The sequence below is a fragment of the Chaetodon auriga genome, chromosome 15 (genome assembly GCF_051107435.1).
Source record: "Chaetodon auriga isolate fChaAug3 chromosome 15, fChaAug3.hap1, whole genome shotgun sequence".
NCBI classification, from domain to species: domain Eukaryota; kingdom Metazoa; phylum Chordata; class Actinopteri; order Chaetodontiformes; family Chaetodontidae; genus Chaetodon; species Chaetodon auriga.
Genome location: NC_135088.1, coordinates 7,862,696 through 8,006,874, shown reverse-complemented (window position 1 = coordinate 8,006,874; position 144,179 = coordinate 7,862,696). Strand labels below are relative to the sequence as shown.

The following is a 144,179-nucleotide window of genomic DNA, read 5'->3' as shown; positions in this document are numbered from 1 at the left end:
GATTCCAAGCTGAATTTGCCCAACTGATCAAATGAAGCTACAGGGTATGAGTGTTGAGCTCCAAGGGACCAAATGAAACAGTTTGATATTTTTTGTCAAGACTCTGTTTTTGCTCTTACGTTAAAATGCTCATCGAAGCTCCTCATCTGCCCATTGTGGTGCTTCCATTTCGAGAGCATGTGGAGCGCCTGAGTGTATCGAAGGAGGTCGTTTGTCACTGATTCTGTGGTTATTTTTAACCGTCCCCCATGTGCAGGTCTAATCAGAACAGGATGTTCCTCATCAAATTAACCAGGAAATATATTTTCAAGAAATGAGACTGGATCTGTACGTATAACCTACCATGATGTAGCAGACTAAGGTCAATTACACAGCAGGGTTACTGGGGCTAAATGCAGATCAGGGTTTTGCAATTTCTCTGCTAATGGCTTAGAATCAGACAAGGTTAAGCGTGTTAGTTACTTCATAATGGGGCAATAACCCGCAGACAAAGTCATATTTGAAATTTATGACAAGTCTATGCTAATTTTTTTTCCCTTGTTTTCTTCTTTTTATTGAAACCAAAGAAAAATGGTAAAACAAATGTACATTTTATGAAAGGAGGACTTTTAGCTTAAGATCTAAGCTTTATCTTCAACTGTACGTTGTGTCAGTGAAGTTTATTTTATATCATGATTGAGTTAAGACTGGAGCTAAATATTTTCTCATAGATTTCAAATCATTATTGTATAACAATCCAGTATATCAATACCCCCAAAACATATTCCAGGCAAAGAACAAATTCCTTCCATCACATAAATTTGACTTTTAAACACAGATTTGCAATGAAATGTTGTGCTGTTTAATTTTTGCTATTCAGCAAAAATCAATAATTTAGGGTGAATCACACATGAAAAACAGCTGCAAACTGAACAGTTATTTTTACCACAATCACTGCATTTTAGGTGTGTAGTATTTATGAAAGTTGCAGTAATTCTAGCAAACCACTCTCCTCTTAAAAAATAAGTGTGGCATCATTTCTGTCATGCCATTTCAGTTTTACTTCCTATATATAACAGGCACTGTAATCATATTCAGCAGGCATCCCCCCTGCTGGTGCGTAAGCACTGTTTTCTTCTTGCAGTACCCTGAGAGCAGTAAAATGATCGTCCTTGTGAAGCGAACGGGTAAAAAAGAAATGGCACATCATTTATGTTGTCATTCACCTAAAGAGCAATCGCTCCCTTTTCAAAATTATTTTGCAACAAGTGAGAGTTAGAAAGTCACTCCAGCTGTAATGAGCTCCCTCAGACCTCATTTACATATCAAGCAGTGACACATTGCATAATATCACTAAACACGGAGGATTTTCGGCCCGAGTCGATAAAAGATGGAAGAAAGACCACAAAATTCTGACTGGATCGATGCTCCTCAGGCCCATATTTTTCCAAATATTCAACAGCTGAGCTGTGATGGCGCCTGGTGATAGCTCCATTCAACAGACTCTGTGCGGAGTGAAACCTCCTAAGCATTGTTTCATGTACCTTACTGCCACTAAGCAGCAAATGGAATTGGAGATCTGTGTGCATGACATCGTATTACATCCTTCAGAGGAAAAGGAGATGGAACGAAATGAAATGAGATACAGCCTGCACCTCCACACAAAGCACCACGGCGAGTGTTTCTGCGGCTCTGTCACACAGGGGGAGGCACAAAGAGAGAGTCTGAGTATGTTTCCCATCTGCGAGACACTCAGCGTTCCGGGTTAGTGGCTGGGTTCTTCTCGAGCACCAGCTCGGCATGTCAGGCACGAGAGAGCTGCAGCTCTGCTTGTGCGCCCCTTTTATTTATTCACCTTTTATCTGAATCCCCTCTCCGACTCATCATTTCTCGCTCCCTCCGGTTCTCTCTACCACCCACTCCCCGGTTTAGTCCTGACTGTCCGCTCACCTCTCCATCTTTGTGTATTTGCTCCTTCCTTAATGTTTTCTTTCTGTTCTCTCTCTGCCCCCTCCCCATCCATCTGTCTCACTATCTTCTTCTCTCCTGGTCGGCAGTGTGGAAAGTTGATGAATCAGACTGCATGTGACAGTCTGGCATGTGAGTGAATCTGATGTGGTTAATATGGTGCCTGCTGACGGCGCTGTGGAAATCCTTCACAGTGGTGGAGCACTGAGACGCGGCTACACTTTGGCCCAGCTACCCTCAATCACCCTGCTGTGAGTGTGTCTACGTGTGTGGGGGTATGTGTGTGTGCGCATATTGGCGTGTGTATAAAGAGTTTTACTGGGGGTCAAAGGTCAGCAGAATAAGCTGTCTTTGTTTTTCTCTGCCTACACGTATAATCCCGGTGTTCCTTTGAGAGCTCACATCACCACAGCAGTGAATGAGCTTCACTGGATACTCACATCCACCTCTCATCATGGTGTCGAGCATACAGGAAACGAAATAGGTGCTCACAAAACTTGTGATACATGACGGCTAACTGAGGTTAAGATGTTTTTTAAATTTGCGTGTTTGAATGCCAGAAACACAATCGTGTGTGTGTTTGTGTGTGTGTGTGTTTTGGGGGTATTTTTATGCCTTTATCATAGAACAGAAGAGCAATTGTAGGTGAGAGTGATGGGGAAGGACATGCAACAAAAGTTCCCACCCCCCTATTCTCGTTACATTACTCAGCTGTGGAGCTTTATCTAAGCGCTGATTGCCAGTTTCAAATTAACCGTGTGTGTGATGCATTTGGTGATTATTATTGAGCTGTGAATCTTTGTCCGTCCTTGCACTGGTACGACTCCATTCGCTGTCATTCTGTATATATTTGTGCATACGTGAGCATCTGTGTGCGCGTTCTCTTTGTGCGCGTGTGGTTATTGTGTGCGCTCAAACTGTGATTTTCTCTGTGCATGTGTAAAAACATATGGTGAGTCAGTGTGTAGGAGTTGAGTGCCAGTGTGTCTGTGGGAGGAGGGAGAGAGAATAGGTGGTGAGGGAGAGGAGAGAGGATTCAGGTTGTGCACCAATAGGTGGCACTCTACCCTTTTGTGATTGGCTACGGTGACCCAGACTAAGACAGGTCTGAAAGCACATGTGTTTGCATCCGAACAGAACAGGAAGTTGGATGATGGTCCTCTGGTTATTCTTTCCTGCCGGGCTGCTCTTAATGCAGAGGAATGAAAGCAGACTGTGATCGGAGGTGGGGGGTGGAGGTTATACCACTCTGAGTGGATGAAGTGAGAGCTAACAGTGCTGGGGTTAGAGGCTCACCTTCCTTTAGGGCTAAATGCATGACTTTGTGTTCTGTTAGGTTTGTGAGGCAGCAGGTTTCTGTGCCTGAACGGCTTTTCATCTACACCAGGGCATCCACTGCATGTACATGTGTGCATGTTTACATATAGCTGTGTGAACGTGATTGTTTGTGTGTATATGTTTGCAGTACAAGGTGTCACTGAATGTCAACACTCATAAGCTGTAGTTTACCATAGCATAAGCCATTCACAGAGTCGAGCATATTGAGACTGAAATACGTAAACGTGTGAGTCACTGACCAAACCACATCCCTGTTTTCTCGAGACATCTCATATCACATCATTACAATAATCACTGGGAGTGGCAGAGGAGACACATTTAGTGTACAGCCGCATTCATGTGTGAAACGAGAATTGTGTCCTTCATGCTGTTTGTTAAAAGTAACAAATGAAACTGCTTAAATTAAAACACTGTGATTCTCTGCATGTGTAAATTTAGGCACCTGTTTGGATGAAAAAAGTTCCTTACATGTCATAAAATGAATGTCACAGAAAACAAGAAAAGGCTGTGCTGAGAGGGGGGTACAGAGATTGCACCTTACAACAGAGATTGTATTTGCAAAATCCCACAATCAGCAGCGCCCTCGAATGCTACTTTAAACAACTGCACAGTGGTAGTTATATACAAAGTGGAAGAGAGAAAAAGAAATATATATTTTTATATATATATATATACATAATCTGGCTTTATTGAACATAGTAATATACAATCCTTTGGGAAAAGTGAGTAGGGGTTCATTTATTAACAGGGGACAAAGGACCTGCTATGCAAATATTGTTTTCTGTTGCAATAAAAACAGGCCACCCTCATGACAATAAAAACTAATGGAGAGCAATGTGTACAAGGAGCCAATGTGGAAGAAGTAAACTGCTAAAATACAAAAGTTGCGGTCTGTCATTCAAACCAGTACAAATGGTTAATGCAGTGCAGCTGATCATCAAGCAGGGTCATACAGTTGGAATACAAATAGCAATCTACAGAAATACTCAATCATATTCACAAAATATACACATAAAATAACAATGTAGAGCATTCATTGTCTTCTAAATTGTTCCCACAACTCCTAGGCAAATGACAGTGCAGAAATGGAAAAAAAAAAAAAAAAAAGAAAAAAAAAAAGGATTAACACTGGCTAAATGAAACAATCAATAAAGCCCATGCCTGTGAAATGAAACAAAATGACTAAAGGGCAGTTAATGGCCGCCTTCACCATAGCAATAGAATTCTATATTCTATGGAGTTCACAACCTTCTACATTCAACAACCCTAACAAGCACATAAAGGGTCGGAGGTCATGCAAGTGCAGTTCTCATGGTGGCGTGATGGAGCTGAGCAGCTAGGCTGGGGTCAGAGGGCAGATCAATTGGGTCGCTGATAAACGCAAACGAGCTCAGTCATATAAAAAAATCACACACACATTCACGCGCGCACACACACCCTCTCACTACAGCTTATTCCTGTCTGACTGTTTTTTAGCGGATGTTTGATTCTGCAGAAATGCACTCGGTCGCCGCTGGAGGTGCGAGGTTGTTGGTGTTCTGAGGCTCCACTGGGGTCCAGCCAGCAGTTCTGTAGCAGTCTGAGTTCACTGGCAGTCGGGTTTTCCCACAATAGAGCCTGACACACAGGGCAATAAGGGCTGAAATGCCCCATCTCATCAGCCTCTGCCTCAAAGACAGAGGGGAGGGCGGTGAATGAAGTAGAGAAACAGAGAGGGTACAAAGACAGTTCATACAGTCTGACACCACTGTTCTTTTAGTCCTCTGGTGTACAAGTGAGAGAAACATGCAACAACAGGCCTTAAAATCAACAAACGGTTTGCTCTCCATAATTGAAGACAGTGGCCTCGGTTGCACATCATTTGAATGTCAACTGACCAATTTAAAGTACACTCTTGAGTCCAAACCTTGCTCATCAGATATTTTTTTTTTTTTACACCAGACTGGAGTTAAGCCTAACCCTCACCATCACACCATAGTTGCCATGTGCAGATATTGTAGAAAGCATCAATTTAAAATCCTTGGCACTGGATGTAATCCGAGGTTTTGCAGAGCTGTCCGATATCGATGTTCTTGTCTGGCGGTAGGGTTTGCAAGTTCATGAAAGCTTTGCAACTTCAGAATCTGGTTTTAAGCAGTGGATCCCGGCTGTGGGGGTCCGACCATAGTCTATATTGCATGTTTTATTGCATTGCATATTTTAATTCTTGAAAAACTATGTTCATGATGCAAAGTTTTAATCATGCATTGTTTATTTATTTATTATGTCAGTGTCATTGAACTGAGCTCTACCATGCTGGTCTGTTCACACGTTTAAGTGCTCATAAGAAATACACATAATTACAACAAATGAGGAGCTTCCTTAACAAACGCAATAAAAAAAAAAAAAAAAAGAAGTCATAACATAATATTAAAGAACCAAGAAATCATGTTGCTTCTTCAATAACCTCTATAGATAGGGCCCTCAGTATGTGCAAGCCTGAATCAGAATACGGGGCAATTTACACCACTTGTAGTTCTTTTAACAGAATGTTTGTGTGAGGAAAAAATGAAGCCACAGCCAGAGGAAGTGTACAGTTTTCAAGACTGCTATAATCTTTTCGCAGAGTGTGCAGGTTTTCTCATTTCAAAAGGTGCCTGTGTTAATAAGAGACACCTTAAATGAGAGCGTCCTCATGGATACTAACTGTAATCTTTTGGCGCAGTGTGCAGGTTTTCTCATTTCAGAAGGCGCCTTTGTTAATAAGAGACACCTTTAATGAGAACATCCTCATGGATGATGGATGTCATGAGGAAGCAAACACGCATCAGCTTATATATAGACACCACATGGCTTTAACGTGTTACCCTCTCTACTTAACTGGAAACAGAGTATAATCATATGCAAATCCACACAAGTGGATTATTAATGAATATGTTTTGGCATTTCATGTAATTGATGATGATAGGTTTAGGTTTCTATTTTTTGCTGCTTTCTTAATGAAAACCAGAAGCCAGAGGTGTCATCTCAAGAAATAATTGGCACCCAGTGCAGGAACGCTTCACTTAAAATGACTACAATAAATAGAAACAATAAAAAAGAAAATGATAACAATGTTAGCGTATAAAGACCTATATCTTCTCTGGGGAAATATGGATTGTTGCCAGGATACATAAAGACCGTACTGTATGAGATGCTAACGAGCATATGCGCAGTAGCGGGATGCATGTTTTCTTTCTTTTTTAAATGAATGTCTGACATGAGACTCGCACACTTTGCATTCATTCTGTTTACATTCAATGCACTGAAGTGTGTTTCATATCATGAATTCTGCAGCTCACACTTATTCCTCTGGCTTTCATTAAATATCTGGCAAACGTCAACTTTGTTTTCCCAACATTTTTGCAGTGTCCTCTGCGTGTGTGATTTTTCCTAAAAGCGGCACCAGATGGATCACAGCTTTGGGCTATAACAAGTTATTTTATGATAGTCATTAAATCATGCACTGATGTTTTAGTTTTTTCCTCTCTATAGGAAATCTAGGACGTATAATCCTGTGATAACACCGTGAACAACATGGTGTGAGCGGCATGTATGCGTGTTTACGTTTTTTTCAATATTCATGTGCATACGTTTCTCCAGCTGCATGTGCATGTTACAGAGAATATTCAACCAGGCCAATGTATCTGTGGAACACACCATAAAAACCCTTTGAAGATTTTGCTTCACATCCTCTGTACTCCATCAGCGGAGGGAAATTAAGCCAATGAACCAAAAAATGTTGTTGCAAATGAGTGTTGTGCGAGTGAAAGAGTTCCTGCGAGTCAGTCAGTCAGTCAGTCAGTCACGCCGGATCCAGTCAGGACAACGGCTACACTCATTTCCTGTGTGTTCTGACGATCAGGGTGAGGAATATCTCATTTCAAACACACATGCATGATCGCTCTCATGTGTGGAAATGCATGCATACAGAAGTAAATACAGACAACAAAGTGGTGGCTCTGCCTCTGCAGCCTAGCTAGCTTGGCTGTTGCATCTTGACCCACCCACTTGGGCAGGACAGACACCGAGAAAGTGTCCTGATGTGTACCTTTTCTTTTTTAACATCGGGGAGGAGAAATAAAGAAATGAAGTAGACAGAGAGAGATTTAATACCTGTTTGAAATGGTTCCAGAGCCCGGGGCCCACAGGCTGCGAGCTCCTGGGTCAAGTTGGCAATAGAAGCTGGTTCATCTGCTCTCAACACGCTCACTTTCTAAGGGAGTACTTAAAAAGAAATACAATGCACTGAGGCGGCATAAAAGAGTGCTTGGCAAACGTCTGTCATCTATTTATTGTGTATATATATCTGTGTGTGTGTGTGTGTGTGTGTGAGTGTATGTGTGTGTCTCTGTGCAGGTGTATGAAAGTGTGTGTGATTTCCAGGAAGACGAACTCTTGGCTTAGACAGTATCCCTGTAAGAGAGAAAGAAGAGAAACAAAGACACAATTAGTGGGAAAAAATGCCAGTTGTGTACACTGTGTGTGTGTGTGTGTGTGTGTGTGTGTGTGTGTGTGTGTTGAGGAGAGACAAGGAGGGAGAGGGGCAGCCTGGTATGCTGCCTAGAGTAAATCAAGGTTTTCTCTTCAAATTATGAATATGCTATTTTATCACATTCAAACATACATATATATGCATACAGACACCTACACGCACACCTACTCCATTTCACATCCGTCCACATCTGCCTGCACACAAGCCCAAACGCACATTTGTGTGATGTAACAGCGTGCTCCGGTTCAGTCTTGCTGTGAAGGTTGGCATCCATTCCAGGCTGAATTTAAAAATTTGAATTTATTCAGTCCCTCGCTGCCATAGTTGTTCACAAAGACCTTGTGAAACTCGTCTGGGAACCTCTGCCAGGTAGTTCACACCTCCACCTCCTCCGCCTGATGTGTTAAAGCAGGAGACACTTTTGACAGCACTGAGAGCCATTTTCAGCCAGAGAACTTACATGGCTGCTGGCAAAAAAAAAAAAAAAAAAAAAAAAAAAAATGGCAGCTTTCTGTGTGTTTTTGGTTGGCAGATAGGTGAGGAGGCGTAGAATCGGTCCATGTGCTTTAAAGGCCAAAGACGAGACCAAAATCCTGTTAAATTCAATTGATTTGGAAATTTAAACAATTTTGAAAATGCGAGCAGTATCCAGATGTACTGTATGTTTGTGTGTGCATCATTTCAGTTTAGGTAAAACTTAATGTTCCAGTCAAAAATGACTGCACGGTACTTACACTACTACTACTACTGTTAAATTCAAATGAAGCATTTAACACATGCACATCTATCTATCTATATATATGTGTGTGTGTGTGTGTGTGTGTGTGTGTGTTTTAGACTGTGTTATGGTGTCAACATCAGCTAGCCATATATTGAATACTGTATATTTATTAATGTGGTCATGTGTGCCACCATTGTAATACTGTAACACTATAAGAATTACACTGGTACAAATTAGATTGCAGGATGTATATAAACCATTTAAAATGCCTTTAATATAAAGTATGTGTCTCCGTGTCGGCTCATATGAAATCAGTGGAGCTTCGGTGTGCTGCTACACACATATTAAAGTAATACACACATTAATAGATACATACAAAAATACTTGATGCAGTAATTAGAGATAGCGAATGCCATGACACCGTGCTTATATAAGACCAGATCTCCAATCTGTATGACAGAGAAAAATTGTTGATATAATTACTTTCTTTCATCATATGTAATGATTTTAAAAACCAGCAAGTGGAACATTATGGGACATTTGCCAGCCAATTAGGAACCAGTTATCCACTGTGTAATATTTAATTTATAAATTTCCATAATGCCGTGTCCAGTATGCACCTGCCAATCGTTTCCTGTTGACACACAATATTAAAAGTTTAGTACCTTCATTAAGAAAATGCCTCACTTGCATGTGACAACTCATAATTGGATCCAGCGTGACTTAAAATGGCCTGGGTCTTGCTCTGGGGGCACAACGACAGGTCATGCAACTGCTGACAGGCTCATATTGGCGCTTACCAAGACTGAACTTGTGGCCTTTTGGTGATTGGACCATTTCTCTTTAGACGAGGCCGTGCTACATTAACTGTGTTTGCTCAAATAAACAGATGGCCAAAATGCATCTATACAGTCTGTAATGAAGACGGACAAGATGTTTGCACAGTCCTGCAGAGACAGGATTTGTCTTTGCTCTGAAATAGCGATGATTAATGCTGAGTGGAGGGGGTAGAGGGACACCACTCTGCTTAGCTTGTTGGGCTGTCCTGTCTTATCAAAGAGGAAGCAGAGAACAGGCAGTTCACCACAGGAGAGAGAGAGAGATGAGGGAGGGGGAGTATAGAGACAGAGAGAGGGAGAGAGTGTGCCTGAGAGAGTGACACTGAGATAAAGTGAGAAATAGAGAAAGCAATTGAGTGTGAGGGATAGTAGGAGAGAGAGAGAAAGAGCATGTATATGTGAGGAGAAAGTCAGGGTAAATGGCCGATACTGATAGCAATTGATCTCTCTGTGAGGATTTGTAAATGTTCACGTTTCTACGCTTCACTGTGCACACAGACGTCAATGTAAACACAGGTAGATGTGTGAGGAATGCATTCATGCAGACGAACGCAAACCCGGTGACAAAGGCAGGTGTAGCAATTCCCACGAGGCCGCGGAGAGAAATATGATAGATAGGGGATTGCTGTTCAGATCGGTCTTCTTCGCTCCCTGTCTGAGTGGCCTGTAATTGAATGATCATTACACCAAAGTTATGGCTACGGCCCGGCAGTCGAAAATAGGAATTGAGTTGGAAACAGCATTTAGCGGTTTTGATTTATGAGCAACAATAGGGAAGTTGTTTTTCAAGCTTGGCACTCTGATGGGCAATAAAGAGGAGCAGGGCTTATCACCTGCTGTACCCACTCTGACACACATACACCAGTCAGCCTGCCAGCCAGCCAGCCAGCAACCAGTCAGCCAACCAGCTGCGGCCCTTCATGGAAGGAAGTGTTTTCAGCAAATTTGTTTCCTTCATGTCTCACCCTGAATGGCGCTATTCATTAAAATAGCCTCCAGTCGGTAGGCACTGCTGCCATGGCACATTTATACACTTGTAAGCCTGTACCCTCACAGAAGTAGACACACACGCAAATCCACCTGCACACAAGCTCACACAAACAGAGTTTTCTTCAGGTCCAGCTCATCTTTGCGTGAGGACATTCTATTATAAAAGCAAAGCTACAAAGAGAGAAAGGGGTCTGTCGCATGCGCTGCTATCTGTTTTCAGTTAGGCCCACTGGAGCTGGATATTTATTTATGTGGAGTGAAAAGAGCTGCCTGCTTTCATTCAATGAATGTGTATTTGGATTAAGGTGGATCTAACTCAGAATCAAGGGGTCACTAGTGTGGGTAGTGCTCTATAAAAAATAAATAAATAAATAAAAGCAAATGTGAAGTGTTAATTGTGGAAGTGCGAAGCGTTGTGCTGTGGCTTTTGATTCAGCTGTGGTTCACATCACCGAGCGAGACTGCTTTCATTATCACCGGAGCTGGTGTCCACAATGGCTCAGTTCAGACTCATAAATCAGCTCAATCACGTATGCGTTACTGTAATCTTAACTCTTATTCACACCTAGTCATGTGCATCTCCACTGGCCAGACCTCAAATCTGACTTCAATACGTCTTGGTTTTACCAGGCTACATACAAATCAGGCCAAGCCAATAGTCAAGTCCAGAGTGCTTTGGTAATGCACCTGAAGCTGTTTTTGCTCATGCAACTCCTTCACCCGCACAGATCACCGCTGTCTTATCCACACAGATCATTCAGTGGTTGTGCTGATCAGGGACGTCCTCATCCTCATACCTAAATAACTTCATAGGTTGTTTATCAATGAGTCCCAAAACGGCACTCATCACTGTTGAAGGGTACCAGCGACAAGCCTTCATCATACCAGACCTTTTGTCCTCATATTGTTGAAGTCGTGAAACGGTCGCAGTTTAGTTTTAAATTACTTGGTTCGGTTTAGGGAAAGGTCATTACTTAAAATAAGTATATTACATTATGTAACTTAAAATAGATCAATACTGGCTGAAAGTCTCGTGTTTGTTTGACCCATCCTTCCTCTAACTCGTGACTTTCTTGCTCCTTATACTGCGTCACATGACTTCCTCCTTTGCTCCGGTCATAATTTCTACTGCCACTAGAGGTCACCGCCTATCAATACATGTAAATATGGGACCTATACGGTTGTTTTTCTTTCTGTCACTTTATATGTGACTGGAAGAGCGTTAGCTAGTTTCAGTGTAATATTGTCAGTATTACACTTAATGTTGTGATTGGCAAGAGAGTCTGAAGTCAAGTAAAATCTAGTTTTATCTGCTCTGTATTTAATATATAAATCATCATTATCCAACCAGGACATGTACTTTGCTGTTATGGACTCTTAGGTTTATTGGTACACGGCCATTTGAGCTAAAATGAAAACTGTAAATTCTTCCGCACCATCTGCAGTTTGGTGACAGTACAGTGAGAAAGCTGTGACTGCAGTCCTTCACGATGACGACCTGTGGTTGTACTGGTTGATTGCACTGGCTGGCCGGCTACAGGTTCTAACACCACTGGGATTTTCAGTTATCAGCCCTCGGGCATTGTGTGTTGTATCACCTCCTCTTTTCATCACTCAGACTACTTAATGCATTTGTTCAGTCACACACGGTTGAATGCATGTGCAGACATATACACTTATACGGTAACACACATGTAAACTATGTTGCATGTTATTTCCTTTTTTCTAATTCCCATTAAACCCCAGGCCCCGAAGGCCTACACTCTGCTGCTTTCCTACAAGAAGTTTGTCAGTCTCGGCTTCCTCAGTTACAGTCCCTATCAATTAATAGAAACAGTTAAGAGAGTGTCACTAAGAGGGTTAGTCACACAGAGCTATCCCGATGCCTGCCAACGCTGTCATGTCATTTGACTTGTCTCAGCTCAGGCTGCAGGGCTTTTCCCTTTTTAGAGGAAGAGCAAGGCAGGGAATGAAAGGAGCTGAACCCACACAGTTGAAAAGCCCTGGAGTCATGAGGCGCATCAATAGCGTGCACATAAATGCACAACCAGGCATATGCATGTGTTTAGAGCATATGGTTGGAACCTATCAAACACAGAAACTTGCATGCACACATGCATCATAAATAGAGTTTTCTCCTTCTACCATCATAACCCTCAGCATTCTGTCAAAGTGTCAAACCCCACAGGATCCGTAGAGGTGATGTACGAGAGCCACATGCGTCCCTTGATGTCATCAAAACACTGCAGCGTGATTCCATCTGCTGGCCGACATATTGTTTTGGCAATAACAATGCCAAGATTGCTGTTGTTCATATCTACTATCAATAACAGCTGTGAGTCATATATATATATGTCTCAGTTTATTGGGAAGCTATATTTGAAAGACTTGTGAAAATGACATTAATATGCCTCTGAGCCTTCACAATTCACCTTGACAACCACAATGGCTAGTTTATTTGTCTGCTGCTTCAAGAGGCACGCTTTGTATTGTGAGGTGTTTTGATTAAAAATGTGCACCAGATTGCAGATATTACATACAAAAATGTTCAGCAGCAGCACAGTTAATATGAATATGGCCAGTTGAGGTTGGGATTTGATCCCGCTTTATTAAATCCACTGTCAAAAAATCTTATAAACCCGATTCAGAAATTGTTGAGATATGTAATGTGAGCATTAATGAAATACGGCATGGGAAATCTGTTGGTGATCTTTGCGATGTCAAATGATTTGCTAGCTAAAAACTGAAATTCCTGCCACTTGGTCAACCACTTTGGTCCAGACTGAGTTATCTCAACAAATATTTGATGGATTGCCAGTAAATTGGTTTATGACAAAATAGCAGCAAAAACATAAACCTCAGCTATCCAGTGTGTTTTGTGCAGATTAGCAAATCCTATCTTGTCAACATGCTGAAGTAAGATAGTGACCACAGTCAATATTACCCGCTAACATTTTCGTTTTGCAGAGGCTGATGTTTGCATTCAGCTAGAGGTGGAAATCACAAATTTCTTTGCTGATTTGAATCACTTCGCTCAGTTCAGCTCAAGGTATCACTGCTCAGACACTTCAGTGCATACAGTACAACAGAGAGCCAACTTTCTGATTTAGTTTGGAGTGAGATTTGGTATCGGGAAAGTCAGTGGAAAATTGAAAGCATTTATAGATGAAAATCCAAGTCAGTAATATGGTCAAAGACGAATAAGTATGGTTGATGAGCATATTTGCGAACCTTTCAGACGTCATAGCTTAAATCAGAGGAGAGCAGTCCTAACCAGAGTGTCTGGGGATCTTCCCCCAGAAAACTGTTCATTTCAGAGACGGTTTTCCTGCATTTTAGTGAATTTATGCAGTAGTTCTGTTGCCAAGATTTAGAGTCTGGAGGACAGGTGGGAAACGGGTATAGAAAATGTGACTCTCAGTAGAATCTGGAGGGGTGGTAAGTAGCTAAATCTACAAACTAACACTGTGTGAAAAGTAAATGAAAGCAAAAAGCACATTGTTCAAAGACAGTGGATCCAGCGAGGTGATTTTGAAAACAAACTAGATTTTTAAGAAGTAAGACGCCAGCCTAGAAATTGAAAAGAGGCACAGAGAGTACTTTTCTTCCATTTTTATCGGCCGTCTACTGATTATAGCCTCTTTCACACAAAGTTTTCAGTAAATTGCTGGGATAACCTTCCAGGCACAGCTAGTGATTTTCACTATTTACGCACGCGACTAAGTTCAGGAAAATTTCCATCTTGCACCTTTTCATACATGCCATGGCAATGCCAGAACAGATGTGGCAAGGGACACTCCAGCAGATGGAGGTAATGCAACACTTATGGACGCCAAATGCACTAAAACTCAACAAAAGACGTAGATGGGGCGAGGCCAGACGTATTTGTATGCGGTGGTGTTTACGAACAAAAGAATTTGTATTGCTTGCTACATGAAACCATTAGCAAGGAAAACAGGTTGTGGATACAAATAGCCTCCATGCTCAATGTGAAAGCGTCTTTCATCCAACGGGTGTAACCCTCGACGTGCTTGTCCCTGCAATGTTACTGCTTTCATTCACAACACAGCTGTACCAGCATTTTCCCTGAAATGTTACAAAGTCTTGAGTTGGGACATTGGTGTTAAAGTTTCCCTGAATGTGAAACTCTGCTCCCATTCATACATGACCCAATGCAGAAAATGTTGCTGAATATTTCAAGGATAGACTGCATGTGTGAACGTGGCTTATATCAGACGTGCTTTCAATATACTGACTGATAAAACTACAAAGACAGTTCACCTTGTGACACCTTACCAGCTACATTAAGGTATTAAAAATGGAATGTCTGATAAATTTCAATGCTTGATGGTGATTTGATGATTTAATTTTCAGATTTGTAGAACCCACCTCCGGGGTTGGTGATAGAGTCACATTATTGGTGAGCCTATTCTGTCTTAATCGCATTAAAAGTTTTTGTGAACATTTCAATTTGTCAAAGATATGACATCGAAGAGCAAAGTGAGGCAAAACTCAGTGTTTTTTTCATGTTGGAGCAGTATAGGTGTGCGCCTCTGTCGACTAAAGCCAGACGAACTGTGGTGCTCAGACTTTGTCCTGGGTGTGCAGAAAGCTTATTAACATATGCAATGACATACTTTCATGAGAAAGGGGCTTTGAGGGTTCAGTTATTTCAGATGAGATTTATTCAGGCAGCATGAGAGCATGTAGGCAACCCTGTATTATGCAAATCAAAAATGCAAAATCATGGTATATTACTGGATTTAAGTGTTGAGGCACAATTACATTCATGCTTTTGCATTACAATAACTTAAAAGCCTGTTATTGGGAATCATGAGAAAGTTTCAGGCGCAGCAGAGACACAGAGCGTCTCAGTAACCATAGAAACTCAGGCTCACTCCTGCCTGGGTGAATGGTGTGAGAGGAGAGGGAGAGACACCGCTGCTGCCAGAAGAGCTGCATGTATGTGAATAAATTACTACGGGGTATAGCAGATTTGGGAATATTTCTCACTTTCTGCCTTATGGTCTGAATAACTCGCTGCTGCACGCTGCTGCTGTCGTGCTGTGCCGCTCTGTCTTGTCCGTGCTCTGTCAGTGTCCTCTTCTCAGGCCGCGACGTTGCCAGTTATGAATTTCCACCGAGTGAGAAAATGGACGTGAGAGTGTGTGAAATTTGTAGTCGCGTGAGTCCTGACAGTAAGTGAACGCATCATCTTTCAAAGGCACTTCGGTATGTACAACAGCAAGTGAACGCATCACTCTTCACGCGGCCCGACATTCAGAGCTGATTCTGACTGGTTTCCTTTCTGCCGTGTGTTCGGTCTGCTGCTAGTCCAGGCTGTCATGTTCAGTTCAGTACAAAACTAACCTATAACAGCACTGTGCAGTACATATGGTTAATAACTGAGCAGCCAATTATTTCTGACCGAGCTATCAGATTAATTCTGTGGCTTTCTAGGTCTTTTTAATAAGCTTTCAATGAGGACGTAACCTGCTGTGACAACTGTACTCTCATTCGTTTCTAGCGAGGGAAGCCCCACCACCAAAAGCTACAGATTGGGTCAGTGACAACAGTGATTCAGTCTAGCCAGTTCCCTTAAAAATTTGTTGATAAAGATTCATTCGTACATGCACTGAACACCTCTCCACTCAGCCCAAAGCACCGCTGCACCTCTGTGCAGCCTTACAGACAGCAAGCGTCATTGTCTACTTGCGTAATCTACGTCTGGTAAATGAAATGTTTTTTTTTTCCCTAACGGCACTCAGATGCACACTAGAAGTTAGTTTGCATTTTATTGCCGTCATTTAGGCTGCAGTTCACTGTGTCTGTAAAGCACAGACACCTACAGGCTATGAGCACTGCAGCCCGTTGGCACCGCGCAGTGCTAGACACATTGCAAAACATTGAATGACAAATACAGAGCCTGCCAGTGTTGCCCGGTGGTCTTGTATTGCAATTATAGCTCAACTACTGTATCAAGCCTGTGCCCACTCTGCTGACACATTGTGGAAAGGCATATGGTAAATAATTAGAGCTGAAAGTGTAGGAGCTTTGTGTGGCTGCTGAATAATATATGGGCTCTCCGGCTGGTAAACACATTTGAAAAAAAAAAACAAAGCATATACTGGAAACATATACTGGAGACAGATTCATCCACACACACACTCACATGAACACACAAACGAAGAGCTGATAAACAAAACGAAGAACAACTGAACCATACAAGCTGTGAGAGGGCAGTTCTTTGCACTGATACCTTAAGATCTACACATTCATTATAGACTCAACATGCAATCTAATCTATGCAAGGTGGCCTTTTTCACCCGAAAGTACACACTGCAATATCATATATGCATCAACTGCTGCGCGCCTCTGTGAACGTCAAATAACAAGAAACAAATAGCCAGCTCCAACAGCAGCTCAGGCAGCTCGTCAACACCCGCACCAACTCTGTGAGCTGACAAAGAAAACTATGTCAGCACATTTTGGAAACTTTCATTTATTCATTATTACTATTATTCATTCACGCAACCCATAAAAATCTCTTTCTGTAAACATTCATAGTGAAAAATAGGCCGTGCCGCGTCCCGTTTTGATGAATTTTTTACTGTTGTAACTGCAACATTTTGTTCACAAGATTTAGGAGTTTAAAGGGGGAAAAAGTCTGGCTCATAACTTATTACTTACTTACTGGCTGTCTTAAACTTATTCGCATTTCCTATCGGAATTGTGGTTTAAGGCCAACCTATTTAATATACAGACGAGTTCAGAACTTGTTGTGCAAGGTTCAACCAAACAAATTATATTCAGCAAGGAGGTGCTAGAATTATTTGCAACATCCACGCAATGTTCACCTGGACATCTCCATCGTATCCTTGGTGAGATAGACGATCCAGTAGACCAGGTTGAAGGCGCCAAACGAAAGGGGGAAGAGGATGCGGGAGTATTTGTCGATGATGCTGGTGCCAGTCAGAACGTTGTTGGCCGGTACGGCTGAACCCTGCTGCAGGAAGGCTTGGGCATTAACAGGTGGGTTGGGAAATGTTTTTGCAGGGCGGTCAAACAGCGGGGCAGAGTTCATCCTCTTCTTCAGCACACTACTGGCATCCACCTTGAGGATAAGAGGAAAGATATAGAATATGTAAGAGGAAATTCATTATAAGGAGAATATTGCATGTTGTAATATGAGGGTATCAATAATTAAGCCGACGCTTGTACTTAGAGAGTCATGAAACATGCTAACTGGTGTGCTAAGAATGTTAACAATGTTCTGCATGTAAAAAAGGACGTAAAAAATAAAGCAAAACAGTGAAAATATCAACAAAAATCCATGCTGATATGCCAAATGTGTGGCTGTGGGCTGATCAGTGCGTATGGGGAATGTGCATGTCTGCAAAAAAAAAAAAAAAAAAACGCCTAGAATACCAATGAGAGCCACAATAATTAAGCCCAACAAAGGAAATCAATGATGTTTTGTTTCTGATTTGATGTGATTTCAATCAGCCCATTCCACGAAGATTGATGCAGTTGTGGGAAGCAAACAAAACATATTAAACAAAAGAGGCTCACAGTGTATTGACACATGGTTATCGCTATGCCTCATCAACTTTCAGTAAACCAGAGTGATCTCAGCACATGCTCCCTGCTCCAATAGCTGTAAATCAGCTGCAGTATGTGTGCAGAGAGAAAGGGAGAGTGCATCTAGGAAACGGGTCAAGAAACATCTTGTTGCCTGTCAGTAGAGTCAGACTGAAAGAAAGTGACATTTCCTTTTTTTTTTAACCACAGAAAACAGTATAAATTGTCTTGTGTCAGCCAAAGACTAAGGTAATCTTGATATACATAACAGTAGCTCCAATGAATTGTTATGGAAATGAGCATTATCGTATCATATTGGGGTATACAATGTGTTCAAATGCCTGACGTTATTATGAGATTCAGCAAAGCAAGCCTGTGACTCTGACGCAAAGCAGAATAATGATAATGTTGACCACAGTGCAGAGTTTGACTAGTTGTCCTCAAGTTTTAGGAAATAATCTCCTGACAGTTCACTGACCGATGCAGCCTCCAGCTGTCCGACTCATTCAGTTCACAGTGGATGTTTTTTTCCAGACTAAAGTCTTGGAGCAAAAACTGAACTTGTGAGATTTAGGCTGGATTTGTGAGGCTACAGGATTACATGCTCCTCCACAGGTTGAGAAACTATTAAACTGTTACAATCCTCTGGCTGAGGGGAACCCTTCCAAAAAATGCATGGTGGCCAATCTCAAAATAAGACTAGATTAGTCCCCGAGTTATTAATTTCACAAATTTGACACCGTTGCAAATGCAATAATTTCACACAACAGCAAATGTACAATAAGAACTATGTTTATTTCAAGGATTAAATAACGCTATAGTAGCGTGATGCTCGTCTCTTTGAGTTGTTGTATGGCTGCTATCTGCTGTGAACAACTCGTGACCATTCAACCCTGTGGATTTGATTAAATTGAGTCATCCTGTCATTCCAGTTTTGTACGAAGGTCTTACATCAGGAGCATCACCATGGAAACTTGTACCACAGAGAAAAGATTCATATACAGTAGGGCCTATTTTGTGGAGCTTCTTGATATCTGAACTGAAGGTCTATGGATAGAGAGTGTTAATGTTTTATTGAGTAAACCTGAAAAGATTTGATGGTTTTGGCTTGGCTTGAATATACTGTATATCACTGTAACAGGCTCCTCTTTGGTCTGAAACAAACACAGAAAACCTTCCTTCCTTTTTTTGGTAAACCATAAAAGTGTAATCCATGGCATCCCCAGAGCACAAGATGATCCTTCACTGTAGTGTAGTACTGATAGTTGCCAAGTGCAAAGTGTGACAAAGAGACGGAGAGAGAGGGAAGAGAAAGAAAGATGCTGCACTACGATCAAAGAATGTAAAAATTCTTCAATTCTCTTCAGGCTTCATTAGCGCGAGACATTTCTTTAAGGGACTGCAATCGGCGTTAAAACAGGCTTATCAGCATTTCACTCCTGACAGAGACGAGAGTATAAATGTAACAGGGGGCTGTGAGAGGTGTACGAGCTAGAAGAAGGGATAAATAACAATAGATCAGGATTTGTAGAAGCCTACAGCAACATTAGAGTGAAGGGGAAGAGAGGGGGTGTGAGAGGGTTCAGGTCATCTGACAGCTGCTCATCCCGACGTTAAGCTTAGCATGGCTCAATTCCACTGGGCACCCCTTTCTGTGAGTCAGGTATGCTTCCTCCTGTTGTATCGCTGCTCATTTGAGAGGTCAGGGTTAATTTGAGATTGAGGATTGATGCTCAAACAGGAAATTGGTCTTGAAAGTCTACTTGTTAGAGCTGACTGGGGTCCAAAACCCCAACAGCAGCCAGGCTTCCCTTCAAATGTCAGCTTAATGCTTCCTTTGGAGGTAACACATCATGCAGTGTGTACACGTTGCCCGCATGGCCGGTGTGGCGTGTGTGTGTGTGTGTGTGTGTGTGTGTGTGTGTTTGTGTGTTTGTGCAGTGTACTGTACATTTGCGCAGCTGATCCGACGCACAAGCTATTTTTGATAATGACAACAGGCTTGCTTGGCTTCTTCCTGGTCAAATCCCAGAGGGATCAGCGCCTCTTCTCTTTATCCACTGCTCTAGATTTCCACAGACCCACTTTGACACGGGGAGGATGGGCCCTGACTGATGGATGTGCGGATGTTGTTTGGGTGTGGGTATTCATGTGTGGGGGTGGGTGTGGTTCATTGTGTATGTGTGTGTGAAATAAGGTTACTCTTAGTGTGCGCTATATGGCATTAAGTGCATCGTGGTTCATACATGTGGGTGTTGAGTGGGTGTGCATATGCTTGTGGATGATTATTAGGAGGTAGTGGAGATGGATTGCAAATGACCTTTTCATATTGATGCATGTGAAGCAAGGCAGTAAGCACCCTGGATATATAAACTATTATATATATTAACTTTAAACTGACACTCATTTTTCATTGTTTAGGTTTATGAACTATGAGAATAAACATGGAATTGTTGGAGTGAAAATGCAAAATACTTAAATTATATTATGAGCTTCTGTTTCTGTGTCATGGTCTAAGTGCTGCAAGAAGACAAGTTGAAGCAGTGAGAGCTGGAATAAAGCTGACAAGTGACAAGACACGACTACCTGATCATCAGCTGCAAATAAAAAGTAATTTTACGCCTTTACAGCACCCTCTCTTTTTATTACTCTGTATTCTTAACATCTACTGTGTACTGCTACTACAGGATTGTGGACTGTGCAAGAAAACAACATTTTTTCCGACTTCTGAATCTAAAAGATCGTGCTCTTCCACCGCTGATTTATACAAGTTCACACTCAAACTTGGTGTAATATGAGACTCTAGCTTCCTGTGTGACTGTGACGGAACAATAAGGAAAAGTAATAAGGCTTTAAAAAAAAACAAAAAAAAAACAATAGCAACAACACAGCCACATTTGCAACCTCAACAAGTGATAATATAGTTGCTCTGGGCAAAACTAACATTTAAGTCCAACATTTTAGAGACTAAACTACTCTTTTCTTTGCTGGACAGTCACATGCAGTGTCCCATTTGCAGGTACAACCCACTGCTGGTTATATTATGAATTATGATTATACCCCAAAGGTTTTTACAGGGAAGACATATTGTGAGACAAAATAATGTATGAGTATTGAAGTCATGAATGAGGCTACTGCACGAACGCAGTATATCAACAGTGTATTACTAATAATCCAGGCATGCACATGGGTTAAAAAATCTCTGAGACGTGTCTGAAAATGAAAGATTCCCTTTTTTGATAAGCAAGTTGTCTGCTTGCACGCAATTGAGGACACATGTATAAGTGCATCAGCAAGAGGTCGGCACTTCCCTGCTAACTGCAGAGGTCAGTAATGCAGTGCAGCGCATGCAAGCCATTAAACACGAAGAAGAACACGCCAAAGACGCCAAATGCCAAACTGGCAGTTATCTCAATGATTGCCGGTGTCTATCATAGCATAGCGGGGCTCTAAATGATGCCTCTTGGTTCCACACTATTCCGCCGGTCTGTTGTACAGCCGGTAGTGGTAGGCCTCATGGATGGATGGATGGATGGATGTGAATAAGAAAACACAACAGGGTGAGGCGCACACGGCATCTTTTGTGGTCAGCGCTCTTTCCTGAGCTTGCACTGGGACCCCAGGATAAATGCTTCAAACCCAAAACTGTCTTAATCAGGGTGTCTTTTCACCCAAACAGTGATCACAGGCACCTGTGGCCAGACCTATAAATAAAGGTCCCTTCTTTGTCTCTCTCTCTCTCCCTCTGCTCCTTTTTATTCCCTCCCACGACTATTTTATTTTCTGTTAATTTCCTGCACCACATACTGCACCACCTACTCACACACGCCACTGACAATGCATGCAGCACTCTTTACACACACTGATAAACACCCCCTTCCCCTTTGTGTTTACAGTTGTATACTTGATTCATTAAATGGGCCATTTATCTTATGTTGCTGTGAGGTTTCCATTCCTGTTATGGCTCTACCTGACAGTCATAACAGGTCATAGTGTTTTAGATCGTGACTGGTGGATGGCTATTTCTATTCCCAATGATACACCATTGTTTTTGTTCCTTTCCTCTGTGTAATGAAGAGTCTTCCCTCCTACATATTTGTTGAAAGCAGTCATTTTCCATGATGCATCCCTCCCACTCTCTCTTTCTCTCAGTGTAACTCTCTCCCATGCGCACACACACACACACACAACACAAAAACAAACCACACTGGCCCCTCACATCCATCTCTCCATCTTGCTCCACAGAAATGGACCGGGCCGGCTTTCTCGGCCCCCACTGTGCTTCATTGTGGTGGCTGCCCTCCTTCTTGTGAGCCTGCAGTGATCTGCTGGATATTCCCTTAATCTATGGCTCTTACATAATCTGCAGCAACATCGTTCACAGAGCCACCGCCTGTCTCCTCGTGTCACTCTCTGTGGTTATCACATAGTTACAGGCCAGAATAGGACTGGGCGAGAGGGATGGATGGATGATAGATATAGCGTAGATGGATATATGGATAAGACATCGTATAGTGTAGAGTGAACTGTATTGATGTGGGGGACATGATTCGCTGCAGATTACGTGTATACATCTATATGCGCCTGTGTATGCGTTTGTGCTGCAGATTATGTGTGGACGTGTGTGGGACTGTGAGGACAAGCGTGGATAAAGTGGAGATTGTGGTGTTTCGGTGTGTATATGTGGACAGCACATTCGAGCAAAATGAGAGCGAGAGAGGCAAAAGAGGGACGGTCAAGAGAGGTGTGTTTGTGCATGAGAGAGAGAGAGAGAGGGACAGAGTGTGTGGCAAGAGAGAATAGAGGGCTCACATGAAGAGCGCAGCAGGGGGCTAGAGAAGAAGCCGAAAAAGAGGGATAATGCTATGTGTTGTGTGTGTGTGTGTTGGAGGGGGAAGAAAGGAAGGAGACGGGTGAACAGAAAGTAAAGGAAATTGCGTAGAAAGAAGAGAGCAAGTCAGAAAGTAGGAAAAATGATACATGAGTGACATAAAAAGAATGTAAACCAAGCAGAACCAAACCCAATTTCATACCACACTCTCCTGAGAAGTCAGTGCTACGTATGTGGATGTAAAACCACTGACACAGCTGGCTGTGACAACTAACCAGTAGAACCAGTCGGCCTTGAAGCCACACACCAGTATCATCCATCATTACATTTGAAAAACACTTTAAAAGAAGAGTCCAGTACAGAAAGGAGAGAAGAAAACAAATCACACAGCAAATTGACCTATTATCAATCCATCAACAGAAGTATTCAACTGGCTGAATGTCGAAAAAAGAACTGAATGGAAGCTAAATCTTAACAAAACAACAGTGAACTGGGGGATTGAAAGGTCGCTATATGAAATGCTGAAAGCCATCAGAGCCTTAAACACTGAAACAGGTTTCTATTGTGGGTGTCCAAAATATAAAACCACCAGAGATAAACATTGTAAAAGCCTTGTAAAAGCTACTCCAGGCTTTGTGACTCTGCTTGATGATGAAAAACCAGCTCTGTTTATTACCTGCTGCCACAAGGCAAGGCAGACAAATAACAAACAACCTGTCAACACACGCCCGTCTTTAACAGCATGAGCAGTGTACGTAATTATAATCTATGAAATTAACACTTATGGAGCTTGTGACATGAATATATTTGTACAGTCAAACTGGATGTACACCTCTGCACAAGACATGCGATGATTTACTTTAAAGTTCACGGGTCCTATTTGCTCTTTCGTCAATAAAATCCCCATTGTTTTATCTTTCTATATCCACTATTTACTTCGTATGCTTTTGCCAAACAGATGTGTTTACTTGTTGAGCCAATAAAGCCAACTGAAATTGAAAAAGAGCAGAACGTTGACATTTAAACAGTCATATACAGGCAAAGAAATGAGAGTGGATTTAGACAGAAAGGGAGACAAACAGAACAGACAGGAGGGGGAAATAGAGACGAGCTTAGAGAGAAACTAGAACCGATCAAGTCAAAGCAGGAGGAAGAGTGTGGAGTATGACCAGATATAAAGAGGGAGGATAGTGACGGAGACATTGCATGTATGCGTCCAGAACACTGCAGGCTATTCTGACAATATTTTCTCTTATTTGGGTCAAAAAAAACGCACCCCGTCTTCTCGGATACATAACTTAGTCAAACAGAGTGAATAATAAGTCACACGCATTCTGCTGGAATCTGTGTAACCATGGTTAGAGAGAGGATGCAACATGATCTATCACGCCGCAGTTTCACAAAATTGTCAATAAATGTAGTTTAGCTTCAGCCAGATGTGACCGAGCCACATGAAGTGCTCCGTTCGTTTGCATGGAGTGACTCCTCTTCAGGTGTAAAGCTGCTGCTGATACTAAATCACCACTTTCTGTTTGTGCTTCTCTGAATTTTAATGTAAAGGCAGCAGTACGTCACAGCTGTGAAAGCTAACTAACATTACCAGAATTGAACTCGATGTGCCTTTTTCTATTTTAGACACATCATGTTAGCAGGCTGTTTGGAAACATTAAACAGACAAAACACATTCTATTCCTTATACGTGCAAAGTTCAATAACGGAGAATGGCTCCGGAAATGAGCATTGACGTTACAATGACAAACATTCAGCGAGCGGAATTAAAAGCCCTCTGAAGAGTTACGTTATTTAGCAGCTAAGTTTATATTTAGGAGGAAAAAAGGCAGGAGCACACGCTGGTGGAGCGGTTTGATGAAGAGATGTAGAGGCATGTAATGAGGCCAAGTGAAGCCTTTATCTTTTACTGTGAGTGCAGCACCGGCTCTGATCACCATTTATCACAGCAACCCGGTGCGTTCTGTAGGGTCTGTATCTGTGCACAGCCTCCTGCTGCATGCAACCTGCACGGACAGGACAAGTGGAAAGCAACTGTTTGTCTGCTGAGGTCAAAACCTGAGCCAGAACAGATCTGTCGACATATGTAAACCCAACACGTGTGAAGCAGTGGGGGCAGACTTACTGAGGAAACGTCTCCATCCGTCCCCGCGGCCGCAGCCGGAGCTGCAGCTGTAGCCGCTGCCTCCTGAGCGGCCGCCTTCATGGCCGCCGCCTTCCGCAGCTCCCGGTTGGCTTGCAGGGTGGAGAAGTAGTTGACGGCCGCAAACTCAATCAGGGCGGAGAAGACGAAGGCGAAGCAAACGGCGATGAACCAATCCATGGCTGTGGCGTAGGAAACTTTGGGGAGGGAGTGGCGGGCGCTGATACTGAGCGTTGTCATGGTCAAGACAGTGGTGATACCTGCATGCAGGGAGGAGAGAGATGTCAGGAATGTGCTGCTCTTCATCTCACATCGAATCTTAACATGGTGCTGGATTCAAGGGCTTTATTCTTGTACTTCCACTTTCAGTAAACTCTGGCAGTATGTCACCTGAAACTTTTTTGTCCTGTATAGGGAGTCAGACATTTTGTGAAATATGCTGAGTCAGATGATGAGATCGATAGCCTACTGCTGTCATGTCTGTGCATCAAATATAGACCAAGAGCCAGGAGGCACTTAGCTTAGCTTTGGATAAAAAAAATACAAGCACAGGGAAAAGCTCCAAATTTTAAACAAATGCCTTCCCTACCAACATCTGTAAAGCTGACTAACTAACACCTTATATCCTGTTGGTCTTTAATCAGACCAACAAGAGAAGACTTCGAGAGGTCACTTTCCACTGTTAGCCAAAAACAAAACATAATTCTCTGAGGTTCCCAGAGAAGTCCAATGAAGCTTTGTGGCACGTTGGTGTTTAGTTTCTTTTGTCTTTAGTCTTCTAGTCTCTTTATTTTAGTTTTTTCCTGCAGTGACCCTTCTCTGATGGGAATGGAAATATCAAAGTCCTATAATGTTTCCAGATACATATTTCAGCAAAACATGACATACTCGTGCACAGATTAAGCACGTATGCATAATGCATGGAAGGAGAGAGGGTATTTACCTCAGTGCTGTGATTGTTCCAGATACGTATGAAGTGTGTGAATGTCTGTGTTTCTGTCTGTTTCTGAGAACATGACTCCTGGAAATGTTTGTCATTGAGTAACAATGGAAAGGCTTGATTTGAGAGACCGTCGCAATCAGCTTGAATTGGACACCCAAGCACACACATAGAAATGTAATGTCTTACTATACATTAGAAAACAACTTAAGGATAAATAGCTACCATTCAGCCTGTCTTTTCTCCAAATCAATAGATCACATCTATCATATCTTCTCACCAAAGCTATTTTATCATTTAAGTCACAAACAAAACTGCAGCATCTCTTTGGAAATTACCATTTCAAGGCTCTTTGCAAAATCTACCATCTGGCAAATAACGTCTGTGATCACTTCAGCATTGCAGAGATGATAGCAGTTGAAGCACTCATGTCTTCAGCATTTATTAGACCACGATGCTGCAGAGATGATTCAAAGCTAGGTCCTGGCAAATTTTAGCATGTACTGCAGAGGATCATTGACACGCAGCTCTGACAGGTGCCAACACTAAACTGAATGTTTATTTTCCAAAATATTGGTTATTCCTATCGCCAGTTTACTAAAAAGACGCATTCTGATTCCCTGAAGACTCAATCTATTAATAAAAATGCACAACATGCAGTATGATTGATCTTACTCATCGTGTAGACGCTACTGATATTTTCTTCTTAAAGAGGCTAAATTGGAGCATTCATTTCTGCCCTTTCAGTGTAACACTGCGTACATGCAAAACTTAATTACAAACAACTGAAGCTTTGGGGTGTTCTGTGTGCAAAAAAGTATTCAAATGATGTTAGTAATGGAGAAAGTGAAGCATTGATTCTTATTCATATTTTAGACATGCCCGCTAAGGCTTGCATTAATTATTGAATAATGTCTGTTGATTTGAACTTTAAATTCAAAGCATTGTGTTCATCACTGATTAATCACTTGGATGGAAATAGTTCTGCATCTAAGAATTTATATGATGACAGATAAAGCAATACAATATATGTGTAATATAATACACGATGTTACCCTTTTTTTTTTTATCTTTGTCCGGATCGAGGGTCTAAGGACAGAAGGTGTTGTACGCTGGTCAGATTGGAAAGCCCCTTCAGGCAAACTGTGATTTGTGATTCGGTCATAAAAATATAATTTATTTGACTGAGGTTGAAAACCGTATAACATGGCACGCATTTAACATAATTTCATCTAACAAAATAATGAAAGATGGCAATTAATCATGGCGTGAAAAAAAAAATCTCAATGAATATCTTTGACACACGACGGCCGTGCTCTTTTACGGCATACAGTATAACTGGAATGTCAGGCCATGTGGCGTTTCAGCGCAGTGAGGTTTGCCAAAAAGTCACTTCAGTGGGTGCTAATCTGTCCATAAGCAGACTAACCCATGGCCCTGCACTGGCACACTGATAAAAGAGACCAAATGTCGGTAAATATTCTCGAGAAAGCCGTCTAGTAAGATGACCAGATACCAGCCACGAAGCATTTGCTAATGATTGCTTAACTGTTAAGTATCTCACAATAAAAGCTAAGGGTGAGATGATGGAAAGATGTACAGACGGGATGTGTGGAAAGACAAAGATAACAGATAAAGGGAAGAAATGTGTCAATGGAGAGGTGGGAGAGTGACAGCGATGTTGATATGTTGTTTGATATCTTTCTCAGCTGAAGTAAGACTGCACCCCGTCAAAAGTTGCTCTTAACTTGTGGCCGTGGCTCCAGATTGATGCATAGACTACAAACATCCCTTTGAGTACATCCTCAAAGAACAGAGAGCTAAGAGAAAAACATTGTATAGATCTGAGGGCATTCATAAATTCTCTTGGATACATGATAGTTTTAGAATAGTTTGGACCATACAAAAAGTCCATGGCAGGTGCATTTTACAGGCACTTTTGAAGTGCCAAACTATCAAAACATGTCAAAAAAAAAAACAAAAAAAAAAAAAAACAGATGTGAGGTGCAATTTTACCTCTAAAAAACACCTTCTTATTCTCTGGGAAAGGATTTTCCTCTGTCTCACCCAGATTCCATCCTTATTAAGTCAGAGAAAGATGCTGACAATGAACATCTCTTTTAATGGCCCATTAACAAAGTACATATCTAATTCACTTTCATCAAGCTAAAGCAAGCAGGGAAAAAGGGCCATTGAACACTGCTGCCCATGCTTTTACCAAGCGTGCGCTGTAGTTGTGCACATTTCATTAGCAGCATAGGAACTTATGGGGGATTTAATGCACCTAATAATGTCTTAAAAGCATTTTCTGCACGCTACTTCAGCAGCAAAAGCTAACAACTCTCAGCAACAGCCTCCTCCGATAGCCAACCAACGCTGACTGTCTCAAGCACAAGTTAAATGATCGCAAAGGGGAGGAGGGACATGGGAAGAAAGAAAGCCTGTCAGGGTAGGAGGGAGAGGCAAGAGAAAGAGAGAGAAAGAAAGAACGAAAGAAAGAGTGTAGGAGGGAGGGGGATGAAGTACAAAGACAGGATAGAAATGAAATGCTTGGGGCATTTATGTGCTTTTATACGGAAAAAAGCAAGGTACAAATTAGGCCACACTCAATTAAGTCTGTGAGACTTGTGCTCAAGGGACTTTCAGCTCTTAGAGAGGTTGTTGGCAATCCAGCGCACAACACACTATGACTTAATGTATCATCAGAGCCGAGAACATCCGGACAGCAATTTGTCTTCCCTTTTCCTTCCTTCTATCTCACATGCACCATCAACGGCATTAATGAAACTTACTCCGATAATGGCTTTTTTTGGACATATTGCTTGCTGCCCTTTATAACAGAAAAATATGGAACTACATACTGTAGCTCCAAGTGCTTTAACAGCTCATAAGCAGGTCACTTTAATTTAAGAAACAAACTTCATCACAGTTTGAAGATAAAGTTTGGCCTTTTGTCATAGAAAATCCAATATGTGGTATTTGATTTTTACTGAATAACTTCTTGAATACCCAGCGTGCCCTGGGCTCACCTACAGCTCCTTTTAACAACAGCCAATCCAGAGAACAAGCAGTTTTTTTTTTTATCCTTTACCCAATATTGAGTGAAATGAAAGCAGCAGGACGAGAGAGGTTAATGAGTTGCCGCAGATGTGCTTTCCGCATGGGGCCTTAACTTCCACACAAGCGCTAATGATTGGGATCTACTCTCTGAAGGAGTGCACGGGCTCGTCGTTGCATTGGCTCGCATCCAAAGACAAGACTACAGAACCATAACCTACGTGGGCCAGCAGTGCTACTCCGCTGAGCTGCAGCTCGTTGAAAATTTAAGGGGAAATTAAAGGAAAAAGGGTCTGGATTTCTGCACACTTTCCCCATTTTCTTCCTCTTTGTTTTGTCTCTGTCCTTTTGTCTCTCTCATTCCCTTCAGTCTCTCTCTGAGAGTCTCTCTGTCTTTGTTCGGTGTCTCTAACCCTCTCTGCTCCTGAGGCTAGAGCTTGATGGCAACTGTAGCGTAATGTAATGTGAGCAAGCGGAACCTGTGAGTGCACGGAAGAGGGCCAAGTAAACATCCTCCCTCTCTTGGCCCTTGCATGACCAATTTCAAAAAGGACATTTATTCCCAATAAATTCAGCTCCATCACAGTGGAGGAGGAATAGAGATAATGAAGAAAGGTTAAAACATGCTGTGACGACAGTGTCTGTCTTTGTTCCCTCGGAAGGTTGCATTTTAAGGACCGCTCTGCGTAGCTTAATCCAATCAGAGTGCAGTAAATAGAGAAAAATATGCTTGCTTAAAGTTTGCAGAGCTAGACTCTCACTGGGGTCAAGCAGTGGGCGGTGAGTCGATAAATCCAGAGAATCTCCATTCGAGTTTTGGAGACTTGAGAAAAAAATAAAGTTGAGTTTTGAGGGCTGAAAAGTTAGTGACAAAAACTTGAGCAACCTCAGCAACACACACGTAAAAGTGAAACTTGAAAGACAATATAACAGAACGCATCAGCGGCAGAGCTTTAGAAATCCTGCACTGACTTGTTCTCCTCAGTGAATTGATGTGATTTACATTTTCCCTCACATTATAGCCCTCTTTAAGTGATTGCAATCATGCAAAATGACAACAGAGAAAACGTTTTTTAAGAGAAAAAAAGCCTCCATTATCTGCGAGACCATTTTGTAGCAATTTTTGGCAGCTAAAATGAGAGCAGACCTGAATTTTGCAAAATGATTTGATTCCAACATGAAAGTAATGTGCCGCATGTGTTCCTCTCCCATTTGCTTCAGCTTGCATAAATGTCCCTTTTTCACATGAAATTTTTGAAAATGAAGCCCGAAACTCGCACTGCAATTTAGGCAGCGTGTGAGCAAAGTGAATTCAAAGCAGGCTTACCAAACACAGTCCGAGCCGGAACGGATTCCTTATTAATCCAGAAAGAGACTTGGGCCAGGATGACCGTCATGATGCAGGGGATGTAAGTCTGAATCAGGAAGAAGCCCATTTTCCTTTGCAGGTGGAAGTGGACGGTCATGATGACATATTCACCTGCCAACACCAGACATTTCCGTTTCTATTGGTGGTAAATCAGCAATTCAAAGACACATAATTAAGACTGACAACATAATAACATCTATTCGAAAAAGTAAAATACCTGTTCTGTGCTAAGATGGTGAAGATGACAATAATTACTGTTTAAAATTGCTAACACCTGCAATCATATTTAAACATTTTGCTTGCAAGCAATTCGTTTTGAAACATAATTGCATCTTTTTAAAGGTATCTTGGTTTACAATTAAAACTCTCAGACATCGCACCACAAGCTGAAACACAGATCACACTCAAATAGGCAAGTCAAAGCCGTGTAATCGTGATCTGACAGGGCCATAATCTCGGCACGCACTGCACATCGGACCGGACCCGCGCAGTTCTGAACACGGCCTCTGCTCACCTGTGTTGGACTTTAGCCTCTCGCTCGACACCGTCTGACCGATGAGGTCGTACTGCAGCAGACTGGATGACTCCTGCGGCACCTCGACAGACGACAGAGGACCTTTCTTCCAAGTGTACACGATCTCGCTGATGGGGTAAGCATCTGCACAGGACGGACGAGAGCTTTGTTAGACATCGACCATTTCATGAACGCGCTCTGTTTTTGTTATTTAATTCTAACAAAGAGCAGAGAAACTTCAGTGCTTTTTTTCAAATAACCCTGAAATACAAACAATATACTTGAATCAGGATGTTTTATGGAAAAAAAAATGGACTGAATGCAACCATCTTTCAGGGAGATTAGGAGCAGATTGTGAGTGTTCTCACTAATAACAAATAAAGGGAGTCACAGAGTTACCTTTAAAACTGATTTACATACACGTGTTTGCAGGCCTGGTCTTCTATACACTTGACACACACTGAACGAGGAACTCCTGGCAAGTCCGAAAGTGTACTGTATGTGACATTTCAAATTGAAATCTTTGAATATACGCTGTCAGATTACTCAATCAGTCAGCTGCTCGGTGACAGAGTGATCATTAGAGAGCGACACCATCTGTCAGAGCAGCGAGGCTTAACAAAAAAACAAACTCACAACTCCCAAACTTGAGCGGGCAGGCATGGCCGTCCATCGGGAAGTTCATCAGACGCATGGGGCACTCCGCATTTATAGTTAATCTGTCAGAATAGAGAAGAGTTGGAAGGAGTCTTTGATTTATATTTGATACGCTGTTACTGGCTAAGTAATGAGTGCTGTTTTGAGCTGGATCCAGTCAGTGTGGCGCCATGCTGGATAATGGCCTCCACTCACTAAAACAAAAGATTTGATGTAAGGTGGATGTTGAGATTAATAGGAACTGATTTCACATTATATTATAGCAATACATCATATCCAGTTTGAGAGAAAAATGTAGCTGTACCTCTCTTAAAAATATGGATTGAATAAAGCTCTTGAACTTAATCGTTAAATGTTTTAAAGTTGATCCACTCAATCATTTTAAAAATCATTTTTTGGGCCATCAGTAACTTGAGGGTTTTTTTTTTTTTTCTTTTCATGCTACATATCTGGTTTTGGAACGAGGCTGGAGTCATGTTTGTTTGAATGGCTTTCCAGGCCTGTTTTCAGTATCAGATGGCACACATCTTGTTTTTGGAATGGCACTCCTCATTTCTTTTCATGTCTGTGTATATTCTTGGATGCTTGTTTGTTTGATTTGCTTTCCAGGTCTGTGCTCTATTCCGGTCTTGGCTGGGTTTGGAGCTCACTGTCCAGCACTGTTTACCTCATGGTGTAGAGGATAGTTCCGTTCTGCATGATGCGGAACAGCTTGTTGGGGGTGGTCATGTTGTGAGAGATCGACCTCTTGCCATTCCGGAAAAAGGTGTCCGGCGTCCAGATCTTGCTGACCATCAGGTTGTTGAGCCGCAGGATCTCGATGGGGCCCTCGAATTTCAGCCTTTCGTCAATCCATGTCTGACGGAAGAACACATCCATGGTGTATTCCTGGATGGGAGTTAGAGTGTGGGTTTAAGGATTTATTTACTACAACAGCTACTACTACAACCACATCTACTGCTGGTGCTGCTTCTGCTCCTGCTGCTACTATCTTCACTACCCCGGAGAGAATGGCAGATGGGTTTGTGAGCCATGGTTTCGTTGGACCTGCTGGATAGAGTACTGGCAATGTGACTACTTTCTTTTTTTTTTTTCATTTCTGGACTATTCGACTATTGCTGCCAGCACTAATGAAATTAAAAGCTTAAGTTTGTGCTTATTTATAAATTCTTTGATGAGGAAATTTAACTATATTTGTTTTAAGGGAGTTAATATGGGATTTTTAGATGCTTTCAGCATACTGTGGTTCCCTAAAAATAGCCCCAAGATGATGCTTCTTTATCAAGTATATTAAAATCCTTCAAAAGAAAATGCAGCTCAAACAGATGCCAAGACGTGAAACATCTTTTTGATTGATGATGAACTCTTTAAAGTCAGCATCAAGTCTACAATACGAGCCTGTCCCGGAAGCCTTTCAATCAAATGGATGGCCTCGCTCCCTTGGAGAGCCTTTGCATTCGTCTCTGCAGAACATATCACATGACAGTATCTAAAGCCTAAAGCCTAAACAGTGTAGAGTACAACAGACATACAGCGCTCAGCCTATCCCATGTCAGGAGCGGCAAACCTATCCCATCCCAACATCAGCCACATCTCTCTCTCTCCCACTCTGGCGGGGGGATTGTCAACCAGATTAAAATCCTAAGCTGCACTAATGACATCCTGCCCAAATGCTGGAATAATGAAGGCTGGGAGAAGCATGACTTGATGCTATATGCACAGTAGTTCCCGGGAAAACTGTGCATATTCTCTGTTGTGCTCATACGTCGCCACCAAATTTGCAAACAAGTGATGAAACACATGCGTGCAGCCGGTGAATTAGCCTGTGCCTGTCTTGTGCGAGTGTTTCAGTGGTCAGTATGGTTTACATACCATCTCAACATCTGAAACAGGTCCAAAGCTGGTGACAAAGATGTCAGTTTTGACCTCTGTAACTGGACCTACAGCAGAAGGATAAGTGGTTGCTTTGATACACACAAAAACAACAACTTTGGATGAGACATTTGTATGTTATTCAAAATATACAGCAGTTAAAAATAACAATATGGTATATTTAATGTATAGCCTATACACACAGCTAAATAGCCACTGATAATCTAATCCATTTAACATAAATTAACATGAAATTGATTCTAAGTTGGTTCTCACACTCAGTCTCCAGTTCTTAGCTGGTAATTCGTTATAATTGTATAAGATAAAGGAAACTGTGATATGTAACCATTACAGCATAAAACTAAATGAAAATGTGGCACACACACAACTACTGGAGTAAAACTTTATCTTCTGAGAAAAAGAACATGGATCCGTGAATTTATGAGGCAATATCGTTTGAAATACAATATGACACGGGCATTAGCATACCTCCAAATCCAGGTCGTAGCCTGTTGTCATAGCCATCCAGTAATCTATCCAATATACGCGTGATGTTATCCAAATAGATACTGGTCTCACTGTGCTGATTTCCCCAAACACTGCTCGCACTGTAACTAAAGTACATATGCACTAGTGAAAGCTTATTTCAACGGAACAGAAAACAGCTTAAAATGCAGAGTTTCTCACACGCACATCCATCCACAGTCTCTGGTTGCCGTGCGTAAAAGTCCGAGAACATGCAGAGAAAAGAGTTGTCATACTCACCAAGACAGAAATAAGCAAGTTAAAAGGAAAGCCATGCCTCGCAAACACCCCACAACTAGAAATCCCTGGTCAACTTTTAAAATCAGCATAGTCCATCCTTTAAAAGCATGATTAAACGCGGGTCAGGTCTCCTTTTAGTTGTGAACCGTGCGAGGATATCGCGCCAGTCCAGCACGACTTGACTTCCCCTCTAGTGCGGTTGCGCCCGCCTCAGCCTGAATCGCTCAGTTGGAAAAACCTGAAGAGTTTTTAAGAGAGTGAAGAGGAGGGACGAGGGGGGCATTAACAGTAATCGAACGAGGCATTTTACAAGAAATACACCGCTCGCAAATGCAACTTGGATTTCTTTTCCTCTTTTTTTGGGGGGGAAAATGTTTGTGCTTTGTGGAAATAATGACGGCGACTGTGCTTTGATGAAGGCTGCTGAAAAGAAAAGAGCGATGGAGAGAAACAGAAATAGAGGGAAAGAGAGAGAGAGAGAGAGAGAGAGAGAGAGAGAGAGAGAGAGAGAGAGAGAAGGGAGAAGTAGAGGGAGAGAGCTTGCACGCATACAGCACTATAATATCAATGGACAGTATACCCTGTGACCTTTTGAATGCAGCATCATTTTTAAATATCATTTTGCTACCGCCTTCTCAGCTTTTGTTAGCTTTGTGTGTGTGTGTGTGTGTGTGTGTGTAGGTGTGTGTGCGCGTGCGTGTGCATGCGTGCGTGTGTGTGTGTGTGTGTGTGTGTGAAAGCACAGGGTTTGGCCATACAAAGACAAAAAATTGCTACTAGAGAGAAAGCATGATGAACTGTGATTCATATGGTGGTTGGGTGGTTGAGTGGAGTAGGTGGTAGATACATTTAGTGTAACTTCAAACTCACAGCACCCATAGACCAAGAGGAAGGGGAAAATACCGCACAGCCAAAGTCAGCTATTCCTACCTGGCAGATCGAGTTTATTTCTGTAGCCAAAAAAAAAAAAAAAAAAAAAACACAATTCAAGAAATTGCATCATTTTCACCAAAGCAAACAGTGTGTGTGTGTGTGTGTTTGTGTGTGTGTGTGGGAGGGATCTTTTGGCTGCATTACCATTTGTGGTTTAAAAGCTAATTATAACCCTTCACTGAACATAACTTACTTTAACCTAACTTGACCCTTAAACTGGAAAAAAATAATAAAAAAAACAGTTCCTGCAAGAGGGGGGAAAAGAAAATCAAAGATCCAATATTTTCTGATGTTCCAACTTCGGCGAGTGTCTTCACTACATTATGTCCCCATTGATCATCGAGCCAGAATACGTTATTTCAGCGCGCCATTACTTTTTCATTATAAGTGGTATCATAGTTATGTCCATCAATAATTCACTCGAGGGAGAAATAATATAGGATATTCTTCTGACAGCATTAAAATGTGGAGTCTGATTACGCAACATAATCCTGCCAACTCTGGTCTCTTTGTACTACAAGTTATATAATGATCTCAAAAAATATGATCTCAATATGCAAACAATAAGGGATCACTTTCAGGCCGAGTGCTCCCAGAGTCAGCCCTTACAAAGATGATCAGGCATGAATGTTTTGGATGAATGAAAAGGTTCATGTTGGGTTTCATTGAAAACCTCTGGTTAGTACTGACAGATTTATCTCTATACTCGCAGTAAAAATAGAAAGACCAAGTAGGATTTCAAGCAACTGGAACTGGCGTTTCCACACGTTCTTCACAAACAGTCCCAGTGAAGTCTACAGTGGAGCAACGATATGGAGGAGCTGGTTGGTATGGTGTGTTGTTCAGGGATATATCTAACCTCGCTGGATGTACTGGGGGCTCAGAGCAAACATCTTTGCACTATAACCCACCATACAGAGTTGTAGCGATAGAAGGCAAAGGAGTAGTAGCAGTAGTAGGAGTAGAAGTGGCAGATGTAACATTAATTTATGTAATAGCAGTATAAGGGGGATAGCAGCAGGGATGTGGTAGACATAGTAGCAAGCAAGAAGTAGAGGAAGCGGTAGTGATACTGTATATTCCAGTAGTACTGGAATAGTAGCAGTTGTGTGGCAATCTTATATCGTTTATAAGCAGTCACTGTTTCTCTGTCAACTTGCTGGTAGACAAGCTAATCTGACCCTAATGCTGTGATCAACTTGATCTCATCAGCCGTGAGGTCAACTCATCATGCTCATTTGACCAACCACAGCACGGTGACAATGACGGGCTCCTGACCTGATTCACTTTGCCGGCACTAGATGAGGCTGCGGATGAGCCGGCACAAGAGCGAACTTATTCCGTCCCTCGTTGTGTGAATGCGCTTAGCATGCTATTCAATGGCCCCTAAGAAGCAAGCGGAGGCCCACGTGTGTACACACGCACTCACGCGCTCACATGACATAGACGAGGGCCATTACTCTTTAATCCACCTCTATAGCTGGCAGCTTTAAGCGTCATGCGTTGGACACACCCACGCAGTCGTCATTAATCTCTGCTTTTTAAGCATTGTCACCTATTACAAGTCTATTCAGTGTTCACACAATATTAGCAATGCTGAATTCATACTTGATGCTGAGGAGTCTGCAGCCACACAATAATGTTTAGATTAGAGATGATTGCTGTGGCCTAAATATGGATTCTATATGTGCACTCACTCTTGTGTTCTTGCCTGCACCTGTGTTTTGTCTGCCCACTTGCCCACCTTATTTCCTGTCACTGATTATAGTGATTATTTTCCTTGATATAGATTGCTGGCTGGTTAAGTGTTTGACTGATTACCTAAATGGCCGACTGATAGAATGGCGTACTGAGTAGCTCGATGCATTTCCTAAGTGGCTGGATGACTGGCTGACCCACGGGCTGATAGGCAGCTATCGAAATGTTACGCCTATCAGTCAACCTGCCAAACATCCACCAGAAGTGCTACATAGAGAAGAGAAGCAGATGGTTCAGACTGGTTAAAGTGGGAGCTATGCAAATGCAGATCATTATATAAAACAGACATTAATCCCACAGTCTGGAAGTCAAAAGTGATAATAGTCAGCCTGGGTGAATCCTTTTACCGGTCTTATTGATTATCCTGCCATAACCAACATCTCCATCTGACCCGATTCATCCCTTCTCTGTAACTGGTCATTAGTTTTTAAAGCCCATGTCAAGTGTACAATGTTAAATAATGGGAGGCCATTATATCCAACAGACAATATTTCCACAAAACACAATCACAGAACCATTCATTAGACTTAAGGTCTGAATTGAGATGAAAAAAGGCGCAGTGATTATGATGGATTGCAATTAGGTATGCTTCATTCCATGAGAACAATACACCTCCTATGCCAGGGTGGGTAGCAATTCAATTATGTCAATTTTGGAAGTACAATTACTTTGGGAAGATAAGGGGACATACTTCAAAATCCAGCGTGTTTTGATGAAGAAAAAAAAAAAGCCTTCAGTTGGAGTTTGTTAATTAGTTCATTATTCCACAAAATAGGATTTAATTAAACATGTCATGATATGTACTCTGCATTTGATTCCCCATAACATGCAGCTGGGTGCCGAGCTTGCAGATTACCGCAAGAAACTTTCCAAAACTCGCTGACCTTTCGAAGGAAGAGGAGCTCTCAGATTGCAGAACCAGAAAGATTTTTTTTTTTTTAAGCTGTTTTCTCAGTGCAAGTCATTCAATTTTTTTTTTTTTTTCCTCTGTGGGAAAAACAGACTGACACTGACATACGCAAAAGCATGCTGTGAGGATGAGAAAAAAAAAACAGATGAGGAGCAGAAGAAAAGAAAAAGCTCTCCTGTTCCAGATCTGGATATTCTGATACCTCACAGCACATCTTATGTTCAGCGACACGGACAGCTCCAACATCCAACGTATTTTTATCACGCTGAAGTGCTCGACACAATGACAATTCAAAGTCACCGCTAACGCACTGGCACGCCGTGGCTCGCAGTGCCTCTCACACGCCACAGCATCTATTGCTTGTTAGTACCCAAAAAAGTGCATTGTCTAAACTCATTTCTGGCCACACCACAGTGCTTCTATAAATACTCGATATCTCCCACGTGAGATGGACCCACTGTACTTCATGAGCCTCAGCATGTGGTATCTATGGTAACCACTTACAGTAGGAGAAACTCAGCATGTGTGGTGGAATGTGTGTGCGTGTGTTTCTGGACTATTAAAAACTAAATGTGTTCACAAGAATATGAAGGTGAGAATTTTCTGGTCATTGCTCGTGAAAATGACTTGAATAAGGTCACGGTGTTGAGAATTGACTTTATGCTAGTGCACCAGTTAAGACTCACACACTAGTACTGGTACACTGGTACAAATCACTGGTACAAATTGAATTTTTGAGTCTCAAAAAGGCGATTGTAGGGATGTTGTGATGGGTCAGGTGGTGTTAGAAGGTCCAGATTTAGCGGTAAGGAAACAAACATTGGCTCCCGTGTACTCTGCTCGGTATTGTGTGCACAGTGTAACGGTTGGATAAAGATGAAGTGCGTGTTTTTACGTGCCTCTGCGTCAGTAACCTCACTGCTTCAGACCCGCATTAAACTCAGTGCTTTGAAAACTTCGGGATTCAGCTTCGACATTCGCTCTCTCACAGCCCCCGTAGCCACGCATCCACTCAAGTGCGTACACAAACAGTGGTTCTATAAATCTCTACTCCTTAGACATGATGTGCTGCACCACCTCCAGTGGATTCGACGTCGGGAAAAAAATAAATAAATAAATAAAAATTTCACTGCAGTTTCCATGGAGACCAAACCATATCATAGTAAGATAAAATAAGTGTTGATTTTGAGAAAACAGTCGTCCTCACTGCCACGGTTGACCTTTCGCCCGACTACAGCCACAAGCTTCACAATGAACTGTGCTGGACAGCTGCCAGCAGCCTGCAGCACAGAGAGGGAATAAAGGCAGTAAAAAAAAACAAAAAAAAACACAGAAAGTCAATTCAATAAACTTTATTGCCTCGAGGTTTGTATTGTTATTGAATTGCAAATGTTATGCATATAATAATTGATCTTTTCTCCAAATGACACAGACCTGTCAGACACTTGGGGCAGATCTTTCTGTAAATACGCAGATTTGCACATACAGTAAACACCAACGCACACACATTACACGCATAAAGATGAAAAACAAACATGTCACCATTTCTATGGTAACCGATCCATTTTCTCTGCAAGACAATTTGTTAAGAAAACTTTAACTGCCTCAGCTGACCTGTGAGCTACAGACAGAAAACAAACAAAAAAAAAAGGCATGAAAAGTTGTGCAGCAGAAAACTCTGCCAGCAGCCCCGAGTGAAACGCAAAGAATACGACAAGGAAAAGTTGAAAAGAGCAAGAACTTTAGGATTACAACTTCCTTTAAACAACTCGGATTTTTAATATAATCTGGTTTAGACTAAGATATGTGGATGTGTTACGTTGACGCATATGCACTCCTGTATGTGCTTAATTACTGTGAATGTGCAAACTATAAATACGTATTTGAGCTGGTTGTGAAAGCATTGGTGTGTCTGTGCAAACGTGTGTATGAATGCTTCGCTTTACAAACATGTTTTTTTTTTGTATAACCATTACATTTTTATTTCTGCTGGAGATGAAAAGCTTATTTGCACTTTTTCTGAAATGCTGTTGCAGTTCTCCAGACGTCGAGTGCAATCAGCACATCAGTTCAAACTGCCAAGCACAAAACCTGCCCTGAGAAAGGCCATCGCTCAAAAAACGTTACTGCCGCCCAAATGACGACCTCTGATGAATCAAAAAGATGCTGAAAAACTAATTCATGTCTTTCTTTTGAGCCGACTCGATTACTGTCAGAGACTTTTCAGTTTTCCTAAAAAAATAAACATAAAAACACAGAGAAATTTCAGCTCGTTCAAAACTCTGCAGCTCAGCTATTAACCAGGACCAAGAGGACAGAACATACACGTCCAGTTTCAGCGGCTCTGCACTGGCTTCCTTTAACATTTAGAACTGATGTTAAGGTCTTCCTTGTATACAAAGCCCTTAATGGATTAGGGTCAAGCTACATTGCTAACTGCCTCGTTCACTACTTGCCTTCAAGAGCACAGAGATCATCTGCTGCTGGTCTGTTGGAGGTTTCCTGCAGCAGCCAAAAGAAAACTGGGGATGCAGCCTTTGTCAGTTATCTGTAGATATCAGGGAAGCCAGCTTGTTGAATATTTTAAAAAGAAAACTTTTGCTTTCGACTAACGATGATTTTCCTGATAGAGGCCTGAAACTTCTGGGCTTTGCCTCGTACTTATGCACTGCTGCACTTCTTTTAAAATGATGTATTTTACTTGATTTTATGCATTCTTTATACTCTATTTCAAACTTTATTTTACTGCTGCTGCTATTCAGTAACTTTAATTTTCCATCTTACATTATGCACATGCTTTATCCTATTTTCATCCTTATTTTTACAATCATTATCATCATTATTATTATTGTTCTATTCCTGTTTTTATTCTTGATCCTGCCTTCATGTTTTATTCTGTTTTTCATATTTTTTGTCGTACGTTTCTTGTATGAAAAGTGCTATGATTATCATTATTATTGACACACACAAATGTTTCGTCCTTGCCTCCTTGTTTCATTATGATCATTTAGCTGATGCTAAATCTGTTCTCACATTCTGTAACCATGCATATGATTTTCCTCCCTCAGCAGATGTAAGAATAGAGTTAGTATTCAGTCTCTATGGTTACCACTTGTAGTTATGGAATCAATGTCAGGTTAAAGTCAGCGAGCCTGCAGAGGTGGTACTTTGCCAACTCTGCGGAACTGTCTTCAAACTGCGATGATCCGCTTTAAGCTTGACCTGGTCAGAGCAGCTGGACGTCTGTCAAGGTTGCAATTTATTTACCTGAATATAAACAGGGATGGGTTAACTTTAAGTTCTTATAATCACTTGATGATGCACCAGTGGATTGTTTGATGGTTTATACTTGCAAAAATGATTTTTTTAAAAAGGCATTTTCTAATTAAGTGTCCAGTAAAATGTTAGAGAAGAGGTCTGAGTTTTGTTCTTTCTGCATCGTGTCTATTCTCTAACAGAAGGTTCTTATTTAAATCGCTGATATCCCATGTTGACACTAAAGTGCCACTTTGAAGGGCATCAAGTGTAGGCCTCGCCTCGTTACAGTAGCTCTTGATGTTCGTAATCTGCAGGTGGCACGGCGAAACAGTGACACAAGAGGCCAACTGCTGCGTTATCATCCTGTGTCACCATCTAAATCATCGCTTCTGATGCCAAGATGCCAAAAGAGGGGCTTCTGGCAGAGGCCCTCAAATAATCCTCCCCTCCTTCCCTCCTTCCATCACTCCCTCCATTTTTCCACCGGTTCCAACTGTGGCTAAAGCTGACATTCAGCCTGGACTCCTGTCAGCAGTTCTGGCAGTGATGACCAACGTCTGTCAGGGGCATAGTGAAAGACTGAGAGAGAGCGATGAAAAGAGGGAGCGTGTGTGAAGGTAGGCAAGGAATCGGCCAACTATCTGCTGTTTTGGTGGTGGTGAGGCAGGGAAGGACGGCGCAACCTTGATGAGGTAGCAGGTGGCGCCTCCTCTGGTAGAGGGAGGGTAATGAGGCATAAAGGTTGGCTGATGGACTTCGTTTGTCCTGCTTATCTACTCTTCAGAGGTCGAAACCACCACCATGACATTTTGCCTGGGACAGGTGGAGATCCTGGCCAACAGCGGGCCTCTGGTGGTGCCAGGGATTGCATGAAAAGTTTGCAGTCCAGGACATATCCAGGGGCATTTTCAGGTTATGGTGATGGGCCGGTTTGCATCCATTAAAAGTAAACTGCGATAGATGGAGTGCAGCCACCGTGCCTATGCCACACAGTGGACTATGGACCTGTGAGGTATGGCGACAAATTCCTGAACATAATTACGGGTCACAGTGTCAGATCACAGCCTTGATGACGGAAAAAACAAACAAAAAAAAACTTATTTTGTCGTTATGTTATTTTTGGGTATTCCATTTCTGTATTATTTTAGTTGTCTAATTTTGTTTGACTTATTGGAGTCTTAAAATGCTGAAAATCCTAGAAATACTTCAGATATGAAGCTTTCAGAGGCTTAGAACAACTCAACAATGTAACTGCACAGATGTCAAAAAGTGGGAATGACACTGACAAGCTCACACAGGTTGTAAACAAGCTGACAGGACAGTTTAAGGCAAACAGTAAGATTACAAACCCAAACTGTTATAAACACTCAGCACAGTTTACAGACTGACTTCCGTGCCAGCTGTACTTGTGCACACTCACTGTTTTCCTGTGCAGAGGGGGATTATTAGGGACATCACTTTTTGTCTTAGTTCCAATAAAGTGGTTTAGATAATCTGGCTAAACTGTCAGCTGTTTACAAGCTTTCTGACTGATGGACCACCCTAGTTTGTTGCCCCATTAAACCCATTTTTAGCAACGTCACTGCAGCCTGAGACATTCGAGCATGAACATTTGAAGTCATCAGAATTACCAAGTTGTATTAAACTGCAGTTGTTCTTTAAGTTCAGCTGTGCGGTACTTGTACTCTAGCCGAGTACTGCACTTACTTTATACTTCTCTTTCTATATTGCTTTGTAGTCCACTACATTTATGTGAAAATTATATTTATGATTAGGATTTTACATACAAAAGGTCAGACTTTATAAAATCTGATGCATTGCTGTTTAACAGAACTAGCCAACACAATCTGAAGTAATGCAACAGCAGAAATTACATACTGTACCTTTAAGACTGACAGAGGCCACTCTGCATTATGAGTACTTTTACTTTTGATGCTTCACAGTAAGTACATTCTACTGGAAATACAGTGCTTTCTTTTAGTCAAGCAAGATTTTTTATGCAAGACTTTCACTTGTAATGTAGATGGTTGTTTTACAACTGTTGAATCAAAGCATCTGAATATTTCCTCCATCGCTACAAGACTTGCGGTTCAGTGTATTTCCTGTCCAGAAAAAAGACGTCAGCCATAACCACACTGCACTTTGCTAGCCGTCAGTTATTTGGTGTCTGAATTCTTTTTGTGTCTCATTGACCTAAATAGTCACCTTCCCAATAATTAGAAGGCCATCATTTAAATGTGCCTTCCACAGGCCTCTATTAGAGCTCTCCTGCTGAGTTAAGGAGCTCTAATCAGCAATGTCAATGCTGTAATTGCACTACACATAAAAGAGAAATACAGAGAGGTGTTTTAATTACAGGGAAAGGCAGAGTGCAATTTTCATCTCTGGCTGACAAATTGTGTTGATTATACTTGAAATGATATGTATGTTACCTGTCGAAGCTTATGTTGTTTGGTAATATTTGATCTGACGGGTTGAATGCTTTTACAGTGTGAAATCCTGTCAAGCAGAACGAATGTGTACATATACGCACACACATGCACATATCGATACAGAAAACATGAATACAAAAACACCATTTGTCATGTATATTTTATCAGCACACAGCTGATGGCAATTTCAAAGACACAGCCATGACAGTAAGTGGGAGAAATGATGCCACTGTATTTTGGCCATGTGCTTTGGCACATTGCCACTCCATCTCTGTGGGGCTGGATGGATATCAGACAGTCAAGCCATGGGAGGTGTTACCTGCTGAGAACAGACCAGGTGCAAACTCCACAGTAAGACCACAAGCTGTAGAGGTTTTATTAAGCACTGCATAGTAATCCACCCTCTTCCCTTCCCACCTTCCCCTTGGACATGCCTGAAATGTGTAAATAAATAAAAGCTGATTGCACTGGCTTTATTAGTTTGCCAATATTTGGCAAGATTTTGCAATGGCTTTAGCAAGATTTAATTGAGGAAACATTCATAAATGAGACATGTGGTGGGTAGAGACAGACTCATAGCACAGCACTTAACATGGATGAACGCCATATCATCATAAATATGAACCTGTTCTTGTACTGAATATTTTTTTTTAAAGATATATGATAGAAGAGGAAACAAAACATCTATCAAAAAGTCTCAAAAGCCCCAAATCTGTGATCACCAGAAGAATAAAAAGCTACTTTATGATTCATAAGAATTCTTATTGAAGCATGAATTTTACTTTGAATGTTTTAGAATTGTGTCGTGTGTTTACTTCTATTACTCACAATCTGTCTGTCCAGAGTCGTAATATGGGGACTCACTTCCCATTTGGGAGAAAAACGTAAAACCTGACCGAGTGTGTGTATGCGTATGCATGTGTGAAGAACTCAAGCCTTTGGCATCAAATTTTACGCCCAATGAAACACTCAGTGTGTGATGTCGTGGGCCAATATTTGAGTTTTATCATCATGTGGGTTATTTATTGCAAAAAAACAAAAGTCAATGTCACAGCAGACGATGGACTGAGATGTGTTATCTGTGTACTCAGGCACAGAGTCCTCACTCTCTCTCTCTCACACACACACACACACACACACACACACACACACACAGAAATCACAAGCTTCTTTCCGACACATGCACATTTTCCATCATCTTGCCAAGATGCCAGCAAACAAACCCCTGTTTACTGACATGAAACAACACAAATGCCTTTTTTTTTTTTTTTCAAACATTGGGGACATCCTCTTTTATTCATCAGCACAGGACAACCTGAATACTGCACTGGCGGGAATGCATGTGTTTTACTGAGGGACTCAGAAAAGCAGTCATTATACCCCTCTCAGTGCAAAGATGCAGAAAGAAACAGATAGAGAAAAGAGGAGAATACAACCCATTTGGGATCGTTAAACAATTCAGTAAATCAGGCATTTAAGAGCAGCAAAGCAGGTCAAAATATTTGTTTGCCTGTCCCAGTGCCAGTTTCAAAGGGATGCAAACATCCACCCACTGACATTGAAGGGTTACAATACAACTTAGTCCTTTTTTTTATAGCCACAATATTGTGATTGCCGAAACGCTCTATGGTTCCACCATCTGTTCACCCTCTGATGAATATTAGTGAGAAATAAAATGCATGCTACAGTAAAAGAGGTCACAATACATAAACCAACCCCTGATTGGTAGTGATCATGCCCTTCATGTGCCACACAACCAAACTTGTGCATGACTCTTCATGACAGGCACTGAAATCTGTGCATGCATGGAAAACAACAACTTTAAAGTTTGTTTCTGTGCCTTTTTTGCCTGATTATATAATTGATTTAAAACATGGTGGCAGGCCCATTATGAAAAGATGAGTGCAATCCATGGTGCTGATTTTACTGCGTGCCCTCAAGAAAACGCAGACACTTGTTCATGAACACACCAGAGTTCTCACATTCAGACCAGTGAGTAACCAGGTAGCACCACAACCGCTTAATAGACTAATTCTAGTTATCAGCATCATGTCTTACGCACACTATATAAAAATCTGTGTGTATCTACAGGCCACTCAGTCTTGAAAATGCTTGCTTGGAAAACCACGGCAGTGTATTGAATAGACAGCTTATTGTTGTGCCAAATAAATCAGTTTTATCAATTTCTAGTTATGGAGAGGAACAGCAACATAATGAACAGAACTTATCTACAGTGGTCTGTAATTGGCAAAATATATCTTATTTACATGGAGAAGACAAAGTAATGTGAACACTCTCAGAAAAGTACTTAAGCTCTCAAGTAATTCAATCGTAATCACAAATGCGCTGCTTCTGAGGTGGCCCATATCAGGTTTAATGCCAATTATCAGCTACAAAAGAGGTCTGACATCAAGCACTTTGACATGTGAGTGTTTGAAGCTTTGCTGCATCCAAGTCATCTGTGCAGGTGATTCAATGCAAAACTGTAAAATGACTTAATATGTCGGGGAAAAGAGGCTGGAAAACCATGAAGATACTCTGTGCCAGAGACAAACTGCAGGGCCAAGAGTGCAGAAACCTGCTTGTGCTTCCAGAGGTTAAATCAGTGCGTGTGCATTAAGATATTTGAAAAACTTATTATGAAGTATTTTTATTTCCTAAACAGCACATAGGCCTAGATTTTGCTGTTACCTCAATGCAACACAAATTCTGGGTCATGAGACTATAAATGTATATTCCATGCATTTTAACTGGATTATTTATTAATTTATTTATTTATTCATTACACGTATGAGTCATATGAAGTCTCCCAACAATTTCATATCAACCTGCAGTTGTGTTACTAATTTGTGCAATGTGCCTGAAAATATAACATTGACTACTACCCAAGTCCAACTGCGTTTAATTTGGCTTTGAAATCCTTCACATTTTACAGCGCCCCCGTCAGGCCAAATAGAGATCAGATTTTTAGATAATTTTAAAATAATAAAATGGATTCCGATATTTAATGCGAACAAAGCAATGCAATCTCAGCAGGAATCCAATAATGTCATGGACAGTCATCATTATTTACTTGTGCTTTTACAGTACAGCATCTCCCTGGCTGGCTCACTTCTGTTCCCCTCCTCTCTCTGGCAGCAGAGCCGCTGTAGGACTCCTACACAGGGCTCATTGCCCTAGCATCCGCCTCTGATCCCACCATATCCATGATAGTACGTGTCCGAGTTTACACAGTGGCGCGCATCCTGCTTACCAGTGCGTGGAGCCACAAGCGCGCATGGCTGCGAGAGATGTGCTGCGTGTAGGCTTCAGTGCATACTGCTCTGCTCCATGCATCCCGCTTCCAAGCCCCGGGCACTGCATTGGCACAGCGCCTCTCAGCGCATTAAGCCACGCTTCTCGTTTTCGTCAGAGGCCCGAATGCGTGGAGATCGATGCATGAGCAACCGTTGGTGCAGGGATGCATTTATAGCACGGAACCCCCCTTTTTATGTGGAGGAGAGAAAGCGATGGGGGGGAGGCAGGTTTCAGCACAATGGACAGAGTCAGAGAGAGGGTGACCGAAGTCACTAATGTCAGGACCGTGGACAGAGTCACTAACTGAGAGTGAGGGCTGATTCTTTTTTCCGTTCTTGGAAGGAGAGAGCAAACGGTGAATGTGCTGTGTTCCCTCAGCCGTCCCCTGGGACCCGACTGACAGAACTAACCATTACCACAAGCTCCAAGAATACTTTTATCTGCCTTGTTCGGTATCTGTGCAAGTTCCCACTCATGCACGGAGGGATTGATGTCACTGATCAATATCTGTAGTTTGCAATAAACAACAGAAATGCAGATTTAACACGATGTAGCCTGCAGCTCTCTAATAAACAATACGACCCCACCATTGTCTCACATATGCATTTATGGAGTGAAAGTTTGTGTTGGCGGTCAGCTTGGAGTGAAGTTGAATGCTCTCTGTGGTGCTGCTCTGCTTTACGCACAGGAGGTTACACACGCTGACACTGAGAGCTGTCCAGTCCAGCCCCCAGCCGGGAGCCCCCGAGCGCTCTGCTGGAGCGGCGGGGTTAAGTGCCTTGCTCGAGGACAGCGAGATTAGCTGGCTGACGGGTGTCTGAAGAGCGAACGCAGAGAGAGAGAGAGACAACCCCACCCACATGCTCCACCTCGCCCCCGTGGATTCGAACCGCCAACTCTCCCGTCACAGTGACCGCTTCTTAATCAGCCACACTGGGTGTAAAGAAACCAGGGGGACCCCCGTGTGCCCCTGAGTAACTTACAGTCTTGGTTCTCCTTTAAATTTCTTCCGTGGCTGGGTACTACATCTGCCACAACCAGCAGCAGCGCCGCTTCTTGATGTTGTGGTCGGGAATACGCATGCGCCCGGCATTGGAATTACTGCACTGGCAAGAATAAGTTGGACCTCGTCTGTCTTCAGTAAAAGAAAAAAAACACACACATAAGTATGGCAGTCTTCAGAATAAGACGAATGAGGTGTTTTAGCGTCTGGTTGTTCCCTCTCGTGGTGGCCGTGGTGTGCGCTCAAAGGTAAGTGAAAGGGTCGGGGGATGCTCCACTCATTTTTACTAAGTGTGACTGTTACAGACGGCATGGAAAGCACTTGGACACTTTATGGTTCAAGAATGTCTTCTGTCTAAACCTCCTGTGCACCCTTTCTCTCTGTTTTCTCCCACAGTGCCAGTGTCAATGACCCTAGCAATATGTCTCTGGTCAAAGAAACGGTGGATAGGCTGTTGAAAGGTTATGATATACGATTGAGGCCAGATTTCGGAGGTAAATGAACTCGTTTTATCTCCAACTCTGTTCGAGTTTGCGCCTCGTCAGCCTGCATAATAGTACAGTGTTTAAATGACTACTACAATCAGCGGTAACTCAGTTAAGTTTCGCGAAGTGAAGGAGCCATTTCTTATCGGCTTCTGCTGCTGCCATAGTCTGTGTCATTTTATATGATGCTATCGAGGCAAAATGTGTCAAAAACAAGCCAGGGTACCGACATAATGGGAGAACACATGAGTGATGAATGTGGACGCCAGCTCCTTTATTCGACTGAGAAATCACTACTGTAAGGTGGCTGTCAGTGCACATCTGTCGGAATTGAACACAATTAAGCGCCAATTATTGTTTGTATCCACGTCCCGATCCAGGTGTACACTGCGACGGAAATGTGTTTCAGGGCTAGATGGTTTAACGTAAACAACTTTTAGGGTAATTACCAGCACTTTTGACCGCAGCTCAGCGCATCTAATCCCACCCGAAATGAACACTGTCAACTGTTATCCGGCTGACAACATCTGAACTCACGAGTGTTAATCTGTGCTCCCATCACGAACACATCATTAATATGTCACTGAATGATACAGGATGCACTTGATGTACAGTATCTCTGTTGCTTACCGTTGTTTTTGATCTGTCCCAGGTGCTCCGGTTGGAGTGGGAATGAATATAGACATAGCCAGCATAGACATGGTATCAGAAGTCAATATGGTAAGTAGGCCATTATCACCTCTTCTTTGACAGCGGGTGGCCATTCTGGACTAATGATCTGTGCTATGCGTGAACCTACCAGGGGAAATACCCTCCCAAACCACCGGGGAAACCCCCTCCTAATGCAGCTGTGTAAATGTCTCTTTCCCCCCGATCACTCGCATCGACTTGTGGGTTTGAGAGCTCAAAGGCAGCGGATGTTTTGTTTGAGGGCTGATGGCATGACTTCGACCTCTCTGGGGTTTTGAAATTGATTGACGTAGATGGACGCTCTGTTTTCGGTCTCATAAACTGCTGGCTGCTTAATTTGCTGAGCAGGTACACAGGCAAGCATGACTAACCTCAAAAAAAATCAATGATTTGGGGGAATAAGACAAGTTCAATCCAATCACCTCTGTCATGCCTTACAGGGGAAGTCAGAGTATTGGCCAAAATCATACATGTTGCTGCCTGAGAAATGTTTCAGATTGTCTGTTATTGCTGGTTTGTGAGTGCTTTACTAGAAACAGTTGCAGTGGAAGAACTTGGGAGCTGTGGTTATGAGAAGTGGAGTTTAAGTTTTGCTTCATACAAGTGCACCTCCTAGTGATGAGATGTTAGAACTGCGCCTCAGTTGACTGAAACTCAAGGATGCATTTTATCATCATGGAAGGTCACTCCTGACACTTATGATACTACAAGGTGAGCAAAAATTGATATTTATGGTAATATGCATGAGATTTTGATAGGTCCATTGTCATCTTTATTTTTCTAACATTGTCTCTTTCTGTGGTTGACCTCTACTGTGGGAGTTAGCATGTTTTCATCTTTGCACAGATACAATCCTGCTGTTGCAGTTGTTTTGCCGTTACTAGCTGTGATGTGAGTCATGTTGGGATGTCAGGGACTGATTACACGTGGGAATATTTTTGGCAGCAGCACCCAAAGGCTGTTCCTGATGTTGCTGTCTTTGTGCTCCTGTAGACTATGTTGATGAGATGAGAAAACAGATGATGCCGTGTCTATTTGCATGCATTATTACAGAAGACTTGCACAACCACAGGCACATACAGTACATACGCACACACAAACACACGCATTCACAGTGCAGGTCTGCAGAGCCCTCCACAGTGGCATTGAATTCTTAATTAAAGGCATGCTTTCCCTGTGTAACCGATGCAAGAGCTTGAAAGCTGCCTTACATTGTGTTTTTGGCTGTGTGTGTGTGTGAATAAAGAGTCTTTCAGTTCAGACAATACAGTTTGTACACTGTGAGGGTGGACATAGCAGGTATTTAGGGAAATCAAATGCTAAAATGTGATGGAAGATGCTATTTGTATCTACAACCTAATTGCCTAATGCATATTTCATTCAATTTATACATAGTGTTTCTCAGCATAAAGGAAAGGAGTGATTTTCTTTTATGCTAAATGGCCACACCATTGTGCTAGGCAACAAATATATGTTGATATTCAGGGAATTTCCATTTTTAAGATAGCATGAAGCAGTGAGATAAATCCAAAAGAGAGTGAGGGAAGATGGCACAAGCACAATTTTTAGCTTTTGTGTTACAAATATATGATATACAGCAGTATGTATCCTACAACAAAGCCAACAGGACCAAGTTTGTTGTGCTTTGTTTGTTATTTTCTCCACTGCTGTCATGGCTTCTGGGCTACAGCTTTCAGAAAAAAAAAAGTAGATTATATCCCAGCTTCATTACTCCTACCCAGAAGTACGTCAGGGTTTTTATCCACACACACCCACACACATGGCCAAAATCCCACTCTCCATCCGAACACACAAAGCCAGTGCCGCGCAGCTTCTTTGATCATCCCATTCTTTTGTCAGGTTTGGCCCACTAAACACCCTCTAATGTGAAAGGGGAGTCATTACCACCTGACCCATTGGACTCTCATGAAAAGAAGAGGCCACGTGTGTGTGTAATGGTTTCGGCATCTTTGATCTGCTCCCCTTCCTATAAATGTAACCACTTTTCAGGATAGCAGCTGGTGTAGAAGCACTTTCCTTTCTTCCATTTCCTCTCCCCCATCTGGCTCTCTATCTGCCACTTATTTTGGTGCGGGGATGGAGCCACCCTGTGTACTTTCTTTAGAGAACAGATAAGAAGCAGGGTTGAGGATAATGGAGAGATGTCACTGAGGGTTGTATCCAACAGTGTGCCATTAGCCATTATGGCAGAGCGGGACATCCGTGCTTTGCTGTGTATTAACAATATATTCTTCTATCACCCACCACCGCTTTCTGTTGAAGACCTCACATTTAAAGCAGAGACATGAGCAGGTGATAACATAGTGTATTTATTAGATTTTTCCAGAGGGGCCATTAAAATAAGGAACTGCAAAGAGGCTTGTCTTAAACCATCTGTTTTAGCACTTTGTTACCAATGTCTCAGAGCAAAAATCCATTTAGAAACAACACAGGCCTCTAGCTCACTTTAGATGAGTCACCAAACTAAGTATGCAAGCCTTCAAGCGTGACTGGAAGGACATGAAGTCCTCTCTGCTGTTTCTCACGTAAGCGGTTCAGATGTCCAAATGCACAACCTGGGCTCAAGCATGTTGCAGGACCCCAAGATTACCTTTTCTTAATTAAAGACAGGACTTCAGAAAAAGCTAGTGACACAGTTTCTGTACACCCATAGCTGGCTTTACTGTATCATATATCATGTAGAAAACAATACTACATGTCACTTAGGCTCAGAGCCAGACATGGAATGAGGAGGTTGTCGCTGGTGTTCATTACATTCCCATGAAAGGTCACTTGTTCCTGGGTGCCGGAGCCAAAGTCCCAAGCCTTCTGGGGTGAAAAAGGATAGGATATGATTGTGTAAGACCTAGGGGTCAATTCTTCACCCTTGTGTATGTGACAGAGAGAGAGAGACAGAGATAGATGGGAGAGCGAGCACTGACAAGTTACCATGTGGAGAGCCAGAAGCAGTGCTGGTGTTGGAGGGAAGGTCATGTACCTAGTGCTGCTGAGGGTTCATTCTGCATGACTCAGAGGTGGACATACAGAGAGGGACACACACACTGAATACCAATGTCATGTTAGACATTCAACCCAAGGCGAGTGGCTTTGCAAGCCTTAATTCATGCATTGGTCAAAGGAAGGATGGAAAATATGCACAGTAGGTGCATAGAGGCATTGGTTGATTTCTCTCTCCCAGCAGGTCTCTTTGGGCACTCTCTCCACTGCCATTTAACTCTCAATATTTGCTTTTGGTTGAGCTCCTGAGCACTTGAATCCTAAGCCAACAGTTTTCACTGGGGGAGAAATACTCCTATCTGAGGATGAACTAAAGTTCTTATCTTCCTCCAAAAGGCAGAAATACCATTATTGATGCACATAAAGGTCAAGAGGAGCTTATTGATTGTTGGAGAGGGACTATGAAATTCAGAGCCCCCCATTTTAGTACCCAGTTATTTCTACCTCTCAGCAGAAGATATCTCTGATGGGATGCCTGCTATAAATGCATCAGGATTGCACTGAAAACTAGGCCTGTACTATACATTATACAAATGTGATACATTATAATGGATGTTGGCTGAAAGGCAAAGGGGTTATTGCTTGCCATATGATAATAAAAGGAAAGAAAGATTGTGGAAGCACTTATGTGGTATTGCATAATATCTCATCCAGACCTGAGAGCTTTAAAATGATATTAATTCTGCATCTGTAGTTGTGTCCAAATCTATTTCACAGCAGCCTTCAGTATTATATTGCTGATGTGGGCACAGCGGTGGAAAAGTATCCAGATCCTTTACTCATGTAAAAGTACTAATACAACACTGTGAAAATACTACACTACAAGTTCTGCATTTAAAACCTTACTTAAGTAACAGCATGTATGCAGCAAAAGGTACTTAAAGTGTCAGTAAAAGCACTTGTTATGCATTAAAATCAGTATTTTACTGTTATATACGATGCGTCTGGATTCACATTACTGCTGCATGAATGTTTATTTTGCATTTTATGGCTGTAGATGCTTATGGCTGAACTAATTCTAGATAATTTATATACTGTTTGGCAGTTTAATCTACAGCTATGCATCATATTCTATAAGATGTGGTGTCCCTGTCCTGTGAGAACCATGTATCTCTGATAAGTCAGCTTTTCATGAGCTCCAAAAAAAAAAAAAGAGGCTGTTGTCAGCTTCAATGCATGACATAAAGCTGCCAGACAAATAGTTACCTTTGAGATGTAGTTGAGTAGAAGTATAAAGCTGCATAAAATAGAAAAACTCAAGTAATGTATAAGTACCTCTGTGCAGGGAGGAGCCAAAATAATGACTCATTATGTTTCAAACAGATTTACATGGCATATATTTAAACATTTAATACTATATAATAACAATGGTGAGCAGGTGAGGAAAACATCACCTTAATGATATAATTAATCTTTGGAGATAATGAATGCAGCTTCGGTTTTCTTAAAAGGGTGCAGTGACACTATTTTGTCACCGCGCACACAACTTTGTCTGACTGGGTTTCACCAAAATTATACCCAAGGGTTGATCACTGCCATCTTTGTCAGCACTCAAATTATTTCCAGACTCCTCCTGCATGGTGGTTGCATGGTAACTAATGAGAGTGTAGAGGCAATGTGTGAAGATCCACAGACTGAAACACATTCCAACTGTGCTTTGAAATAAATAACAAGAAATGAAGGCACTCCAACTTTTCTGTCCTGTTGTAAAATCAACTGTCAAACTGTTAAAAATATCCACACACTGTCTTTTAAACTTAGAACAAGCTAATGAGCAAATGGGGATTGGCCTCAGTCCCCAGACACAATTGTTGATGATAAAGTATTTAATTACAAGCTTAAGATGTTATTGTAACGTGAATTCAAAGAGCTGCAGATGGCTGGTTTGGATATTCTGCAGCACAAAGAGAGAGCACAAGTTTTTGAGTTGGCCATAAAGGCTAATTTACTCAAAACTACTGCATTAAAGGTTTCAGCTGCTGAAGTCCTTTGGAGAGACTTGCAGTGTCCCCTTCTTATCCACCATCTATATTAAGACTGCTAGCATATAGGGCAGACAACTTGTACATCGAGGATGTCTCTAGTGAGGATGTACACACTCTCTCTCTGTGCCTCTCATGCACATACACACATTCATAAATCCTAATCCCCTTCCAGTCTCCAGCCGTGTTTCCTCATAAACTGGTATATTAGCCACCAAGAAAGTAGCTGTTCGAATTATGTGACGGACAGAGCAGAGTCAAACTCAACCAGGTTTCAGCAAGGATTTGACTTGGTGCTGTAATGGAGACAGCTAGAGTGAATGCAATGTACAGGGAAAGCCAGGCTCTAATATAACAGTATTGATTTATTTTCACTGCTTAGGATAGATGATACATTGGACTTAAAAGACAATCCAGATTCATCTCCAGGCTCCTGTTCCAAGACAATTTCATTAAAAATTGGCATGAATGGCATTTGAAATACATTAAAGGGTAAGAGTTGACTTATGGCGAAGGGCACTAAAGAGGGGACCTCACTGTGTATGTAATAACTGCATGTGCAGAGTTCAATTCAGGACGGAGGAAAACAACAGAGGATTCAGACATTAAGAACACAATCGTCATTATGTTTCAGATTAGACAGCCAATTAACCACATCCTTCCTGTTAGCAGTGTCAACTTGATATAATCACTGCACTGACTCGGCTGTCACTACAATATAAAACAGTAGAAATTACTCAATTAGGAGTTACACAACAAGAACAATCTCGCAATCTCGGAGGCGGAGACCGGATGCAAGTAATTTCACTCATTTAAATGTGCCATGAAGAAATTGAATTAATTACCCATGTAGCACAAGCATGAATACTGATAACTTTCACCATATGCTGACAAAACCTTTAAACTTAAAGCAGTATATGATATTTTTTTTAGTGTCTTGTGCGCAGCAGAATTATCTGAATGCACAGGTTTCAGCTGACAAAGTTGAAACAGCAGGTATGTTAGCAAACAGTCGCTTTATTACAGATCCAGCAAGCACAAAGCAACATTAGCATTCATTTGGAGTCCTGTTTCTGGCCACCCGAGGAATGTAAATCCAATATTTACTCCTCTTCCTGTTTTGATATTCATCAAGTCTTGTCTTGTTGGCGGCTAAATGCTCGACTGTGTTCACCAGGTAGTCATTTCCTTTGTCTGTTTGCAGTTTGGTGCTGGGCAGGTGGTATTATGGTGGGTTTATCTGGGCTTTTTTTTTGGCTGAAAACAGCTGCTGCTGCTGCTGGAAAAAGGGTAGTTGGGAGCGATGAGACTGAGCCAAAACAGTAAATCTGGGCCATGAATCCAAAGCAATGATGTGTTGCTTTTAGCCAACGCCTCATCTCAGTAACCCCATGATCAGATCCACTCCAATTCACCCATATCCAGGAAGTACTGCTAGACCACTGTATAGTAATAGTACATTCCTATAATGTACAATATGAATGGAAGCATGTTTCTGGACAATAAAGGACCTCCCTCCTTATATGGCAATTCTACCATGAATGTCAGTGTATTTGGTAGGTTAGGAATTTCTTTCTTGATTGTAAATTAATCAAATGCTGCCAATTTAACTCCTTCCCTTCAACTCACTACCGTCCTGTGTACAGATTGGATCAATGCACTATCTCTAACTCCAGCTGACCTGACAGTCAGTGGAATAAGTATCAGGTCTTGACGCCAAATATCGAGGTGATGCTGGATTATGTTCACTAATACGATTACTATTTGTCAGAAACTTTTATTTTGAGTCTATTTTAATTCTTTATTTATTAGTCTTTAATGTGCGGAGCCCCTTAGGTGGCAAAATATTTCCAGCCCACTTACTCTATACTTTCATTTCATTTCTATAACCCTTTCATTAAGCCATGTCTTTCCCACTGGGTTTCCTCCTCCCACCTGAAGACTTGGAGGCAACCTGCTACGCTTATCAACAGATTCAGCAGAAAAAACATGAAACATGCACACACAGAAGCTGTATACCTCACATACGAATGCCGAAAATACAGCAAGCTTGTGCAGAGGAAAGTCACCAGGGATGGTGGAGGGAGTGAGGGAGGAGTGGGTGAATTATGTGAGTGGAGTGCTGAAACACCCCATGCTCCAACTTGCATTATTCATGCTGGTAGGTTTAGATACATATGCCTCCCTACAGAGTTTTTGTAATCCATTTAGATTACACCTGTGTGCCACTTGAACGTAAAAGGACAGACATTAAGTGGGTTGTTTGTATACTGAGAATAGGATTTTTATGTCATCGGTGACAATATGGGTAGGTGTTTACTCATTAGCAGAACCGATTAACTTAATGTAAATGAAGATGGTGGTGGTTGTGTTGCTCTGATGATAGTGATCATGAGGATAAAACAAGGAAGGAAATAAGAAGTTTTTCCCCGCATGCTTTATATGAGGGGTGAGGGAGAGGAAAAACAAACACTGGATAAATAAATGCATTAGCGACAACAAAGTGATATTTTATCCCTCCCTTCATATGAGGGGAACTGTACGTTACACATGAGATCAGTGTGAGCACCTGTCTCCGTTGCTGGAATCCTGATAACTCAAAGCAACAGTAGTCATTGCTCTTGGCGCGGGCTCAGCCGTAACATCTGGTATTTTGTTGTGTGTACTTGACAGCCCCTCATCAATTAAAAAATAAAAGAGAGAATGACGGACAAAATGATGCTTCAGCCTCAAAGCAAGACTATAGGAGGCTAGCTCTGCAGGACTGAGAGCTGCCTGTTTGTAATATTGTCTGTAGTTCATATCCTGCAGCTATAACATTGGAGGCCTTGCTAATTCCGACTAAATGATCCAATCCAGGTGTAGTTATTTATTACGATGAACTTGAGTACTGCACTTTTAAGTAGATCCCACATACACTACACTGCTGCCATAAATACTCACCAGGGTGCCACATTTGTATTAATCAGCAACTGAAAATAGCCCCCAACAAATGCACTATACTCCAGTTTGAGTGACATTTGTTGGGCCCAGCTGATTTAGGAAATTGCTTACTCTTGTTAAAAACTCCTTTACTCCTTCACTACAGGAATGAAGGGGCTTGGGGCTGAGTGCCAGAAACAGGGATATGTCAAAACCAAGGAGGATGTACAATAACACCTGCCTTATCCTTTAAAACACATATCCATACGTATTGGTATATTTCCCTGAAGCAATGATGATCAATCCAGATTTATCAATAAGTTAGTATTGACACTCTGTCTAATGCAAATAAGGGATACTAAAGTAATACCAAAATAATTATCCTGACACAAATACAGGACAAAAATCAACACAAAGAAACTACTAAATAATTCCAACATGGGATGGCAGAGATGGAACCCAAAACTCTGGAGATAATCAAGTATTTACTTGGGCAATGCGTGGACTAACAGTTGGAAACAAAGTCAATCTGATATGGCAAACAAATCCAAAATACTGAGGGTGATAGGCGTTAAATTAAAAGCCAGCCAGATGGCCATGTATAAACAGATACAGACAGGGAAAACAGAATGAAGCCTGGAACAGTAAAGCAACATGACAACATAGACAATCTGGCAGAGGCTAACTGTGAGCTATCCTCTATACATACTGGAGCTAATTACAATGGCTACTGGGCGAGCAGGTGACTGAGTTGGGTATTGAGCAGGATGGGGAAAACTTGAGAGCAACAGCTGGTACTCAGGTGAGGAACGGAGCCTCTGAAAGAGGGAATAGTGAGAGGAACTCGAGGCAATGGAGGGCGGAGAGGTAGACGGAGCAGCTGTCGCCATGACAAGATTACCACAGGTTTTTGTGCAGTCCAAATCTCTTAAGCTGTGTGTACAAAGATGTGTGGGTAAATGGTGACTGAAGCGTTAGACCACCATTAATTCTGTTCGCGCTGCAGATATCTCTTTTTAAATCTTATCAGTAGTCTATACAACAGGTTTCTGCAGTTGCCCAAACTTTGGCTTTTATTCTGTGAATACTCTTTAAATGGTCTTTTCCTCCATGTTCCAGAACAGTGTGCAGCCTTACCACACTCCCCTTCTTATATTTTCATATTTATACATATTTTCATGACATTCCCATCAGTCTCAGCTGTGCTTTGTGTTTAGTGCTAATTAGCAAATGTGTGCATGCTAACACGCTAAACTAACATGGTGAATACAGTAAGTACTACCTGCTAACATGTTATTTTCATTCACGTTAGCATTTTTCTCAAAGCACTGCTTTGCCTAAGTATAGCCTGACAGAGCTGTGGCTTCATTTAGCACCCGTGTGAGTTCTTTCCTGTAAAAGGAATCATATAGAGAATACGGAGGGAAAGCAATTAAATAACTGACCAGCTATGATGTGGGGGTGTGCTCACCCCTTTGTTGTGTAGAAAATGTGTTGTCTCAGTTCTCTTTTACAAACAAGCTCTCTATAACTTTAAAGCTGACTGCATTAAGTCATATCAAGAACCCTGCAGCAACACTTTGTTGTGTGTGAAGTAATTCGTGTTTGATCAGGGTCAACTGCTTTTTTGAGTGTTGTTACGCAATATAAATTTGGGTCATTTTCGAGCACCATCTGCAACATCTAACATTCATAAATGGAGTAACATGCACCCATCGCAGTAGACATACACACATACACACAGGGGCGTAGGCCTGGGGGGAAAGGGGACTAAATATGCAGACCCCTCATAAGAAGAGGGCCCGCAAAGATACTAGAGTGAATAGCTCTGGATGTAGAAAGGTGCCCATAGAGAATGCAGGGTCCAGAATGTTGCCTTATGCCCCTGCGTGCACACACATTGTCATACAGATGTACTGCTTAGATTGGTGTTAATGTTACAGACACTGCTCATTGTACAATTAGTAACACAGCTCTAAATGTCAGGGGAAAGAACGCATGTAATCAATTCCCCTAGGTTAAACAAGCTCACTAGTTAGGCAGCTGATTCACGGTTGCCTGTGACAGTGAATGATGGGGTGCATGCTTAGCCATCAGAGAACAGGCCATTCCCTGCAGCTGTAGGTCTGTTAAACAGCAGCATCTTGCTGTCTACTCGATGGGCAGAGTGTGGGGAATTGACAGCATATTGCCGTTGTGCCATTCGCTCGTTGCAGGGCAGTAATTTCCACACCTGTCCCATGTCAAGCTGATGTTGCTCTCTTCTGCTGCTCATCCCTCACACTCTCTGGTCTCTCGCTTTTGGATTCTCTTCCCTGTTTGTTCATGACACAAGGCTGGGGCCCTGCTGCAGGGGGGATTAGACAGAGTTACAAATCAAAGTGGGTTAATCGGCTGGCCTACCATTTCAGGAGGCATCTTTCAGTTCACTGGCCCCACTGCTCTATTTGTGTGTGTGCTACTGCTCACACTCACCAGTTTTGGTTGATTTGCTGTGGTGAAAACAGTACCAGTCACACTAGCTGAACTTCATTTGAACTCGCACATGAGGAACATCAGTATGAAACAGCTAATTGCGTTGAGATGCTTTACCATGTGATCTAAGGGAAATGCATGCTAAAATCCAAGAGCCAACAGTCCTTTAAGTACATGAATGACCGAGGATAAAAACAATTAAATGAGGGAGAACTATAGCTTCTGTGTGATCATTGCTGCACACAAAGAAAGACACCATTGCATGCAAATTCGACCAGGGTGGCATGAATCGAAGCAAAGATGTGTCTTACTTACATGTATGAATCTGCTTCAGAAGGGAAGGACAAAAAAAGCACACGCACACACACAACTGGTGCATCCTTTGCTCGTAAGTTTACAGCTAACATCTGAGAAGTTGATGAAGTGCACTGGGCAGCAAGTCAGCTCCTTAAAAATGAGGCCAAAACTCCTTGGTTGCCCCCTGGTGTCTGGCTGCAGTATAGGTCATGAACCCAGCTCCCTCCATGTTAGCCAATGGGTCAAACTAAAAATCAAGCTCCATGTCAATGCAACATAGAATATTTTGGCTAACATGAAAAAGGGCTATATTAATGGAATCCATTGCTATTTTTTATTATAATAGTATTAATAATTTTTGTTAAGTGGGAGGAAGTGGAGACATGCCGTCCTTCTTTATTTACAGTCATTGGTTTGCGGTGATTAAACAGATGTGGTCCAAATCAGTCACTTTCATGTTCTATGGTCAATAAACTAACTTGCTGTGACTGCATGTGACATAAGTTTGAGCCCATGAGTTTGATTGGAAGTAGAGGTGTTCACATGTCTGAATCCTCAAGCTGAACTGACTGAATCATCGTGATTTGATCACAGTCAGACCATATCAATCATTTGCGGGCGCATTTGCATCCTGATTCTTTGTTTCAAACGGAGGAGACAGAGTTTGCTTTATCATTAACTCTCAAGTTCATTTTTCATCACTGACTCTAATATGTTACGTAATGTCAGGTAAGCAGGCAGGTATGGAAATTAATTAAGGAAGCAGACAAACGTAGCAAGTGAGTGCTTTGAACTTAGAACGCCCAAAATGACTAAATCCCTTAAAACAAAAGCTCAGTGTCTATTTAAACAGCACAATTGACAGAGTTAATCAGTGTTAAATGCTCACTGACAACTATTTGGCTTTGTTGACTGGAGTATTTTATCAGTCGTAGAGCTGATATGGCTCTGGGCCAGGTACTTATTTATGTATTAACAGTGCTGTGTTATTTCTGACACTGACAGTTTGTCGTGCACACACATCTCTGAGGATGACAACCTCAAAGTGTAGCATGTCTCTGTGTCATTGTGGAGGGAATTGTAGTCAACCAACTCTAGAGTTCACAAAAATCAGACCACCTCTGAATCTATTAATTATTTCAATAGAAATGCTGTGTTGCACTGAGAGATAAGTGCGAGTCAGTGACAGAGAAACGAATGAAGAGTCGGGATGAGGAGGTGAATGAGGGGTCAGCGTTGTTTCCTTTCAGCTTTGACAATAATTGACTATTGATGTTTTACTTCAACGATCAGTTTTTCATGAACTCCAATTTTCCGAAACACGATGTTTCCAACACATTTCAGCATCACACCACTCCTGCCTCGAGTGAGTCTGCTTTGTGTTGTGTAGTGGGGATAACACTCATCATTGTGTGGGACCTATTTTTAGATTGTTAATCAAGGTAACATGTTCAGACTGACACACTCAGTATGATATCCCATAAAGTGTGAGTAGAGCGAGATTGCTTCATTTCGGCTCATCCATCCGCAGTGACCTAACAGAGGTCAAAAACATGTGTGTGTGTGTGTATGCAGGTATGTGTATTTGGTTTAGTGTCTGTTGTCAAACAGCAAACCGCTTGAGGTCAAGTGTAAGGTGTAACAAAGAGCGACCATCTGTATGTGTTTATTGCGTGCTCCACATATTTGGCTTTACTAAAAAAAGACAAGAAATGAGTCTAAATAAAAACTGTGTAACTGTGAAATAAGGTAAGTATTTGCCATTACGGCTCACAGGGCTGCACCACATGATCGACAATAAGTAAGTACCTAAACTGGAGGTTGTGCATGCAATGACAGGAGGCCCACACAATGTGAAGTTTTGACTTTTTGGTTATTTTGCATGTGCTTTTAAGAGCGTCCCTGACTTCAGTTTGTCATCTTCCTGTCAGCTGTCAAGTCATGCAGAGTGTCAGGCTTCAATGTAGGGCCATGAGGTGAAGGCAACACCTGGGCAACAACATCAGTCAAACTTTATGCTCCACTGCACAGCAAACCGCCAAAGTTTTTTTTGTGCATTATATTAGTTTAGAATTGGACAAATCAGCACTATGAAAAAACATGCGGCTTTGGCGACTGGCAGTTCCTGTTTGCACTGTAAAACTCTTGATGATGACTTACTTTGTGTTTCAATAAAAGTGATTACACAACAAAGGTGTTGCCATTGACATGTCTCTCTGGTTCCTTTGTCTGACAACTGTACGAGTATTAAGAAGTGATTTAATAGTGATTTGATTCCATGGTCTGCTGCGTTGAGAGTCTTAATCAAATCACTGTTTTATATGCATGCAGTCACGGCATAAACACCTGTTTTGTTTGAAGGGCTGTCGTGACAGAACAAATAAGCAATCACAGAGAGATTTGGAGGAGTGTTAATGCTCCGGTGTCTGTTTCACAAGGACTTGTGGTTTCGCCGCAACTGGGCTCGAAACATTGCACTCGTACAAACTGAATTAAAGATGTTTTGTAAAGGGAGTATTCTACAGCGTTACATGAGGTATCAACACCAGAGAGCAGTTTCCAAAAGCTCAGTTTTGGGCGGTTGACAGTGTCAATGTGAATAAAAGGCCAAGACAAAAGAATTTTGAAAGGTCTTTGTATTTGATATGCGTCAGACAAATGTGTTTTTGAAGTATACGTATTGATTTTTGTGTTTATTTTTCCAAGCTGAATGGATTTACACGCGCGGTTCTGCCGGTCTGTCTTGTCATCAAAGCCTTATAATTGGTCTTGTGGGTCACTGTGGTTTGACTCACGTCTGACACTAGCACGCAGATTTCACAGCGCGTGGAAACTCATGCTGCAAGTTGTCAGTGGGGCACAAGATTAGACTCTGCTTCATCACAGCCTGTCAAAACACAAGGAGTTGATAATGGCCAAACAGGAGAGACGGCGGGTGTGGATTGGTTTTCACAGCAGCTGAACATGACACTGAGAGTTGATAATGGGATGGCGTCGAGAAGGATAATGAAGCAGTTGTTCTTGGTTCGAGTGATACTTTTGCCATCACTTCTCTTTCTTCAGTTGTCTGCTTTTTTATTTGTAAAGTATACAGTAGTTAGTTCAATTTAAAATACGCACTTCAATGCAAAAACAGAAAAATAACAAATCCATTGCCTTCACAGCCTTATTGCTCAGAGTCTTAGCTTCGAGCTTCCTTTGTAGTTCACTTTCTCTTTTGATTCCAGGAAGTGGTACATTTGGGGAAATGATGCTGAGAACAAGTGCCGCTGTTGTCTGTTGTGCTTTTAAATGGAGTTTTACATCAGCACTTACGTTGAAGATGAAGCCTGAAATAGTTTCCAGCGTTTTTAATTATTCAGCCTTATATTGTCAGCTGTGGGAGTGTACTCAAGGAAAAGATAAAAGAAAACCTGGATGAGAGGTTAGTCGGGCGTGTAAGCGTTTGGAAATGCTTTCCTTCCAGTTACTGAAATTTCTCCCACTTGGGCACCTCAGTCATGGAGGATGCATGCAAGCAATGTGTGTCTAGCCTTTTGTATCGGTGTGTGTGTGGTCATAGCCTGTACACTGATGCACATAGGATGTATGTGTCTTTTGGTATTGTAATATTGTGTTTTATTGGCTGGTAAGTAGAGGAGGAGCTGGCAGGAGGAAGTAGTCCACTGTTATGTTTTATCACTCATGTTATATTTATGCATGGATGTTGTGTTTTCTGCAGCATATGCAGCCAGTCTGCCCTCCGTTTAATCAATATCAAACTTTAAATAAGGAATACAAAAAGGACTTTTTGTTGTGTTTTACTGATAGATTTTTGTGAAAACACCGCGAGTGAAATTGGGATTGGAGATTTTTCTATTTCTTTCTCTTCTTCTACTTTTTTTTTTTGTTTTGCTGTTGCCAGTGGCAGTGAAATAAAAAACAAGTCTGGAATCTTGATCTCTCTCACCAGTTAAAGAGGTCAGATAGGGTGAGCTGAGGAGAGGAACAACTCCCTGGAAAAACAAATAACATTGTTAGGATTAGTGTTGACCACGCTGTATGTGCGGGTTTGTGCGAGATGCACTTTCATTCCAGAGTGCTGCGGGTATTAAAGCTTCTTGATGCTCACATCAAGTTATTATTATTCGTTGTTGCATGTAGTGAACCAAATGTACTGCGTCTCTCTCTCTCTCTCTCATGTACGTTATCAGGCTGTTTAACGTGTGTTAACATAAAACTAAATCAGAGGGGCCTTGTCTTTGAAGTAGGACAAAATAATTAAAATATTACATCATTATGCAAATGAATGCAAACTTCTGCCAAATCTCCAACAGAGTGGAGGTAAAAGTGGATCATTTCTGGTGTTTAAAAAGCTGAAAAGTGACCTTCCTCTTCAGGATATTCCACAGACCTCCATGTTAGCTCTTCATTAGGATTAGTTCCTCTAGAAACTTCTCGTAACTGATTGTATCACACCTGTTCCTCTCAGCACACCCTCACAGAAAAAAAAACACAGTTCGCTTGTATTGAAGAATGGCTCCACATCGAGCCAGTCGTGTTATGCCCCTCACATCAATATTGGTTTTTTTGTGCTTTTGGTAGGTAGTGCTCTGAAGATGGATTGGATTGCGTTCCACATTGCTATGTCTGTATCAGTATCCTTGTAGCTATGTCACTGACACACACTCCAGCACACACACTCACACACATTTACTTACATTCATTTCCGAAAGACTAACCCTAACCATAACCGTAACCACTGACCCTAAAACTAACCTTTATTCAAGTCTTAAGCCTGAAATTTAATGATCTGCATCTTGAATAAGACAAACACACACACACACATACAAGAGCGCACATGTTAGGTTTCCCTCACTTTTGGGGACATCATATAGACTTACATTCATTTCCTGGGGACTCATCCAAACCATAACCACTGCTTGCCTAACCCTAACTCTTACCCTAACCTTAACCTTAACCTTAACCTAAGTCTTCACCCTTAAATTTAATTATTTTCATTATGGGGACTTGCATTTTGTCCCCACAAGTATGGCGAGTCCCCACAATTTGACTGAGTGAACAGATTTATGTCCTCACAACGTAAGCAATACACACACACACACACACACACACACACACACACACACACACACACACACACACACACACACACACTCTGAAGCTGACACCCTCCTAAAGCACCCCTGCGTCTCTTGTAGGTCAGACCAACTGTGAGGAGATATTGCTTCTTCAAGGGTGTCCTTGCTGAAGGAGATACCGTATGCAGGCCATCAAATCTGAACTCACACAACTCTGTGCTGGCAAAGAAAAGACATGCACACAGACACACATGCATAAACTGGATTTGTGGTTCAGATATAGGTTGATAACCAGTTTTCTGCACTCACTCAGCCTCGATGCGTGCCATCGATCGACATAATGCATATATTGCATTATCTCATTGTTGACAATGTGTAGATGTGGTGTGTGCTTCTGGGCACTCTGTTTGAATAGCAATCAGCTTCTTCCTCGGCTCCCCAGACCTCCATAATGCATGAGGTATGGGACTCGTCTAGTGGATCAGTGTATTTGTACGTGTTTTGAGAATGTAGGGTAGTTAAAGGACAGCTGTCCAGAGTTTTAGCAGCAGCAGAAAGGCAGAAATCTGGCACGTTGTACAATAACTCAAACGCACACACATATATATATATATATATATCAAGGCCCCCAATATCCACATCACCTCCTCATGGAGAAGCAGTAAGTACCACAAATGACGCACACACCCCTCGTCGCTAGCTACGCTTTCGAGAGTGAGACCTCCATCAACTTCCACCTTGTCTTCCAGTGGGATTCAAAAGCACCCTAATAATCTCTGTCCTCTCTTCTCTCCCCCATCAACCACCCCAACCACCGTCCCCCCTCTCCGAAATTGCCACTCCACTCTACTTCTCTCTGGGGACACAAAAGAGCCTGCAGATGCTCCTATCGACTCCAATAAATTGTATGTAGTCAGTTAGGCTGCACGACTGCCAACTGGCAAAGCTGTGAACCTCTGCCTTGGGAGAGCTCTGAGAAAAAAAAAGAAAAAAGAAAAAAGAAAGAGGTTCTTCTAAATTTGATTCACCTTCAGCGGCGAGCTCTCTTGAAAGCTATGTCCAGGCCAGAGTTAATGATGAAAGAGCATGGAAGGAAAATGGAATATATACAGATGGAGAGACAGAGAGTGGGATAAGAGACATTGAGAGGACGAGAGAGAGGAATGGTGTAATGGAAAAGGCGGTTAGACAAAGAACAAGTAAACAAACGAGTCCGGGCTTTATTGAAATTCGTCATCTAGTTTCCGACATGCCATAAACTGGAAATGGTCTTAAAAGTGTCCTGAGTCAAAGAGGTTTGATCAGAGTAATGTCCTTATGGGAATCTCAAGTCCTAAGCAGAATAAAAAATACACTCACTCTACTAACATACCAACATTTTTCCTTATTAGCCCAAAAACACATCTACATACAAATGTAGAAAGTATTTATTAATTATTTGCATTGAAACATTGTGTAATCTATCAATTAAGTAATCAGATTTCAACTGATACTTATATTTTGAGGCATTGTAATATTTTGGTTATGGATATGTTAGATATATTTTCTTGTTATATCTATTTTGGACGTATTTTTAGATTTTTGCTTTAGCTGTCAGTGTTAAAAAACATCAAGATTCTTCATCCTGGAGCAAACAGGCCAAATGAAACCCCTGCTGCAGCCCCTGTATGCGTTCCTGTTGCAGATTTACTACATGTGGTGCACAAGCTGTTCCAGATACAGAGCTGAATCCTAAGGACTCCATACGCAGATCTCCAGAGATTGAGGAATATTCCGCATGTCACTCAGCTCTGTGGGGATCGGCATGTTTATTATTAGGCCTCTTTGGAAATGCTGTGCCCTATGCCAGGTTCCTCATAGCCTGTCGCTGGTGGCATGAGGACCATGTGAGACAGGAAATTGAAAGCCACTTGTTGTTGGAGGGCTTTTTGGGAGGAACTGAAGTAGGTGGATGATAGAGTGCGGTGTGGACATATGGCTGAGTGGTGGAAGGATCACATTTCCTCCCAACTGAAGGTGTTTCAAAGAGGAGGAGAGGGGAGGGCAAGACGGACATAGAGAGGATAGAGGCGGAGGATGTTTCAGGGAAAGGCTGCTTGAGGATTCAGGCCCACTCTTCAAGGTCAGCGCACTATAGGAATCATTTAAAGCAACATGTACCTCTTTCAGCTTTACCTGTTGTCCTCCCAAAAAGAATAACCATTCAAGATCAAATGTGTTACCAGTAAATGTGAAATACCCAGCCCATCCATTTTTGCTAAGCAGGTTGATTGGGAGCCCCGTTGCTTGAATGCTAAATATGCCATTTTTAGAGATGAGTACTCCCAAGCTTTATGTCGGCAAGCTTTGAGGAGGAGATATTCAAATCTGAATCCTTTTTGGGGCCCCTCAGAACCCATCTAGCACCTCAGAGGCTCGTCCAACTCCTGTCATGTTTTCTAGATGGCTCCCTGGGCTGTGTCTGTTTAGTGGTAATGATCTCAGCCATTCACACTCACCTCCTGTGTGTTCTCGCTTCCCTTTCTTTTCCTACCAAATGCAAATAGATGCAACAGGAACTCCTCCGGGACCGAGATGGCTAGATGGAGAGGGAATATAGGAGAGAGAGTGGAAGCTATAGGGAGAAAGGAGATGGAAGGAGATTCATGTAAAGGAATGAGGGTAAATGGGAGATGAAATAGAAAAAAAAAATAACATGAAAGAGGGGAAAAGGGAATGGATGGGGAGATGAGAGAAGGATAAAAAGAGAGGGGGGAGAAAGTAGCAGAGGGAGGTCATTGCTGGTGCTGAAATCAGAGACTGGAAGTGAAGAGCTGTGAGAATAAAAGCAATTTGCATCACTGCTCCACTGAGCTTTCCAGTGCCTTTCATTTACCCCCCTCCGAACCCTCCCCCGCCATCCCTTCCAGCAAACTCACCACACTATTCCACACTTCTCAAATGGAAAACTGGCTTCAAGGGTAGTGGGAAGAAAGAGATATATAGCCAGTACTCACTATTTAGTCATCCTCATTCTGATCCCTCACTCCTTTCTGTCTCCCTGTAGACTTAAGTCTCCGCTCTCCTTCCTCTGTCCTCGTTCTTCTTCTCAATCTTCTTCTCCCTGCCTTTCTCACTCTGTCCATCACTTTCTTTCAGAACTTGAACAGCGCCTCCAATGCCATTTAAATGATGGCTTCCACCTTAGCATTAGAATTAGCATTAGCGTCAGAGTTGGGTTTCTGGTCACATTGGGAATATAAGTCATTGGAGTCATTCACTCGACATTTACTCTCCACTTTTGGTCTGTACCAACTACTGAGGGAAATATTTGCTTCTTTAGTAGCTGCCTGGTCCACTATGTTCACCAGCTGGCTAACTTTGCTTGTCTTACCATTTACATTGGGTATGTATGACTTGTAACAATACACAAAGTAGGATCTGTAGGGGGCTCGTAGCAGTCTAACAATATATGTCTAATATTGGTTCTTCATGCTGTTCTCAGTCCAAGAGAAGCCATGTGTTGCGGGGGTGGGATGAGATGTGAGGGGTTAGTGGACAGGGCAGCTTGGAGGATGAACGGGATTGACGAGGTCAGAGTGGGCAGCTGGAGCATCTTTTTTCGTTTTGATTGTTTTTGTTTTTCTTCCACCAGTTCTCACTGATCTGTTTGGAAAAGGCAACATAAGGAAGTGGGATTTTTTTTTGTTTTTCTAAAATTCTGAGAAAATAATGACACAGGTGGATACAGCTATAGACTCAAGGCCAATTTATGGTGCAGACAAAGTCTTGACAAGCACAAAGTATGTGACTTGCGAGAGATGAGATCAGATGGTTACTTACTAACGCTTTTGGCATTCATGAGTCTCCCTGGCAGTCAAATCATATCAGACTCAAACTGTAATATCCATGGCAGGAAATGCCAATATGAGATTTTACACAATTTGGCTGCCTGAAGGGTGGACTGACCGAGCATACTGTAGATATAGCATTGTCTGGAATCTTTGCCTCTGTCTGAGAAATCTGCCCACACAGTGACTCGGGCTGTAAAATGTGCCCTTTCAGTAATGAATCACAAACTTTAAGTTTGCTGGGTACTTTTGGGAACACATCATCTGGATGGGAGTCAGCGTGTGGGCCGGGCTTTTTTACACATTATGCGTTAAATTAGGAAACACAGGTTTCAGGGTGAAATTCAGTTCAGTTGAAATTCAAGTTTTACCTGGCTAATAATTGACCAGTTAAATCAAATACCTTCCTCAACTAGCTGGTTTCCTCATCCAATGTGTATATCTCAGTCAAAAGGCAATATTTTGTTCTAATGATAGAGTGCTGGAAAGTTTTATCAGGCTTCATCAAGATGCATCACTCGATTTAATCCAGAAACAGCCAGCAGCAGAGAGGACCTGAGTTCAACCAAGCATTGAACAAATTCCTCATTAATGCTCAACAATCTGCATCTTCCAAACAGTGTAAATATCAGTTTCAGGTTTATTTTCAGCCCAGCCTGCATTTATATCAGAAGGGATTCTGGTCTTTACAACTATTCGAGTCTTGTCATCTGTTTATAACTCGGGGTAAGATGACTCGAGATGATGAGCAGGGCAGAGTACCTATTTCAATACGTGTTGTCAAACATATTGCGGCCTGTTGCATATGCATCTCACTCGCTCAGATAGCTACAAGCTACTGCAGGGTGGCGATGACGGTGCCTCTCTCAGTATGTTAGTACACGCTGGCAGCGGGTCAGGTGAGCGGAGTCAGCACACTGAATAGAAATGATCTTACAGCACCAGATTGTCCCCCGGCTGTGGAGAGCACCCTCGCAGGCTTTTGATGATGATGTAGCTGTTGCGCATGTGTCAGTGAACTGAGTATCACTATTAACTGTACTTCTAACTTAGGAGCATTCAGCTCAACAAAGACTGTTTCAGGTGTTTTATAGCAAGGATCGGCCATATTTCAGAAAGGAATTTTGAACTGTACTGTACAAGAAATGTGATTTTCAACTCTATTAATTATAGAGTTGGATTGAAAGCAGAGGAGCAGAGAGGAACAAAACTGATCACTGACAGTTTGATTGATTAACTGACTGGCTGACTGACTTCTAGTGAAAATCTGGTGTGTTTAACAAGATCTGTGAGAAAAGTATTTATCAAGAAATCTTCAAAATGAGAAGCATTAACACAGTAGGGAGCGTGCTGTGGAAGTGGATATTAGTTATTAGTTATAATGGATTCTCACATTCTGTAGTAGCTTGGAGTGTGAGAATATAATGATCACTTTGTATTGTCCTCTCCTTGGCAGCTTGGCAGCAGAACATATTCTGCACTCATAAATTCGACATCATTCTTCCTGTATCACTCTCAGTCTCCGTTCCTTCCTCTTTCCATTTCTCTCCCGCTCTCTCTTTCTCTCTCTGACATAGTTTATGTACTGATGCTCATTATGACTGTTGTTATGACAGCCTCCCTTGCACTTACATGCACACAGACACTGCAGTTATTCTGGTGATTTACAACCTCCTCCTCCCACAGAGAGGGAAAGAGAGAGGCACACTATAGCTGTCTTTGAGGAGAGCTTTATGTTCACAGTAAACTAGCCACAGTGGCACCTCCACAGAGCCTGTCCCACAAGGCAAACCACAAGTAGATAGGCCTGCAATAATAGGCTCTCAGGGATGACAATGGAAACATTCACTCAGTTTAATAATTATGCCCCATGACACATAGCATCTTCTTATCCATAGCTGTCAGGTTTTTATTTTTTTTTTTATTTATTTTTTTTTAATGTTTCACAGCTACTTAAGAGTACTTCAGATTCAAAAGGTGGCAGGGAGGATTGTGCATATGCCAGAATGGCTGATGGCTTTTACAAATAACACTTATTATGAGTGCTTGGGCCGCAAATGATGTAATACATCCTCATACCTAAATGACACAATAGGTCGTTTTCCAATGGCTCTCACAACAACAGATATGACCATTGGAGAGTACTACCATCAGACACCTGAACAACCCTGATTGCAAAAAAAAAAAAAAAAAAAAAAAGTTGGGGTGCTGTGTAAAATCTAAATTTCAATTTCCCTTTTTTAAATTGAGTATATGTCAAAAAGTATTAGCAGATTATCACATTCTGTTTTATTTATGTTTTACACAGCGTCCCAACTTTTTGGGATCGTGTTTGTACTCGTAGAACTGGAGTTACATCCAGGAAAATTATTTGAAGTGAGTGTGAAATGGTTGCAGTTCAGTTAAGTTTAGGCACCAAAACTGCTTGGTTAGGTTTAGGGAAAGCTTCAGGAGGAGGATGCTCTGTGTAATACACAACATTGTGACTCTTGGTATCCAATCCCTGCTGTTTTGTATTGCAAAGGACATGTTGCATACTGAAATATCACATATTGCATCCAAATTGCCAGGTGCAAATCACAGCAGCATTGTTTTCTTCCCTGTTCGGCCCTGGCTGTGATCCCTGAACCACAACAAACGCACACGCATATAACACATGCATCCTTATAGACCTACATGCACAAAATGCATTGGTACACACGAGTAGGCGATAGTCATATTGTTAAGATATACATTGCATGTATAATTTCTTGATGTAGTACCTGTATATACTACAAATATATATACACACTGAGGCAGACTGCAGATGGCATTTTCAATGTCCACATTCCTAATAAGCCAGGAAGAGATACTGTGTGTTTGTGGGTGCCCACTGGAAAGAGGGGGAGAGAAGCCTCCTTGATGTTTGATACATCACAGTAAACCCTCCTGTTTGATGGAGTGTGCTGATGAGTGCAGCAGAGATAGTTTAGGAGGACTACACAGCAACAAGCATCTCTTCAGCCACATGTGCTGTGATGCACAGCAGAAAGAGAGGAGTGTGAGCCATTACGTAACCACCGATCGGGGATGAAGTGTTGGGAAGGCAGCACGTGTAGCCAAGGATCCTGTGGTGCAAGTATGAAGACCCAGAAGTCCAGATTTTAGACCTCTATAGTTGTTGTTCTTTCTATAAGTGAGAAAATACTGCCCACAAGTTGTTGGGGTTTTTTGCTGTTTCCATTTATGTAGGAACCTACTGCCTCATTTTTGTGTCAATCAAGACTAACTGAGGCATTCCAGAGTTTCTTTCACATATGAGAAAAGGCTGTCAAAATGGGGGGTTTCAACAGTCCCATACAGTGTTGTTCCCTGTATTTACTGCAATCTTCCTATTTCCTTTCCAAGTCCAATTATATTGCTGAACGCTAGAATTGCCACTATACTATTTATGTCTTTTGAAAACCTCAATTCTCGAACTCATGGTTGTCAGCACCCCAAGCCAAATAAGACGCAAACAAAAACATGACAAAAGCTATTTAAGTCAAACAAGGACTTCACTGAGAAAAGCTGCTCCCGTTTCCCTGACTCCATCCAGTCAATATCCAAGCCTCCAGTTCCCAAGGTGCTGTGGGATGTCAGATCTGTAGCCGACGGCGTATTCAAAAATGCATGTTCAGCCTCTTTGCCAGGAAGTGGATGTGCCAGTCATGACAAAAAGTTCCCTGAGACAGCAAGTTTATTTAACTTAGTTTTTCATGGATGATTGGTAGGCTTCTTACTTCAGTGAGATACATGAGCATCTGACTGCTGGCTTGACTGTTTTATCGTGTCCTAGATTTCCCATCAGGGAATTTTACTGGAAGCAATGAAACTTCCTGTATTTGTTTATAACTTATTCAGACTGTTCTCCCTAAAACAAAAACCCCAAATAAATAAATTAATACCAGCCATAGGTCGTCTGCACAAGCAGCTTATTATGAGCCGTATTTCCATTCATTGTTAGGCAGTAAACTCTAGTGGCTGTAATAATTATGATGGGAGCGAAGGAGGACGGCAGGTGACGTAGTATAAAGAGCCAGAAAGTCTGCAAATGGAGGAGGTGAGGTGCATGGATGGGTCAAAAAAAACATCCCATGCAAAATCAAAAGTCACGACTGACTTATTTTAATTTACATAACATACTGGACATTAAGTAATTTCACTTAGATCCATAACTTAATTTACATAACAAAAATACTTAATACTTTAATATTTTAAGCCATGATCTTTTCCTCAACCTGGTAGTTTTGGTGTGTTAACCTGACCAATCCGTGACTTTTTCACAATGTTGAATAGTAGTTACTGGATGTAACTCCCGTTCTATGAGTACATGTGCCTGTCGCTGGTACTCATTTGGTATTACACCACTTGCAGCCCAAACACTCATAATAAGTACCATATGTAAAAGCACATCAGCCACTGTGGCATGCGCACAATCCTCTCTGTCACTTTGTGAATCTGAAGTACTCTTAATGTGACTGATGTGTTAACGACAACCTAAATGATAAGAGGACAACAGCCCAGTGAGACGAAGGTTTGCCTTTGTCATACTAGCCTGTCACTCATTGATATGTTGCTTTGAGAATCATTGGCAAACTACCTATTCTCTTATTCAGGTATGAGGATGTGTTGGGATTATTAACAAACTGTATGTGTTTCAGGTTTTGCGTGTGTCATCATAGAAATAGAGAATGTATGGCTGAATGCTTTTTAGCATCCCACTGAATTTACTGACCTGTATATCACGAGGTGTTGCTATCTTATGTTGTTTCATAAAACGTTCTTCAGGTCGAACAAATGCATCTCCTTCCTTTGAACAAAATATTTGCAATGCTGATTTTTGGAATATTTTGAAATCTGTATTGTTGACATTAATGTTTGTGAGTTAGCTGTCTTCCTGTTCTGCACTTTTTGCTTTTTGTGGTACATTTCTTGGCACATTAGTGCCACCAACAGTCAGCAATGTGTATTGCATCACCGGCATGCACATGTGCGTGTGTTTGCAACATTGCAGTGCTTGTAAAACATGAGGTGTGCACGTCCAGTAAATATACACAGGCGAACCTCAGTAACAGCTGCATGGACAAGCCTCTTCTTAAATCTTAAATTAACTACATTTCTTGCTATTGAAGAAGAGCTTATGGGCATATGCTGTGTATATTGCTTTTTATTTAAGAAATATTCTGTCCAACACACTTTGATGTCTGGGTCTCCTATATAAAGCAGACATGTACAGTCCCTCAAAGGCTACATGTTTGTGATGTGATGAGAGAGGATGGTCTACCCTTCTAGTGTTGGGAGGACAAACAGAAGAAAATGGGTGAATATGTTATGCAAATACAACACTGTGAGCCCGATTCAGGAACAATGCTTAATCCCAGAAAGACACAAACTGTCAAAGCAAATAGAGCATATATGAGATATTTTATAAAACAGATTTCTTTAGATTGCTTGAGGTTATTTTCATTTGTCTGGAACATGTGGTCTCACACACACTCACACACGCACACTCTCTCTCTCTCTGTCTCACACACACCGAGCAAGCCTCATACACATTTTTATCATATATTAACAGACCCAAACTGACACACACACACTCACGCACACCAAACTCTAACCATCTGTCTCTCAGTCTCTCTTCCCCTCTCTAACACATACACACTCTTTCACACTGTCTGTCTTAACCTCATGTTTCTATGAAAAGAAGCAATTCCCCATTGCTTTGTACTCACTTTTTTCGGCCTGTTCTGTTACTGTTCCATTTGCTTTTAAGTGAACTTCATCCAATATTGAAGCCTAGTCCAGTCTAATCTGAGAGCCTGCAGCAGAAGTATTACAGAGCAGCTGCGTAAAATGGCTGCTTTTTGGGGTAACCCTCTCTTCTTTCCTCTCTGTCTTTCCTCTCCATCTCCTCTATTTTATCCATCTCTCTCCCGACTGCTTTCCCTCCCTTCCCCTCTCTGTCCTCGTTTGCTTCCTCTCTGTGCACTCTCAGGACTACACATTGACAATGTACTTCCAGCAGGCCTGGCGAGACAAGCGGCTGTCCTACTCTGAGATCCCCCTCAACCTGACCTTAGATAACCGGGTGGCTGACCAGCTCTGGGTCCCCGACACTTACTTCCTCAACGACAAGAAGTCATTTGTCCACGGTGTCACAGTGAAAAATAGAATGATCCGACTGCACCCCGACGGTACCGTTCTGTACGGTCTAAGGTAAGAGTTTAATCTCTTAAAATAACATATTTGACGACACGGCAAGACCAAAGGGTTAAATGCGTCCATATGCAAATAAACAGACAAAAACACAACTGCTCCCAAATGCTGGACGAGCACAACACCGGATAATGACAGACTACGCTGCACAAATTGCAGTCATTACCACTTCATGTTGTCAAACACTTCACACTTAATCTTTTGTCAGTATATCTTCTACTTTTGGAATCAAACAAACCTGAAAGAAAAGCAAAAGTTTTTCCAACTTTAATATAACAGTGAGTCAACGATTGCTGCATTGCACTCCGTCAGTAATTAGCTCATTAGAGCTAGATGAAGAAAACTACTGATGTGAGGTGCAAAATTGCCCCTGAGCGAAAATTATAATGTTGATGAAGTGACCTACTTGTGTCCTCATTTACAGGACATGTGCACATCACCAACTACAGGCTTCTCGAACACTTAATTCAGCTATTTTAGAAAGTTTGCACTATTTACATGATCACCAAAGGTATTAAAAAAGCACATAAACTGAAATTAAATGACATGTTTTTTGATTAATGTTTTTGATCTCCTCAGAGAAAATAATCAGAACCCGAAAGAGAGAAATTTATGCATCATTTTGTATTTTTTGGCCTCATGATTGCACCCCCTGTCTTTATATTAAGCAGTTGGAATGCATTAGATCCCTAAATAGAGAACTTATCTTTATATAACCAATTAAATTGTAATATTTCAAACTGTATTTGCATAAAGAAGTAGCTTTATCATTCTGCCATTGTCAGACAGTCACACTAACAGCCATCAGCCTGCTCATGTTTCCTTCTTAGCTTACAAACACACGTCTTCTGCCCCCCCACACGTCGCCGAATCAATGATCAAACATCCACCAGGGAACAGTGCACTGCGAGCATAATGTGGTTGTCATTTTTACAATCTTCTCAAACACAGCCTGATGAAAGAGTTACTCGGACAATTCAGTGAGTTTGTTGAACCTGTCAAGTGCAACTTTTACAAAACAGCAAGTTTAACATTCAGGGAGACCACTTCTGAATGTTTCCCCAAGCTGAGACTTTGGCATGTTTCATATGTTAATATGACGCGTCCAATCTGTTTTCCAGTAGCCAGAGACAAAGCCTTATGGTACAATATAAATTGATTGACCCATTCCATGAGTTTCAACCTCCCAAAGTTAACATGATTACAGTGCACTTCTCACACTCACTGATGTCTCATCAGTTCATTTTGCAAATAGGCCTCTGATGCCTAAACTCCATAAAATGTTATTGAAAACCATAACGTCCAAATAGCTAACATGGCAGTGCATTGGCGCTGCTGTGGGAGAGTGGAATTAAATTGAGAGAGAGCGACAACGAGACAAAGAGGGAGAGAGAGGGGTGTTGAGAGAGGATTAGAAAGACACCTTGTCGGTATTGCTCTCTTTGGTCTTCTTCATCAAGGCTGTCTGTCTTCATTACTCACCCACCGGCCTGTTACAGTGCTTAGCATGTTGTAATTTGCTCAGGTTCCTTACACAAAGCTCCATTATATCTCTTTTACTGCCTCCATGTCAACCAAAGACACATCTCTGCCAAGGTTTGATGAAATTAACGCGTTGAAGTTCTGAACACTTAAATGGCACAAAAGGATAAGTGTTTTAGATATGGTAGTCCCTGCAGTTATAGCAAGAGTAGAGGGGAAGGGAAGGAGAAGGAAGAGCAATCAGGTACTTGAGAGAAAAACAGAAGATAAAGAAAGAGACAATTATAAAGGAGAGAAAATACGTGCAGGAGAATATCCTCCGGGTAGCCGAATCTATCTCACAATAGTCGCATTTTACTTTTCATTGCTCCGTCCTTGAGTTAAGAAAAGAGGGAACATTTCTGTCAGAATGATACTGAATATATCCCTGAATTTACACACTTGAGGACTTCTCTGCCAAACAAAAGCGCAGTAATTAGATCCTCAGGTGTATTTCTGTAAGGCACCTTCACTTGAACGTGGTGTCCAATTATACCAGAACACTGATGAGGCCGAAGTGAATTTTCTAGAATTTTTTCTTCTGTGCCCATTGATACGTCTTATCGCCTTCACATTAAATCAGAAATCGTCTGCTAAAAACCAAATCCTCCTGTCAAACTTACAGTCTGATTACTGACTAAGCATTCCTCCTGGATCATAGCTGGGTTTAAACTGATTTGCAGACACTTAATTTGATGAAAAAGCAAAGCACTGCACATCTGATTCCTCCACAAAGTACACACAGCATCAAGCAAAGTGCTTGACGGGTTTTGAAGTCGTTTGGCAATGTTGTTTTTGGAATCTTTTGAGGTTTATTGCTGTGGGAAATAAAAACACCCTGGACATGTTGTACCCTGAATACTGTCAGTCCCGTGGGATATCAATGTGGCATCTAGTAGCATAACAACTTCTGCTATAATGAATTTAATAAGAATGGTGCTTGATCATCGCGTCAAAAAGCTTCCGTCTTGCATCAGAGCCAATGTGCTCATTTCCTGGAACAACAGAAGTTGACAAAAACATACAGAAGGACGCTAGAGAGGCACCGGCAGCCTGTTAGGGTCAGATTATAGTATATAGTATCAAACCAACCATTTAATCTAATACGCAAATGAAAAATCCATAAACTCACATGGAATTTGGGTTTGTGCGTTTCTCAAGCACTGCAGAAGTTATGACACAAAGTCTGTGCAAATATTACTTTGGATGAAGTGGGATTAGATCAAAACTGGGAAAAGAAATCCATCACCCTCGACACTCAATATCATGTAAGTAGGATGACCAGATTTTTATAAATTGGGTCATGGGATCTTGCGCATGTCAGTGAGCGCACACAAATCCAGGCAGCATATGCAGATACAGCATATTACTGTCCCCTGAAACCCAATACAAATTATGTAGTTATTTAATTTATTATGCCAATAAATTAGATCAGACTACATGAAACTTTAATGGTCCCTGTGATGAAAATTGGGTTATTGCAGAAGCCAGTAGTAAAACCATACCCCAAAGAAAATCAAATAGACATAATTAGGATACATTATGATAGATAGATAGATAGATAGATAGATAGATAGATAGATAGATAGATAGATAGATAGATGCATATATTCGGTATCTTAACTCATGGATGAAGTTGGTGTTTTGTTCTGGACATTGCATTGAAGGGATAATTTTTTGGGAGATTATTTGCTTTCTGGATGAGAAATAGGTGACAAGATTGACGCCACTCTTATGTCTTTGCATTGAAAATGGAGCTAGAGCCAGGATTAGCCTAGCTTCATTAGTAGGTTTTAGTAGAAGCTAATAGCTACAGCATCTAGCTATCCCTCAAAGAAGTGCTGTGTGAGTGCTCTGGGAAAAAATAATGTGCAGCAAGCATTAAGTTACCTGCAAGAAAAGCTGGTATTATATGTGATATGAGAAACATTATCTACCCAAGTTGTGTAAACGTTAAATAAAATCTAAAAGTCCTTTAATAGAATTGGCTGTGTTGCTTCCGAGAGCATCCTCAGGCTTCACCTACTGATGCTGATTTACACCTGAAAGAAATCAGCCATTGAATATTTCTTTTAATTTACTTTGCTCGTCAGACTCGAAGGATGGAATTATGTTTCGCTTTCAAGGCAAGTATGAGAAGAAAAAAGGAGGGTCCATTCAAACACTTCCTCTCCCCTGTGGCCTATAGTGCTGCTAACAGCTATCTGTGCATCGCAGTTAAGAGTCCATTTATTACCAAAATACAATATTCATACTTTAATAAGGAAATACCGGCCAAATTATCTGTATACACAAACAGCGAGAGGCACTGTTGAAAAGGAGAATCTTCCCATTGAGGTGCTTTATTAGAAATGTAATTGGATGCAGCGAGTCCATCGATGCTGATAATACAGAAAGCCACACACGGAGAATATACAAACAGCTGATGAATATTCACAGACGCACTTACTGTATTTTCCACTGAACTGCCAATTCATTGCAGGGATTCATTATGGTGGCTAAAAGGCAAAGAGCACCAACCCTTTTTGTGGGCTGACATGCATTCATTTGCACACATCTGTTGACATGCGAACTAGTGTTCCCTTTCCGCATAAACTCTCACACCCCCACATTGATCTTCAAAACCATTTGAAGGGCATTCTTTTACCTGCGACGAAACAACAGCAAATAGCAGAAATTGACTTCAGGAAGTAATAATAACTGCAAAAGCAAATGGTAACAAACAACAAATGTGCCTCTTTGTATGTCTCAGGCAAGGCAGACCTGAAAAGGCACATCTGAAGGAGGGTCTTGCCTTTGTTCTTTATCGAGGTTATTTGCTGCAGGATAGGGCTGCATATTCTTTGTTGAACTGACTCGCGTTTGTCTCTGAGAATCAGTGAGCAAAGGGACAGCGAGACTGCAGAGACGCAGCAAAAACAAAGAGCTTTTCTGACAATTAAAATGAGATATACACAAGAAATATCTGATTTTAATACTCAATATCAAGTTGACTAAACATTTCCAGTGTGATTGTGATTAACATAATATTTTGCCTTCCGACAATAAAAAGCAGTGATTTTTTTTTTGTTGAATATGTGATTAGTGTAACAGCATCCAACTGATTTAATTGTGTGGGCATCCCACTCCCTATGTTTTCGTGGTAGGCCGTAGGTGGGAACCAGCTGGCTATGGGGAATGAGCGCTCTCTGAATGCCATCATTATCTTAACTATCAAATAATGAAGCCTGGGCACGCTGCACATTCTGTCTCTGAATGAATCTGGTTCTGCAGGCAATAGGAGAGAGGTGTTCAGATCCTTTATTGAAGTAAACGGGCTGTACCACAATGTAAAAGATTCAAAGTAGAGACCATATGGAACTGAGGTGGGATTGGAGGTACATGCTGTATAGAATATATTAGAGGAGCTGTGAAACAGAAGTATAAAGTAGCATAAAAGTACCTCAAAAATGTGCTTAAAAAATGCATTCATTTCAGTCCTTTAGGTATGAGGATGTGTTGACCAGGTGATTTTATTTGATTATATATTTTATCATTATCTGAATCTGCAAACTAACTAAAGTTATCAAATAAATATTTGCCTCTGAATTGTAGTGGAGTAGACGTTTAAAGTAGCAGTGAGCATGCTTGAGTACAGCACTGAGTGAATGTACTTAGTTACTTAGACCAAGGTTTATTTTTATTTAATAAGGCCAAATAAAAGCAGCAACACACCCATTCAAACCAGACAGGCCACAAAATTGAACTGAAGAGAGACAGTCCTGGAGTTCAGTCCACTAAAGAGTAAAGAGTCCGTTTGTTTTCCCCACAAGCCCAAAAGAGTTCAGTTCCAATCCAGTTCACAACTACTAAAAGAAAGACAAATCAAAAATCAGCTGTGTTTTACCGCAGATATCCTCAAAGCTTTGCCAAAGTAGAAACTCCAACTGGGAAATACACACATCCACTGCACTATTCGTCCTCCTGACACCAGGCTTATGACAAGGCTTATGTTTGAACACCAGTTGCATATTGCAGCAATAATGCAGTTATCGTTTGGGAGCCACTGCTATAGACAACTGTTGCAATGAACACTACAGACAAGTAATAATAAATGACTAAATATACAGTTTATTTCAGTAAGTAAGTGAATTTAGACTTAAGTTACACTTAGAGAAGTCAAGAAAATTTACTTAGTTACTTTCCACCATGTGTGTTGGTTGCGAGTGTGCGACCAGCAGTCAACACATTTACTTGGCCTCAATCCCAGTGACTGCTGGAAACCCTGAAGGCTACTTGGCCCTGATTTGACCTCACAAGTTTGATCCATCCAGGAACAGAGTCTTCGAGCACAGGCTGGTAAATATGGAGGGCCACTGCAGGTGATGCAACATATGGGGCTCAGTTGGTGCGGTTGGCAGTGTCCTCAGGCGGTAACCAAGCAACCGAGGACTATACTAAGACCGAGCGAGACATGCGGCTGTGCATCATTTACGTAATGGAGAGCCAGACGGCTGCAGACACAACTCTGGCACAACCACACACACACACACATCCACAGAGTGACAGCGACATAACAAACATGTGGGAGCGCGAGGGCACACACATAACCCCCACACAACCTTTCCCCTTCCTACACAGTCTTTCTAAAGACTCTGCCAGAGGCTCTTGCTCTCAGTTCTACACCGCTGACTCCATCTTGACACAGAGATCAGAAAGTTGCCGGAAAGTAACCGGCAATTTACTCCTTGGTTAAACATTTGGAAGCCACAGAGCCCCATCACCAGCAGCAAATCCATCAGAGGATCCATCAGAGAGAAATAAACGCTGACAAAGACAGGGGACGAGACAGACAGAAAAGGGGAATACATCTAGACCTCTTAGGCTCGAACAACCTCGCTCTCACTCTGGGGGGTGGAAACCCCTGAGGTGTGTAATATGAAACGGCGTGTTAATGCTCGAGCGCTTCCCTTTGAACTTCTTTATTGCTATTAAAAGGTGCTGTTATGATAGTCCCCTCGCTGTCTCACCTGATATCCTCTTTCCTCAGATTTTCATTTCCTCCCGTTTTCCTTTTACTCCTGTAGCGTCTTTCGCCTTGCTGCTCTCCATTCCTGTGGATACATAGAGGCATGATACCTAAACAACAAAATAGGCTGTTTGTCAGTCGAATTATAAAAACAGTAAAAGCAACTCAGGATCGTTTTCAGAGTTAGGTTTAAAAAAACTATTGTGACTGAAGGAGAAGGGACATAAAATAATGGAAGTTATACGCTTTGTGCTAATGTACATAGGCTTTGTGAGCAAACAGCCAGTGGACAGTCATTGCCTGAATGAGGCTGCTTGCTAGGAAAACATAAAAATGTCTTTTCAGCCATCCCCACCAGAAAAACAGCCGTATACATCAACTTTGCAAGCAGCGCTCCACTAACGCAGCACATAAAGATAAGCAAAGAAATGCAACAAGTGAAAGTCAGACAGACAAAAAGAGAAAGAAAGTACACAGCGGATGAGCTGAACCCTCTGATGCGGTGATGTCAAGGTTCCTTCTGGTATCTACACATCGTGTGGGTGGATCCTCGACAAAAATGATCAAAGTCAGAGTTTGGCATCATTCATTTTTCTTGCCAACTCGCAATCTCTCCTGATAATCTAGATATCAACAGGCTGCTTCTGAATCATCTGTCCTTCACATCCATCACAGTGCAAATACAATCAACTGGCCTTCATGTTAAAAGTGTTTAGTCTCTTGCTCTTGATACTGATATAATTACGAGTTTAGGGCTCACAGTGCAGTGGTTCAGCATCAGTACACTTGAGGAGGCACAATATCCTTAAGATTTTTGGTCGCTTTTTTGCTTTTTTCCAGCCACCGAACCGGACAATATTTTTGGTGGACAACAGTATAAAAATTCATGAAGTGTGAAATAACAAATACTGCCTCGGTTTTGGTTTGACCTTAAAATTACTGAGTACGCTGCAGGGACTGTTTTGATTTGAGTAGGTGTGGTCCCCCCCGTTCACCATATGTGGCCTGTCGTGAGCTCAATCGCTTAGACACAGACACAGATGATTTACAGACAGAGTGGGATGCCTCTATATAGAAAAATGACCACAGCAGCTCAGTGAGAGTATTGTCGTGTTGCTGCATCATCATTTCAAAAGCTCGCAGGCAAATAATATCACATACGGCGTTATGTGGCGTCCAATATGAAATTGCACGAATCTTGGGTGGCTTGGGTTTTAGAAACACTTAGATTATGAGATGCAGAAAGATTGGCATTGCAGTGGCTGTTGGTCTGAATAATGGAATAGAGAGAGAGAGAGAGAGAGAGAGAGAGAGAGAGAGAGAGAGAGAGAGAGAGAGAGAGAGAGAGAGAGAGAGGCACAGAGACACACACACAAGGGTGATTATCTCTGCTGTGTAACACAGAGGATTGGACTCAAGATGAGCCTCTCCTCTGGCACAAATTTATCTATGTTGTCAGGTGTTCCTAGACGATTACCCACCATGCTGTGCTGCTCTGTGGCAACTCCCTCAGTGGGAGTCAAGTTCTCACACAAGACCAGAGCCAGGGAAGGAACGGCAGCCTATTACTCACGGCCTCGTCCTTATGCTCCCTTCACAAAGTCTGACGAACAACGTAACCTTATCTATTGACTTGTAGTCGGCTGCTATTATTATCCCTTATTATTGTCCACCCCTGTCTATTTGTTTTGATAGTGATTGGAAGGCTAAATGCTTTTATGCTGACATATATACACAAAATATGATAGGAGCAGTAAAGGTTATATCGCCTTGGCTACCGCGGTTTGCAGCTATTACAAAAGCACTTACCATGCTGGAACATTTGTGTTCTTGCAGTACATGTATCTTGTTTAAAAACTGTCAAAACTTAGACGGATTTCAAGTGAAATTTTAAAGAATGTGTTTTCTTTGTGGAAAAAATTGAGCTCTGTGTGTGAATCAGCTCCTTCAATAAGGCTCAGTGTCAAACAATTCAAACAATGCTGGGATCGTTTCTATCAGTGAGATTTGACGTTCTGATCAGGTGCATTTTGGCTCATTTGGCTGCCGCTCATGTAGACAGAAAAAGACTTTACTGGTCAACTCGTCAACTGATAAAGGTGCATGCCAAAGCGCTAAAAACACAATCTGATTGCCTCTCATCACTGCACTGAAATCGGGTTCACCATAGCCCAGTTTATGACATGTTTTTATGTCAAAATTGGATTCTGCCAGGGGGAAAGTCAAAGAGTTAAGCCTCGGGTGTCAGTTTTATGCTTCACTGTCCATTTTACCTCAAAGCTCTTGTATCTGTCAATACAATCACCCTTCAGGCCATCCCAGTTGAAATGAAGATAATAATCTACAGCCTTATTGATCTCTTTTTCTCAGCATGTTCCACAGGGTCAGGTAGTGTCGGTTTGTGGCACCTCGGGTGCTCCGGATTAGAGCTAGATCCCATTTCAGCCTGCAAGAGGATCATATGATTTACATTTGTCATTTAAAGTACTTCCTCAGATGAAACTTGTTAACTGAACTGTAACTCTGAGACCTTTTGTTAATTAACAGTGTCAGGATGAAATATATGCTGGTGTGTTAGAGGCCTATTCCATTGCTCCCATGTTATACGCAATAAAAACAACACCTTTGACTTACACAACATTCAGAGAGGAACGTTCAATGGCTTCTTCGTTGGTATGATACATAATATATCCTCGAATGCTACAGCCATTAAACTTCATTGGTGTCTTGAGATGCAGAAATAAGATCATTTCATTCGCTCAAAGAGCAACACGTCACCGTTTTCCGTGGTTTTGTGGAGTTGTGCCAGCATCCTCAAATGTTCTCCCCTCTCGAGAGACACTTCAGAGGTTAAGAACTTAAAACATGAAAAGTGCTCTGATTCTAAGTGGAGACAAACAGAAAAGAACCTCCCACGATCTCCTTTATTCTTGTTTATTCACACAACTTTTCTCACTCGACAACAGCGTTCACAGAGCGCTGTCAGTCAAACCAGCAGAGGGAGGGATGGACAACTGTGCCAGAACTTTACACTCAAAAAAAAAGGCCTGTAAATCCTTATGAATCACACACTTTTTGACGTGTTTGTTGTTTTTACAGTATGCTCTACAGATCTGTTATAACAGCTATGGAAATAAATTTAAAATGTGCACATTGCTCTTCCACTCCTCCTCCTTCTTCTTCTTGTACTAATATTTGTGGTGGTAGTATTAATGCAAGCACTAATCTTGACCTGTCATGTCTCTGGGATGTCCTCAGGTTGTAAAACACACACTTTCATCCCACGCACTCCTTGATGATATGACAGGCTGTAGTCAGAGCACAAACACCACCGCTGTTATCTCCGGCCTATTGCTGCCACCACTGTCCCACAGAGTTTGATCCCTGCAGTGACTCGCATCTCAGGTGGGGCCTGACAGAGGACCCACAGGATTATCCAAACAATGCTAAAACTGGGACATAAGGATTAGCTTTGGCCATGTAATCCCCAATGGAGTTCCCACCACCGCTGTCACCACCCCCAAACCCTCAAAGACTCCTGCATTTACCTGTGGAAGTTTTGAGGATTTCAAGTCATCAGAATTCTGTGAGATGTAATTATAAGCGCTTCGGTGAATTACATTTTTACACAATTCAGAAACTTTAATTCACTAGTGCAGGGCCCATGGAGGTGGAGGTTGGGTTTAAGACAGCTGTCACACATGTTCAGATTCTACACATTGCAAGCTTCAATGCTAAATAACTCTACTGCAGATAACAGTTCTGTGTAATTGCAGTGCAGTGGTGGTTTACCTTCTCACTGACAAGATGCTGGATTTTACTGTTACTTTCCTGCTGAAAACAACAAAGCTTACAGACTGACAATGCCATGAATTGAACATATCGTTGTGTCATGCTTTTCCAGAATCACGACCACAGCTGCTTGTATGATGGACCTGAGGAGGTATCCGCTGGATGAGCAGAACTGCACACTCGAGATAGAGAGTTGTGAGTAATTCCTTCCTTTATTCATCAATTAATCTCTTCAGTCGTTTATTGATATTTAGCTTCTTGTCAGAGCTATAAATCTTTAGTGTCTGTGCCCTTTTACACTGGCATAGCCTCACCTTTATTCAGCCAGCCATCAGGAACTACAGTCTGTGCCACTGGGCCAGCACTGGACCCCTTCAATTTCTGTTCTGCTGTGGTGCAAGGATTTTCTCAGAATTTTAATATTTTCAACATAATCCTTCCCATCCAATTTACTGTGTTTCCCTCAGTAAAAGTAGAAGCATTACTTCCTTCTTAAATATTCCCTCAGCTGAGTTTGCTCTTCGTTAGTTCAGATAAATACTATAGTGCTGTTTTTTATGGCTCCTGGAAGAAATGTTTTTTTTTTTTTTTTTTTCAACTAACTTTATGTGGCACATGGAAAAATTAGTGGCAATTTAGGCCAAATAAATTTATAAGCCTACTTTGTATTCTGATGCATTTCATTACCATTGGGTGTGGGTGATGCATTAGGAACACCTATAGGACAACTGGTGCTGAAGTGATAAAACAGAGCCATCCTTAATGATTTACAAAGCTCAAAGCAGCAGCCTAGATTCAAATGTCAAGAATTTATGAGCTCTACCTCATAATGGGTGTCACAGGGGTGCTGCACCACCCACCATTTAACCACAGGAATCTGGTTTAAGGTTTGGATGAATCCCAGGATCTTTTGTTGCATCTCCATCGGTGTTTTTCAGTTTATTCTGGCTCAGCTTTTCATTTATTTGATAATGAAAAAAAGGGGAAAAACATAGGGTGTCTGTTGTTAATTTAAGATTGTTGAAAGGTATCATTAAAATCTAAAATGATAGGTTCTCATTTCTCAAATGTATGTCTTCTTTTCTTATAACTCGACTTGTGTGGGATGTGGCTCAACACAGCTGACAGCCTTGAGGCTAACTCCTGCTCAAATGCCAAAAAAGCCTCCCGCCTTAGTTCCTGGCACACAAGAGAGGGATGAACGTAGTACCGAGGTCGAAGGAAGTGACCTCGCGCTTCATCTACCATCATGGGGAAAATGAAATTTGTTTGCAAACCAAGATGATTGAACTTGCAGAGGCTTAGTCAGAACTCAACTGGATAACTGTAAATCCATTTGAATGTAGTTGCCATACAGAGTTAGGGCTAAAGGGTGTTAGAGTCAATTGTGCAAGTGAGCCGGAAGGCCTACAGCTGGTGCTGGTGTACAAAGGGAACTAGAGCATAAGGAGCAAGAGAGGCCGTTTAAGAGTTTTTGTGAACTCAAGATTGCACAATAGAGTTAAACAGTGAACTTGAGCGGAGACCCAACCAGAGAGCCAGACTTTTGTAAAGATCTGCTTATTCTGAATCTGATGCAGCATCAAGTTTCAAACAGTTATCATGACTGGGCATGAAAGGGGCATCCTGGAAAGGCTCAGTCGTTCATAAGCGAGGATGGAGCGAGGTTCACCACTTTGTGAACACATGATTGTATAAAGGATATTACTGCATGGGCTCAGGAACGCTTCATAAAAGTGGTGTCAGTAAACAAACATGCAAAAGATTGAATTCAGTTTTTATTTACGTTTTATATGTTTTTACCAGCTTTTTTGGACTCCAGGTAAAAACAGTACCTGTTTGGGGAATTTTCACACGCCATTACCGTTATTAAGTTATTAAGTAAAGATCACCTTTTCCAGCAATTTTCTCTCCTCTAAGGAGAGCCTGGAACTTCCCGTATGCAGAGCTAACGATGCACACGTCTCCATAGACAAAATATGCTTCACCCGACACAGGCCATTTGTCCAGCAGCCTGCTGAGTTCTCTGAGAGTCTGGTTACAAGAACGCATGAATGCTCTGCTGTACAATACTGAGCTAATGGACTGGATTGCATTTTGCTTGGTGCATGATGTCCACATACAGCTCTGGATTACATCTTACATACCATCCACAGTTTGTGGATATCAAATATTGAATTAAAACACACATTTTATCCATCCTCTGGAGGAAAAATGGAAGCCATCTGGGCTGCAGATAGGTACAATCAGGTTGGCCGTAGACATTAAAAAAAACAAAAAACCCAAAACAAAACAGAAAAGGCAAACTTAGTGAAGAGAGAACGCCAGCAGAGAGGGAACTGAAATCAAGCTGTGGCAGATTAGTGGGAAGGAGATGTGGAATAGGATGAGAAACATTTCTTTTGTGTGTGTGTGTGTGTGTAAGCTGTTAGGCCAAATGGTTGAAGGGAACCAGGAGGGGACAAACCAATTAAACTTGTTTTTCAACAGGTTTGACGAGCTGACCTCAGGCCAGCTATCGCTCTCCTTTACAGATCTTTATCAAATCTAAACCATCCACCAAAGATACATCACCGCCCTTTCTTCTGCCCACTCTGTCCATCACTGCCACTTCTATGCACTGAGGGATGCTTTGTCTCACATTTGTCTTTAACCGCCCCCAGTGAACCTGAAATTAGTGACCACTGTCCCTCGTGACCCGCTCACATTACGGGTCTCCAAAATAAGACTGTCAACATGGATTGGCAGATAACGACATTACACGTTTCCTTTTCCCATATGGAGGGGCCTCTGGTGATAATTATTTTTAGTGATTTCCCCAGAGGTTCAAATCCGTTAACCCTTTTGATTCAAGGTGGGATGCAGGCATGGTGACGGCTGCACATAAGGTCAAAGACCAGGAAGAATTTAGAAAAGCGTTGAAGCAGTAGTGTTGAGAGGATGACGGTCATCCTGACTGTGATACACACTGTTCATACATACTGTTGTTGCTCGTCATCTGTAGTTTCTCATTCCAAGGGGAGCAACAAGCAAAAATACCTTAATCAAACCTAATTTGGATGAGATGATAATATAGCTTGAAACTGCAAATGTCACCTCACCGCACAGCAGTGTCCATTTAAACTACTTGTTTGAACAGAGTTTAGGGGAGTGATGGCAGGCAAGCGAGGGGGAGACAGAGAGGGACATTTGCTGCTTACAAATGCCTCACAGCACAGCTCAGCATCAGCAGCCCGAGCATGAATCCTTCTCTTTTAATTTGTTGACAGGCTTTTCTTTCCCCACCAACTTTAAAACACACTGGCTGGGGAGCAGCAACTGTAGCTGTGAGTGTGTGCGTGCATGCATAGATGCGGGTCTTTATGTGTGTGCACACCGCAGGCACTTGAAAATGTGATGTGCCCGACAGATAAAAATTTGAAAACACAAACACACGTTCCCTCGATTGTTTCATCTGTGCCCTGAGAGTTGAGGGCCTCACAGAGCAGCAGCATGAATGGGATCTGTGCTGGTTTGGACTGTCTTAGATCTTAGTGTTGCCTTCAATGACTCCTCTCATTGTGTTGGATTTATGCAGCTGTGCTCTTTGTCTTCTCTCAGTCCCTGAGTGTGTCTGTTTTCTAACTATCTCGGTCTGCACTTGTGCTTCTGCCCATTGTTTAATGTCTCTGTCCAGCCCCTCCTTTCTTCTTTCACACATTTGCACATGTCTCTTTTCTGTCTGTTGGCTTGTTTCCAGTGGGTCTGATTGCTCCAGAGCCTCCAAATATCCCTGGTATTGAGTCACAGGGTGATGCCTGTGATTTAATAAGCTTTGACAAGTTGAATAACGTCCAAGAACTTTCATTTGTGGATCAGGGTTTCATCCCTTTATGTTGACCTTTTGGAATTATTTTAGGCAAAAGTTAAATTGCTGACCCTGGTTTAATTACCAACTTTTAATCATGCAATAACAAGCTGTTTCCCTACGGTGGATGCTGTGTCAGCATAGCTGTTCTGTGCAAAGAGGGATGGAGGCGTTCTATTGTTATCAATTCTACAAGAAAGTTCATTCATCTGTTAGAATTTTCAAGTTGCCACACACAAAAAATTCTCTTCAGAGCATTAATCATTTTTAAAAGCCATCTTGTTTCTGAACTCACACAGTTCTGTCACCTGTTGAATGAAAGGTAGTGAAGAAATCCTATAAATACTTCTCAGGCCACACTGGGTATTACAGATGCACAGAGCATGTCAAAAAAACAGCATGAAACATGCTTACTTACTGGCAGAGTTTCCATTATAACCTGCAACTTTCACTCTATGTATGAGTTTTTGCCTTTTTGTCAACCAATTCGCCCTTAAAGCTGCACAAATTTATTCTTACTTAGGATTTTCGGTCCTGAATCACACCAGCATGGAAAAGGCTCATGCCCTCTATGCTCATCATTTGTAGCATGTTTGACATGAAAGTGAGAGGAGGGAAGGGAAAAATAGAACACCTCATGCTTACATGTGTTGGGATGCAGGATGTAAATGAGTCACTCTGGATAGCCCCGGGACTTTTCCTGTCCTGCCTGTGACTAATGGTTCGGTGAATTCAGAGATCGCTCCCCCATTTTTTGGATTGGGAGAATAAATAAAGATAAAGATTAACAAGTAAATTAAGGAACACTGCCATTGTGATCTAATTTCTAAGACTGCCAAGTTGTTATAGTTACCAAAAGTTAACCAAACCTTTACTGTGGAGGTGGCTGAATATTTATGGAAATCCTCATGTGAATTAATATGGGTCATTTTAAAGGATCTGGAATGTTGTCAATCTGTAGTGCCGCCACCTCATTAAAAGAGCAGTAGATGTGTTTGGCATTGGAATACTTAAAGAAGATGTTTTGGAAGCAAACCGAAGAAAAACCCACGAGTGTACCGACTTTAACGGAAAGTAGTTTACTACAAAACAGTACTCGTAACTTTAAGAGTTTTCTTGTAAACAGACCAAAGTGCTGTTTACATTCAGTGTTACTCACCAAAATGCATTGAGTGGATCTTCAGTCTGTACAAGGTCTTTACCTGCCAGATTTTTAATGTTATGGTACATTAAGGTGGTTTAGAACATATTGTACATATGAATTATGCTTATGGCGTTCATTGTACTTATTATTTCTAATTTAAACATTCACTATTATTTATTTATTTATGTGTTTATTTTATTTCATTTACATCACATGGTAGTACAGGAATTATTTATGTCAAATGCCTTTTCTTCCCTATAAAAATTCTATTTTTAAGTATTTAAAATTGAACATTATTTACATCCATGTTTCCTAGGGTGCACTTTTCTTCTTCCCTGTCTGTGTTTGCACATAACTACATGTCTTTGCATGTTACCACCACCCATAGATTTGTGGAATAGTGTAAAGCCATGTGTCATCTGGGCACATACGCATGCAGACTGACTCATAGAGAAGCGGATCCATAGTGCTGCTAGAGGTCAAAAACTCCACAGGGAACCTTTTAACAGCTCATCATACAAACCTGATTTCACTAACCCTGATTGAGCAGATGATCTACACCATTATCACAAGCAGACCAATGACAGAAAAAAAGCACTTCACTTCACTTCAACAATCATAACAGGGTGTAACAAGACGCAAGGTGTGGGTTTATGTGTCGAGATATGGCCCGAACTTTAAGACAGCAGAGATAATGTCATAAAACACAGGGTGTGGTCAGTCCTTAAGGATAAATCCGACTTCTAGTTAAAGAAAATCTCACTGGGTTCTCCTCATTCCACGTTTATGATCCAGGTAGAGCTGTGAGATGGTGTATTAACTCTTTGCTCATAACTCAACTCTGTGTTGGCTTATCTAGAAACAAACGCCATAACTATGATAGATACAAGTGATAAAAATTACCACACTCTGGATATGAACACACGACATGAGAGGAGGTACAGAACATATTTCCTTGTTCTTCCTCAGACTGTACTGTTGTCTGTAATGTTTTTACAGCTCTAAGGGCTTAATAAGGACCAAGCACATAATAAAAATACTCTGTAGATGCTAGCATTTTTTTTATTATGAGGCAAAATAAACTTGGCTGTAATACCGCACTAACTCAGCCTCACGTTCAGCTGTGTCGGATAAGGGTTGGGCTTATAACTCTGCAAGCCGTCACCCTGCATCTGTTCTCTTACTACTTGCTCAGCATCTCTATAATGCATGCGTAATCCAGGACCTCAATGCAACGTAGTAGGCCACACAGGATTTCACCTCAGTTCAAGGAAATACCTTTGCTTGCATTATTTAAAAGGGTTAAACCTCAGATGTTCTGGGTCACTGTTACAGTAATGTAGTTTACCATGTACAGTATATACAGTGCTGTATAGTAGCTCTACCTTTACAGGAAGCTGACTGTACCTGGTAAACGATGTAACACTGACTTCATAAGTGCAGCAGCTGTGCACCTATTCAATAAATCATGAGAGGAGTGGGGTCACTCAGCCATTAAACACTGAATACACTGAAGCTTTCTTTGTCCAGATTAGCTGCTTTAGCTTTAGCATAGGTGTGACTGCAGATGGCTGTTCAGGAGACAGCAAAACTGGGAATTTGCTTTGAAAAAAGCACCGAAACAGAACTCGAACGCAAGTGAAGACAAACTTGCAGTCACTGACACATTCAGATCCTCACACATGCATCGCCGCACAGATGAAGACATCCCTGTTTATTTCTGTGTAGACTGAGAGGCACATTGCGTCTTGTTTCACACAGCAGCGGTGCGCTCGCAATGAAACTATCATTTCATTACAGCATCTCTACCAAGTAATAGTTATATTTTCTGCACCAGCGATCCACATCATATGGACACAGCCACTTTCACTGACTATCTCTCTTTCTATCTGTGCCCATCAGAGCCCATTTTTAGAGACCGCGCACGTCCTCTGGGGTGTGAATGGTTTCTTCACATGGGCTTGCATGGCTTATTTATTTATCTTAACTTCAGATGTTCTACCCCTGTCCAGGGCATGCAGTCGGTTACTGCTTGCTGTGTAGTGCTTAAGTTTGAAGCCGTTTTTAATTGGACACCAGGACTGACATTAAAGTGGCTTTGAACTGCGTGGAATCAAAAATTTATCTGAGACATATTTAAGAGTGAAGTGGCCTTCTCGGCTCACAGAGGGGACAGAGAGTCAGTGTTGTTCAGGGGGGTTTGATTTAAAGAGCCCATTTGTCGTGTGTCCATGCAAACACGTATGTGTTATGAGATTAATATGCATGTGTTTGCCTTTGTCTGTGCATTGGGTTGACACGCAGTTCCTTCTGTAAAGTGTGGAAAGAGTCAGGTTTACCAACCTGGTTGGGTTGAACTGTGTAGTTAATGGACCTTATGTGTTGTATCGTAAGTTTCAGCATTTACACACATTCCCCCATCCGCCTTGTGTAATTCCTGGATCTAAAGGCTCGTGTGGCGGTGTCAAAATTCACAATTTTACTATTCATGGTGATTGAATCAGTCTGTGGAGAAAATCAGGCAGAGGGATATTTTGATTGTTGTCAGTGCTTCCGAATGTATGTCACAGCAACAATAGTGTTTATTATTACTCTTTATTACAGGTGTATGATGTTTCAAAGTGCCGTTCAGAAGTTAAAAAAAAAAAACTTTGTTATTCATGATTATGTTTTGCCCAAAGCAATATCAAAGCCAGTGTTTTATCTGTCTCCAAAATCCTTCTTTGCCCATTAAAACAAATCAACTGAGACATTATTTCATAAGCTTGATAAAAAGGCCTGGAGTCAGATTTGGTCAGGGAGATATGCCAGAGTCCCAGTTAAATAGCTTTAGTATTGTATTGTTATCTCCTCTGATGCTATCATGAACAATTTCATTTATTTTTAGGCTGCCAACGCTCCCAGACTTTGAGAGAAGCCCTTGTGCTAGTGTAAAATACATATTGTCACACCCATAGTGTCCTTTTTCCCTTTTTTTCCTCTGAAAGGATGAGTTTGCATCTCATGCCACTGAGGAATCAATGAGCTAATTTCCTCTATTCACAGTTAACAGTTATACTGCAGACTAACTCCCTCTTGTCTGTGATGTATTGCAGATCATGTCTTTTTTCCTCTTTCATTTTTCACTCTCACTTTAATCCTTTCGGTTATTTCCACGTGTAATGGGAATCAGGCCGATCTATCTGTGCCAAACACTGTGATGTAATAATTTTAGTATGAAGGTGAGAAACTGCAAAGTCAGCCTCAATAACGTGTGAAGCTGAACAATCAATAATATGAAGCCGGGATCGAATCATTGACTTCATATACGCACAGTTTGCACCGAGGCATCGACTCCTCTTTACTGGAAGTGTGTGCAGTTGTTGTGTGTTGCTTATGACGTAGGTAATTGTTTAAACTTGCGTTAGTGCCCCTGGACAGGCTGTTATGTGTATTACACGCTGTGATACAAAAAGCGTTGGGTGGAGCTAAGAGGTGGTACAAAACGAACGTGCAAAATAGAAAGAGCCCCCCCTCTAGGGGGGAATGACTGCTGTACATTTCAATGGCAATCTCCTTTAGATTTTGATATATCCTGTGTACAAGCGGTGGCGGCACAAGATCAAGGGGTCGACAATAAAACGAGCTTTTCATCCGCTGGGGACGATCTGCTGGGACCGAACTTTAAATTTTGAATTTCAAGTAGGGGAGGTTATTCAGCCGCGGTTTGACCACTTAAGAAATGTATCCAAAATTAAGTTATTTCTGTCTGCCCCTGACCTGACCTGCCTTTATTTCATCCCATCTCGACTAATATAATTTCCTTATACTCTGCACTTAGTAGAGAAGCACTTAATCGTCTGCAGCTGGTTCAAAATGCAGTTGCCAGGCTTTTTACTGGAACTGAGAGAACACATTAATCTCATTTTAGCATCCGTCCTTTGGCTACTTATTGCCTTTGGAATATATTCTGAGATTTCATCGATTAGGTGAGGTGATGATGATGACGCTGATGCGATATGACTACCCGATCTATACTGTACATGGATGTTTTGGAACTACATTGTTTTTGAGAGACTAAAAGCAGCATTCTGTTTTTGAATGCACCGAGCGCCCGACTCCACTTTCATCAAGACGAACAAGAGATGTCAGAGGGTGTTGAGAGCATCCGCTGAAGAGTCTGCTTTAATAATTCAGAGCAACTAAATAGGTCACACAAGTATTAATTAAGCAGAGCAGGGTATGGGGGAGGGAAAGAAGAGGGAAGGTTGAGTGAAAGATAGATGGACACATAAGAGTGGTTCTGACAGAGAAATAAGCGAGGGGAGAGGAGTGTAATCAAATGGAAAAAGTGGTGGGAGAAAGGGAGATAAAAACAGAACAAGTCAGAGAAGAGAGGGGGAGAAAAGGAGACCAGGGGAGGAAGGACGTATGGTATGACGGTCTATATTGTGTGCAGTAATCAATGAAACAGCGTGGGAGCTCCCTCTAAATTGTTCTGTCAAACACGCTTTCATTCTCATCCAGCCCGTCCCTGTCATCACCGCCGACACACACACACACACACACACACACACACACACGCTGTACATACTCATGCAAATCAGACATGTTAATTCACTTTCTCGCAGCTAAATCTGCCCATCATCAGCATTCGACAGAATAATGGTCGCACTAATGTAAAAAAAGAGCCAACTTCCACGCAAGCAATCAAATGACTCGCTCAACCGAACTCGACTGACATGCAAGCAAATCCCCACTGTAGCAAACATGCAGCCGTAACAACTGTTGCAACCATCCTGAACGATTATTACGTTGCATGTTTAGTTACTGAAAACATTCCCGTCGTTTAATCCATCTCCTGCTGTTCCCTAAAAATGCAACAGCACACATGCACATTATGAGCGGCTGAACAGTTTTAACAGTTTCATGATGTAAGACTGCAGCATTCGGTTGTTTGTCTCGAGGCAGCAAAATGTAACGCAGCTCTTGGCCTCCTGCCTCTCAGTCGAGCAAGTTCACACTTCGATACACTCATCGTGACGAGCTGTCAGAACTGTGAGGTAACGTAGCGCTGCTAGCTTGCTATCTGCAAAATATAGCATCCTCACTGTGTTGCATTATAAGAATTAGCAGTGTGTCAACATGTGTAGCCCTAAAGAATGCCAGAATGGAAACGCAATATCACCATTTCTGATTTAAAACAAGCTTGTCTGCTGTACATGTTGCTTTGCAGGGCTTTTTTTTTTTTTTTTTTTTTTTTTAAACAGTGTTCTTCACAGTTTCGAGCCACCCTTCTAAAAAAGTGCACCAACCCCAGCTGTCTCCTGTCTGTCCTCGTCTCCTTCCACTCTCTGAGACCAATACTCTTATGCCCTGAAGTCAGCAGACATGACAACTGCACCGCAGCAGACAGTAGGCAGTGGATTATGCAAGAGCCAAGTTTCATGGTCTGATGAAGATTTTCTACTTTTCTTTTTCAACACCACTTGTCTTGAGCTCTAACTACAGAGTACCATGTTACTCAATCATTTATTGCTCCTGCCCACTGCCCGCTTTGCTGTCCGTGTCCCCACTGATTTGGCCAAAATGAGAGCAAAAGAGCGAGTAGATTTGCCTAAGATTAATATTAATGGACTTGCTTCATGTCCCTTTGGAGATTTTACTGAGTTTTAGTGATGAAAATGGACGCCAAGCCTGCTTATTTAATCATTCTTGCTCTTAGTATTTAATAATTGAGTTGCCCATGGAACAAAACATAATAAAGTTGACTCATATATATTTAGTCCATACAGAAGGGGTTCCCTCAGCTACTATGTGGAATGTTATATGCTCAACTTGATTTCATAATTTATAGTTTTAACAGGCTTTTTCATAATTGAGTTATTGTCAAGAATACAGTACCAAGACATCAGCATGTGCGTTGCTCACGGGTGTCTCAGATTTTGATGTTGAGGTGCACTCGTACAAGGCACGGCACTGCGGTGGCGCTGCTCGGCGGCCCACTATAGGCCATTATGTGATTGTACCGGGCAGCTGAACTGTGAACTGTGTGTGTGCTTATGAATCAAGGTTAAAGAAATCTGTTAAAAAATTCACTACGCAGCACTTTTGCTGAGTGTTTCCAAGGTTATATCATGCTGCACTATCACAACTGAGGAGTCAAGAAGAGTCAAGAGCACACAAGTGGATACTTTTGCATATAAAATAATAATAATAATAGTAATAATAACAGGCTGCTGGTGCAGGTACTTTTCAAAAAAAGATTGATTGAATAATTATGAGTTGCTACTTGACATTTCCATTCATTCTCACCAGTGTATCCCAATTTAGATAGCACATTTTCTTCTTAATATACAAGATACACACTGTAGTAGCAAACAAGCAAATGTATTCATAATGTAAATGCATTTACAAAAAATATAAGTATGATGTAATTCCTGCTTTCCTTTTGGAAAAACTGGTCACTGCGTCTGCTGTCAGCAGACTGTAAAATAGTGGCAGAGGCAATCCAGTCAAGTGCCAAGTGATTAATTAACTGGATGGTACGGGATCCAGATGGGACATGATTATGAACATATATACAGGCCATTAGCAATCCTCAGTAAATCCTGTTCTCTCTGCCCTACCTCAGATGGTTACACTACAGATGACATTGAGTTCTACTGGCGAGGAGGAGACAATGCTGTGACGGGGGTGGACAAGATTGAACTGCCCCAGTTCTCCATTGTGGATCATAAGCTCATCTCCAAGAATGTCGTCTTCTCTACAGGTAATAAAATGCATGAATCACACCAATAATAAAAGAGACCAAGTTAGGCTAGTCAACATTATTAGGTCGGTAATATATATTTGTTCTTGAAGCATACATTATGTGTTCAGTTTTTCTTTACATATACACACTTAATACTTTTTTAGAATATATATATATATATATATATATTTATATTTTAGTTTCTGTCTCTTAGGAGTACTTCAGTATCATTATACGAGCTGCAAAGAGGTCAATATGGCAGTTCATAAATAGGGACTCATTTGATTGTTTGTACTTACTGATATGAAAACAGCATCCACTAATTTCCAGAAATGCACAATGTTATGTAAATGTGCAAACCCACATGCAAACCTTTGAATGAAATGCTGTCCTGGGAGACAGAAGACACCATGACTTATTTAACAGCAATAAACAAAAAGAATGCTGTCAGATACAATGAAATATTCATCTCCTCTGCATTTTCATATTCATGAATTTGTCATGCAAGCAAGCAAATGTAAGCGGGACCGCGGTTCTGCTGAATACAGTTTCTGGGTACTGTATTGAATGAGATGAGGACATGAATGCAGTAGGAGAATAGGGACTCGGCCAATGAGAGGGTTTGTTTTGTCTGCAGGGGTCACACAAACCCACAACCCTTTTAATAACATAACAGTCCTGATGAATTCACAATGTTTGTGTGCGTGTGTGTCTGTTTGTTGTCCATTAAAATGCATGCAAGTCTACTCAAGAGCGTCCCTGCAGTGTGCCTGGTTTTATTACGTTATACAGAGATAAAATGGACAAGGGATTCCCCTTTCACGTGCTGTCTATTGCAATATAGGAGGGACCGACCTGGGGGTCACTCAGAGATGCAAACGTCAGCACAAGTGCCCGGGCGTTTACCCAATACAAGTGTCATGTTTCACTCCAAGGATCAGCAATATCATTGTTGTCCTTATGAATTATAAATATGCACTATTGCACCTCCGTCCTGTTGTTTTCTACCCGAGTTGTTTCCTGACTTTATAAAAAAATTATTCAGTGAGTCCCTCTGTGGCTCATGCTAACATTAGCTAACTGACATACCAAGAGGACATTGGTAGTGGATTGTTGTTGATTTCATTAAAACGATCTCATCCCTTTTCTGTTCCTGCATGGCTTTACAGTAAACTGCGTATTGCAGTGTGTTCTTGCGCTTCTCGTGGAGCCTTTTTCCATTCCGCTGTAATGTGACTCAAACCAAAATACAGCCAATCCCCCAAAGAGAGAAATACGTGTTCTGCTACAATTTCCAATACCTCGCTGTGGGTTTGTTTCAAAAGGAGCAGAGATAAGCAGAGAGAAAAAAAAAAATCACATGCACAATCAACTGAAAACTAATCAATCAGTTCATAATCAGTCAGCTGTTTTGACCATTTATCAAGCCAGAGGGCCTGATCAAAGGTTTGGCTACTTTTCACTGATTGTCTTTCCATTTCTTTAGTTACTGACAAAGCAAGTCATTTGAAATCTTTACCTTAAGCTCAGAGAAATTATGATCAGAGTGTTTCACTATCTTTGTTATGGAGTAACAGATTAATAGAAAAGAAGGGGAAAAAAAGGAATAACATCAGACCATGGTGGACGTTTGAATGATGTTATCCCTTTTTGTACATGGTTTCCAAACCCAGGATTAAGGACTAGGTGCACAAAATGCCTGACAGGAACTGGCATTCTTACCCCATCCCGTACCAACAGTCAACTTTGGTTGCTTTGAATCACCAAAACAAACATTCAACCTGAATATAACCTGAAACAAGTAAGATTTGGCACCTTCCCTTCACCATAGCGGTGGCAGATCTGAGATTGTTTTGTTGGAAGACTTTTTGGCTGAGAACATCTCAAAATATACACTGTAAGGGACAGTTATCTCTAAAATAGCGTTATCAGAAAACAAAGTCCCGGATACCTCGCAGCTGTGGCACATACTGCAAAAAATACATCAACTAATGGCGCTTTCGCTCGCTCTTTTTTCTCCCCCTGTCCCGTCTCGGCAGGTGCTTACCCTCGCCTGTCCCTGAGTTTTAAGCTGAAGAGAAACATCGGGTACTTCATCCTGCAGACATACATGCCTTCTATACTTATCACCATCCTCTCCTGGGTCTCCTTCTGGATCAACTACGACGCCTCTGCTGCCAGAGTGGCTCTAGGTGAGGCCGGCATCACAAATATAGATGGATAGGCAGGACACGTTGAAACTGCGGTGGACACTTAGACGAAGATTGCACTGGCACTGAAATAGACTGACCGGGGAAATCCAAGAGAAAGCAATTCATAGATTTTTTTTTTCTTTCCAATTTCACCTCATAACATTCACATCACTCACTTGAAGGGCAAATAGAGACAGGGACCACTGACAAGTTGAGGAAAATAAAAGATTTACAGCATATTTCACATTAAGTCAGACAGGGAAATCTGTTGCCTAAACACTGAATACACTCACAAAGGGAAAAGCTTTCGGTTGTAGAAGACCTGCTTGACCTGCGTCTCATATAAAATACAATGCCTTATAGCGGCAAGAATTTCACAATATTCATCATCACAGAAGCACTTTTCACTGCTGTGAAGGCTTTGACATTGTGAGGAATCCAATTTATTCAACCGTTTCATCTCATCCTTACCTTTATAAATCCAGTCATTTATTACCGAGCTCCGTGTCTTTATTAAATCTAGACATGATCATGAGGAAAGCAGCGTTGCACTGCACTGATCCACAACCACACTATGTTTTCTTGTCTTTCACAATCACCATGGATGTTAACAGGGTCAAATATCCATCTCACGAGAACAAATGTTGCTGTGTTCCACAAACGTATTATGAAGTGATTTGTTTCCACTCTGATTCCAGAGTGTCCGTTCTTTTCGGGAAGTCACTATTTCCCCTCCTGTCATCCTTGATTATGTAAACCCCATGTAGCCTGTGAGGTTTGTATTGAGCTTCTAGCTTACTCTGTGTTTATCGGAAGCTCCCTGCCTTCTTTTCACCCAGCTCCATCCACCCAGCTTCATCCATCCTTCTACCCATCCCTCGCTTTAGTCGACAAGGCAATTTCGCTGATTGACGACTGAGCTGCATTTAGTGATCCGGGGGGAAAGCATGCATGGGATTTAATGAAAAAAAAAAAGGTAATGCTCCATAATGGAGGTGGGTCAGCAGAGTTGGGAAATGTTCGGTCAACCCCAGTCTACACTAGATTCAGGAACCACTTTTCTCTGACCTGGTTTCAGGCATTAAAATGGACCTGTAAGGGCTGATTCACATGGCCACAGCACGGCAGAAATCCTTTGTTGTTATTGTTAAGCTCTTGCAGCAACAGCTTGGGAAAATTGCCTGAATCCTATTTTGAGTGGTGGTCACCTGACAGCGTTGTGACAGCTGTATAATAATTCAGGAATTGTTTACAGAGGCTCTCAATAGAAATTGCCTTAAATAATCACGCTTTGTGTGTGCTTTCAGTGTAGAGTATACAGGTGTGCGGGGGAGGATTCATGAGTGCTATAAGAGCTGAGCACACAGTTATTTTATAATGCAATGGAAAATTGCATTTAAGCTTTAGAATCTGGACTCTCATACCATTTGTAATTCCTGCATGTAGCTAAAACTGCACGCACACACTATTGTAAGCACACACCATCCAGGAGCCAGTGCTTTGCTAAAACAACAAAAATATTAAATTAAATAACTGCTCGCAAGAGTTAGTGTGCCACTCATGATAAGCACAAATGCAACACGTTGATATGCACAGTCAATCTGACAGTAACTATCCCCACAGCATGCTGGGAGAGTAAGTCTACAACTTTTCTCAGTAGGTGTTCTCTGCTAATGAACAAGACCAAGGTTGACATTTGAATTGCAAATGCCTGCACCGCTTCAGGTGCACGTCTTTTAGCTCATCTCCCAATGTGTAGTTTGAAGTCATGGGGGTAAGTCCCTTGTTTTCATTGATCCTGACAGGCTTAATGAAGCACAGATCAAGTTGATCGCAATGATGTCTTGCAGTTGGATGGATTAAAACTGCCACACATTCAGGCAGAACAGTGCAGTCAGGTTTTAGGTGCATTGAAAGAGGGATGCGAAAGGCAAAAGTGTGAGTGCTCACTCCACTTATTTGTTCTTGATTCACAGCATTTCTGTCATCATGTAGTGAATGTGGTCTTTCTCCACCAGGTATTACCACGGTGCTCACCATGACTACCATTAACACTCACCTGAGGGAAACCCTCCCCAAAATCCCCTATGTCAAGGCAATAGACATGTACCTTATGGGCTGCTTCGTCTTTGTCTTCCTGGCTCTGCTGGAGTATGCGCTAGTAAACTACATCTTCTTTGGACGGGGCCCTCAGCGCCAGAAAAGGGCAGCTGAGAAGATAGCTACAGCCAACAACGAAAAGATGCGGATGGATCCAAACAAGGTAAGAACAGCTTGGCTTGCCTCTGCAGTTTACAGAACTTTTAGTTTCATTGAGAAAGGACTGATGTTCCCTTCCCATTCTCCTCATGAGCTCCCTTGTGCTCACATTAGCAGCAGTTTCCTTTGCTCTAGATTCACAGAATCAAACATCTTCTTTACTTTGCAATGGAATTTTTATTTAATTATTCATGAAGCCGTCCAAAGAGCTCAGCATAATTACTTGCAAAGAAAAGAAATGTCACCACTTCAAATGGAGGGTTGACCTAATGTTTCTTGCCTTCACTGTGCCAAGTAAAGCCAGCCTACATAAGCTTGTACCATCTCTGTTTGAATGTGACATGTTGCCAGCTGAAACAGAGGAAAATAAGGCCTCTGAGCCACTTGGTTCTTTGTTTTGAAAGAGGTTCACATTCCCATGTTGTGCTCCCAGCTGACATGGACCAAATGCTTGCTAGCAGAGATGCAAAATGGCCATCCTTAACTTGGCTGCGCACAAACATGCGGATAGCAGTTGAATACAAAACAATGTTTAGAACTGAGCAGAAAAATGGTTGCATTAGTATCTTGTAACATCAAGTGAAGGCAAAGGAAATCCACTGATAACAAGAGAAATACTTGAGTTACTTGTGAACACAAGGATTTCATTATTTTATAAAATATGCATTGATGCCAACTTATACCCGCCTACATAAACAAAACCCCTCCACTACTTTTCAGCTGCTAAGTAACCATGGCGATTCTATCTGCTTGCAGTGGCTGGTGGGGAACGTAGTTGGCAGAGACGATACTCTGTATGCAAGAATGAAACAAAGGGATCTTGACGGCCATGACTCGATGTGGGAACCAATCTTTGTGGATGACGCAGCAATTGGACTTGGCGACCAAAAGAATAAGGTAACCAAAAACTTATTTTAATAATGTAAAAAGTGTGATTTATTGGAGAAAAACATGTTGCAAGATATTAATACCTGAGACAAACTTGACTTTTTTCCTTGGGTAGATGGACCCACATGAAAACATCCTTTTGGGCACTCTGGATATCAAGAACGACATGGGCGTCTCAGAGCTCGCTCTGGGTCTCAATGACCCACGAAATACCATGCTGACATACGACAGCTCGACTCTACAGTACCGCAAACCAGGACTGGCCAGGCACAACTTTGGCCGAAACACACTGGAGTGCCACATGGCTCAGAAGAAGAGCCGACTACGGAGGCGCGCTTCGCAGCTAAAGATCACCATCCCAGACTTGACTGATGTAAACTCTATTGACAAGTGGTCGAGGATGATCTTCCCAACTGTCTTTTCCTTCTTCAACATTGTTTACTGGCTCTACTATGTCAATTAAAAGAAAAAAAAAAAAAAAAGGACGTTAGTGAGGGCAAGAACAAACAGCAAAATATGTCGCTCATTTCTTGTTTGTATATGGGTTGTTTCATTTTTTTATGTGATCTTGTAAAACTGGACTGAATTCCTACATTCAGGACTAGATCCGTCATATCTTGGAATACCACATTTGCTGGCTAACACGTGAAAACCTTATAGAGGAGAGATTACAAACATATAAGGTGCCTGTTCCTGAGGAATTGTTTAAAATTTTACATATGTTGTGAATTGTGTATCTTGACATTTATTTTTCAAATGTTTGTTTGCATTTTTTTTATGTTTCTATCATGTTACAGTTACAGAATACATAATTCATTGCCAACTTTCATATCAGTTCGACACAAATTGACAAGTTGACATATTTAATACTTTCACTGACACAACCTAAAAGTGCTGAAGCAACTTCAGGTCAACAGGATTTTCTATGATTAATTCTGTCCAAGAAACAACATGTATTGTTAGTAGAATTAATTTCATACTAATATAAAAAAGGGCCTGAAATTCACAATTTACAATATCATGTATCAACCTTTTTCTACTTTAATATATTGGGAGAACTATATCATTTATTTCTGAGCCTTTTCTCACTTCAAAACCTTTTTAATGCGGTATCATTAAGTAATATCAACTAAGATCATTACAAAGCTTCCAGGTTTTAACTCAGATTGCATTCAAGAAGCCTGTTGAAGGTCACAGATGGATGCAAATAAACGTAAAGCTGATACAGAGTCAAACTGTTCAAAGAGAGTACAGAACAAAAAGATTCAGAGCAATTTCTAAGAAAGAAAATGTAAAATATTTGTCTTCAGCCAAATTGGATTATTTATATCTTCTTGTAATTAGTAAAAGTGGATTTTACTCCAAAGCACAAATACATGGTATGGAGGTCTTTGGGGTGGACTGTTTTTGATGAAAGTAGTTTAGTTTTTAAGTAAGTGTATTGTAAATATCACCTGTATAGCAGCTATTGGAAGGACAGTACAGCCTGCAAAATTCCAGTTTCAGCTCTCTATTCTCACTTTTTTGGATTCATATTAACAATACTGATCAAAAAGTCTTCAGAGCTGCTGACAGGCACTTTATTAGCTATGATTACTCTATCAAGGTTCAAAAAGAACACATGGCGAAACTGAAAGGACTCCACCGAAACCCCAGGACGCATAAAAAGCACAAAAATCATCAAATATCAGCTTTTGAAAGCATCATTTCAATATCAGTTTTTAATGGAGATTATTTTTCTTTTTGTTGCCAGTGGGTTTATATACTGTCTCCCAAACCAGATTATTATAATTATTCTAAGTTTAAAACCTCTTAATCATGTATTGTTTCCAGATTGAAAAATGGGTTAACAGTCATAAAGGACATAGCCGTAAGTCCAAAATGAACTTATTACAAATAATTACAGATTATTTACCAATGATGCTGTGCTTTTGACTGTATGTACACAAGATAGATTTTATAAAAGATTTTGCACACAATTTCTTAAAAGCCATAGAGGCTGTACCGTAGTTCTTCTAATACCTGGTGCTTATGGGGGCTGTCTTAAGAAGGAACTTTATTAATATGGCCATGATCACACTTTATGTCTCAGTTACAGCAAGGTTCAAACATAAAAAATACAACTAGGGCTGCAATACACAAGAGTGTAAGATCCCCCTCACCACAGATTTGCCACACTCTTTGTAGAAATGAGCTCTGGTGTTAATGGCCTCTTCTTCTCTGCACACACAAAGTACCAACTCATTCATCAAAGACTGAAATGTGGAATTCGAGTTGGAGGAGCCCACGTAAAAAAGCTGCCACAGAAAGGAAGCGAAGGCAACTCCAAATATCTTTCAGAAATGAGAAATAGTAACTAGAGCCTTTGTCTCCTTTGTCTCACGTGCTTCTCTTGCGTTAACCTAAAACAACGGAGATCTAATTTACTCACACTTAACCATTCGTACTCTAATTGTTTACTTAAAATGTAGCCACATACAGTTATGTCTCACTGCATGCTCTGTATAGTAGTAACACCTTGATATTCTGTTGTTGATCACTTTCTCCTTCCTCACTGAATTGTTTCATTTCATTTGTGCTTTTTGTGTTTAACTCAACTCACAAATGAGCATACATATACGTATAAGTCTGTAATTCAGTTATAAAGAGTATGTCTGATTGGTATTGCAAATATTGATGATGATATTGATAGTATTTACATTTTTCTATAAAGCATTTATGTAACAGTTGCGGCTGTTGGAGAATGACACGGTGTTGCGTTTTCACAAGCACTGCCCAAAAACTGAAATGTGAACTCCGGCTGAGCGTTGTGCATAGTTCTAACTTACAATAAAGTCCAGTTCAGTCTGAACTGTGGACTTTCACCTCACTGGTGTTTACATGTTACTCATCAAAATGAACCATGTTCACATTGTGTTGATCTAGGTGTTGAAAAGTGCACAAACTAAGTAAATTGTTATGGTTTTTTTTGTTTGTTTGTTTTTTTTTTTGGTAGTTCTGGTGATTATGTCAACAAAATTCTTCCTATATTTCTTGTTTTTAATATACCTTTCTCTCAAACAGATTTATTTATTTTGTAAGTGTAAAAGAAACTACAAATATGTGAAGGAATCCAGATGGATTCTGACTTCTATTAGAAAACTGATTATTGGCTTTGTAAATTTTCCTATAGATGACTATGAGTTGAACTCAAATTTGGGATCATGTCCCCAAAAAAAACCTATTTAAATAAAATATGTATATATCAGATAGTATATTATTAATCAGCAATTGGAACATATTATTCCTGTAAATAATTACTTATGAGCTCAAAAGAGTAAATACAAAAGACATTTTCAATATCATTTCTACTGTAATGTTACGAGAATGCAAAGGCTGGTGTGAAACAATGTAAATAGTCTGTTTTACAGTGTCACTTGATCACTTTTTTTGTTGATTTTTGCTCTATTTGTAAAAGCACATTTCTTTGGTTTTGCCAAAATGTAACATGTATTCATGAATGTAGTTGATATTCTTTTGCAGCATGTATTTGCTGTAATGTGTCAGCAAAAGTACAACAATTGTACCAACCAATGTTTTCAAACAGACACACACACACACACACACACACACACACACACACACACAAAGGGTCAAGTGACAACGAGGCTAGTGACGCCTTTGCATCAGCCCTAAAGTCAACCATCTCAGGTCAGCACAATTCACACTACCGACAACTAACTACAACTTTAAACTCAAGAATTGTACTGAAAGAAAAGTACCTTTGTGAGTTTTTTTCATGTTTTCTCTGCAATTTGTTTGCTTTCTCTGTTTAACACAAATCCCGTAATACTGTATAAAGTACACACTTAACAGTACTAACAGTCTTACACCTTTTTCAGCATTGGCAGACTCTAAACACCATAGACATTAAGGTACTAAATCCACCTCAGCCATAGACAAGTCTCAACCCACCCAATACGACTAGATTTCTTAATCTTCAGAGCAATGCTGTGTGTGGTATGATGTGGTGTATTTGAGTGTGAGAGTGTATCGTGGATGTATGTCGGCCAGACAGTAATGTGTTTCCAAAGCACACCGACAACTGGCAAGAAAGGTCTGCTTCATGAGTTCTACACTTTGAATACGTGTTTGTACTTCACAGCGCTTTTTTGTTTCATATATTTTTATACTTCTATACTCCTGTATAAAAAAAAACAGCAAACACTGTTGTTTGGCAAAACCTTGTAAATCCAATTTTGCCAATTTTCACATTTATACGATACAGAATGATTACATTGTCCTACGGGGACTGTGAAAACTCAACGGCATGTATGCTTACAAACTCCTTTCATGGTCCCTTGTGTAAAGTTTCAAAAAATACATGGTCGGACAAGGTTTGAAATGGCTTTTTTTCTTCACTCCTGGAAAGTTAAAAGGTCCAGTTTGTAGGATTTAGCGGGATCTATTGGCAGAAGACTCATACTACTGCTTAATCACCCGAACATATAAATCATTGTGCTTTCATTACCTTAGAAGGAGCTCTTCGTAGCTACAGAGGTCATCCTTCACGGAGTCCCCCATGTTGCACCGCCATGTTTCTATAGTAGCAAACAATGGTCAAACCTTACACTGACTCTAGAGAGCGCCTTTCGCGTTTTTCATGTTTTTACTGGCCACCATAGGTTCTCCTACATGCTTAGAAGAGGAGGGTGAGGTGAGGGGGGCTCATTTGGTAGCAATCTGCAACCTCACTAAATCCTACACACTGGTTTTTTGAAGGTTTCTTGGAAATGCAAGGTTTTATCAGACAGCAGAGTCTTCTCTGGAGAGCAAGGACAGCCTGACATCCTAAAAGCCTAAATGACACATCTTGGTGACAGTGTATGTTTGCACACACTCACAGAAGAAGCCTTAGCCTCCTGCTGCCCTGGACTTCACTCCAAGGAGCATCAATCCTTCTTACCCTCTCAACACCCTCCACCTTGAAAACTCCTTGTATGTGCCACTCACGAGAACATTCCCAGAAGCCCAGAGCTGTACCCCTCTCAAAGATAAGCCCTGTAAAAGTCAGTGTCTGTCTTTACTATGAAAAACCTATGGAAATGAATACATTGTCAATAAATATTGTATACAGTTCTAAACCTGTGAGTGTTCATTCTTGCACTAGTTTGGAGGAAAGAGGAACCTGAGAAGAAAGGAAGTATTTTTTGATTAATGGGACTTCACACCAAACATGTTTACCAGTTTATTCAAATTCTTTGCTAAAATTTTGTTTATGCAGGCATGTGAGGACATTTATATTCAACATTTGTTGCTCACCAAAAAACCCCAATCAGACCAGATTTACGCACCCATGATAACAACTCATATCTTATCATGCCAGAATGAACTTTGCATAATACAATTTGGGTTTCATTTGCACAACAGGTACAAACAACATGACACTTAAAGCTATCAGCGAAGTTACTCAGACCTCAATCCTCAAGTCCACCATTTTTTTTTTCAGGTACACTTTTATGTGATTTGGAGATTTAATACTGATGGCCAAAGTTTGCTTTGAGACAACTTTATTTCAAAGTTCAGTAGGTACAAGGTCACTTTTAGACTCGCCGGCAGTGTAAATTTTCCAATCCACTGCTCATGCATTTGCATTTCAATTTCAAGGCTTCACATCCCAGAGATCAGTAATACACATTAAAACAGTGAGGGAAATAATGCTTATCTGGAGTTGAAAGATGCTGCTACTGCTATAATAATATCAGCGCACTCCCATTGGTCTCACTCTGACAGAAAGTTTCAGCTCATTGTCACCATAAAAACAGCTGTGTAGATCATCTGCGCAAGAAGGTTATTACGACCATTATTTACGTCTTTTATGATGCGGCAACCTCTAGTGGCTGTATTAATTATGGCAGGAGCGAAGCGAAGGAGGAAGTCAGGTGACGTAAAAAGAGCAAGGCAGTCTGCATATGGAGGAAGATGGGATGGACGAACACTTCGACCCAGGAGGCCATTGTTCATGTCCCATGTGAAGCCAAATGTCAGCACTCATCAGTAACAGTAACGTACTTCTTTTAATCCATCTTCTTATCTTAAACCTAACCAAGAAGTGTCATTGCCTAAACCAAAGCAAGCTGTGACCGATGGAGATTAACAATGGTGATATACAGAATTTTGGAAACAGTCATATACTGTATGTCGTTTTGGGAGTCGACCTATTCAGTAGTTTAAGTTTTATGGTGATGATGAGACCAGCTTTCTAACTCGTCGCATGTTAACAGTTCAAACAAATAAAAACTAGTTCTGCTCTTAATAATTTAGCCACACAGCAGATCAACTCTAAGCTGATCTTTATTTTAGCTGAAAGTTTTGAACAAAGCTATTTGCAAATTCCAAGACATGCACTGAATCAGAGGCAGCCCATGTCTCCCTGCAACACAGTCATTTCAGTACCGAGGCCTGTCTGTGCTGGACCATTGGGGCAGGACCCTCAACACAGTCCTCTTAAACATATCGCAGGAAGAGGGAAACAAAAATAGTTACAGCAAACCCATAATCCCCTTTTTATGTTTAATGAGAGAATCTAAAGCATCAGTCAGAGTGGAAACTGGCTGTAGCAGGCCAATAAATATGCTTCAAGGAACACTTAAAGATGCACTGCCACAGTTTCCATGAGAATTATGTCCTTATTGGATGATTCCATGCTTTGTGATTTACATTGGCAATGATCAGTGTGCCCTTTGTGTAGCAAAGCACAAACTAAGGAGTAGACTGCAGTGGTGGATTAGTGTGAAGCATCTTTTCTTTATGTCAATCAGCTTAAGTTGCCTACTGTTAATCATAGCTTATTTGCCATAACTATCATCTTTCTCTAACCATTCTGTAGTTGCCTCAGACAAATAATAAATTAGAGAAAATTTGTCATTGAATGTAGTCCAGGGTTTTTGCAGATTTGTCCAACAATTATAATAAAATTCTGTCTGGGGATAGGGTTGACTGGGAAGGAGTTAAGATATCATAAAATAGTTGCTCTTCACAAGGAAGCAATTCAAAAGTGGTTACTCATGGTAAAAGATGACAAACATATAATAACTATTTCAGTGGAGTTCACAGATTCAACGCATCAAGGCTGAAGCTCAGTTTTTAGTAAAAGAGTTTTTTCATAATTGGTAAAAATGACTGTACTCCAAGCTTTAAGCCCCATGTCAACAGTAGATTACTGTCAATATCAGCTGCCTTTGTATAGTACTCAAGGATGACTGTTGGACGCTAAACAGTCAGTGTGCATTGTACAACCAAGAGGCCTTACAGCTCGGTTCATCAAATCTCTGAGAATAACATCATACCGCAGCTGCCTTTTCAAGATCTTAAGATGGAACAGCAATTATTTACAACTTATTTTCACTCAAAATAGCCTCTTTTCTGTTCTTGTCCTCCATATCTTACATGCACAGTGAGCCTTAGCTCCTGAAAAGTTGCTCACTGGTGCTGGAATTGTAGGTGGTCAAAGCATCCTCACTCCAAGTCATATGGACGTGGTCAAAGATTCCCAGTATGTGGAGCTGATGCAACACTTTGGCCCCAAAAAGTGCCGTGTGCGGTCTGTCCTTTGGTGATCTTGTGGTAAAAGAGTCAGTCAGGCATTCCCAGAACTTCCCTGGTTTAAATTCAGATACTAACATGAAGGTGTTAATCAGAGGATGTGGTTTCTGGAGGACAGCCGTCACTAGGGACCACTGATATGAAGCGGCGCCACATGACGGCACACTCTAAAATATCTGACAGAGCGTCGCTTCTGCAGAAATAATGCTGGGATCAATGAGATGCCACAAAAAAAAAACCGCAGTGCCCCTGGGCAAAGCGCCGAAGCGGTCCAAAGTTTCAGTGGAAGCTGTTTGTTGGCAGATATTGTGCCATCTCCAACTCATAATGTGCGTGCTCAAAATGCATAAGCAGCACAGTGTAAGCCAGCATAATCAAACGAATCTGCATCCCATGGCAACAAAGATCTTTTCAATTTTGCATTGCCTTTTTCATACGAGCACTGTGTGATGCTGAGATTTGAAACTGAGCCACGGTGGTGTAGAAATAGAGCTCTGGTGGCTCCGGATAGGAGGACATGAGTCATGACACAGAACTGTAGGCAGGCCTGGCATTAAAACAAAGACATTAGAGTCTAATGGAAAAAGCTCCTTTTCATCTTTCACCCACAACACCCTTTTTGGTCACCAGCGTGTGTGTGTGTGTGTGTGTGTGTTTGCGTAACCCATGTGGTCTTTTTTTTTTTTTTTAAATCATCCAGTGTTTCAGATTGAGCTGACAAAGGGAAGCAGTGTTTGCTCAGCCAAGATATCATACCAGTATTATTTAAAGGGGTGACTCATCTATGAAAATACTTAGATGAGAAGCCGGAAGTGTGTTTAATTGTGTGTGTGTATGTGTGTATTTGCCTACATAAAAGCCTACTTTTCACTTTCATAATTGACTTGTGGGAATCATGTTTGACACTGCTGAAGATTAAAGTCTTTGCTCTACCAACACTCGGTCGCAGCATCACTGATAAATTAGTGCTGTACCTTCCAGTGTAGCAGCCTTAATCACAGGTAGCTTCCAGGGACTCACACAGATACACAGGAAAATCAGCAACAGAATCAGTGGGTTAGTCTGGCAGCAGTGCCTTTAATGGTACATCCAGAAGTTTCCCGTAGCCACAAACATGTGGTTTGAAGCCTTCCTGTCTGGCAAATAAGTCCCCTGTTGTTTCTACTTTGAATCCTCTCAAGTCTTTGTTCCAACACCGTTTCCTTACAGGTTTTTGGTTGATGACACAAGTCACTTGAAGAGGTGGGGTAAAGCTAACTGTATGAACTTAGATTACTCACTCCATAATGTCCGGTCAAAAACACGCAGACGCAGAAACAAGGTAACATAGCCGATGTGACAAGGCCTAAACCATTTCTCTGAGCAGAGTACTGTAACATTAAAACTTAATTTGGTGAGCGAAGACCTTGCCTACCAAAGCAATCGAGCAGAGCTGTTTTTCTGTCAGCGAGGCAGAACGAGGTTGACAGATTAAAGCTTTACTTTTGTTAGTGTGCTTTGTTAATTTATTTTCTCATCTCACGAAACTTCAAGAAACATCTTTAATTTCTCTGTCTCAGCCTCTCACCGCCTGTATGTGTGTGTCCCTAGTTAATTAGGAGGCATATATGTTAATGGGACGCTGCTAGCAGACTAATTAAGATTCTGATTAGAGCGCAGATACTGTCAGCCAGTCCCGATGTGTATGCCCGTGTGATTGTGTGTGCCTATATGTGTGTCTTGCTGCTGGCTCACTAGTTGCGGAAATCACCCTGATTCGAACATGCACTGGATGAAGAGATTACACGAGGTACTGTGCCTGTTCTCCGCGTTGGAAATGAGACAGATTCTTAGCTACAATGGTGAATTACCATTTTAGATATATATATTTAAAAAAAAACATGGAGCTTCATTAACAAGCTTAGCAAGAGAATGGGGAATTGGATTTTTTGAGTAGGAAGTAGCTGCAGCCAGGGTGCAAAAATCTTGATTTGAGCTTGCACAAGACCACAGGCTGAATTTACGGGAGTAATCTTCTGTCTTCTCTCGCCGTCTGTGTGTGTCTCTCTGTCCTTTTTGTTTGTGACTGTGCTTCAGTCCGTCTGTTTTTGCTACTTCGTTATGTTACATGGTGTCCCTTTGAAGCATGCACGCTACAGTGTGCAGGCATGTTGCGTTTCTTCCTCCTGGAAGAAAATCAAAGAGTTTTCCCTCATGTTGTACATCCAGCGTAGTCTCAATATTAATGAATGCACACAGAAGGATTCATAATGTATTTCAGGATCTGTATAAATGACTCTCTCCACATAAATATTTCTGGTGATGTTGTTATTGTATATGCATGTGAGACAAGTCCACATATAAAACCAAGGTTCAATTAAATTACATTTTCAGTTCAGCTATTTATACACCACCAAATCACAACAGACGTTGTCTTGGGATACTTTGCATATAGAGCAGATCAGGACCACACTGTTAATCTACAGAGGCCCAACAATCCCCCCCACGAGCAAGCGCTTGGCAACAGTGGTGAGAGCAAACCTCCTTTTAACGGGAGAAACCTCAAGCAGAACCAGGCTCTGGGTGGGTGGATTTGTGGCCACAGGAACAAGTGGCAGACCATCTTTACAGTGTTAATACAAAGCCTTTTTTTTTAGTCAGACTTGCCAAATGCCAGCAGCGTCCACCATCACTGTCCACCATCACCAGCCTTGTGGCAAAAAAGTTTGACCTGTTGGCTGCAGCTCACTTGACGTTGGAGCAGCCCATTTGATTGGGGGTTACACTGTCCTAAAATCATCATCACTAACCTGCAATTAACTCATTCATCTCACCTGGTTTCTCCACCCATCTCCTCACCTGCAGCTTATTCCCTCATTGGGCCCTCAGTACACTGGTCCAGTTTCATTCCTTCCCTGGCAGGTTGCCTTGTGTGGTTTAACTACCTTGCCAGGGTTATTGCTTCTTGTTTTCCCTGACCTGCCCGTTTGACCCCTTTGCCTGATTCCTGGACACTGGATTTCCCTGCCTACCCCCCATCAGAGGTGTTTACCTGTTTGCCTCATCTCCCAGTTCCAGTACATGCTCCACTATCTAACGGGCCACTCTATTTATTCAACCCTTAAGCCATAGCACCCAAGAGAAAATATTTGCACTCACTACCCAATCAGGGGGTTGCGCACACACACAGCATCCGACCGCAATACAGTGCCAGTGCATGCATCGCTCATCTCTCTTTTTCACTCAAACACCTTGAGAATTATCCTGCAATCTCTGTCCACCATCCAGGAGAAAACTACTTCATCATATCTGTTTGCAAGCCTTGCATCTCCACCGCCTCGCCTGTGTTACCGATGGACTCCCGCGAGTCCTGCTTCCTCTGCCTGAGTTGGTGGCATCTGGCTGTTGCCGACTCCTGCGCCGCCTGTCTCACGCACACCCAGGAGGAGCGTGAGCGGTGGCTGCACTTCTCCTAATCTCCTAATCCTAATCAGTATATATATATTCTATAATACATTTGTGAATCCTTCTGTGCAATATGCTATATTGAGACTTATCTGACTCTACAGATTAACAATGTAAAATTCTATAAAAAAAAAAAAAAAATCTAATTTAAAAATAAGCATTTGGTATGATCACATTGAATCACACCCTTTAATCTGCACTCCTGTGATTGGCTGAAAAGGAAGAAGCCATTTGACTGACTGACAAGAAATATGTGCGTGTGCATCAGAAATACATTTGTGAACCTTTTTTCTAATATGTGGACTTATCTTACATTTATACACGATGAGCATTTTTGTGTGCATTGAAAGATGTTTACGTGGAGACGCATAAATATAAATCACAAAATACATTAGTGAATCCTCCTGCGTGCATTCATTAATATTAAGACTGATCTGACTCCATGGCATAGCAACACTGTATTGACAACAGCTAAAAAAAAGTCAAATTAACAATTCCTTTTGTCTGCCTGTCTTTCTTCCTCCCAGTTTCACTTCATGTGAGTCATGCTCTGTCTCCATTCCTCCATTCTTCCCCTCTGTTTATTTCCTTTCAACACTCTTTTCATCCTCCTCTCCCAGCTTCCTTGTTACATCACTATTTTTCTATTTGCTGATGGCTTAACTCCAGTTTCCTATCTCCAGCATTGCACACATGCTGTGACATGTGGATTGCACAGAGGAAACGAGAATCCAGCATCTGTAGGTTGTAAGAAAGAGTGATGCTCCTCTGGTGCTGGCAGCTCCCGTGCACAGAGAAAGGAGACACTATGTGCTTTCACAAATGACTCACTCATACAGTGTGCACATTCATGATTGATGTGAACATTGATGTATGTACTGAAGAATGAACTGCACAGATTAGATTAATTCATAACAGGGAGAGGTATTTTGCTTGAAGTCTCTTTAATTGTATGTACTGAGCTTCACTAATCACCGAAGAAGGAACTAGAAACATTCATGTAGGGTGTTGCAGCGGCTGCACTTAATGATTTGTTGTGTGGACGGATCACTTGAAGTGAGATTTATGTTTGTCAAAGACTGAAATGCTCTGAACTCCCTCCACACATGTATTTAGGTATACATAAAAGATCCCTGTCTGACAGGTTTTTGTAGAAAATAAGTCTGCTCATCACATTAAAATCCTTAAAATGCAATGCAAATCATTTTCATTTGACAAGCTTAACTGCTGGAAACAAGATGTCTCCTACAAACCGTTTGTGATGTCACAAATCACGCTCGTAGGACCGCCTCGTCAAAATCTGATTTTCAGGCAGTTTCGAGAAAATGTACATTTTCAGGAATGAATGTGAAAACAGTGTCAAACTGTGCGCATGCATGATTCTGCATAGTGAAGCTCTAAAAGTCAACAGTTGGAACAAAAAGAAGAACACACACTTGACCTGGGGGGACTTATGTCTTTGGTTATGGTGTGCAAGTTGCAAAGGTTAAGGGCAAATTTTAGAGCATCACAGTAGAACATTATACAGCCAGAGCCACGGGTGAAAATTAATAAAAACGATGATGCACATATGGTGGCCATAAACCATTTACGATGGATTAATGTTGTGACCAGCAGTTATTTGTGGCTTTAACCGCTGAATTAAAAGAGGATTTTGTGATGTTGTTGTTATATTGCCCCTTATATTGCTCTTTGTTTCAGGACTGCTGCTTTGGGAGCCTACATGCCACTATGTAATTGAACGAGTTACCATGTTAAAATGTGGACACAAATGATTCATTTCAGGATATGAATTGCTGATACCTGCCATGGTCCTTACCATACAGTAATACGTAGTATTATTTTTCAAGTGACAAATGATTAAATGCCGATCCTCTTTCTAAATTCTATAGCCTTTCAGCATGTTTGAAGTAAAAATCATCTATTTCAAAGACAGTATCAGAAAACTGGGCGACTGCAGTGATGCTACAGAGAACGATCTGTGTCATGAATACAATACATGCCTGGACACATGCACAGACATGCAGCACCACGTGAGAAATGGGCTGGTTTAGATGAAATACATTATCAGAGGCAGACGTGTGTGCGTGTGTGTGTGTGCGTGCCATTAGTCATGAGCCATCAGAGCAAACCTTTTACCTATCCTCTAAAAATGTGCACCACAGCTCTGACAGTTTGGTGGATGAAAGACAACAATTTAGAGCAGACCTGCCATAACCTCTGACGTCCTTGTGTGTGAGGTGCAGAATTACAATGAGTGAAGATAAAACACTTTAAATTTGTTTTGCCGGGGAAGAGAAAGCACATTTGCTAGACGCATTGCTCTGGTCCTAAAATGAGCATAGCCTGTTGTAAGAAATTGTTCTGCAATTATCAGTCAAAATCCAAATAAACACTGCTAATCGTGTAGGTTTGGATGATTACTTCACTCGGTGGATTGCCAGGATTTGTCACCTCAAATCAATTCTGATTTTAAAAACAGAATGTTTGGATCATGTTTTTTGTATTTTCTATAGTTGAAATGACCGCTTTACTTAAACCTGAACTTGAAAATTGAACGTGATGTGTTTGAGCCACAGAACGCAGATCAAAGGTGCTTTGAGTACACAAGCAGATCAAGAGCAAATCTCCAATAATCCCACCAAAATTTCTCCTTGATGGCGACTGACATAAACTCTGTTGTGCCTCACAGCAAGTGACCCAAATACAAAAGGGGCGCAGGTGAGGAAAAACAAGGCCTCACAAAAACACAGCCATCTCACACACTGAGCATAACCTTCCAGGCAACATTTTTCATATAGAAGCTAGAAACCTCCCACTGTCTCTTCTCTAATCGTTACACACCCTCACATGGGAGCAGACACATCCAGTTCTTTCTAGCCTTCCAGCAGCAGGTTCCTTCTGTCTAATTCCACTCATGAAACTGGGTTGAAGTCATGCTGTCTGTCACCGGGTGGCCTTTGCAGCCATTTGAAATCCTCTGCTCGTAGCCATGCCACTCATCTCCTCCTCTCACTTATCGAAAAAGCCACTTCTCACCTCAAATTGGCAGAAGCATAACCAATAGATGATGAAAACAAGACTTCTTATGGACCTCATTGCCAGTATGAATTTAAATAAGGTGTAATCTGATGTGCTCTAATGATTCAGACTGCAGTGAAAGCCAAGCAACAGGCCATTTTCTACATGATAGATGTACCCATTTGGTATATCCTTTTAGGAATGGATACCAGTAACCAAAGCCAAATGCCTATTTACCTACCAAGGATTAGAGGTCAAAGCACAAACACACAAACACAAACACACACACACACACACACACACACACACACACACACAGGCGTATGCACCCGCATACAACCACACAAAATGGTCTTTCCGGTTCACTGGTTCCACAAAGCTTTGGACCCCCTTTGCTGTCTTCATCATGCATATTAATCACATGCCCTTTGATGTTAAACATTTATAGTGCGAGCATAAATGTTACAGCGTGCTTGGTTTTATATACGTGCTGCCGACCATGAAAGATTGTTGCTTTGGGTTTATGTAAATGAGTAACTCCCAACGAAGCAAAGACAGAAAGAGAGGTGCATATAGAGAAAAAGAGTTAAATGTTCCCCGATGAGCATGTGCACAGAAGCGAGGGCGATGACGGGACGAAATGTGCAGTGCAGGCCGATGCGTTTCAGGTTCACTATGTCCAGATTTTTGCTTTTGTTCAATTTGACATGCAAAACTATATATTTTTGACATGTGAGGACATCAAAGCATGATCCAATAAGGTGCATTGTTCATCTGTGTTTCTATGTGGCCTGGACTAATTATTCTTGAGGCTAAACCTACATTTTCAGGGTCAGGTAACCCAGCAGTGCTAATTAGAGAAAGGTACGGGTAATTAACAGCACAGTTGCTAGCAGCTATTTTGAATTCTGAAGAGCTGGGGATGGAAATTGTTACTATTACTGTGTACATAGTTTTTCCGATCGCATAAGTGTAGAGCATTTTACATGAATACCACATAAGCTGTATTTTGTAACAAAATAACTCTAGGAGAAGAAGAAGCTTTAATCACCTGCCCTTTTCTCACAATAAATGAATGATGTGCAATAACTGGTGTGCCATCGATGGTCTGACAATACTTTCATAACCTTTAGAGACATGTGTATGCGCGCCGCACACACACAAACACACGCATCAGACGATTAAACATAACTCAAGTTCGTAACATCCAGTTGTTTGATCTCTATACAGCTTCCTAAATTCAATAGCAGTTGAACATTTTAAGTCATTCACTTAAGAACTCCACAGTTTGACTCCACAAACAGAAGTCTGTTTGATAAAGCATGTGCATTTTGACTTTAAAGCTCAACATTTCTAACAGAAAAAACAGAAAGAAACACAGACACACAGGAGTGCACGAGGCTGTCCAGACTGTTTCTCACATCATCTCGCCATCTGCTAAATTCACCCACACAAACAGACACCTTCAGGATCAGTGCACCCGCATTTCTCAGGTGTATGCCAGCAAATGCCATCGGCAGGATCTGTGAAGCATGAGTGAGGCATGTCTTATACACAGAGAACTACAGCATGTCAATCTGGCATATGCTCAATCAAACCACTGTATTTAAACTGAAGTTAGTCGTACTGTGAGGTAAAGTTTGACAGGAATTTGATTGTATTGCTAAGATGTTGTGTTTGCTATGATACACTTGAATTTAAAAACACCTGAGTGAGTTCTAATGGTTTTACTCATTAAGAGATGGTCAAAAAAAATGGTTATTTTTTAGTATTTCATTGAGTCAAGTACCATATTTGACTATTTTTTTTACTTATGTTATCAGTCAAAATACATGTACATCAAAGGCCTTCACAAATGTAATGATGGGATCAACTATTTATATGTGGAAAGCTATTGGTTTCTAATGGGCATGAGGTCAGATGCCTAATCATGGGCGTTAGGTATCTTCTCTGTCTATTATAATTCCATAAAAAAAAATGCATCGGTACCTTTATGGTGGCTACAATATCTAAATTTGAGTTCTGCTGTCTGACAAAAAGTCAAGAGAAAAGGTTAGAAACCAAAGGGATTCTGTATTTTCTGTGAAATAATACTTGATGCACTGCAGGTTCAATGTTAGAAAGGAAAAATAAATAGACAAATTATATTCTGTTCACATTCAGGCTGCCACAGACTTCTCTAACAACACCTATTTTTTGAGATGTAATATTTTTTTAGAATATGCGGAATCAGTACGGGTCACGAAATGCAATATAAGCCGGTATATGAGACACTCATCAAAACTGGAGACGCCCTGTTTACAACCCTCTGTCACTTGTTAAAAAAAAAAAAAAAATGTGTTTGGTTAGCCCTGCGGTGGAATCACAACAACAGAAGTTAACCTGTCTTTCACCAGTACAGATATGAAGGAATGAGTTTTTTATTAGTTGACAGTCACCATAATGGAATGTCAAGCTTGTCACCAGTGATGATAGAGAGGTCGCGAAATGTATTCAAAAATAAGTTGGCGTCAAATTGACTTTCACAGCGCGTGCAGTATGTTTATTCGGCTCTTCTGTGGACAAATAATGAGTTTGGGTTACTACTACACAGATGCAGGAAACACTCTGGAGTGTTTGATGATTATCATCACTGCATCTGTACTGTGGTTATTCATGTCCAGACATTCACAGGGCAATTTAGGACAGATAGTAATTTAGTGCACCAGCATGCCCAGATGATGGCATGCCACCAATATCTACACTGAAAACACATCACAGACTCTGATGGTATTCATCAAATGCTCATGGCCAAGAATAAAAAAAAAAGACCAAAAAATAGCACAGATGGAAAATTGGATACAACCTTCCAAACCCCCCCCCTCCTCCAGCTCTGCTTTCTAAAAGAGACGTCAGTGATGTTATCATCACTTGGGTACAGTATACAGTATGAAAACCCATGGCGCACTGAGAGGATGAGGTCATCATTTAACATGACCTCCACTTCCTGTGAGTAGCATGTGCAGAGGAAGAGAGGCGCTGTGAAACCCACACAGTGGGCTGCGTATGCCAGGTGGATCCCACAGGGTGCCCTAGCTGTGCACAAATGTTGTATAATTACGTGTTAATGTGCCTGTGTGGATAGGAAAGACAAGTGGAGGAAGAAGCTGAACCGAACAGACTGGACTGTCTGTCTGTCAAAGCCAAGAAAACGGCACATTAGCCACATTAGCACTAAATTATATGGCTCGAGATGTCCGAAATAGCTCCACTTCCATTTAACAGCACATGAGCACCAGGCAGCCTCATTTACACAACATTAACAGTATAAAAAGGGACATAAGTTCTTGGAAAGACAGAAGAAGAGGGACATTTTGTGGCTTTTGCGATGGTTTAAAGACTGTTGATGAATATCTTAACCAAATTATCTCCTTGATAAACTGCTGTTATAAAGAATAGAGTGTGAGTGGCCAGCTTGGAATAAAAAAAAAAAAAATCTTATGTTTAGTAAGTTTAAGTTTAGTGAACAAACTGGATTCAATAGGATAATCGGCAAATATAGACATCAGACACACATGCATTCTTGTTTGTCCTTAATCTTCCGATGCGTTTGATGCCAAGTATTGAACATACCAGAAAGTCTATAATTATAAAATCCTTTTTCCATGCCAGAAATATATTTCAGTAAGTTAGGCTCTCTGTGCCGTTGATTGATTTCTTTTCGGAGGGCTCCAGGAAAATGAAAAACTGCACAAAAGAGGAACATTTGTGTGGGAGAACAGGTCTTCAATCTCTTTGCATTTGGAGGGATTTTAGGATCTGAAGGAATAATACAAAAGGCACAGTCAACACATAGACAAATATGATTATTTTCAGTCTGGTGTTGCGCGGTAACATATGAATGAGGACATCTGAAATATTTCTGAGCTGCTTTTCATGGACGTTCTTGCAAACACTCTCAAAAGACAAAAGAAACCATTTAAATAAGTTAACAAAAATAGACAATACGGCGTGCGAGCTTGTGATGGCAAGACGTTTTTCGGTTTCTGTGAAAAATTGCACCCATGTCTTCTTAAAAGGCATGATCCTCTTAGTGTGCATTTCATGCTTCTATAAAGAGCCTTCACAATGTTCATTTACATACAGTAGGTGATTTATGTCAGCGTTACACATACCGTACATACATGCATACTTGCAGTATATACAGCCTGCTAAGGTTTACCTTTGACAGGAAAGTGATGTGCCCACCGGGAACGTCCTTGCAAGAACGACTGCTTCCTAAAGTCCATTAAAATAGAAAATGCGTTTATGTTCAAGTGATAAAGACCTAAACTAGCCATAGCAATTATGGCAGGGGCAAAGGAGGAAGTCTGGTGATGTATTATTAAGCAATAAAGTCCACATGGAGGAGGTCTGGCATGACCATGACCCTAACACTCCCTAATCATTCAAAGACATAAATCAAGCCTTTGTTGTTGTAACCATGACCAAAAAGATCTCTTTTTCTTATCGACTGTCATTTAACCCAAACCATGACCTTTCCCTAAACTTAACCAAACCTTAACGATACCATTTACCCATCGTAAAACGGAATTTATTTTCCAACAGTGATTTCTAACAGCTTGGGAAAAACCTGACAAATGATGTCCTGGTGATGGTGGCGTCAGATCAGAAGAAGCTTTTCTGAAGGGCATGGACAAACAATGTGTTTTGTCATTTAATCTGGTGGTGCCCACTAGAAAAGAGTTGGAATGTGTTACTGTATGTCCAAGGTGTGAGGGGTCTGCAGGGACCTTATTTTCTGTTGCATCCTGCTCTGTGATGGATGTGCAGAGAACAAGCACAGTGATTGCTGTGTAAAGGTGCTTCAACAGCCGCTGTGGCAGGTTGAACTTCCTGAGCTGGCACAGCAAGTACATCCTCTGCTGGGCCTTTTTTTAATGACGGAGTCAATGTCGGTCTTCAGGTCCTGGGAGACTGTTATTCCCAGAAAGATGAAGGTTCCCACTGCAGGCACAATACGGTGGAGTATGGTAATGGGGGACAGTGTTGGGGGGCTCCACCTCCCCCTCAAGGAGAAAGCTACAAACATTGATCAACCTTTCAAATCTACACCGGGCGAATATCTGATCGTCAAAAGACTGATTCCTTTAAACCATTTTTTCTTTGAATGAACGTGGTGGGTGTGCGGTGCTCATTTGCATATTTATACAGAAAAATGGCCAATTTAGAGTGGAATTTTATGGCATAGCATGTCGCCTCAGTTTCAGTCAACTAGGTTCTATGCTGCTATCTATATACAAGGAGACATAAAAGAAATGCATAAAAATACTTTCAGCGCTTTAATCAAGAATCCTTGATGTAACAGTCTGGCATGTTGTGTTGCTTGTGGGGTATTTTTAACATCTCACTGCTTGTTGGAATAGGCCACATTCCAGATGCCAGTAACTGTGGTATGTTCCCTTAAACCTGCACAGCACAGCCGCTCCATTATTAAAAGCATTCATAAATGCATTGATGTGAACATGTAACAGTATACTGCGTTCATTTAATTTACCTTATTGTGTGGAGTTTTTGCATAATGCATGGCAGCCTATCAGAACTTGATTGAACAACAGCGCAAATGAAAGCATTTGATCGGAGACTATACAGCAGATTTGGACATTCATCATGTGCATGACAACGGCTGATGTGGCAGCAGTTCCTGTCTGTCTAACAGCATGCGTGTTATGAATGTCTATACCCCTCGCCTTATGTAATTTCACTTTTCATCATTACTTTTCAAGCACAATGACGTGCTGTAGCCATTTCTGAACACAGGTAGCATCACTTTGATAATGGTTCACTGGTTTTGACAGTATGGAAATTCTGCACAGAAAGGGTTCAAGATGAAATTAAAGGTAAGAACAATCACAATGAAACTGATTTTTGCTTCTCTATTAAGATTGATTTCATTATGTTCTGATTTGATGCATTGTCTCCCTCTGGCTGTATTTTGACATCTGTGATGATATTGGAGGGATTGTGTTTCCCTTCTCCTACACCAAGATTCTGATTATTCCAACAAACTTGACAGATAACAGATGCAACGTGCCAGCTTTTCATCAAATGAGCACAGGCGCATCTTCGGGCACTTCCATCTCCCGATGAAAAAAGCAATGCAGTGGGGTAACAAATAGGGTGATCAAACATATTGAAAAGCCGACACCCCATCAATGTAGAGATCCATGCACTTTGTAAGCAGCTCTGATATGGCAAGTTAAAAAAAAAAAAAAAACACCAATCACTGTATATGTTTCATAGTTTGGAAGAATACCAATACTTCTCTAGATTGCTTTCTTCTTCTTCCCCCGCCAGTACAGTGCTGCAGTGTTATGAGTCATCTATTATTACAAATAAACATCCATATTTGCAAGTAGATGATTAAAAGTCAGTGACCTTTGCTGCACAACGCGTTGTAAATAATTATGATAATATGCATTTGCCTGCTGACATTCCACTTTAAAGAGTCTTTATGGGGGGTTGTCAGTATTGTATACGCAGTCACTGAAGACAGCAATGAGGTGTGTGACAGTGATGATGCCGGGATTAAAAGAAATCAAGACATACAACATATGAGCACAAGACACTAAATTGTCAGTTATTCTTAAAGGAATTTGCATTTACAAGGATTAATACTCATTCAGATGGAGCACCAAATGGCAGTGCAACACAATAGTAGATACAAGGGACTTGCCCATTCTTTCTTTCTATATTTACTGCAATATATCAAAAGTCCCATGGAATGAAAAATGCATTTTCTTTGCCTTATGTACCTAAGAGTATTGTTCTGCCATCGAACATGTTTCTAAAATATGTCAGGAAAACCATTTCCATACTGTAGTAATATTTCAACTGCTGCCAAAATAGGTTTCGTGACTTATCCTGCATCCTGCTGTGCATGCAGACATCCATACAATGCAATCTTATAGATCATAGCCTTTGAGGTTCTCAATTTATTTACATGGCACCTTTCAAGAGCATATGTCACAAAGTGCCTCACAATAAAAAAACAAACAATAAAAGCAAATAGGAGACAGAGCACCAGACAACCTGCTGAAAACTAAAAAGGCATGAACAAAAATCACAAAGTGCAGCAGGTTAGCGTCCTAACATTTACAAACTGGCACTTAACACTAAGTACAGCTGAGGCTGATTAGTTTTTCAGGTCTTTGGTCATAAACCAACATGTCAGTCAAATTGGAATTTTGATAAGATGATGGCGCTCGATGAAAAGTTGAGGGATGGCTAAAGAGGGACGATTACAATTCGTCCGTGTGGACCAAATTTTATGGCTATCCAGTAGTTAAGACATTTCACTTAAAACCACAAATGTCAACTTCATGGTAGCGCCAGATAAAAAGTCAGCAGATCACCAAAGTTAATAGGATTCATCCCCCAGACACAATAGATATCTGTTCTAGATGTATGTCTGCAGAGTCTTGAGACTGTTGCCAAATTAGTTTCATTTCACAATGTCTGGGGTGTGAGTATTTCGCCTACACTCTGAAATTTCAGTAACTGTCCACTGCCACCCAGTGCATGCTGATTGTCTTGCTGAATGTGAAGAGGGGAGTCTGGTCTATAGGCTATGCACGCATGGCTATGTGACAAATGATGTGAATCTTAATGGGCTTCGCATCCCCACACAGCATCTAGCCTCATGTTTATGTGCTCTCTGATTAAACCATGTGGCTGTGCAGGATGAGTCATTCACTCGGTCAGTTAGCCAGCCCTTCCTGGCTCCTCCTGAAGGCCATTTGGTTACTGGATGCATGGCCATTTAACTGGCCAATGCTGCAATGGCGCCATAGCACAGACGGTTCCCGCTGAGTGCCTCCTCTTAGCTCATCAGTGGCAGCAGGCTCACGTCAGCCATCGCTTCTGAACTCACTCTCATCACGCCTGCCTCCCGTAGGCAGTGATTGCATTATGCTGGGTTTCGTTTATTGGTTATTGCCAATTTATATGGATTTTCATGTCTCAGCCGGACAGAGTGCGCGCTACAGTGAATAAGTTGGTCTGAAGAACTATAGTATAAATGCTCATCTACTAGAATCACACGAGAGTCATCCTCATTGCGCTTTCTGTTTACATTTGCATAGACTAAAAATGTCTCCATTGCATTTTATTTCTCTCATTCAAATTATTGGAATTATCTTGGAAGAGCTACTAATGAAAATCTCAATGAAGTCAAAAGATAAAGCTTGAACTGAAAGATTTTTCGATAAATGTGATCATTTCCTTGCACACAGAACCTAAAATGCATGAATACATGTAATAAAAGCCATTTGACTGAAATTGGCCTCGGAAAATTTTACATGTTTATGGCTGCTTATAAAATAAGTTAGGGTAAATAAACAATATGTCAACACAGTGCCATCACGTCCACCTCAAGAAGCTATTTCCACTCATGCCAACCAATGTCATTTGTGGTTTACAGGCTAACAAGCAGTGCTCTGATTAACCTGCGTCCAGATTTCCTAGCAATACCGGAGCATTCACTAAAGGGCTTTACTGAGTTCTCCTCTGCTGCATCTACAGTATCAGCCTCCTATCAGTGTCAGACAGTAGATGGTGGCTGGTGATCTAGACATTGGACCTTTATATAGATCGGTGTGCTAGAAGATGGCAAGGCACCAGGGTTGATCTGATAAAGCTCTGTGACTTTGCTGCCCAGTAGATTATAGGGGAAATAATTAGGGCTGCAAAGGACAGAGACAAGGAGTGCATGATCTGGCCGAGTGCAAGACAGATAAATCTTTTTAACAATGTGATGAGAATTTTTCCTGACTGTGGCTGCAGTCTACAGAGACAGGCATTTCAGGTCATTGTGTCTTTAAAAAAAAAAAAAAAAAAAAGGACTCCAGTTTACTTTAAGCTATATACAAATGATCCCCAGAGATGTGGAGAGATATGATGTTATTTACACTTTCTCACAAGTGCAAATAATAATAAAATTGATGGCTGAATTCTCTTTAGTTGCCTCAGTGTCAGGGTTTTTACATACTTGCTCACTGTCACACTGTCAGGCAAACACAGCCATTGTTAATGTTTGTAGTAACACGTGTGCTTCCCCTGCCAAAAGAAATCAAAGTGTCTCCTGTGAAAGTGGCCTATCTTGTAAATATTGTGAGGATGGAGAAACGGGGTGCAGAGGCAACGCAGGTAGGGTAAAAAGGCCACTTGGTCTTTGTTCAGAAATGAGGTTGACAACAACTCACAGGCAAGCAAAAACAGGCAGAGGTCATAAGCAGACAGACAGATTGAACAAGGTCTGGAAATGTGTGCAAAATGAAAGGAAACAGGGTACGGCTGGAAACATAAACCAGGGGAGGTAGCATGGCTACGGCACTAACAACAGCAGTCCACAAAGCTTTAAATTATACGGCTTTTTATCAAACACTTCAGTGGCATTAACGTCTGACACTTTCCTTGTACTCACTACAGCTTATTGACAGACCAATCTCACTCCCATCTCAAAGCAGCCAGACATCAGAGAGTCTCACAGTTTCACATGTCAAAATTCAATCAGATCAAACTCAGACTGACTTAAAGAGATGGGGTCAATTTGCAACTGGAAGTAAATACACCTAAGCCTGCTCTTCACAGAAATGAATGTGCACCTTTAAGCGCAAAAGATGTGGTGTTAATCAGGTGACTGAGGAGAGGCGTGACAAGCTGAGGACAGGAAGGGATGGTGGCATGTGAAATGACAACGAATGTTCGAACCGGCAGACATGAAATGATTAAGAATAAACCAATATGAGGCCACAAACAGAGCTAACCTTTAGGTGGATTTCTAAATTATTGTGATTTTTGGTCTCCTTATACTCATATAGTGGGTATCAACATAAGATTCCTCAGTTCAAAAGTATTGGTACCACCCTTTACAAACATGTCAATTGAACCTTGCCAAATGCACACCTGTTTTTTCTTTTTTGGTTTTCTTCAAACAACCATTCCAACCCCTCTATAATGAGTAATGATTAAAGAAGAAGAAGAAAAAGAGGAAGAAACATACACAGGTGTTTCCTGTTAGAACAGTTGTTTGCAACCACAGGTCAAGTGCTTTGAATGAACCATCAGCCACAACCAATGAACAACATATGGCACCGCAAAGCCTGATGAAACCAAAGAAAGGAACTGAAATCTGCTAAATATGGACATAATGACCAGTCGTCACATGACTTCAATGAATAAAGCAAAGTTCTTCATGGAACAACACAGACAAAACAACAAATGTACAGATTTGATTGCGGTCAAATTATACACTGAGGGACAGCTTCACCATGACCCCAGGACCACACCGTCCTTTCTAAGACACATACAAACAATTGACTCTTTCCCCTGTGGTCTCATCTCTGAACAGCCAGCACTCAGATTCACATTATAAAAAGATATTGAAATAATTAATCATTTAAATAAACTCAGCTCTGACATGTGCAAACTTCAAGCAAACCCGCACATCAAGCTCTAACAACAGCAGATTAGAGGCAGCAGAGTTCAGTCAAGGTTTCTCTGGCAAATGCATGTCTCCATACTGATTCATAAGAAAGTCCCACTGTGTTTAAGTTTACACTCACCCCAAACAAGAAAGAAAGCTAAGATACTCATGAATCAATTGAACAAACCGTTGATGATTGATAGATACAGTCACAATAGCAGGCACAATTAACTGCAACAGCAAACAAACAAAAGCTTACAAAACTGAGGCAACTCACCGATGAAGTCTCATAGTAATCCACCAATCAATAACACTCTGGCAAAAATGGTCTGTTACGTTGGCAAAGGTCCAGATGAATATTTAGTCCGGAAGGCACGATGCTGTTCCACAATTTCTGTAACTCCAGTGAACATGCATGCACAGGTGACATGTTGGTCTCAAGATGGCCGCTGCACTCTGACCTTTTGATTGACACCTCACTTTACCAATTAGGACCTTCCATTTCATCTCTACAACCAACAAGACTCCATGTTGGAAGGAAGGGCCTCATTCTCCTCTTTTTGTGTAAAGATAATAAAAAGATATACGGCTTAAATATGAGTATAACTAGCCAAAATTTAGATATAGATGACCTAAAAGTACATTGCCTGAATATAAATATGTTTATCTCTGTGAATATAATGAATTGACTTCTTTTGGAGAAGGCCTAGAGATACCATTAGAAATATGTACATAAAATATTCAGTTTCTGTGGTATTATAATCAATTTTTTATTGAATTTCGACTAGGTTGTGTTTTCCAGCTAACAAGGTCCAAATATAGTCATCTGCAGGCATCAATTTGCAAAAAAAAAATATTCAGGCAGAAATAAAAACCTTCTCCAACAGTGTGTTTAGACTTCTATTATTATTACTAAGCACTAATCCCAAGCCGCTAAAGAGATGGCTCCCCCACCCAGAGTCTTGACTCCCCTTGGTTCCCTCCTGTCCCCAGTCCACCATCGCACTCCTCCACCTAGCCACAACCTGGATTTCTCCCCTCATTCCCTCACCCCATCACCCTTCCTTCCCTTGCCCCTTCATTCCTCTACCCTCATCCCTTCCCCATCATCCCCTCATTCCTTGTCCCTTCATGCCTCACTCCTTATCCCCTCATCCCTTAATCCCACTTTTCTCCCTCGGGATGCTTATCGTCTTGGCATCCGTAATATGCATTAAACTATTCTAAATCCATATCTTATTGGTGTGGTGTTTGTGAATCAAATGCGAATCTCTAACAGATCCACCCCACTGAACAATGTCACCAGATACTGAAAAACAACAATGTAAAGAACTTGATATCTCACAACTGCCATTCACCAACACCCCCTCAAATAAAACATATACCAACAAAACACACACACACTCTCTTGTTTATCTCTCTTTCCTTTCGACGCTGTGTGTGTGTAAAGATGCTAACATTCGTGGGCCACTGTGTCTTTAAAGAATCATTCCTAAATATGTCAGAGTGTCAGCGTCCTATTTATTAGAACAGGAAGCTTCTCTTTCATTCTCAACAAAGAAAAAAGGCTCAAGACTGAAAATCCATCACAGGCACGCTGTTGTTGCAATTATTAGCCTTATTCAGAGTGACACCATTAACATCTTCTGTAGAAGTAAGCTCAGACAGCATATATTGGGACAGATGCAGACAGTGATACAATACAGGAAACTGAAACATTGCAGTGAAGTCTTTCATGCGTCCAAAAACACGAGAAATAAGAGAAAACAGTCTCTCGCCTTGACTCATCTTCCAATTTTAGTGTCTAGCTTAAATTGTAAAACTATGTTGGCAATATTGTGTTTGTTCTTTGGGGTGTCATGGGAGTCTGAAATGAGAAGTCGGGAGAAAAGCTTTCAACAAGACGTCTTACATAGAGCAAATCCCTCGCGAGGATTGTCAGAAAATTGAATCAGAGCCCACATTTATGGGTTAGCACTATTGAAATATTTCTAAAGCATTACACATTTCTAGCAGAATTTAAAATGCAAAGGGGCCATAGTTGCAGTTCTCTGAGGGCTGAGGTGGAGAACTACTTAAGGGATCCATGGGTTTAAAGGGATCACATGCATCCCTGGTTGTTTATGCAAGCAGTAACAGAACGGCCTTATTCGCAATGACGGCATAACACCTCTCTTAAGCAGGCAACAGCAGATGTTTATCTCTTATGCACAACCCCAAAAAGGAAAAAATATGTTTTTTTTATTAATCAAATAGACAAAAATCCTCAAGCAAAGGGTTAAAGTTTGTCTTTTACCAACAGGATACTAGATGGGGACTGTATCCTCATTTACAAACTATTACTATGAGTAAAAAAAAAAAAAAAAAGGAAAGAAAGGAAACTTATAAACGTAATATGTACAGTAGGGTTAATTGAAAAAACATGTACATTTAGCAGATATCCTCTGCTGTTCCACTTTAAACCACAGGGCACTGAGTCTCTGAAAGCTTCCGCAGGAAATGTAGGCTACCTCACTGACTTCATCGCCACAGGCTTTACTGCAAACTGTATATTATAAATAATAATACTATATTATTATTTTATACTATTTCCTGCTAGCAGTCATGTTAGATTCCTTGTGACAGACCGAAAAAAAAAAAAAAAAAACTTTGAGAATGTCATATTACTTTTTCAATCAAATTTTAATGAACGCCACACACTCACCCTCCCCATACAACTTCTGTGCAGTACAGGAACATAGCACTTAGTGGACTGGAAAAAAAAAAAAAAAAGTTTCCAGTGAACATAATCTCAGCAGCGGTTAGCCCATGTTTCATTCAAACATCTGAGGTGAAACAGTTTAGCAGTATATAAAAGCAGTTTCGAGGAGACGGGGTTGCTCTGAAAGGCACGGGACAAAACCCAAGCCTCTCTGTCACTAGTCTACAAAGTAATTACTGTTGTTATGAAAGGAAACCAGGCTGTTTCATTAATTTCTTGGCTTAAGTGTCTTTATTGTGCCTTAACATTATTACAAATTCTGTTGTTTTTATAGTTTTTTTTTTCATGACATGCGTGATCTGTCTGGGCTTGATCTCTCGATGTCAACAGAGCCACAGTCTGTCATTCCTTTGTCTCTCAAGTGCTGACTTTGAAAGAAAGACACACAATGTCAGTAGACTTGTGAAATCAAAAAAAAATTATTTGTGCTTCTGAGCCTTTGTAAACTTTTTACTGAGCAGATCTTCTTGAAGCAAACGTAAAAAATTCCCTTTGTGCATAATAAACCCGACTTTAGCGTTGAGAGCGTTCAACAACAGCTAACAAATGGCCTTTTTTGTGCTGTGTTTTCTGCCGCAGGAAGAAAACCATGAAAGGCAGGGAAGCACAAGCAAAAAGTTGAAATGAAAGATTGATAATGTGAAGAAATCACCTGTGAAATTTGCATTTTATTGCATAATGTGGCACTTTCTGACCAGCCCTAATGGAAAGAAAATGACTTCACAGCGGATCAGGCCGAGTCTAATTTCCCATTGTCACAAGTTCTTATGAAACAAAGAGTGACCTTTAGCTTCCTACACACTCATCTCTCATTGTGTCCCTAATTTCTGCCACTATAGATAACCAGTCATTTGATGACCGCTAAACATAGACTCCTGTGACCAGGCATAGTCCTTTGGGTCACATAAAAGACAAGTGGTAGTCCAGGCAATAAAACACAGACCTACCTCCCGTCATTGCACAGTCACAGAGGTCATTGGCTCTGCTTGAAACAAATTAAAAAGTCATCGGTGTGGCCCTTGCACCTTAAAAGGAAGTGGGTTTATTCCAGCCTTAATTAGACTTGCCCTGCAGTGTTATTTCTCTGGGTTCACTGGCATATTTTCCTTGTTAACTTGCAGTTAGAATACTCTCTTATTTCTTCGCGGGATGAAATTTTGCCTCATGGCAGATGGTTGTACAGAGACAATGAAATTAAAAGGAAAACAGGTATTCATATGGTGCCTTCAGGGACTGAATCACTAACTGTGACTTTGCACCCTCTTGATACTCAAACTTGGTCCTAAACGTGCTGAAAACACAAAACAAAGCTATGCACATTGTGTCACAGTGTAGCAACATCAGAAAAAAGGCTGTATTCATATTTTCGGTCATATAAATTGTTGTGATGTAGAAACACAAATCATCACCATCATGAAGAGTAACTTGTTTCCTAAGTATACATGTATTTCAAACAAATGGGAGCACAAAAACATGGACCGGCAAGGCTTGAATTTATCCTCTGGGGACAAATTAGCCAATATATAAAAGCCAATCTAGGAGCTAATTAAAACATGTAACCCCCTCCTGTATGCCGAGTGGTGTGGGACAATTCAAGAGACAATGCAACCTTAAAGGGAAAAAAAAGAAACATGTCCTTGAGACAGTTTAATTAAGACACATGTGATGGGAAATTCATCAATCTCTTAAAAAGCATCTAACTTTGATTAATTAGTAAGCGCCTACCTTTTGCAGTAATTGGACTGTAAGCCAATGGGGAAATGTTTGCTACATTGCTAAAAGAGGGTTATACACACAATAACAAACTGCTGCGGTGGAATGGGATGTTTTTTAATATTCAGCATCATAGATCATTGCTACAGCACCTTCACCAATCTGGAAGTCATGACACGATGCCTCACAGTCTTGTGGATTAGTTGGGAAAGTGAAACCAGCCAGTCCCTTTCTATTGCATTTATTTATGAACGGCAATTAAATGCCAGCATCAGTATAATCAACTAAGCTGGAGAACAGCCAAGGATGCCATAGTCAATTCCCCAGCATCCAGCAACACGATGACATCTCATCAACATGCAAGTGCACATGGCTGCACAAACATGTGAGTACAATGCGTTATTTTTTTATGCGTGTAAAAGATGCATGCTGTGTTGGAGAATTATTATGTAATTGCTAGTATAAAACCTTTGAATCGGAATTCATTTTGATACCACAGTGTGCCTAATTATGAAAACCCAAAACAGACATTATCCATATTCATAACTGCCAAAGACAGTGTTTCTGTTTCTGTGACGTATCTGTGGCCAAAGGGTTGAAAATGAGAATCACTGCACTTTTAAAACCTTGTATTTAGTTTTGTGGATTTTTTCTAATCTAATTTTTGCATGAAGTGAAACCACTAAATCTCTCTGCACTGCAGTCCTTATCCTACGTACCTGCTTCTGTGACACCGCTTCTTTCTTCCAGGAGTGCATAAACTCCCCACACTGCACACATGTTGACTGCTAAGGAACTTGGCTACATATAGTTTACTAAGATAATATGAAGCTAATCGCACTGGAGCCTCAAAGTCACATTATATTTTCTTTATAAGCCAGCAATCCCTTTGAGACATGATGTAACCTGCTTACCACAAAATGGCATATGTCAATGTCAAAAAGTCATTGTTCAAAGGGCTTCAGTTGGGCAATTTAACTAATATGGTGTCACAAAACTCTGGCAAGTGCATTGATAAAAAGCCTTTAAAATGTGGTTAGCGTCAGTAATTTTCACAGTATGGTGTGAAATTTAGCATCATTTAGCGTTTCGTTCACCCTGTTAACTTGATCTCATGTGGACACTGTTGTAAAAATCTGAACATTCTGCTGCACCTCCTCCCTGCCTTCTGGACTCAAAGTCCCTCAAGCAATTTGCAGATATGAATACTGACAGTGCTGCGGGCAGCAGGGTGGTGTAGCAAGTTGAAACCCCGGCCTTCAGCTAGAGGCCGGGGCTTCCTCATGAATGTGTATACTCTGTTTATGTGTCCTTGAGCAAGACTAAAACCAGCTAAAAGAATATTTTTCTGTAACTACCCTGCATTCCCCATTATCATTAGGTTACATTGGAGCCTTTCATATCTCTTGGAGCGCAGAGGCCTGCTGATTTTTAGTCTTCCTATCCAATTAAGGTCAATATTACACCTGACACGCCAGGGAAATGCAATAACAGCAAACAGCATTCTCATCGGTATTTCTGTCTTAATGTCATGTCGGGTCTACTGTCCAAGTCCAGAGGAGGATACCAAGTGTCGCCTGGGTGATTTGGCTGAAGATAATAACTTCAAGCTTAGACTTTTCCTGAAAATGTCTGTAGGACATCCCAGTCTGTTTGATATGTCAGATGAATGTAGATTATAGGACGAGGTGTTTACATACAAGACGTTTAACATAGCTCAGGTTTTCTTAAATGCTTGGCACCAGCTTGGAATTATGTTAATTATGTTTGTTATTGTGTGTGTGATCTGGTCACCTTCTATGTGTGTGGAAATAAAATTCTAAATTTATAATTCACCCCTGCACATCCAAAAGGTATTGCTGTTACTTTACAGTATCTTGTACACAAACTTCCTGAATGCAGTTGTAATGTCTGTTGCAGTTTGTGTGTGTTGTGTATTGAAATGCAGCTTTGCACAACAGATGGGCATGAAAACGTCAGTGCAGTAGATGTGAACATGTTATTATTAGTATGTGCAGCAATTAATTCTTCTTGGTTATGAGCTATATGACACACAACAGTAATGCACAAGCTTCTGGCAAAGCTTTCCACAGACAAGTCATTCCAGACTCAGCTTTCATTATTTACTATTGTTTTAATCACATATGAGAATCCTTGGGGCAAAACTGTAGTACATACACTACAAATGCACATATATTATTTCATTGTATATTATATTAAGACTAAGGATTAAAAGGATTTAGGGGCTTTAATTTCTTTCACACGTGAACAATTTGACTTGTAGATGTAATGTAGTGAATGCTGTTAAAAAGGCAACAGCTGGCCCCAAAACCCAATTATCCAACAAACTGCTGTTACCTGATTTCCAGTTCAAAAGGAAATTGTTGTCCTGTTGCCAGATGAATGTGCAGAAGCTTGGCGCAATTCCCTACCTCATCTGAATAATGCTGATGCACAATTAAAAGAAGTAAATGTTTCATTTTTCCAAGGATAGTTTGGCTTTCTACAAAGCACTTACTGAAAAATGTGGTAGAAGTGGAAATGTTGCATTTTGCACCAAATTTTGCATGAATTTTTTTTGTAGTGTTTTCAGATATAAATAATACATTGCATTACATATTGGCAGTTTCATTAAAGACAAATTCTGCAGGAGTTTTTTTTGCGAGTGTGTGTGTGTGTGTGTGTGTGTGTGTGTGTGTGCACGCATGTCTATGTTTGTGTGTTTGTTCATTTCTTCTGTGTATAGAGCCTTCCCAGAGTGGAAAGATCCCAAGGCACCCAGTCAATCTGACAAGTATTCTTCAGTGTGTGTGTGTGTGTGTGTGTGCGTGTGCATGTGCATGTTCATTGGTATGCTGTGGCTTTCAGGTGAGCAACCTTCCACAGGGCCCACAGAGCCTGCATCCACACATCCATGCCGCTGCACTCTGCGTTCCAGCAAACACTCTGACAGACGGCTCCTCTCTCAGTCCTCCTACAGAGCCATCCACTTGCGTGTCTGTGCGTATTTGTCTGTTTATTTATGCACTGCTATGTTTGCCTGATTTGCAATGAGTGTGGGTGGGTGTGGTGTAAGGGGCCCAGGACTTCCATATGCCTCTAGAGTTCGAGGTGAATTAGCGGCTATATTGACATTCTAAGTTTTGGAGCAGTAAGCGTAGCATACACATTGTATTTACTGATAGGGGGTGGATCACTCACGAATGCAAACAATTTCTATACATTTCATGCACTAACAAAGAGTGTGCCATTACAGTCAGCCAATTTAGAAAAAAGATGAAAAATTACAGCAGGTAAGGTGGGGGATAAATGAGGGTCCTGGATGGAGGGGGGGATTATCCCAGGAGGCATCACGGCGAGGAAAAGGGATTGAGATTGGGGGTGGGGTCTTATCTCAATGAGGAGTCATTACCACATCATGGAGCCTGTGGGTTCAATAATGAGGAAGGTGGAGAGGAAGCAGGAAGGGGGTTTGGATTAGACCCCCCTGCAGGAATCTATAAAGTAATAAATATCTATTATTGAGACCAGCGAACGCCAAATAAGAACCAGGTCTGTGTCGTGTCCAGTCACTTACTGTGCTTGCCGTCTCTATTGAAGAAAGCCATTTGTCATATTCACATCCCTCACAATGATTAAGATGTTGAATTTCAGAGGTTGGTGTGTTCTGAACTAAACATTTTGTTGAACGTAATTAGATCAGACTCAAACCTATCACTCCCTGTCAGGGAAGGAGGAAAAACAAAGCTGTAGTGCTCAGCAGGAGCCAGTCTGAACACACAGCATGTCAGCTCAGCGGGTGTGTAAATGCCCATACACATGTGCTTATGCACACAAACATGGGAGAGTGTCATGTATCCGCACATACCTGCAGGGACACACAGATGCCGACACACATGCAACCCAGAAAAAAGAGTTCTGATTGAGCAGTTCTTATTTCACACCTGACCTGTGTTTGGACAGACGGCCAGCAGGCTGTCAGCAGAGGAGCTGCTTCACTTGTTTGAAATCCTCTCTTTTCTCCCCTTCTTTGGCTCAAGTGTCATTTAGAGGGATGGTGAGGGCACGGGGGAAAAGGACGGTGAAGAAGCAGCGAGGGAAGCGGGAAGATAAGGGCGATGACATGATGATGTAGGGGCAGATTTGGCGATTTTGGATCCCTTGGTAAAACCAGTCATAGTGCCTCCCTTGTGCTTTATTCTTACCCTTCAAGAAAGGTGGTATGAAGTGGTAGTGGAAAAAACTACCAGATGTTTTATTGAGGTATATGCTGTAAAAATTACAGTCCAGGAAAAAGTCCTGTTTTGAAAATATAAAACTAAATTAACAGAAGCAAAATACCACCTTCTTGATACCCCATCAGTATTATAGGTTAGTGACTGCCATGGATGCAATCATTTCGGTTTTGTTTTGCTTCTATTTTCACTGAAAAGTACATTTGCTCAAGCAGTCTAAGTTGCTGAATTTCTGAGGTATTTAGGAGTTTTGTAATTAATGATTTTCTTATCATATGGCAGAGGGCCTGCTTGCACCAGCATTTCAAACAGCAAAATTTCAAGGTGAAATCAGTTAATTTCAATGGGATCACCATAGTCACTGGGGAAGAAGTAAATCTGTGGAAATAACTTTGTTTTCAGCTGTGCTGCCCCATCCACTTTGGATTAACCCTCCTCTGTCAGGGAAGAGGAATTGTTTTCAGGCACAAGTACGTCTTTTGAATAAAATGTGTTCTCATTGTCACATTAGCGACAAAGTTAATGAGTTTATAAATTGTTTGCTAGCTCGGCCAGCTTTCATCCACCTTCAGTAACTCTCTGCTGAATGAAATGATGCACAATCTTGAGAACAAAATGCCAGAGGAGTGACAATGTCCCAGAGGTTTGAAGAGCTTTATGACTGACTAGCGCTAGCATGTTCCTGGCCAGTGTGTTAGCCTCTCAAAGCACGTATTTCGGGAACATGCGCAGATTCATTTGGCTGTACCACTTTGTGGTGAGATCAGACTTGAACGTTTGATGCTGTGCACAAAACGACACTACCTCGAGGCTCGAACACCAGCGATTCAGCGTCCTTCGGGGGAGAGTTAGAAGCTTCATTGTAAAATCCACTCCTGTTAGGAGGAAAGCAGTGGAGATAAAATATGGACTAAGGGAAGAAGCAGGCAAGCAAAAGACCCAGGATTTTTGGAAGAGGGCAGAGATGAGAGAAACTGTTTTTAAGAAATGTGTCAGGAAGAGGAAAGCGATGAAGATGCAAGCTGAGGGTATTTGTTTGTGGCATGGACGGGTGTGTTTGGAGCACCAGCTGGAGGTAGAGAGGGGACTTGGTTCTCTCCAGCAGTGCCAGCCAGTGCACCTGCTCCAACTCAGAACCGGTTGAAGCTCGCCCCCTTTCTGAGACATTTATTTATGTTATGTGAACTTGTGTTTTGGCAGGCGAAATGCACATACACACAGAACACTAAGCTGCAAGTCAAGATAGTCAAAACCGCTGTGGGCCTGAGTAAATGTCACCAAGTAAGAGAATAGAAAATACTCATCACTGAGCATCAAGACAACTCAACAAAGCCAGCAATTTGTTGAAAATGAATCATTAGCCCGGGCTCCGAGGCAATCACAACAGAATTTTGTTTTCCTATACTCTTTCACAAAAACAGAATCATGAGGAAAGTGATTTTAATGATTTGACAGTTATAATTATGTGTCATACTTGTCTCCAGTAATAACAGGTTGTCTCAAACGTTTTGTTGCCGTATTGGCTTTCATTGTGTATAATGCTGATTATGAAAGATTACAGAGTTATTGACAACAAAGATGCCAATCAACGTTAACTCTCATTGTTTGGGTTTTTGACTTTCTTTTAGCTATCTGTTTTAGCTTTGTACTGCGTTCTGCCTCCCCTCATCACAAGCCTGAATTAGTTAACCTATGTAGGAGTGTGTTCCTATGTAGGAGTGTGTTCCTATGTAGGAGTGTGCTTATGTGTGTGTGTGTTTATAGATTTCATATGCAGGCGTTGGTGTGTGTAGAGGTTTTACATATGCGGGTACCAACGTAGGAGACAATTGCGATGGCTGATTAACATGCATAGCATCTGCAGCAGCTCCCATGTGCATTCCACTATTTTCCAATCAGACTGTGCTGTATATTAACAGAACTTGTTTGTAGTTCTGTGTTATTATGAACATATCCACAGGATCATTCTGAGGTCAAAACTGTGGTCGCACCTCTGGGCTAGAAGAATGAGATGCTCGCATGATGAAGCATTCCTTTATTTTAAGGTCTACACTTGTTAAGCCCCATTCAAATTTTATTTCACATTAACCACACATAAATTTATTGCATTGACCTACAAGTCTGAGATTCTGGTCTCACGTTATAGCGTAGGCCATTTTGACCAGGCATGGTTTTACCCTCTGAGTCATGAGTTTTTCTGTGAATTCTGTGTTCTGTGCAAACATAATCTGCAAATATGATTCAGCATGACTCAGCATTTTGCTAAAATTCTGTTTTCTCTGCACTTTTTTCCTCTTCAAGAGCTGTTGAGGCTGCAGCAGAAATAATTAATGAAGACCTTGATAGCATTTTGGGTGCAAATTCAGGGGACTTACCGAATCACTCAGCATGGAGACGGAGCAAGCTTTAATTTATAAAAACGCAATCTTGAAAGATAAAGAGATGGATGAGGCATACGAAACAATCTATCTTAGAACACACACTAACTTCTTAGGGGTACTACTGTGTTATTTTTCATTTTAACTGTCGCTAAAAATGATCCATGCATCATCCTAATGAGCCTTACGGAACAAAAGCAAGGTCAGGATAAACCCCTAAACCAAAAATTGTGACCACTAGGTGGCAGAAATCTTCTAAAGCAACCTTATAACAACCTTTGATGCTACAGTATATCGGTCTATCAAGTTCAAATGGCTAATATGTTAGCAAAATATGTTACGACTACATCCAACAGAAACAGAGGAAAATAGGTTTCACTGGTCACTGCTTTATTTGGTTTAGTCCTGAGATACATTTCAGGGTCTCTTCTATTTTCTAGACATTCTTGCCAGATTCTTTATCAGTAACTTACTTATTTCGGTGCTGTGCCATTCCACATTGTGCAGGTGCTGCAAGTGGCTGAATGCTACAGACAGACGTGTTACAAATCCTCTGTTAAAAACCCGAGATGTTATTTTATTTGATCATATGAATTGCAGGAGTATACATCTATGTATTCAAGGAGTTGAACAATTCAGCGCGTTATTTGTTGATGTAGCGTGATCGTAAAAGGATGATGGGCAGAAAGAAAACATTTAAAACGTTAGTTTAAATTGGGATTGATAACAGCTTCCAGTCCTGTATTGAGAATTTTTGACGTGTGTAGTTTTTTGGCTTGTTTGTTTTGTTTGTTGCATTTCGACTGGAGCTTGCACCTTTAAGAAATAAGTCACTGCGCAAGTGGAATTAAACACCATGTGGGCACATGTGTGGGAATAGACAATGGTCTCTACAGTGTTCAACAGAGGCATGACAATCCTTGAAAAAACATTAATGCTCGCCAGGGTGGTAAAATAATTTCAGTCTATACAACCAGTGCAACAGGGACGTCCCCCTCGCTTTGGTGCTAATAAGAAGCTAAGAAAGTAATTTTCGGGTGGGTCCCGGGAGAAAGGCAAAAGTCATTCTGACCTGTTTACAGCTTCGGGGGGAAGGGGTAATTATTCTTCAAACAGCCTCCAAGAGGGGGAACATGACAAGCCGAAAGGTGTTTTGCGAGCCGTGCAGAGCTCTCGGAGAAAAATGTTTTGTCTCTGATTTTTGTTGCTGTTGAAATTCTGAATTAGGGGAGAAGTGAGATGCACACGCTTCAGTGACCTGCGTTCAGTGTGCAAGCTCGTGTTGCCGTTGCTTAAAGGTTTCTTGTACAAGAACATATACTGTGCAATTTTCCTTGTTTTTCTCTTTTCTTTCCCTCCCTTTGTCATCATTCTCTTATTTTCCTGCTCTCCGCCCTCCTCTAACCATGCGAGAGCACAGTGCAATGCAAGTATTTAATATTCATGGTCTGTTGTTGCCCTGCATGGCATAAGCAAAATCATTTTTGTCATCTTTCACACTGTATTTACACTTCTATAATCAATCGCCTTGTGCCAGACAGGAAAGCCAAAGCCTTAGCTCATATATGAATTTTATTCTGCAGCGCGAGGACGACTGGCACTGCTCATGAGCATTTAGATCACATAGCACTTCAGGCCAAAGTTGCAAATTGCACATTTCAGGTTGGATTATATGGTGTGCATAGCTAATACTGTAGCACATACATAGCTGTTTCCGCATGTATTTAGTTTTGCTGCCCAAGGCAATGCATAAGCCTATGGGAGTTGACGCTAATTTAGTGTTTTCTGTGTAAATTAAAGACCAGTGACACGACTTTCATGTTAAAACAGTGGCATTCAGCATGATAAGTCGTTAGGGTTTTAGTGTAAAGGATTTTTCTGCGCCTCATAGCAATGGACAAGTAAATCACATACTTGCAGACAGCAATCGGAGAGGAGAACAGCACTGGAGCACAATGATTGATTCACAGGCTTTAATAGTGCAAGCAGACAACAATATTGATGACTCTGATGAACACAGTCATGTTAAATGGTCAGTGTGTCTTTATACTACCTCACTCATATTTACTCTCAGCTTCATGTTTCATTCATTCATAGTTATCTTAGGTCAATTGGTATGATCATTGTACTGTAATTGGTATATCATTCATCTTGTTAATTAAGGTTATTTCTACTGAATTATCATCAATTCTTATTCTCATGGTCTGTCTCTGGGTTTTTTCAGCTTTGCATGGCATCACATTCACACTGAAGTGGTTTAACTGAAACTGGAACATTATAAGTTGAAGTTGAGTTTCTCCCAATTTTTTGTCTTTTACATGCAATTGAGGAGTAACCTCTAAGCAATTAGAGAGACGCTTGTTTTTCGTCGAGCAGAGATTTTCCGACACTTTGACCTTGGTCAAAATAAAGCTGAAGTAATTTCCAAATCTCAAGTTTAGGAGCTGAAAGCCACTTTATTCTTTTGGTGATTCTAAGCACCATGAAAGAACCTGGAGAGTTCTGCTCTTAGACCTTGCTTTGTTCAAGGGTTGGACAAAAACTACATTGTCTGCTAATTATAACACATTTAATGCTAACTGCTGTCTGGTGGTGAGCTGTGTAGATTTCTAAATTTACCCAGTCTGAGAACAATTACGAGGAGCTTTAGAGAACAAAATAACGTATATATACAGAAATCTCATCATTTTGTCCGTAAGAAATAATGACATTATGTAGATGAGGAGCATGAAAATGAAGTAGAAAATCAAGACAGCAATGATTAGATTAAGAGTCATGGAATGCTAAGTCAAAAAATAACCTTTCATGCATACATAAATATGCATAATTTACATTGCAGACATTTTGATGTCTCACATCATCAGTTTCTGAAATGTTCTCTGCCTACAGAACCACTTTAAGACCCACTTAAAGTCTTGAAATTAGCATGGTCAGAAGTCGTCTTTTGTCAAGTGAATAATAAACAATGTTTATTTTATTGAGAAATGTGCCATAGATGCTTGTGGATAAACTGTCAAGAATTTCCAAACACCTTCTGGATTGAAAACAGCTGATTCACTGGTCAATAGGGATCCAATCATCATGACTAAGTGCAGCTTTAACAAGCACTCATTTGATAAGACCATTTCTGACGTAAGTGATCATCAAAAATTAATAGCCATGTGATTTATGCTCCCTGTAAACATCACTGCACATAGTCACAGCTAGGGTAAAACTCTTATCCTGTGCATATGAATGTGTGCAGGTGAGTCTACTCCACTTACAGGGTAGTTGTCTAATAATACACTAAACTGTGTTGGCACATCCAGGTATTTTCTGATGGGTAAGTATATAAAGCCAGATAGCTCAGATCCTTGTTTGCTCACTACATAAATGTCAGCTGTCAAAAATGCTCCATTGCTCTCCATTAAAACACAGAACAGAGTGGCGAGTGAGTGAACTGTGCAGCCACAAAATAAACACCAGGGAGCAATTTCAATTAGCGATATGACGGCCTCACTGAGTGATGCCATGAGAATTGCCTGGTGCTTAAATATGGTCACTTTGTATTTATTTTAGTGACATTTAAAAGTGGGCTGCAGGTCTAAAACGCTGCTGTTGGCTGAAAATGAATGGACAGACTGTGTAAATCCCATCTTTCCTGCCACAACGGATCCTCAGCGACATCCTCTTTTTTCAGGTATGATACAAAATATAATAGGACACTGTACAAAATTCTACAGGACACCACCAAAGACCACCTTCATGTAAAGTGAGAAAAACTGTCAAAGCTTTGGTCGGTCTGAACAAACAGTAGTGCCATTAAAATTGTAAGGCATGGCCACAAAGAGACGAATGGAGAATGCTGCTGCCATTTTAATAAATGGCCATGGGCTATACTTGCAGATATTTCAGAGGAAGCTGCTGCCCTGACCCTAACTCCACCAATAAACCATCTACAAGTGCTGTGTGATCTTTTTCTATATGAATTCACTGCGTATGCACTTACCCATTCATTTCAATCTACCGGTTGTTTGACTGACTGATTTATTCATGAAGGGTCGGTCGACAACACCAGAAAATACAGAATATAGTCTCATTGCGATTCACACAAACTGCACTACAGCAAACCTGGGGGAAATATACTACCCCACTTTAATTGTTTTTACATACAGCACATCTTTAATTAATTCCATACCAGCAACCCATTGGCACCATTCATGAATTTGGTTTGATCCTGATGAACATTGATTACTTACAATAATTGAGAGAAATGCTCATTTAGTTACTTACAATAAAGGAGAAAGCTTGTTCAATCTTTATCTACTGTGTAAAGAGTAGACAGACTGCCTCATCATCATCATCATCATCATCACAATTACTATAATAAAAAATAACAGTTGCGATCCCAGCAAAATACTCGGCTGAGTCAGGAAAGTATTGGTATATTTCCACCACTGTCATTTTCTACCAATGTCTTTATTGCCTTGGATTTTGTTTTAATCTTTGAATTCTCTGACAATTTTAAGTCTTTAGAGATGGTGGCTTGAAATAGATCCCATAAGAGAAGTTGTTGGCATGGACACACGAATACATTTTATTGAAGGCCAGCATATTATAGGTGCTGATGTTATATACAGCTTAGCAGAAGGATGCAATTTGTTTTTATAGAAAAAATCAACTCACAACCTTTTCGCTTTCACATACGAGCAGCTCAGCGGGTTCACGTGTGTGATTTGGGATTTACTTTGATCGCTGTATCATGAATGGCGTGTGTCAACGTTTGCATGCTGGGCCACCGCAGGCCACAACTGGATTTAGTGGACTGCAAAAGCATCACGGTCATCCCATCAGTTGGGGGGGGGGGGAGTTAGGAGAGACTTGCTTGCATGCTGCTCGCTTAAAAGGGAGCAGGATCATAGTTCAGCAAAGGCACATGTGGTAGCGTTCAAGAATAAATGCTGTGAGAGGAGCATTGAGTGGTTGAAGAATAATTCAATGCAAGGACTGTCGGTCCCTGTACATGCTGCCCATTGAAAAATGGACTCCAGTGGAGGCTGGGACATGGGTTAATAGCTGCATATAGACACTTGCAGCAGCACACCTGAATCCCAGTTGTGGGGTGGCTGCCCTTTTCTTTCCAAAGATGAGACCTTGGCATGTTTATTTTGGAGGTGTTTAAGGTGCAGCTATTTGCACAAGATGTCAAGCTGTTGGTGGATGACCCAGTGAAGGTGCTGCAGGTGAAGGCAGCAGCTCAGCTCAATTAAAATGGGTTTTATTAAGCGGTGGAGAGTGTGGAGATTTTCCGCTTTGGGAGGAGTGTTTGATACAGGGGGAAATCTAGCTTTGTGCTTCTAATTGGTAATGGATGTTCCTGTCTTCTTTTTCTTTTTGCATTTTGTGTGTGTGTGTGTGTGTGTGTGAATGATGGATGTGTCTGTGCTTATTGGCAGAGCCTTTGAATTGTTAAATAATGGGATTCTTAAATTCACCACTCAACCGCTTCAGATGGTATTACTTTTTCATATTCCTGACAGTACTAAGTTGTCTGGATATCCAGACACCTTCCAATCATGTTATTCTACATTTCAGACTGTTCTTTGTTCACATTTTATCACATTTAGTAAAAGGTGATAACCAGAATATTCACACACAGAATCCATCCTACAGGAAAGTACACCAAACCAGGGAAGAATGATTGTCTGTTATTATACTATTATCTACTATTATTATGTCAAATGACTTCATTTGCACACCAAAAAATGATCTTCATAAGTCACAGGAATCTGGTGGGTTTGTAAATGGAGAAAAGGGAAAGGTGATGCCAATCAGATGGAAGTGGAACCGTCCACTGTCAGTTTCATCATTCCCAACCATCTATGATGTAAAAGTCTAGTCTATGCAGATTCTCATATAGAACCAAACTCCCTCTCTCTCACACACCTAGACAGACATACACAGACAACCACAGATCATTTAACCTGACCAAACACTATCAGACTTTTTATCCAATAAAGAGCTACGACAGCAACTTTATCTCAGTCTGCTGTTTTTCCTCTCTGATGCTCATGGAGGGTTTTTTTTTTTTTTTTTTTTTCTTGACAGCTGCAATGAGATTAGAAGGAACCCGGAACCAGGGGAGACATGTAACGCCTTTAAATGAGATGGAATGAAACACTGCTAAACTATTCATCATCTGAGACCTTGTTAAGTGCAAGCATGTGAACAGGCACACGCACACACACATATGCGCCGACGCACGCAAAATCTAAGTGCCCTTCTCTTCCCTACCTCCCTTGACTCAGCACGACAGCCTTCCAAATTAAGGCAGTCATGTCTGAGTGTTGTATGAGTTACCAGAAAACACTAGATTGCGCGCTACTTTGACTTTCCGAGATGAGTGATGCCCTGTGGAGGTTTACCCCAGATGGAAGACAGAAGCTGTAATCTATGCACATATCTCAGCTTCGGTCTCTTCCTCTCTAATGCCTGCTTTTCAGCATTAGAGTTTGTACTGT

At 41.2% G+C, this 144,179-nt stretch overlaps 2 protein-coding genes across 3 annotated transcripts; one reads left to right on the top strand and one right to left on the bottom strand.

Moving 5' to 3' along the window:
* Nucleotides 1-3,932: 3,932 nt before the first annotated feature.
* Nucleotides 3,933-34,517, bottom strand: gabra6b (gamma-aminobutyric acid type A receptor subunit alpha6b). 2 transcript variants are annotated; one of them, XM_076750463.1, is made up of 10 exons: nucleotides 34,087-34,517; nucleotides 33,811-33,935; nucleotides 33,322-33,389; nucleotides 32,117-32,337; nucleotides 31,429-31,511; nucleotides 30,793-30,936; nucleotides 30,237-30,389; nucleotides 24,895-25,172; nucleotides 17,206-17,462; nucleotides 3,933-7,719 (listed from the first exon to the last, which is right to left on the bottom strand). In XM_076750463.1, exons 1-10 carry the CDS (start codon nucleotides 34,173-34,175, stop codon nucleotides 7,707-7,709), a joined length of 1,431 nt encoding a protein of 476 aa, XP_076606578.1. In that variant the 5' UTR covers nucleotides 34,176-34,517; the 3' UTR covers nucleotides 3,933-7,706. The 2 variants fall into 2 exon arrangements, with proteins under 2 accessions (XP_076606578.1, XP_076606579.1); XM_076750464.1 differs by lacking the exon at nucleotides 34,087-34,517 and having other exon boundaries at nucleotides 33,811-34,080.
* Nucleotides 34,518-47,297: 12,780 nt separating this feature from the next.
* Nucleotides 47,298-107,201, top strand: gabrb2b (gamma-aminobutyric acid type A receptor subunit beta2b). The gene is made up of 10 exons (XM_076750113.1): nucleotides 47,298-47,925; nucleotides 48,074-48,171; nucleotides 48,815-48,882; nucleotides 74,474-74,694; nucleotides 85,128-85,210; nucleotides 96,620-96,757; nucleotides 98,779-98,931; nucleotides 100,950-101,194; nucleotides 101,947-102,087; nucleotides 102,194-107,201. The coding sequence occupies exons 1-10, from the start codon at nucleotides 47,843-47,845 to the stop codon at nucleotides 102,539-102,541; spliced, it is 1,578 nt and encodes a 525-aa protein (XP_076606228.1). The 5' UTR covers nucleotides 47,298-47,842; the 3' UTR covers nucleotides 102,542-107,201.
* The last annotated feature ends 36,978 nt before the right edge of the window (nucleotides 107,202-144,179 follow it).

What these genes read in the sequence shown, in the direction of transcription:
- gabra6b (XM_076750463.1), bottom strand. Translation starts at nt 34,175, where the DNA reads ATGCTGATTTTAAAAGTTGACCAGGGATTTCTAGTTGTGGGGTGTTTG. An exon ending in CTGTTTCAGATGTTGAGATG is followed by an intron (nt 32,338 to 33,321) that starts GTATGTAAACCA and finishes ACTCCCATCCAG; the next exon opens with GAATACACCATGGATGTGTT. An exon ending in GAGGCTAAAGTCCAACACAG is followed by an intron (nt 30,390 to 30,792) that starts GTGAGCAGAGGC and finishes TGGTGTTGGCAG; the next exon opens with GTGAATATGTCATCATGACC.
- gabrb2b (XM_076750113.1), top strand. Translation starts at nt 47,843, where the DNA reads ATGGCAGTCTTCAGAATAAGACGAATGAGGTGTTTTAGCGTCTGGTTG. An exon ending in ACCGTTCTGTACGGTCTAAG is followed by an intron (nt 74,695 to 85,127) that starts GTAAGAGTTTAA and finishes ATGCTTTTCCAG; the next exon opens with AATCACGACCACAGCTGCTT. An exon ending in GAATGTCGTCTTCTCTACAG is followed by an intron (nt 96,758 to 98,778) that starts GTAATAAAATGC and finishes CCGTCTCGGCAG; the next exon opens with GTGCTTACCCTCGCCTGTCC.